Here is a 143,290-nt window from a genome sequence, read left to right on the forward strand (position 1 = left end):
CGGGGAGGAGAGGAGCCTTCCCATTGGTCGCGGGAGACGTCAGTCCGGTCCGGCCCCGCCCCCTCCCCGGGGGCGCGCGCTCGCCCTCCGCGCAGGCGCCCTCGCCGCCCGCTCCGGGAGGGGCGGGGCTGGGAGGGGAGGCGCCGCCGGGATTGGCGGAGGGATCGGGCCCCGCCCCCCGCCGGGCCGGAGCGGAGCCTTCCCATTGGCGGAGGCGGACGTCCGTCCGGCCCGGCCCCGCCCCGCCCCGCCCCGCCCCGCCCGGCCCCGCCCGGCGGGGACCAGAGGGAGCGGGAGGCGGCGGCGCCCGGACATCGCCGCCGGTCGCGGAGTCGCCGACACCTGTCGCGGGCGGAGGGAGCCCGGGAAGGAAAGGCCCGGTAAGGCTCCGCTCCTCCTCCTCCTCCTCCTCCTCGCCGCCGCAGCGGGCCGCGCTACAGCGCTGCCTGGGTGCCGAGCCCTGTGCCAAGCGCTGGGATGGACTGGAAGCGATGGGGTGGCACCACGGGGACCGCACGGTCTTCACCCCCATTTCCCAGATGCGCCGACTGAGGCCCAGGAAAGGGACGACTGGCTTTCCGTCCTCTTTACTGAGCGCTTCCTGGGTGTCGAGCACTGTGCCAAGCGCTGGGATGGATTGGAAGCGATGGGGTGGCACCACGGGGACCGCACGGTCTTCACCCCCATTTCCCAGATGCGCCGACTGAGGCCCAGGGAAGGGACGACTGGCTTTCCGTCCTCTTTATGGAGCGCTTCCTGGGTGCCGAGCCCTGTGCTAGGCGCTGGGATAGATTCAAAGAGATCAGGTGCCCCCCCCCCCGGGGGATCTCACAGTCTTCACCCCCATTTCCCAGATGCGCCGACTGAGGCCCAGTGCAGGGACGACTGGCTTTCCGTCCTATTTATGGAGCGCTGCCTGGGTGCCGAGCCCTGTGCTAGGCGCTGGGATAGATTCAAAGAGATCAGGTGCCCCCCCCCGGGGGATCTCACAGTCTTCAGCCCCATTTCCCAGATGAGCCGACTGAGGCCCAGGAAAGGGACGACTGGCTTTCCGTCCTCTTTATGGAGCGCTTCCTGGGTGCCGAGCGCTGTGCTAGGCGCTGGGATAGCTTCAAAGAGATCAGGTGCCCCCCCACCCCCCCGGGGGAATCTCACAATCTTCAGCCCCATTTCCCAGATGCGCCGACTGAGGCCCAGGGCAGGGACGACTGGCTTTCCGTCCTCTTTATGGAGCGCTTCCTGGGTGCCGAGCGCTGTGCTAGGCGCTGGGATAGATTCAAAGAGATCAGGTGCCCCCCCCACCCCCCCGGGGGATCTCACAGTCTTCACCCCCATTTCCCAGATGAGCCGACTGAGGCCCAGGAAAGGGACGACTGGCTTTCCGTCCTCTTTACTGAGCGCTTCCTGGGTGTCGAGCACTGTGCCAAGCGCTGGGATGGATTGGAAGCGATGGGGTGGCACCACGGGGATCTCACGGTCTTCACCCCCATTTCCCAGATGAGCCGACTGAGGCCCAGGGCAGGGACGACTGGCTTTCCGTCCTATTTATGGAGCGCTTCCTGGGTGTCGAGCACTGTGCCAAGCGCTGGGATGGACTGGAAGCGATGGGGTGGCACCACGGGGATCGCACGGTCTTCAGCCCCATTTCCCAGATGCGCCGACTGAGGCCCAGGAAAGGGACGACTGGCTTTCCGTCCTCTTTATGGAGCGCTTCCTGGGTGCCGAGCCCTGTGCTAGGCGTTGGGATAGATTCAAAGAGATCAGGTGCCCCCCCCCCCCGGGGGATCTCACAGTCTTCACCCCCATTTCCCAGATGAGCCGACTGAGGCCCAGGAAAGGGACGACTGGCTTTCCGTCCTCTTTATTGAGCGCTTCCTGGGTGCCGAGCCCTGTGCTAGGCGCTGGGATAGATTCAAAGAGATCAGGTGCCCCCCCCACCCCCCCGGGGGATCTCACAGTCTTCACCCCCATTTCCCAGATGAGCCGACTGAGGCCCAGTGCAGGGACGACTGGCTTTCCGTCCTCTTTATTGAGCGCTTCCTGGGTGCCGAGCGCTGTGCTAGGCGCTGGGATAGATTCAAAGAGATCAGGTGCCCCCCCCCACCCCCCCGGGGGATCTCACAGTCTTCAGCCCCATTTCCCAGATGCGCCGACCGAGGCCCAGGGCAGGGACGCCTGGCTTTCCGGTCCTATTTATTGAGCGCCTGCTCTGGGCAGAGCACGGGACTAAGGGCTTCTCGGGCTGCGCGGTTCGGCAACAGATGATGATGTGGGGATTTGCTAAGCGCTCACTGCGTGCGAAGCACTGCGTTAGATTCAAAGCGATCGGGTGCCCCCCACCCCCGTGGGGCTCACGGTCCTCACCCCCATTTTCCAGACGAGCTAACTGAGGCCCAGTGACGGGACCTCAGTCATTCCGTCGTATTTGTTGAGCGCTTACTCTGTACAGGGCGCGGGACTGAGGACTTGGAATGGACAGTTGGGCAATGGATAATAATCATGTTGGTATTTGTTAAGCGCTTCCTTTGTGCCGAGCACTGTTCGAAGCGCCGGGGGAGACACAGGGGAATCAGGTCGTCCCACGTGGGGCTCCCAGTCTTCATCCCCCTTTGACAGATGAGGGAACTGAGGCCCGGAGAAGTGAAGTGGCTCGCCCAAAGTCACACGGCTGACAGGTGGTGGAGTCGGCATTCGAACCCATGACCTCTGACTCCCAAGCCCGGGCTCGTTCCACTAAGCCTCGCTGTGCTTCTCTGCAGAGACGACCCCTGTCCAATAATGATCATACTAATCATGTTTGGTATTCGTGAAGCGCTTACTATGTGCGGAGCACTGTTCTAAGCGCCGGGGTAGACACAGGGGAATCAGGTCGTCCCACGTGGGGCTCCCAGTCTTCATCCCCATTTTCCAGCTGAGGGAACTGAGGCGCAGAGAAGTGAAGCGACTCGCCCACGGTCGCACAGCTGACAAGCGGCCGAGCCGCGATTCGAACCCATGACCTCTGACTCCAAAGCCCGGGCGCTTTCCACTGAGCCGCGCTGCTTCGGGGGAATCAGGTTGTCCCACGTGGGGCTCCCAGTCTTAATCCCCACTGTACAGATGAGGTCAGTGAGGCCCAGAGAAGTGAAGTGACTTGCCCACGGTCACACAGCCGACAGGCGGCGGAGGCGGGATTCGAACCCATGACCTCGGACCCCAAAGCCCGGGCTCCCTCCACCGAGCCGCGCTGCTTCTCTGCCTAAAGTCACACGGCTGACCAGAGGCTGGAGCCGGGATTAGAACCCAGGACCCCCGACTCACTCCCAAGCCCGGTCTCTTTCCGGTGAGCCACGCGCTCGGCGCAGTGTCCCGCACGCTGTAGGCGCTCAATAAATAGGACTGCATGGATCCTTGTTTTGCTTTGCTGTCTCCCCCGTTTAGACTGTGAGCCCGTTGTGGGGCAGGGGTTGTGTCCGTTAACGAATTCTGCACTCTAAGCGCTCACTGCGGTGCTCTGCACATAGTAAGCGCTCAATAAATAGGATTGAATGACTGAACCCCCATTTTACAGATGAGGGAACTGAGGGAAGTGAAGTGACTCGTCCAGGGTCACCCAGCAGACATTTTTGCGGAGTCGGGATCAGAACCCGTGACCCTCTGACTCCCAGGACCGGTGTCTGTCTACTGAGCCACGCCGCTAGTCCCGGGAGTCAGAAGGACCTGGGTTCTAATTCCCGCCTACGCCACCTGTCTGCTGTGTGACCTCGGGCAAGTCACTTCCCATCTCCGGGTCTCATCCGCAAAATAATAATAATAATCATAATAATAATGTTGGTATTTGCAAAGCGCTTACTACGTGCGGAGCACCGTTCTAAGCGCTGGGGGAGATCCAGGGTCATCAGGTCGTCCCACGTGGGGCTCACGGTTAATCCCCATTTGACAGATGAGGTCACGGAGGCCCAGAGAAGGGAAGTGACTTGCTCACGGTCACACGGCCGACGAGGGGCAGAGCCGGGATTCGAACCCACGACCTCCGACTCCCGAGCCCGGGCTCTTGCCACGGAGCCGCGCTGCAAAATGGGGATTAAGGGGGGGAGCCCCACGAGGGGCAGGGGCCGTGCCCAACCCCACCATCTTGTATCTCCCCCGGCGCTTAGAACAGTGCTCTGCGCATAGTAAGCGCTTCACAAATACCAACATCATCATTATTATTATTACCCCAGCGTTTGGAGCAGTGCCCGGCGCTTAGTAAGCGCTTAAAAAAAATACCATTCTCATTCCTGTTTTTATTATTGGATGCCGCTGTCCCGGGGAGCCGGGGGGCGGGGGGGCCGCAGCTTGCTCCCCTGTGGGCTCAGCGTCAACGTGCGAGTTGTCATTATCGTATTTATCAATACATTAGTATTCATGATAATTGCATCACAGTTACAATTGTAGAATCCATAATACAATTGTATCATATTACATAAAATTGTATTATATTAAATGTATAATACATATAAGGGCAGGGACTGTCTCTGTTGCCGACTTGTCCATTCCAAGCGCCTAGTACAGTGCTCTGCACATGGGAAGCGCTCAGTAAATACTATTGAATGAATATACTCGTATTATAGTATATGTAATGGTATTGTATTATATTACATGTATAATACATATAATTGCAGCATATTACATATAATGTATGTATTATATTACATATATAGCACATCGAATTGTATGTTTTATATTGCCTATATAATGCATACGATTGCCTGTATTATATTACATATCTAATGCATATAATCGGATTATATTACGTATAATCGGATTGTATTGTGTTACATATATAATGCATATAATCGGATCATATTATATATCATTCTACGTATTAGGTTCCATATATAATACATGGAATTGGATTATATCACGTATAATTGTATTAGATTTCATATATAACGCATAGGATTGGATTAGATCGCATATAACTGTAATGTATTAGATTCCATATATAATGCAGAGGATTGGATTCGATCACATATAATTGTATGTATAATGAAATGCATTATGTTCATTAACACATTATTATTCTTATATTTATTGACCGCCTACTGCGTGCAAAGCGCCGTCCTAAGCGCTTGGGAGAGCGCAATATGACATCAGACACATTCCCCGGGCACAGTTTCTTCTGGGAAGCCCCTCTCGGGCCCTCCCCGCTCCCAACCCTCTTGCCCAGTCGCCGTCGCGTGAGGGGCGGGCCACGAGCCCCCCCTCCCCCCCCCCCCCGAGTTGCGTCGAGGCGCACGCATCCTAGGCGCTCAGTAAGTACCGCGGGCCGCCGGACGGATTGAACCCGGTTCTGGGTTTCAGGAGCCGGCCTAGGGTGGATGAGAAGCGGCGTGGCTCGGTGGGAAGGACCCGGGCTCGGGGGTCCCGGGCTCGCGGGTCCGAATCCCCGGCTCCCCCTGTGTGACCTTGGACAAGTCACTTCCCTTCTCTGGGCCTCGGTGCCCTCATCTGTAAAAGGGGGATGAAGACTGCGAGCCTCCCGTGGGACGGGGCTCTGCACATAGGAAGCGCTTAACAGATACCAACGTTATTGTCATTGTTGTTGTTCATTTGACCTCTCTGCCTCCCTCCTCTCTCCCCACCCCAGCCCCTCCGTGTCTCTCGCCCAGGATGCCGGGCGACGGCAGACTCGGTCGCTCATTCCCAGGCCGGTTGTGTCGCCGGGAGGATTTCTCCTCCTCGAAGGCCACCTTCCTGCAGGGAAGCAGCGCGGCTCGGTGGAAAGAGCCCGGGCTTGGGAGTCAGAGGTCATGGGTTCGACTCCCGGCTCGGCCCCTTGTCAGCTGGGTGACCGCGGGCGAGTCGCTTCGCTTCTCTGGGCCTCAGTCCCCTCATCTGTCAAATGGGGATGAAGACTGTGAGCCTCCCGTGGGACCCCCCGATGACCCCGTATCTCCCCCAGCGCTTAGAACGGTGCTCTGCACGTAGCAGGCGCTTAACAAATCCGAATATGATTATTAAAAGTGCCTTTTTAAGTTTGGGTCTGGATAGGAAAGTGGATCAGTTAGGATAGTTCTCTTTCACCTGGATGGCAGCCACCGTTTTGGGTTGGCATCGGTTTTCCCGTGTCGCCCGTTGGTGTGCTCTTCCGTTTCCTTGATTTTTTTTCTTTTTTTCCTTTAAGGATGACTTTCGTTCTTGGCATAAAAGGAATTCGAACCGCTCTTCCCCTGGGGTCACACGAAGTCAACAGGTGTTGCGACAAAGCGGGGAACCAGAACTGAAATGCTTCCGTATTGGAGTCCTAGAGACACGTAGGGTGGTTTGAAAAGTTGGGGTTTAGACCTAGGGACCGTTTTCTCTTCTCTGCTACTAGATGGAAAGCTCCTCGAGGGCGGGGGTCGGGGGCTCTCTCAAGCACTTGATAATAATAATAACGATGGGATTTGTTAAGCTGTGTGACTATGGGCAAGTCACTTCACTTCTCTGGGCCTCGGTTCCCTCATCTGGAAAATGGGGATGAACTGGGAGCCTCACGTGGGACGACCCGATGAGCGCTCGGAACAGTGCTCTGCACATAGGCTCAGTGGAAAGAGCCCGGGCTCGGGAGTCAGAGGTCACGGGTTCGACTCCCGGCTCCGCCACTTGTCGGCTGGGTGACTCTGGGCGAGTCACTTCACTTCTCTGGGCCTCAGTGACCTCATCTGGAAAAGGGGGACGAAGACTGGGAGCCTCACGTGGGACAGCCTGATGACCCTGCGTCTCCCCCCAGCGCTTAGAACGGTGCTCTGCACATAGTAGGCGCTTGACAAATACCAATATTATTAGTAAGCGCTTCACAAATACCAACATTCTCATTAAGCGCTAACTCTGTGGCAGGCACTGTACTAAGCGCCGGGCTGACTGCAAGCAAATTGGGTTCGACACGGTCCCTGTCCCACAGAAGCCTCAGAGTCTTAATCCCCATTTTACAGATGAGGGAACTGAGGCCCAGAGAAGGCAAGTGACTGGCCCCAGGCCACAGAGCCGACAAGTGGCCGAGGCTGGATCTGGAAACAGCTACAGAAAGAATATTGGTATTTGCATTCTTTTCGTGTTCTGCTACTAGTTTTGAGCGGTGCTGCATTCTCCTTTTCATTCCCTCCTCTTAGGACTGTAAATACGAGGGTCGGAGGAAGGACCGAAATATAGCGTGGCTCAGTGGAAAGAGCCCCGGCTTTGGAGTCCGAGGTCATGGGTTCGAATCCCGGCTTGGCCACTCGTCATCTGTGTGGCTGTGGGCAAGTCACTTCACTTCTCTGTGCCTCAGTTCCCTCATCTGTAAAATGGGGATGAAGACCGTGAGCCCCACGTGGGACAACCTGATTCCCCTGCGTCCACCCCAGCGCTTAGAACGGTGCTCGGCACATAGTAAGCGCTTAACAAATACCACCGTTATCATCATTATTATTATTATTACTTAAAAAGGGTTTCCTGTGTGCCAGGCGCCGTACTAAGCTCCGGGGTAGACCCAAGACGATCAGGTTGGGGCTCACAGTCACGATCTCTTTTGAGGTTGCTCTCTTCCAAGATGATGATTGCTAGAAATCACTGAACGGTAGCGACTGTCGATTGTAGGCCCCGTTGTTGGGCCGGGATTCGTTCAAGAGCATTAATAGTATTTATTGAGCGCCTGCTATGGGCAGAGCACTGTGCTAAGCGCTTGGAATGGACAGATTGGTATCTGTTGCCGAATTGGCCGTTCCAAGCGCTCAGTACAGTGCTCTGCCCATAGTAAGCGCTCAATAAATACGATGGAATAAATACGAGCCCCCCCCTTCCCCCCAGCTCAGCCCCCTTTCCTTCTGCTCCTCCCCCTCTCCCTTCCCCTCCGCCCTGTGCTCAATTGTGTATATTTTTATTACCCTATTTATTTTGTCAATGAGCAGTACATCCCCCTGATTCTATTTATCGCGATTCAGTTGTCTTGTTTTTATCCGTCTGTCACCCCCGATTGGGCTGTGAGCCCGTCAGTGGGCGGGGACTGTCCCCATCGGTTGCCTTATTGTCCCTTCCAAACGCTTAGTACAGTGCCTGCGCATAGTAAGCGCTCAGTAAACAGTATGGAACGAATGGATGGATGGATGATTGTGTGCAGAGCCCAGCACTGCGTAATAATACTGTTGGTATTTGTTAAGCGCTTCCGAGGTGCAGGGCACTGTTCTAAGCGCCGGGGGGGGGATACGGGGTCCTCAGGTGTTGTCCCGCCTGAGGCTCACAGTTAATCCCCATTTTACAGAGGAGGTAAGCGAGGCAGGGAGAAGGTAAGTGACTTGCCCACAGTCACACAGCTGAGAAGTGGCCGGGGAGTGTAGTGAACGCTTTTTCAAATTCTCTCTCTCTCTCTCTCTCTCTCTCTGTCTCGCCTCCCTCCCAGATCTTTCCCCCCCAGAATGACTTTTGTCATGCTAAGTGTCCCCAGCCGGGCCCCCGGGTGACCCAGGGAGGCTCCGCGCTGGTTGAATGATCGCGGAGCAGCACATCAGCACCCTGCATTCCCCTCCTTTTCATTTTAGGTTTCAGTCCCGAGGGTTGGGTCGCCGACAGATTCTCTGCCCAATCTGGCAGCCTCTGCAGGGAGTGGCTGGATCTTTAGCACCGCGAGGAGCAGTGTGGCCTGATGGAAAGGTCAATGGCCTGGGAGGCGGGAGGAATGAATCCTAATCCTCTCTCGCCTGCCCTGTGACCTTGAACGCGTAATCCGACCTCTCTCTGCCTCTGTTTCCTCAAATGTAAAAGAGGGATTCAGGGCCTCCTGTCTGTCTGCTGTGTGATCTTGGACAGGTCACTTCACTGCGCTGTGCCTCAGTTCCCTCATCTGTAAAATGAGGAATGAGACTGTGAGCCCCATGCGGCGCATGGACTGCGTCCAACCTGATTCAGCGTGGCGCGGTGGAAAGAGCACGGGCTTGGGGGTCAGAGGTCATGAGTTCGAATCCCAGCTCTGCCCCTGGGCAGCCGTGTGACTGTGGGCAAGTCACTTCACTTCTCTGTGCCTCAGTGACCTCATCTGTAAAAATGGGGATGAAGACTGGGAGCCCCACGTGGGACAACCTGATCCCCCTGTGTCTACCCCCGCGCTTAGAACAGTGCTCTGCACATAGTAAGCGCTTAACAAATACCAACATCATTATTATTATTATTTCGTCTCTACCCCAGTGCTTAGTACAGTGCCTGGTACATAGTAAGCGCTCAACAACTACCATAAAAAAACAGAAGTGGAGGGTAGGAACTGCGTCTGACTTGTAACTCTCCCACTGCTTAGAACAGTGTTTGACATGTACTTCCCAAGCACTTAGTACAGTGCTCTGCACACAGTAAACGCTCAGTAAATACGATTGAATCAGTTCATTCATTCGATAGTGTTTATTGAGCGCTTACTGTGTGCAGAGCACTATACTAAGCGCTTGGAATGGACAGTTCGGCAACAGATAGAGACGGTCCCTGCCCTTTGACGGATTTACAGTCTAATCCGGGGAGACAGACAGACAAAAACAACAGCAATAAATAGAATCGAGGGGATGTACGTCTCATTAACAAAATAAATAGGGTAATAAAAATATATACAAATGAGCGGACCAGCACAGTGCTGAGGGGAGGGGGAGGAGCAGAGGGAAAGGGGGTTTAGCTGAGGGGAGGTGAAAGGGGGGGGGGCGCAGGGAGGCAGAGAATCAATGAATAGTAAGTGCGGAACAAATACCATAATAATGACAATAATGATGGTACTCCACCCTGACCTGATCCTGCTTCTCAGGACTCCAGGTTTTCTTCCTCATCTTGACCTGAGGCATTTTTAGTTTCCCAGGTGTTGACGATAGCTGGACTGGGTTCACTGTGTTGGGGCTAAAGTTGGGTTGAGGTGGATTTAGTCGAAGGACAGTCTGCTTCCCCTCTTCGCCTCCCCCTCGCCCCCCAAACCCACCCAATACAGACGCTCCCGCAACATGTCCAGCCTCCGTGGGGATAGTTCACATCATCTAGGACCAGGACCTTTTCTAATCAATATCTTTGGCCATTTCAGCTGGAACAATGAAAAGATCACTTTTAATCAATGGAATGTATGGGTAGGATGCCCTTGCCCCAAGTTTGAACTCGAGTCATTTGACTTTTAGTAAGACTGTCTTAACCAGGGACTAGGCTAGAGTTGATACAAAGAATTATGTAATGATAACTGTGGTATTTTTAAGTACTTTCTCTGGGTAGAGCACTGTGAGCAATCGAGCTTTCTCACAGGTGGATATGTCGTGGCCTAGCGGCAAGAGCCCGGGCTTGGGAGTCAGAGGACGTGAGTTCTAATCCCAGCTCCACCACTTGTCTGTTCTGTGACCTTGGCCAAGTGACTTCACTTCTCTGTGCCTCGGTTACCTCATCTGTAAAATGGGGGCTAAAAGCGTGAGCCCCATTTGGGACAGGGACTGTGTCCAAACCTTGTATCTACCCCAGCGCTTAGAAAGGTGCTCTATCCGCTAGGCCACACTGCTTCACTTCCTAATCATCCTCAGGCCTTTCTTAAAACCGTACTTGGTTCGGCATCTCCCGTAAACTGTTCATCCCCAGGGTGTTGTTTTAACTTTAATTCCCGGTTCTTAGTTTTGAAAACATTGAAGATGCTTTTCTCATACTGTAGAGTAAAACCTTCGATTCTGGCTCACCCACTTCTGAAGCCCAAACCCTCCAGAAGTTTTCCAGCTCATAATATTCTGAAAATAAAAAGTTATTTCTGCATCTCTCCCTTTTCACATGCAAACTTGTCTGTGTTTCCCCCGTCTTGCATACTAAAGCATCTCTTAGTTTGCTACGTACATCACCAACTATACCACATCTTCCTGCCTCCCGCTCCCATTTGACTTGTCGAGACTGTGAAATATTTCTTTCATCTCCTCTATCCTTTCAACTGGACCGGGCCCTGCTGCTGGTTTAAAGTTTCTCTCTGTAATTTCTTTTCGTTTCGTTCCAAATCAGTGCTCGAATATATCCTGTCCCACTTCTTGGTCTTTGGAGTGACTTCTGTGCCACTGCCATCAAAACTCCCCTCTCAGTTCACTTCTTCCTTTTTTGGCAAAGCAGAGTCTTCCCATCTTCCACCCAAGCGAGGGAGGTGACCTTTAAAACTTCACCCCCCACTCAGCTCTTCTGGCTGCCTTTCCTATTAAAATGCATGAAAACATGTGAAAACAAATCTGGATTACCATCCCCAAGTCCTCATGTTTCATGTCCAAATAAATCATCTCTCATTCTGGAGTACAGAAAGTCCTCAGTTTTAATAGTTTTCAAATTACCACAAGATGGAACTTAATGTTTTTAAATTTACCCCGTTTCAGCATTACAACACGTCGTTCTCAACTTTACCACACTAGCTCTGGGGACACCGCTGTGGCTATCCTATCATTTCCCCTGTGTCTACCCCAGCGCTTAGAACAGTGCTCTGCACATAGTAAGCGCTTAACAAGCACCGACATTATTACTCTTATTATTGAATCTCTCTGGATCAATATGAGTTCATTAATGTAGCTATATGACTTCTAGAATTGACTGAGAAAATAATTTCGGGGTAAAATCGGCTTAAAAAAAAAAATGGGAGCATCAGTCTTGGTTCAGGACCCACTTCCCTATTTAGAACACTGTTGGTTGGAGAAGATCAGTGGTGGTTATTTTAGTGGTGTTGATTAAGTGCTTTATGTTGGGCTAAATACAGTTCAATCAGAATCGTAACATACATTTCAACTTAAGATGCTATTTTCAGGAACCAGTATGTCCTAAGTGTGAGAATTGCCTCTATCCATCCCTTGTCCCTAAAGAGCATGAAAGAAGTTCATTAAAAAGCTGCTCTAAACCTGGATCAGGGCACCTGTAGTTCCACCAGTTTTCTTTCCCCTTGGGATTTGTAACTAGAATTTAATGTTGTTAGATGAGAGCGAGAGCGCTATTATAAAGGTCAACTGTGGTAATGGAAAAACACATGCAGTTCTGTAATGTGGGGTTGGTCCTTGCAAAACCCTGCTTTAAGGAAAAATTTTGCCCAAGTATTCATGTATGTTAATGCCAGATGCACAGTTTCTCCCAAGCCTGCAACGTGCTGTCTGGCAGAACTGAGCGTGCTGCATTTTTTGTTCTGGATACACAAGAAAGAGCAAAATCTGACAATAGGGTGGGCTAGCCCACTGCCTTCTCTTCTGAATTGCAGCTGAGACATTTTAAATCCTCTTCTGCACTGTGGTGTTAGCTTGAACCGTACTGCGTCATTATATGTACCCCGAGACCTGGGAAGCAACATGGCCTGGTAGAAAGAGCTTGGGTCTGGGAGTCAGAGGACACGAGTTCTAATGTGACTCTACCACTTGTCTGCTGCATGACCCTGGGCGAGTCATTTGATTTACGGGTGTTCTCCCTCTCAAACTGTGAGCCCCATTTGGGCCTGATTATCTTGTATCTATCCCAGGGCTAAGTGCTTAATAAATACTACTTATTATTATTATTACTGCCTGTAAGAGGAGTTGGGGATAAATACTGGTATTTAATAGTGTGTCATTTAATGCCCTTTTTCCTTAATGTTAAGCCTTATTAGGTCAAAGTTTATCACCAACACAACAACTCGACCTACATACTTTCTCCTCCACCTCTCTTTAAGATCTACTGCGTCGATTCCTTTCCTGGAGTAATGTCACAACAACCAGGAATGCTGTATTTCCTTTCCTTTGAGAGGAAGGTTGTACCAATTCACTAGAGAGCTTCATTGGTATTGGAGTAGATCCTCAAAAGTAATTCACAAATACTTACGTTTTGTGACAGAATATCAGAAAGACTAGCTTGGTTTGTTCCAAGTTTGAAATTCATGCGTTTTCTCAAATCTTTCTAAGAGGCTTTTTTTCCTGCTTGTGTACCCAGGCAACATGCTCTGTTCAACACAGAAAATACACCACAAAGGGAAAAACTGATGTATTATTTTCTTATGGTGACCAATGCCATAGATTTTGATTCTAGGGGAGGTTAGTGATTAATCGGTTTATATTATATCCAGCCCAGGGCTCGGCTCTTAGTAAGAACTGACAGAATTCCATAGTTATTATTAAGAGTTCCAGTTTGTTTTGCATTGACTGATGGCCGTTTTAACAAGTAAAACTACATTTCTTGAAAACATTGCATGACTTTTCAAATATGTGAATCGGGGTCAGCTTTACGGGTGAGGGACCCAAGTGTAGGGGATGCGTGCATGGGGAGCTCTGCCTCCTTGGGGGAGTGCAGAATCAGAAGGGCATGGGCTTGTTTGGACCATGGACAGGGGAGTTTGGGACTCCCGAGTGGCTTAGAGAGCAGAACTATGGCACTGGTATATATTCCTTCTCTTTAAATAGCTCTCAGACTGAACCCGGATATGATCCTGCCCAAAACCTCCACATTATCTGTAGAGAGCGTTCTGATGGAGCCAGGGAGCGGGATTGGGTGGGTGTGGGTGCGTGTGTGTGTGTATGAGTGATGGCTATGTGTATTTTTCAGGCTACAGGCTTCACGAGCCACAAATCTGTACCATCAGAAATTAATCTTGTTGTGACAACCAACCATTTTCTCATGTGATTGTGTAGATCAATATTTTGTGTGTGTGTGTATATAAATATACATGTATATTTACTCTAGCAAGGAAGTTGCTATGTAGTTGACAGACCTGGTTTTTAAGGAACACGTAAGACTCATGCCTTGATGGAGAGCGCAATTCTTTCTTTTTTTTTAATGGTATATAATTGCTTACTATGTGCCAGGTACTGTACTAAGCACCTGGGTAGGTACAAAATAATCAGATTGGACACAGTCCCTGTCCCATATGGGACGCACAATCTTAATCCCCATTTTATCAATGAGATAACTAAGGCCCAGAGAAATTAAGTGACTTGCCCAAGGTCACTCAGTAGACATGTGGCAGAGCTGGGATTAGAACCCAGGCCCTTCTGACGGCCCTATCCACTAGGCCACACTGCTTTTCAACTCTTTCTTCTGACATGGCATCGTTTCTTCTCCAGAGGAAGTTTTCTATCCAAAAACATATAGTAAAAACACACATTATGGAAGAACGGAAAAGCAGTGTGGCTCAGTGGAAAGAGCACGGGCTTGGGAGTCAGAGGTCGTGAGTTCTAATCCCCGCTCCGGCACTTGTCAGCTGTGTGACTTTGGGCGATTCACTTAACTTCTCTGTGCCTCAGTAACCTCATCTGTAAAATGGGGGTTAAGAATGTGAGCCCCATGTGGGACAACCTGATTACCTTGTATCTCCCCTAGCGCTTAGTACAGTGCTTGGCACATAGTAAGTACTCTAAGTGCTTAACAAATGCCATCATTATTATTATTATTATTATTAAAATGGAGTTTTTATCATTGATTAGTTTTGACATGCCAGATGAGACCCAAGAATCCAGAATATTAAGAGATTTAGAAACTATTTAAATTACTCAGATTGTATGTAAGCAAGTCAGTTTATATTTTAGCAACATAAATCTAGAATTAAACCTAAAGGCAAGCAGTGTGGCTTAGTGGAAAGAGCCAGGTCTTGGGAGTCAGAGTTCGTGGGTTGTAATCCCGGCTCCGCCACTTGTCAGCTGTGTGACTTTGGGCAAGCACTTAACTTCTGTGCCTCAGTTACTTCATCTGTAAAATGGGGATGAAGACTGTGAGCCCCACGTGGGACAACCTGATTACCTTGTATCTCCCCCAGAGTTTAGAACAGTGCTTGGCACATAGTTAGGGCTTAACAAATACCATTATTATTATTGTTATTATTATTCAGAGTACGTCCTGTCTGTACTGAGCCTGCAAGATCTGCCTGGACTAGCACAGTATCATGAACCAGTTAGGTTCATGTGAATTTAAGTAGTTCCCAGGCTTCAGCAGCTCCCCTCATCTTCATCCCCTCCCTCATCCCTCCCCCCCAACCCATCCCCTTTTTCAGGCATTTTAGGCTAGAGGGGCACAGCACAGCATTCAGTTTGGCATCACATCTGTGAACATTCCCCCCCATTGATGAGACTGGAATTCCCACTGTCCCCAGGAACAGGTGGCATTTTTTTTTTTTTATGGTATCTAAGCACTCAGCCAGACACAAAGTAGGCTTGGTGCAGACCGTGCTGGAGCACAGATTTCTGGTCCGGGTAGGGTTCTGAGCAGTTTGCTTTGAAGCTCCGCAGCTTGGTATTGCGATAATTACCCACTTACTGTGTGAGAGGAATAGGTCCGAAACCTGTCACCACTGATAAAGTTGTTCCCAAATTTGTTTGGCTTGCAACCGGCTATCCTGGACACTAAACAAACATTTAAACAAACACACAATGCCTTGAGTCATCATTTTTTAAAATGTGGCCTTATTTCTCAAGGAGCGCATTGGTAACTCCATTAAAATAACACGAGTCCAAAGAGGAGATCATTTGCCTACTTTCAGGGCTTATGGCCCCAAATTTCTTCACCTTATGAATACAACCAAATCCCCTCTTCTTCCTTCCCTAACTGCCACCTTCAACCACTCTTTTTCTCTCTGAGAATCCTTCTTCTACTCTCAAACATACCTACATCTCTCCGGCTCCCTCCTCCCATTCCTGTCTCTATACCTCAGTTTGGATATCGTAGCTTGACTGCTACACCTGCCTCCTTGCTGATCTCCCTGCCTTAAGTTTCTCCTCTCTCCAGTTCATACTTCATTCTGTACATGTCCCTCCACCCCTCAAAAGCCTCTGCATCAGGTAGAAATGCCTGGGCAGTTGGCTTTAAAGCACTCGACCAGCTCTCTCCCTCCGATTCATCCACTCTGTTTTTCCCACCCTACCCCAGCTCACACTCTTCACTCCTGTCAAGCTAATCTCCTCATGGTGCTTCATTGTTGGCTCTCTCCCCATCGACCTCTTGCTCCCATCCCCTTCACTGCCTGGAACTCCCTCCCCTTTCAAATTGCCAGGTCAGCACTTTCCCCGTCTCCATAGCCCTCCTGAAACCACATCTCTTCCAGGAGGCCTACCCCAATTCATTTCTTATCTCTGCAACTGCCATTTCAGCACTCTTGTGCCACCTAACTTCTCTTGTCCCTAATGACCTTGCCACAAACTTCGTTGATAAAATTGAAGCCATCGGGTGAGATCTCACTGAAACCTCCCCTGTTCCTCTCCAGCCCCCACTCGCTCATGCCCCGTCTTTGACTCTGTCTTTCCCAGCAGTGTCACAAGAGATTTCATGCCTCCTCTCAAATTCATCCACCTCCACTTATGCCTCTGACCCAACCCTTCTCACCTCATCAAAATAATTACTCCTTCCTTCTTCCCCTCCCTGACCGCCGTCTTTAACTTTTCACTCTCCAATTGCTTTTTCCCTATTGCTTTCAAACATGTAGCCCCTATTCTAAAAATAAAACAACCCCCAAAAAACCCTCCCTTGGCCTCGTGACTCCCTCCAGGTATCACCCCGTTTCCCTCTCACCATTCCTTCCTCTCCAAACTCTGAGTTAGTTGTGTACACTCATTGCCTCCATTTCCTTTCCAGCTTTCTCTTCGAACCCCTGCAGTCTGGCTTCCAGCCCTTCTATTCCACAGACATGGCCCTCTCTAAGGTCACCGGTGACTTCCTTCTTGCCAATCCAATGGCCTCTACTCCATCCTAATCCTCCTTGACCTCTCAGCTGCCAATGGCCCTGTGGACCACCTCCTTCTACTCGCAACATTATGTAACCTCGGCTTCACTGACACCGACCTCTCCTGGCACTCCTCTTTTTCTCTAACTGCTCCTTATCAGTTCTTTTACTCTCTCCTCCTCTGTTTTTCACTCTCTAATTCTGGGAGTAGCTCAAGGCTATGTTCTGGGTTCCCTTCTATTCTCCATTTATACCCATTCCCTTGGAAAACTCATCTGTTCCCACAGCTTCAACTGCCATCTCAAACGGGTGATTCCCAAACCCACCTCTCTCTTTCTCTGCAGACTCAAACAATAAATCAGTGGTATTTATTGAGTGCTTACAGTGTGCAGAGCACTCTAAGCACTTGGGAGAGTACAATACAACAGAGTTAGCAGGCATGTTCCCTGCCCACAGCAAACTCACCATCTAGAGAGGGAGACAGAGATTAATATAAATAAGACTCACATTTCCTCTTGCCTTTAAGTTTGTGTTCAAACTTAACATGGCCAAACCAGAACTCCTCATCTTCCCTCCCAAGCTCTGTCCTCCCCTAGACTTTAATAATAATAATTATGGTATTTGTTACGTGCCTACTTCGTGCCGAGCACTGTACTACGCGCTGGGGTGGATATAAGCAAACCGGGTGAGACACAGTCCCTGTCCCACGTGCGGCTCACAGTCTCGATTCCCATTTTTCAGATGAGGTAAGTGAGGCACAGGGAAGTGAAGTGACTTGCCTAAGGTTACACAGCAGATAAGTGGCAGAGACAGGATTAGAACCCGTGACCTTCTGATTCCCAGGCCCGTGCTCTATCCACTATTCCATACCGCTCTTCATCGTTGTAGACAACACTGCTTTCATTCTTGTCTCACAAGCCCGTAACCTTGGCATTATCCTTGCCTTATCTCTCAAACCATATATTAATGTTGGTATTTGTTAAGCGCTTACTATGTGCCGAGCACTGTTCTAAGCGCTGGGGTAGACATAAGGGAATCAGGTTGTCCCATGTGGGGCTCACAGTCTTTATCCCCATTTTACAGATGAGGGAACTGAGGCACAGAGAAGTTAAGTGACTTGCCCACAGTCACACAGCCGACAAGTGGCAGAGCTGGGATTCGAACTCATGAGCCCTGACTCCAAAGCCCGTGCTCTTTCCACTGAGCCACGCTGCTTCTCTAAGTGTCCGTGGTCCGTATATGTGGTCCGTCACCAAATTATATATATATATATATAATTATATAATGTATATATAATTATATATATGTGGTCCGTCACCAAATTCTTACATCTCTAGAATCCACCCCTTCAATTAATCATGTTGATTGAGCACTTACTGTATGCAGAGCACTGTACTAAGCGCTTGGGAACATACAGTATAATGGAATTGGTAGACATGTTCCCTGCCTACAGGGAGCTCACCATCTAGAGGGGGACGTAGACATTAATATAAATTAATTATTGGTGTGAATGCAAATGTTAGGGGTGCTGAGGGTGGTGTGAATATATATCTTTATACTCCACTATCACTTACCCTGTTGGTAATTTATTTTAATGTCCGTCTTCCCCTGTAACATCTAAGCTCCCTTTGGGCAGGGATCCCATCGATCAACGCTCTTTAACTGTACTTTCACAAGGGCTTAGTAAAGTATTCTGCACACTGTCATTATCACTGATTGACCTAAACACAAAATATTTACAATCTTCTGAAGCACTTATGTACATATCCCCTTTTCCATCTGCCTCTTATATGTAATATAGATCAGTTTGTCTCCCCCTAAATTTAAGGACCTTGAGAGCAGATATTTGTATCTACTGATTTTTCTTGTGTTCTCCCAAGCACCAAGTAAACTGCTCTGCACAGAGCTGTGGCCTACTGAAAAGAGCACAGGCCTGGGAGTTAGAGGACCTGGATTCTAATCCTGGCTGCACCACATGTTTGCTGTGTGACCTTGATCAAGTCACTTACTTCTCTGTACCTGTTACCTCATCTGTAAAATGGAGATTAATATTTTGAGCTCCACGTAGTACGTGGACGGTGTCCAACCTGATTAGCTTGTATCTACCCCAGTGCTTAGTTCATATCTCGCACAGAGTAAGCATTTAATCATTAGTACTTACTGAGCACTTAAAAAAACAGTATTTATAGACTCTGCATTCTTACCTCCAGTAGTCTTGTTAAACTGAAGGACAGTTCTACCATTAGTTTGAATTAAGAGTTTTATAGGACTGTGAAGTGCTTTATTCCTCTAAACTAGAAGCTTGTTTCTTCATATACATTCTAGAATTTGAGGATCCATTTAAAAGGGAAAAAAATTGCCAGAATTGTAGCTATGCTGAACCACTGTTTTGTACTTTCTCCCCTCCCCGACAAAATGTGTTCATTGATGTGTGGTGTAATAACTGACAATTTTGGTTTTTTGGAGTTTTAAAAACCTGGATCTTCTTAATGTTTCCAACTGGAACATAGATCATCTCCCCTAAAGCAGTTGTTACGATGTGTAGCTCTTTTGCTCATCCACTTATTTCTCCCTTTAACTTTCCTTCTCCCTTCCTTTCCCTTATCTTTCTGGCTCTCCTTCAACCTGCTAGTTAAGATGAGCAACGTCCTTGAAGTTGTGTTAATTTTTAAGCCATAATGGGAGTATAATAAGCACTTAATAAATACCGCAATAAAAGCATTATTATTACACACACAAAAATGGGTTTTGGATGGTTGAAACCGTGGTGCCTTACCTTCCGGGGCCAGGTTAAGGCCCGAACTAACTTGTCTGCAGCCCAAGACTCATTCTGTCCATCAACAAATGGTCTCAACAAATCCCCACCTGGTGCACCTTCCTCCCTTCCACTTTTTTTTTTGTACCTTTGCAGCTGCTGCTATCCCAGGCTTCAAATAGGGACCCCAGAACCAGGGAGGGAAGTGTGGGTGTTAGGTGCCAGTGTCGGGGCACATGAGTACTTGGAGGTCATTAATATTAAGTGCCGTCGAGTCGTTTCCGATTCATAGTGACTCCATGGATGTATTTTCTCCGGAACGTCCTGTCCTCTGCCGTAATCCGTTACTTTTCTAACGGTTCTTCCGTTATCGTTGTTAAGGTCTCTATCCGTCTAGCTGCCGGTTTGCTGCTTCCACGTTTTCCCCGGACTTTTCCTAGCATTAGTGTCTTCTCCAGAGAATTAGTCCTCCTGATGATGTGTCCAAAATATGCTAATCTAAATGGAGTCATTTGGCCTTCCAAAGACCACTTTGGTTGAATATGCTCCAAAATCCTTTTTGGTTTTGGAGGAATGAATTGTGATGTAAGGGAGTTTGCTACTTTAGGATTCATGGCCCTGTTACTACAGCTGGCCTAGTGTACCCTGCAGAGAATCAATCAATCAATCAGTCAATCAGGGATTGAGCACAGGGAACTTGGGATATTTCTCATTAACACATAACTCAGGTTGTTTTGCCCAGTAGCTCTGATGACTTCTTAGACGTTCAGAACTGTCCAGTGAAAAACAAAAAAACTTCAGGTAGCATCATCAATGACAGTTATTGAGTGCTTGTGTGCCGAGCATTGTACAAAGCACTGGGGAGAGTATACTACAACAGAGTTGGTAGACACGTTCCCTGCCCGCAATGAGTTTACAGACTAGAGGAGAGGACAGATATTAATATAAATAAATAATATATGATATATACTTTTGGACTGTGTGGTGCATGCATTTTCCTTTTAAAAATAAATTATTTGACAAGACAACTCATTTCCCAGAATCTGATTTTCTTCTTTACAAAAATATTGCAAATAAAGTATTTCAAACAGAGTCTTCTTGGAATTATAAAAGCATAAGTAAAAGTAGTTGGGTTTCTAAAGAGGGTACCTTGTGAATTAGATTCCGCAGGGTTTTTAATTATGCCGTGGAAGCGAACTGAAAAGAGAAAAGGACTGCGTAGTGTTGTATTTAAAGGGTTTTCGATATTTAAATATCGAAAAACTGTAATTGATGCAAGGATAATTGTGCTCGGAAAATGATTTATAGCAGAACTGTGCTGAGGCATTATAGTCTGTGACCCGGATTATTTCACCCCCTCATCTGCCCTGTGGCTCTTGTTTAGAATTTTTTTCCTTCAGGCTGATGGCAAGTTCAGTGAGCCAGGAAGATACCAGCATTTGAAACTACTAGTATTTTATAGTTAGAATCCAATCTTTACGCTTAGCGGATCCTAAAATACTCTTCGGTGAGTTTATATAACATAAGTGTTCATGTAGATTGAAGAAGACTCCTGCTAGGGAACTGTAGTTACCCACTAACCCTTACTGCCCTTGTGCTGGAAGTGAAACAAAAATAATAACAATAATACCAGTACTATCTGTTAAAGCATTTATTATGTGCCAAGCACTGTTCTAAGCATTGACATTAAATGCAAGCTATTCAGGTTTGACCCAGTCCCCGCCCTCCATGGGGATCCCAGTCTAAGTATATGGATTTGGAAGATGACTTGGTGGGGTTAGTTCTATTCATCAATCAAACCTTTTTCTTTTTTTTATGGTCTTTGTTATGTGCTTACTGTGTGCCAGGCGCTGTACTAAGCGCTGGTGTAGATACATGGTAATCAGGTTGGACACAGTCCATGTCCTCTTTGGGGCTCACATTTTTAATCGCCAGTTTGCAGATGAGGTAAAGGAGTGAGGAGACACGGTCCCTGCCTACAGTGAGCTTGCAGTCTAGAGAGGGAGTCAGACATTAATGTTAACGTTAATGTCGAGAAGCAGCGTGGCTTAGTGGAAAGAGCACGGGCTTGGGAGTCAGAGGACTTGGGTTCTAATCCCGGCTCCGCCACTTGTCTGCTCTGTGATCTCAGACAAATCACGTCACTTCTCTGGGCCTCAGTTACCTCATCTGTAAAATGGGGATTAAAGACTGTGAGCCCCACGTGGGACAACCTGATTACCTTGTATCTGCCCCAGCTCTTAGAACAGTGCTTGGCACCTAGTAAGCGCTTAGTGTGGAGCTTGCATTAGTTGTAAAATGTATTAGGTGCTTCTTAGCCACTGTGCTAAGAAAGAAAAAGTGGATCTAACGTATAGTCAGGTACCTGAGTCCTAAGCATGAGGAGTTAGTGGGGATTGGCAACAGACACCTAATGAAAGGCGAATAAAAACATTAAAGACAAAGACGATGACAGTTTTTCTGGTCCATGCGATGTTCTTTTTTTCTAGTTACTTCTGGTAGACTATTGCATAACACTTATCCACAGCCAACTAGTTTAGTGCAGAATTTTACAGTAGTAAATAATTGTAAATAATAATTGTAAATATTAAGTCGTAAATAATTTGTATTAGCTGATTATTAAACCGCTTTCTCTAAAAAGCTTCATAACTTAACATCTACATTTGACAGCCTACCTTCGGACAATGTTTTCATAATTGAAAGGTTTATTCAATAAAGATGTGTATTATTAATGAAGCCTAATGGCCCAGACCTGAAAAACAGATGTTTGTTGCATTAGAAAAATAATTCTTGCAGGCAGAATACTTTTCCAGTGATAGTTGGATTAACCTTTATTCTCATAAGGGGAAGGATGGGGCCCTGCACAAGTCTGAAAGCTGGGGCCTCGTCCAACCCAGTCTGCCTCAGTCACACAGTGCCTGAAAGCCTTGTGTGGGCTTGAGAAGGTCCTGTTCGGGCTCGGGAAAACCCTTGAATTGTGTAGTCCCTGAGCCCTTGGAGCCAGGTTGGGTCAGCCCGAAGCAAAACACCACCAGGAGTGGATCCAAATTTGAATGATTCTCCAGAAGTGAGATTATGGAGAGAGCAATTGGCCGTTTTGGTTTTTTTTTGTTATTGATGTTTTGGTTTTAAATGGTCTTTGTTAAGCTCTTACTTTGTGTCAGGCACTGTACTATTCATTCAATAGTATTTTTTGAGCCCTTACTATGTGCAGAGCACTGTACTAAGCGCTTGGAATGAACAAGTCGGCAACAGATAGAGACAGTCCCTGCCTGGGGAAGATACAGGCTTATCAGATTGGTCACTGTCCCTGTCCCACATGGGACTCACAGTAAAAGTTCCCATTAAAGAAGCAGCGTAGCTTTGTGGATAGAGCACAGACCTGGGAGTCAGAGAGACCTGGGTTCTAATTCTGGCTCTACCACGCATCTGCTGTGTGACCTTGGGCAAGTCTTTTTAACCTCTCTGGGCCTCAGCTACTTCATCCATAAAATAGGGAATAAGAGTGTGAGCCTCATGTGGGACAGGGACTGTGTCCAACCTGATTAACTCGTATCTACCCCAGCGCTTAGAACAGTGCTGGGTACATAGTGTGCGCTTATCAAGTACCATAATTATTGTTATGATGTAACTGAGATGCAGAGAAGTGACTCACCCATGGTCACATAGCAGCCAAGTGGCAGAACTGGGAGTAAAACCCAGCTCCTCTGACCCCCAGGCCCATACCCTTTCCACTAGGCCATGCTGCTTCCCAGTTCAAAAGTGACACCGCTAGTACAGGGCCAAACCAACCCTAGTGGGAGCCAATACTAGGGTAGGTTGGACATTGCGGTGCCCGACCCATGCAAGCCTCTGTTGGATCCAGCTTGGCTTTCTGGCTCTTGACTGTGCCTGGCCTTGGCAAGCACTGAATTATCCCCAAAGTGAAGCTGGGTCAGGAATCCGTCAGAAAATCCAGGCGGTAGTTGATATTTTTTAACATCTCTTCAAGGCGGAAGGAAGGAGGTATTCATATGGGTAGCTGCCATATAACTGATTAACAACTCAACTCTCCCCCTGTTGTAACTTCCCCAACCTAAAACACCAGACGTGGAAGGGGCTGCAGTGCCAAGGTGTCTTAAATCCTCCCAATCCCCACTGGCTTTGACTTGTCGTTGACTGACTAGAACTAGCCCTGCGGCCTCGCAGCTCATGGGTCAGACCTGGCTCAAGTTAGTGGTGGAAGCAGCATTTGAAAGATGCTGGACCTCCACTCTGTCCATCGCCACACTGTAACCAACACCACCGTCTTCTGTACCTTTCTCCCTGCCCTTCCTTAGTTTTGTCCAGTCCGTTCGGCCTGCTTGTCCTCTCACAGTCTATCCCAAATCAAAACCCTTCGATGGGGATACCAAACATTGGCGGTTCCAATCCTTCAAATATGCTCGTCTTTTCATTCTTTCCAGGTGATATCAAAAATGCTGTCCCGGTTAAGAGTAATTGCCACGCCTTGTTCTTTGGCACGTCGCAGATTACACACAAAGGAGAAAGGCAAGCCACTGATGTTGAATCCGAGAACAAACAAAGTGAGTAATTTTCCTATTATTCTACGCCTTATCTGATCCTGGTAATGATATTTCAGTTTCCTCATTTGGCGTTCATTTGCTGCTTTGGTGGAGTTTAGGACTTGAACTGTGTAATTTGGGACTTGAGAAATAACTGGGTTTTGAAGAGATTTAAATGATAGGGCCGTTGTAAAATGGCATTGCACGTTAAAATCGCATTCTACAGCTGTTTAACTGTAAGATGTAATCCTGCTTTAATTACATGGCCTATACCTATCAATCAAAATCAAGTAACTCTCCAGTTTAGATGTTTGGAAATAGAATATAAAGGCTTTCATTTTCAAAATTGATTCTTATTTTTGCTCAAGTCAGTAACAGAGCTAAATAGCATGGCTTATGAGAGTACTTGAAAAAAATTTGACCCAAGGTCTCTCGTCAAAGGGCCTTAAATTGGGGTTGATGGAAAAAATACATGATGTATTGCTTCTGTTATCAGCGGCTGGACCTCCCTCAATACACTTGCAGCCTATGAATTTGGATCCAGAGGAAATGAACACAGTATCCTTCTTAGTTTACTTATGTATCCAAAAATATCAATCAATCAGTGGTATTTATTGAGCCCTTACTACGTGCAGAGCATTGGTCTAAGTCCTTGGGAGTGTAAAATACAAGAGAATTAGCAGACATGTTGCCTTGCAAAGTTCCTCTGTCAAGACAGCCCCTTTGCTTTTTAGACAAGTAAAAAGTGTTTTCAGAATGAGTGATCTTATCCAAAAATTATTTCCAGGTCCCTCTGAATTTTCATTTTTGTACATTCTAAGGTTGAGCTGTAAAAAGGACAGTGGCAATTCATAATTCATATGAGCCAGACACAGTAAGTGCTCAATAAGTACGATTGAATGAATGAATGAGATGAAGCTCCCTTCTCTTTTTTCCCCCTCCTTTCGCCACTCCCAAATTGTGGTTTTTCTTCCTGAATTTTCTTCTCAATTAATCTCTTATTCTGTGCAGTTGCCAGCTGTTGGCATCTTCCCTCCTCACCTCATCTCAGATCCAGACTGAAGGAATGTTTAAGTTTTCTCATTAAGAAAGGTCAAATCAGAAAAATATTAAATATTGCATAACACAAGCAGTGATAATTTGGTGACAAAAATAGCATGCACATGAATCTTAAACAAAAAATTCCTGGAGATTTATAGAAATGACACAAGTGATACACACAAAGAGATGAGAGGAAAAGTGAATGGAAGGATTAACTATTTTCTATTCTGAAGCATTCAGTTTCAAGGAGTTCATTTGAGATCTTGGGCCATCTTAATTTTGGAGCAATACAATATAGTCACTAACTAAAAATTAATTTAAAAATTCACGCTGTTAGAATATCTGTTGTGTACACTTTAGGAAAAACTAAGTAATATACAGTAGTCAACTCAGTTTTTTGGTCTTATCATGGATAAATGAACTCAACAAATAATCTATAAATATCCTCTTCTTTCTCTTCTACCTCTCTGTCCTGCCAAAGATGCAGAGAGAACAATGTCAGGCAGAATTACAGGGTGAGGATAATCCACTCTCTGGATAGGAGTTTCTAATCCAGCTCTAACTTTAATAACCTTGTCAGTTCTGCCAAGTAATCACTAATAAAACGAGGGACCTCATAAAAAATAATACATTTTTAAATTATTTTCTAATGTTTAGCTTTCAACTGTTTGTAAAGGATTCAAACTCATGTGTGGCAAATGACAGTTGTATTGGAGGAAATCTCTTTGAATGCCCGAACTACGTGGTTACATAACTGTTTATTCCTCGTTATGAAAAGTAAACAGAGCAGCATAGCTTCTGTAGAGGTTGAAAAGTATGAATCCTGAATGTTTAATCTCTGCCACGAAGTAGGTTGAATATTCTTTTGTTTGTTCTGCAATTAGATTAATCATTTGGGGTATTTATTGCATGTTTAATGTGTGTGGAGCACTGTGCTAAGCAGTTGCAAGAGTACAGCATAACTGAGTTGGCAGATACTTTCCCAGTCCACCAAGAGTTTACAGTCTAGAGGAGGAGACAGTCCTGAAAATCCATGGAAGTACTGTGGGCTGAGGGTGGGGTGAATATCAAGTGCTTAATGGGCACAGACCCAAGTGGATAGGCGAGTATTATGGAGAGCACTGATCTTAGTACTTGAGAGAGTTCAACACATTGGAGTTGGTAAACATATTCTCTCCTCACGAGGATCATATCCCTTAATCCGGGATCTTAATCCAAGGATCTTAATCCAGAAGGGGAAACTGACATTCAAATAAATTACAGGAAGGGGAAATGGTGGAGTGTAAGAATATGTGCAAAAGTTCCATTGGGCTGAAGGTGGGGTGAATATCAAGTGCTCAAAGAACACAGATCCAAGAGCATAGGCAGTGCAGAAGGGAGAGGGAGCAGGGGAAATGAGGGTTTAGTTAGGAAAGGCTTCCTGGAGGCGTTAGGATTTAGCGCGGCTTAGTGGAAGGAGCCCGGGCTTGGGAGTCAGAGGGCGTGGGTTCTAATCCCGACTCCACCACTTGTCAGCTGTGTGACTCTGGGCCTGTCACTTCACTTCTCTGGGCCTCAGTTACCTCACCTGTAAAATGGGGATGAAGAATGTGAACCCCACGTGGAACAACCTGATGACCATGTATCTACACCAGCGCTTAGAACAGGGCTTGGCACATAGTAAGCGCTTAACAAATTCCGTCATTATTATTATTAATAAGGCTTGGAAGGTGGGGAGAGTGGTGGTCCCACATATGACAGGGGAGGGAGTTTCAGGCCAGAGGAAGGACTTGGGCAAGGTGGGATGGCAAGATAGATGAGGTCCAGGGATTGTGAGTAGGTTGGCATTAGAGAGCAAAGCATGCAGGAAATCAGTGAGCTAAATAGAGGGTGAGCTGATTGATTAAAGCCAATGGTCAAGTTGTATAAATGTCATCGCAGTCGATCTAGAAATGTTTAGTTGGTTCTCTCTTTCAAGTAGATCAGGTAAACATAATCATATCTGTTAAACTGATTTAACCCAGAACATTTAAAAAGTGACTTTTAAAATTTACTTTATAACTTGAGCAAGTCACTGATGATATTCGTGCCTGGGTTACCTTTTTCTTTAATGGCATTTGTTAAGCGCATACTATGTGCCAGGCACTGAACTAAGCACTGGGGTAGATACAAGATATAGGTTGGACAGTCCATGTGTCCCAAATGGGACTCGTAGTCTTAATTCCCATTTTACAAATGAGGTAACTGAAGCATAGAGAAGTGAAGTGATTTGCCCAAGGTCACACAGCAGACAAGTGGCAGAGCCGAGAGAAAAAACCCAGATCCTTCTGACTCCCAGGCCCGTCCTCTATCCATTGGGCCATGCTGCATCTCATCTCTAAATAAGCTTAGACGATGAGCCCTGTTCCATATGTGCATAGTATTGTATCCGATTGTCATGTATTTTCCAGCACTTAGTATGGTGCTCAGTATGTAACAGATGGCTAACAAATACTAATATTATTATTGTTATTGATCATTATTATTACCGTTATTGGGTATTTTGGGAGGGAAAGTTTTATACCCTCCATAATGCCAATAACTCATAAAAGCGTAGCTTTAAAATTATATAAAGAAATGGATCTGTCCATCAGAAAAGAACATCTTCCCCAAGATTGTGTGACTTCTTTGTAAATTATTTCTTAATTATCTAAATATGATCAGTCTGGTTTCTCTCACCAAAGTTCTATTTGAAAGCGTGTAGCCTTCATATATGCCAAGAAAGAAAGGTTGAGCACCCACTGTGTACTTGGCATTAGTTGGGGAATCATTCTTTTTCGCATTAGTTGGGGAATCATTCTTTTTCCCTGCCTTCTGGGAGGATGGGAGGGGAGTGAGACAGGAGAGGAAGAGGAAGAGTTATTAGGACAAAAGCCTGCTCCAACTTCCTTGTGTTCTCATTCCCAGTGGTCCCAGCTGTGGGGGATGGGTTGGAGTGGAATATTGCTCAATATTTTCCCTCTTTCTCTCTCCCCAACCCCGGTTCCCATTAATTGGTTAGGAAGCTGTGGTCTCAGACAGGTAAGCGGGGTGACAATTCAAGGTGGTTTTGGGAAAAACTAAATACAAAAAGACACAGGGAAAAGAAGGACCCACTACTGTCCAGAGTTAGGGAGCCAAGCCAGAGCAAAGCACCTCCTCCACCCAGATTCAGAAAAATATGGGAAAACTGACAGGGCCTTGCTGACCATTTTTACATCCATTTAGAGGTCTATGTGGCCCACAACATGACCTTGTCTTCAGTGGTGAGGTGTTCAAGGACAGTCTCTTCTAAGATTGTTTACAGTTAGTTTTACTAATGGTCAGGTTCAGCAACTATGTGTTATACCTATTCATTTTGCTTCAAAATTGTCATTTCATTTTAAAAGATACATGTTCTGCATCACTGTAGCACATTTTCTCTTCAGTTAAATGAATTTATAAGCTCCCAAAGAAATAATGGTTTAAGTAATAATTACATTCATTTAATATTTATCAGGGCTACTTCTTTTGCATCCTTTATTAATCAAAAGTACCATTACCCTGGCTGCTTCTTCCCCTTCTAACAACTATGATGAATTTAACACCATCCCTGAAGAACATATTGCTTTAAAAAGAAAAGAAAAAAGAAAATATTTATGAAATCCTTGTCAAGAAGGGAAGGGGAAGATCTAGAGAAGCAGCGTGGCTCAATGGAAAGAGCCCGGGCTTGGGAGTCAGAGGTCATGGGTTTGAATCCCGCTCTGCTTCTTGTCAGCTGTGTGACTGTGGGCAAGTCACTTCACTTCTCTGTGCCTCAGTTACCTCCTCTGGAAAATGGGGATTAACTGTGAGCCTCACTTGGGACAACCTCATTACCCTGTATCTACCCCAGCGCTCTGCACATAGTAAGCGCTTAACAATACCAGCATTATTATTATCTAGATGAAGAAACTGAAACCCCTATGGATGCCCCATGGTAAATTGACTCCTAAGAGCAGCTCTCCACAAAATATCATTCGTGGGCAGTGTTAGATCTTTCCAAGATAAGTATGAGTTAGAATGGCAAAAAGCCGTCCTCACTTAACCCCCTCTCTCATTTGTGTTTCCTTCCCCAGTTCTTTCAAGCTGAAGGATCTCAGAGGCCCCAGTCCAAATTCGTTTGCCTCACTGATTTGTCATGAATCCATCCTCACGCAGTTTGGTTGTCTTTCTATTGCTGACACAATTTCAGTGTTCCTTTTGCATTTGCCCTCCCCACCCAAATAAAATTAATTGAATTATAGGAACCAGAGTCACAGATGCCATTTATGGCTTTCACCAATGACTCATCTTGATTAAGGGTTTGGGGTTGTTTTTTTTTGCATTTGCCAAGGTGGGAATAATTTTTCTCCATTACATCATTCATGCTATTAAAATGAAAAATGAAAGCATTTGATGTTATTCCTAAAATGCTAATCAGCTTACTTAAATGGGACTTCAGAGGTTTAGATCTAATTTAAGAATAATAAGAATAATGATGATGATGGTATTTGTTAAGAGCTTACTATATGTCAAGCACTGTTCTAAGCACTGGGGTAGATACAAGCTAATGAGGTTGTCCTATGTGGGCTCGCCATTTTACAGAGGAGGTAACTGAGGCACTGAGAAGTTATGACTTGCCCAGAGTCACACAGCCGGTAAATGGCGGAGCCGGGAGTAGAACCCACAACTAATGACTCCCAAGCCAGTGCTTTTTCCACTAAGCCACGCTGTTTGTCAAGGAGCAGCTTGAGAATAACATTACAAGCACTGAAAAGGAGGCAATAAAGTACATGAGGGCTAAGAAGACAGGTGCATGACTATACCCTTGGGAGAGGGACTTAATCTTATATTTTTAGAAACTTAATCTCTACAACTTTTAGAGAATGAGACATGCCAGCTGATAATTGAGGCTAGTTCTTGTCTGGGAAAGGCCTTAGGTAAGAATGCTGTTATCAGCATCATGGGGGCCAGTGAAGACAATAAAGCTGGAAATTTAAGTAATTTAAAAAAATAAGGAAATCGAGGCTGGTGCTCTTAGTAGCATATGGTAAAACTTGAAGCAGTAATTTCTAATTTAACTGATATGCAGTAATTTCTAATTTTACTGATTTTTTGTTTCCGCTACATTCTCTTGCCCTTCTCTATCCTAAAAGTTACCGATTTGTACATTCCAAGCGCTTAGTACAGTGCTTTGCACATAGTACATGCTCAATAAATACTATTGAATGAATGAATGAATGAACAAGGTGTGAGTGGCCCCAGAAGGGAAAGAAGCAGCAAGAAAACTAGATATTCCACAAGCTCTTAATAGTTACTGAAGAAACAGGAATAGACTATATTTGTGAAATTTGCTTGTACATACAGATGATAAAATGTACAGTAGCTACTAATTATTCTTCCCTCCCTTTCCCCTTTTCACCAGGGAATGGCATTTACTTTACGAGAACGACAAATGCTTGGCCTTCAAGGACTCCTGCCTCCCAAGATAGAGACACAGGACATTCAAGCTTTACGATTCCACAGAAACTTGAAAAAAATGACTGACCCTTTGGAAAAGTAAGAGTTGATCAGAGGTTTGGTCTCTTTCTTGTTGTTTTTAATTGGAAATGTTACCACTCTATTATAGAATGATAAACTTTGGAATGGATTGTGAGGTCTGTGTATCTGCAATACGTTTGAAAGGTAACTCTACTTCAGTTGCGTATTCTGAAATACAGGAAACTGCAGATTAGAAAAGTCTGCAGCCTTTTGAAGAAATTACATTTGTATGCAAAACACTTTAGGAATCACAGATGGAGACTTTGTAGTTGCTGTTAGTACTATGCTCTGTTCTTCCATATAAGTTGACGTGGGGCCATTTGGAATGATAAATATAGGCAAATCATCACTGTATTCTCCTTTGTTCTACATAACTTCAGTTTCACGGTCCTCAAGTCATTAGAGATTCAAACTCGTAGGAAAATCTCATGTGGGTTTGTCTTCATTATTTAAGTTGAATGTCCCTTGCAGGCAAGGGATGTGTGGGTACCCCAGGCACCTGGGGTTCAGGGCTTGCCACCCCGAAAATAAATACAACTATGTGTTTATGATGATGATGATGAATTTGTAAGTGTACTTACATGGATTTCCATAGGAGAATATCTGAATATATTGGTGATTTCTTTGTGTTTTTGACCCTTACCCGTCAAGTGCCCTCATTTGGGTCTAAATCTGAATGCCTTTAAAATGGATAATGAACTTTATTTTTCTCACTCTAATAAAAATAATAAGCCTAATATATTTGTCTAAGATTACAATTACAGTAGGTAAAGACCAGATTAGTCTCATAAATAAAAATTAATAGTAATTTTAGATTGGATCACCTAACCAGAAAACAAAATAAATGCTCTCTGGTGGTCCAGATGACTCCATAAAATTTCTTGCATGTCTGAAGTTCTGCGATAGACCTCAAAAGAGGTGGGGAGACAGACATCAATACAAATAAATAAAATTATAGGTACATACATAAGTGCTGTGCGTCTGGGAGGGGGAAAGAGCAAAGCAAGCAAGTCAGGGTGATACAGAAGGGAGGAGTGGGAGACGAGGGAAATGGTGCCAACGTTTTAGGACAAAAAGTCAAAAGTGTAAATGTAAAGATAAAATATGTGAAGAAAAATATAAATAAAATATGTAAAGATAAGTATAAAATGAACTACGTATTTTTACTTACCCAGTTTTCTCTTTAAGTTTTGTCATTTTTCCATCTGCTCACTCTTCTCCACCTGTCATCATTTTCTCATGCTTGCAAAGAGCATACACTGGGCACAAATTGAAGTGTATTATTTGCATTGATCAGGTTTAATTACACATGCACGTCTATGTCACCTAACCATCAGTGGTGTTTATTAAATGCTAACTTTGCACCAAGCACTGTAGTAAACGCTAGGGAGAATAAATGCAACAGAATTAGCAGACACGTTCCCTGCCCCTAGTGAGCCTACAGTTAATAAGTTATTGTATCATTGACAAGTGTTTGAAGCAAACCCCTAATAACTCAACCCTGAAAATATTCCAACCCCTGAGGCTCTGTATGTACTCAGAAAAGGTCAAGGATTTGATAGTCCCTGATCCCCCTAGACTCTAAGGTCGTTATGGGCAGGGATCGTGTCTGTTGATTGTTGTACTCTCCCAAGGAATAAGTACAGTGCTCTGCACACATTAAGCGCTCAATGAAGACGATTGAATGAATCCGTTGGCACCGGTGCCCTAGCACTGCCCTGCCTTCCACCCCAAAATCTCAACACTGTATGTAAATGGTGAGCATGAAAACAGTTTCTGTTTTGAGTCAGAAAATTATCAGCCCTTCATCCTCTAAGTATGATTTCTTCTACGATAAACTCGTTTTGTTCTATGTGTGCTTTGCTTTTATTTCAGATACATCTATGTAATGGGAATCCAGGAAAGAAATGAGAAGTTATTTTACAGAATATTACAAGATGACATTGAAAGCTTAATGCCAATAGTATATACACCAACAGTAGGCCTTGCCTGTTCCCAATATGGACACATCTTTAGAAGACCAAGGTAAGTCTAGCTCATTGATTTTATTTTTGAGACTTCTTAATTAACAATCTATATAGCTCTTAATTGATTGTCATTGTAGTTCAGTCATTTTTTATGTCCCCTTTCTTCACTTAGAAATCTCCCTCTCATCTCATCTCCTTGTGCCCTACTTTCTACTTCAAAAGCTTACATTATGTAAAAATAATTGAAGATACAATTTAGGGAGAGATAATTATTATCATCTGTGTTTTCTAAAATTGTATAATTTCCTGTATGATGTCATCGGTTATGTAAAACCGCATTATCTCTGGTAATAAGATGAAACATAGGTAGAAGTATAGTCCATAGTGAAAACCCTATATATTTATATAAGTCATTGTTGTGATTGCTGATCATGTGATTATCTTTGGATGTAATTCATCTTGGAATTTTATATCCTGGTTATTCAGAGATGTCCCTTCTATTCTCTCTGAATTCAAAGAGTAGATACTCCACTCTTCATTTCAATTTTACTAACCAAGCTGGCCATGATCATCTTCTAGCCTATTCATTACCTTTCACTTCTCTATTTTTTTGAGCTCTCTCTTATGATGTAAAGAATAGTTTATATTTTTTGGTAGCCTCACATGCCACAAACGCTAATTTGCATTCCCCTGGACCTTGGCTTTTGCTTCCTCTTTGCCACTTCTCTTCCTCCAGCTGTCCCAGTGTGAGTATTTTGTATGCTCCACTGACACACATCCATCCCAAATCACCCCAAACTTCTGCCACATTCCAGCCTCTCTTTGCAGATTATGTGAAAAGCACAGTTTAGTGTTGGTCCAGACCTGTGTTTGTTTTTTTTTTAAACCTTTTTCTTCCCCTCCCCCTGGGTGCAAAGCAAAGTGCTATTCAGGGGAGTATATGGTCCCCGCTAAGTTGAGGCCTTCGTAGTGGAAGGGGGAACCGAGAACTAAAATAGCAGTGACAAGGACATTTCTCTCTCTCACACACACATACCCCAATTTGTAAATAAGAGAACCAATGGCTACTAAAAGCTAGTAAGCCTCATTAAATAAGCCCTTCATTTCTTTCCTTAAACCTGATACATTGTGAAATGTCACAGATGTTTGAAAAGAACTGGTTTACAGCTTTGATTATTTGGTCCAGTTGTGTGTCAGAGGAGAGGAGAGGAAGAATACACATTGAGAATTGATTAGGTTCTGATATTCATCAGCCCAACCCTGAACTAGTTGATTTTTCTCTAGGAACTTTTTTCCGAATATTACTAAGTCTGCTATGACTTTTTAGATAATTGGTATAGCATCTCTTTAGTATTGAGGAAGTGTTTTTCAGTTTATCCTATTTCTTCGACTTCTCAACTTCAAATACATTTCAAATCTCCATAAAGCCACAATGAAGCTTTCCCATATCAATCCTACTCAGTTAAAAAAAAAAATGTTTTTTTCGGGGGTAGAGGCGTGAGGGAGGGGTCATATCATTTTTGTCTGTTACAGATGAAACTTTTGAATTATTTTGCAATTCAGTTACAACATGAAGTAAAAATCTTTCTTCACAGGCTGCTTTGAGACTATTTCAATATACTGTGGTTTGGTTGGTCATTTGACTTCATTATAGAAATACTAGCGATATTAATATTTTAGCAACAAGAACAAAAACCTTCCATAACAAAGCAAATTTTCATTGTGAAGTGCAAACATTTTTTTGTTCTGTTACAGGGGATTATTTATTTCAATCTCTGACAGAGGTCATATTAGATCAATTGTGGAGAACTGGCCAGAAACTGATGTTAAGGTACTAAAAAGAACAACTATCCCTTTCAGAGTGTGTCTTTTAAGTTAATTTTTAAAATTCAAAAATACAATATCTAATCAATCACTGGTATTTATCGAGCACTTACTGTGTGTGAAGCACCGTACTAAGTGTGGGGAAAATACGATATAACATAGTAGGCATGATCTCTGTCCACAGGTTTACAGTCTACAGGGAGAGACACATTAAAATAGATTGTAGGGATAGGGGCAATAGAGTAATAGCGGAAGTAATAGAGTAGGATAACATGGATATTACACCATTTCTTCAGTCCTTACATACAATAATTCCTTTCACCTGAAGACCTCAATGTATCGTATAGGCAAGTGGAAAGCCTTTTTGTGTATTTTTCAGTTGAGATAACAATATTAGAGATTATCCAATTTGTGAAAAATTATTAGGGAAGCAGCAGCATTTAGTGGAAAAAGTATGGAACTAGGAGTTAGAAGACCTGGCTTGTGGTCCCAGTTCTGTTACTGGCCTAGTGAATGACCTTGGGCAAGTCACTTAACCTCTCTGGGCCTTAGTTTTCTCATCTGAAAAATGGGGATAAGACATTTTGAACCCTGTGTAGAATAGAGACTGCTCTCATAAACTTGTATCAACCCCAGGGCTCAACACATAGTTAATGCTTATCAAATGCCAAATTATTGTCTTTATCAATGATAAAATGGAATAATTGCAAATATTTTTTTTTTTTTACTTCCGTTGGCACGTCTGTGCTCCTCCCCACTTAGAGGCAGCATTTTGTAGTAGAAGTAGCACGGGAATGAAAGTCAGGAGGTCTGAGTTTCAGGCCTGATCCTACCATTAACCTGCTGGATGATTTGAGCAACTCAAATTCTTTGTACATGAGATTGTTCAGCTGAAGAGTAGGGATAATAATTGCCCCACCCTGTCACTTAGGAATGTAGTGAGGATCACTAAGAAAGCAGATGAGAGCATTTTAGAGAATAAAAAGCTACATAAATTCAAAGAATGCCAAGTACCAAAATGCAGGGAAGAGTATTAAAAATACCAAATTTTAAATTTGATTTTCATTCTTGCAGTTTTATCTAAGACTATTATCACCTTTCAAACTTCTTTAAAAGCATTAGATTTTGATAATTCTGTATTTTACCAAAGCATCATGAAACAACATATGTGTGTGTATGTGTGTGTATGTGTTTAGAAATGTATTAAGCACCCTAATGTGCCTGATTCTGAACTTTCATCCTTTACATGATAGTTGGCCTTTGCCTTGAAGGCCAACAGACAGAATCTGTCCGGAAAAAATTACTGAACCCGTCTTTCACCAAAACCCCCAGCCGATCATGGGTACCTACCTCCTCTACCCACTGTGAATGCCTAGTCAGAACTATCGTGCTATGGGACACATACCCACGGCCTGCTCCCCTGGTAGTACAGGCCTCATTTGGGACTCGGCTGGAACGGACTGAACCAGGTGGCCACAAGATTGCTTGGGCAACCCAGAAGGTCCCCTTGACTAGGAGCTAGTCTCTGGAGGACCTCTGGATCAAGAACAAACTCATTCATTCATTCAATAGTATTTATTGAGCACTTACTCTGTGCAGAGCACTGTACTAAGCGCTTGGAATGTACAATTCGGCAACAGATAGAGACCATCCCTTCCCAACAACAGGTTCACAGTCTAAACGGGGGACACAGCAGAGCAAAACAGAACAAAACAAAAACAAGACAACATCATCAAGATAAATAGAACCCAGGAGATGTACACCTTATTAGCAAAATAAATAGGGTAATAAATAATATATACAGATGAGCACAGTGCTGAGGAGAAGGGGGAAGAGCAGAGGGTGGGGGCAAGGGGAGCAGAGGGAAAAGGGGACTCAGTCTGGGAAGGCCTCCTGGAGGAGGTGAGCCCTCAGTAGGGATTAGAACCCATGACCTCTGCCTCCTAAGCCCTCTTCAGGAGGCTACCCATCAAAACAAGTCACGCAGCTTCACCTAAGGCCCCACCAAGATCCAAAAGATGTGGGCTGGAAGTTGGTGCCATGGAACATATGTTGGAGATGTATAATAAGCCAGTTGCTGGGGCTCCCAAAGGATCCTCGGCTGTTCTACAACTCCAGTGCTTCCTGTGGTTAGCACCCTAATGCTTGTAGATAATCCTTTAAAAATGCCTCCTCTGTGCCAAGCAATGAACTGAACAATGGAGTGAGTTCAACTGAAGCAAAAAATAAAACCACAGTCTGAGCTGACACCATGCTTTAGCGCAGGGCTCTGCACCTAGTGGGCATTGAATACATGCCATTATTGCTTCAATCTAATGGGAGAGATGGACCCACAATCATTTACAGTTAGAAGGAAAAAGATAATGGAAAACCAGAGAGGTGGAGAAGTAAGTGTTCAAATAGTAGAGCATATAGAATGACACGTCCTCAAGGGCTATGAGTGACTAAATGCGCAAGTCCCGAGGTGATAGGTGGGAGGATGTGGCCTGGGAAGAAGAAAAGAATCCGTGGAAAGCCTGGAGGAAGGAATGTCCAAAGGATTTTGAAAACGAGCAGAGCTGTGGTTTGGTGATCTAATTTTTTTCCCCCCCAATAAGTCATGTTTTGCCATATGTAACCTTTCAGGAGTCACGGTTTTACTCCTGGAAAATCTTTTTCTTTCACCCTTGCCAAATTTTTTGTAATTTTCTCATCCTTATTCTTTTGAACTTCTCGTTTTCCTTTATGGTGACCTAACAGTTTTATCTGAGTTCCTCATTCTTTATTCTCCCTTGTCCTTCTTTTGACCAGAGTCTTTGAGTGTAGAATTTCCTGCAGAAAGAACTTTGAATACCAGAATAAAGTTTTTTTAATCAGAGTAAGCAATTTTTATTTAGAGCATACTGAAAAGGAAACTCGTAAGGAGAAATTAAGGTTAGCACAGAAAAGACACGTTTGCTTTGCAGTTACTTTATTCTTTCATATTTTGAAAGTATTGAAACAAAGATAAAGTCTTTTACGGCGACAACTACCAGTGTGTTAAAAATGAATTTTACAAAAAAGGTCGATTTCTCATATCAGTGTTTGTTTTATCTTTTTGTTTTTGAGGCTGTTGTGGTTACTGATGGAGAGAGAATATTGGGTCTCGGAGATCTTGGTGTCTATGGAATGGCGATTCCTGTAGGAAAGCTTTGTCTTTATACGGCCTGTGCTGGTATTCGACCAGATAAATGCCTTCCTGTGTGTATTGACGTAGGAACTGACAATACAGTAAGTTTATGCTTCTGTTCTCACCGCACCCTCTACTTCCTTGTTAGTAAAATGATCTTTCATGGTGCTTTTAAAATATGAGTAAGAAAGGGGGAAGTATTTAACTGGGTGGGAAGATGCTATTTGTTTTTGAGAATAATGGAGTGTCAGGCAGGCCTAAGTTGACTCTAAAGCAGAGTATGCCTTTTTGTCCCTGAGTCACTGACCTAATTATAATTGCCTCAAATTCTCCAGGTTTATAAGCTACATCTGAATAGTTGTGCTGTGATTCGCCCTAATAGTCAAGAATCAGGAAATAAGACAACAGTTGAAATCTGTGCCAGATTTTTATTTTATGTGTCAGTCTGATGAGGCTTATTGGAATACTAAATAATGTAAATAAAATGTATTTAATTTTTTCTAGACACTCTTGAAAGACCCATTTTATATGGGTCTTTACCAAAAAAGAGATCGCTCACAGCGTTACGATGACCTGATTGATGAATTTATGGAAGCCATTACAGCCAGGTATTAGTTAAATTGTTTCAATATATATACAAAGACATGTTAAAAAGTACTCTTCAGTTCTGGGTGGATTTTTTTTGATCAAAAAAATTTCTATGTATCAGTCAGCCTATATATCTTGAATCTATTTCAGGCTTGGTAGTTGTGTTCCCTCACCCCACTCCCCACAGCACATATGTATATATCCTTATACTGGGCAGCCATCATGTCTACCAAATCGATTGTACTGGACTTTTCTAAGGGCTTAGTTCAGTGCTCTGCACATAGTAAGCATTCCGTAATTACCACTGATTGATCCCTCAAACCTCCATGTTATCAAAAATCTTGTTGGTTTCGGTAGAAAATAAGAGGTTTCATGGGAGGATGGCTCGGAAACACCTGAAATAGTACATCTCTTCAGTCTCACAGTGAAATTCAAAAGAGTTGTGGAAGATGAAAAAGCGTCATAAAGCTTGAACTATTGTACTTCTCATGTTTCTCTGATACTTACGTATCCTCTTTGCACTCTATAGAATCGGTTCCTAGGAAACCGTGAATTTTAAATACGTGCTACTGATTCTCTTTGAAATATTAATGAAGAGCTAATAATAAGCTTTCCACACGACCCTATCATCCACCAAACCAGCAGCCCTGCAGAGCCCCTTTTATATCATTATCCAGTTCACAGCTGGGATACAGTAACTGTTGCCCTGCAGAAATGATTGTATTTAAGCATTCTGAAGAGTAATGTCGTTCTTCACACTCACCAGAAAATTACACTGATAATTCAAATGGCAGAAATATTAGATATTAGGAAATTTAAGAAGTTTTACCACAATTTAGTTTTCAGTTCAAACTGAGTTTGAATAATACCAGTAGGTAGGAATATCAGCCTTCTATTGGGAAACTAAGCAGATTTCATGTCATAATTAATCATTCTCTGGTTAGTACATTTTGTCAGGATTCTGATTGAAAACCCTCTTCTATTACTAAGAAAGAATGGTAAGGAGTATTTTTTTTAAGCAGTTGAAACATCCATACATAAAGAGTGCCCTTTATTGTGCCCTTTATTGTGCTGTGGCTACCAGATTTGATTCCGTATAGAATCAAAATCTTTCTGAAGCCTTTCTTCAGTAAGAGTCACCTTCTCCTGATTTTCCACCGGCAGACTGTTCTGCCTGCCCTGTTTCCTCTCAACAAGCCACTGCTATTTTGAATCATTTGAGTTCTCTATATGACTTTAAGTTGTTAATGTGCCCTCCTGTAGAGTGGTTGCATTTCTAATTAACTGCAGCAACTGCTTGGGTGTCACGCCCTCATCCTTTCTTCTATCGAGTGCCATGTAGCAAAGCAGTTACATGTTAAGAACGGCATATAGGTGAAGTTGATGAAACTACTCAAGGCAGATCAGTAGTCTGTGAGAGGTATGAATCTCACAGATCACTCAAGTTCTCTAGACATTCAGTTTAAACTGAAGCTCGATGCCGTTTTGTGACCAGCCCGTCCTAGGGACATTCTATACTGATTCCATTTTCTATTTCTTGGTTTATTGAATGCATATTAGACTCAGTGTTCCCTGAATAACAGACTAGAGGGATTGCCTTCAGCTCTGTGTTACAGATGAAAAGCTGGCTACTAGTAGTAATATTGACTGCAGCGCGTTGTCCGTGACTCTTGGGAAAGTACAACAGAAGCAAAAGGTGCTTTCCATGCTCACAATCTAATGTGGGCAGTTTACTTGATGTGGCCTGGAGCAAAAGAGTGGTGTTTTTAGATCGATTGTTTCGACTGAACTCTTTGAAATGCTTCTTAATCATCAATGAGTCTTCTTGTTGGGGCCTTTGGCGTATTGTAATCAGCATATAGCCTTGTGGGGGTGCGGGTTGGGGCTAAGGTCCTAGTAGGAGCCTCTGTGAGCAGAAATCCATATTCATTCATTCACTGTCGTATTTATTGAGCGCTTACAGTTTGCAGAGCCCTGTACTGAGTGCTTGGGAGAGTACAGTGCAACAACAAGCAGATACATTCCCTGCCCACAGTGAGCTTACAGTCTAGAATTGGGGAGACAGACGTTGGTGTGCAGTCTGCCTTAATTTTTAATCGAGAACCTTAGCGAAGTATAGCCTTTTAGCTGTTCCATTGATTTAAGCCTGGTAGCATCACAGATAGTGACGGTCAGTTTCAGAATGGTATTGTTGCGCTGTTGGTTAGGGTCTACTTCCCTAGCCGATCAGTGGTATTTATTGAGCACTGCAGAGCACACAACTAGGCACTTGGGAGAGTACAAAACAACAGAGTCGGTAGTCATGTCTCCTACCCACAATGAGCTTACTACTCCATCATCATCAGTGGTTATTTGTTGAGCACTTACTGTGTGCAGTGCACTGTCCTAAGTACTTGGGAGAGTACAGTACAACCGAGTTGGCAGACACATTCCCTGCCTACAACAAGCTCATTCAAGTGTGCTAGTTGGGTAAAAAATAATTGCTAAAAATCTCATCATCATCATCATCAAACTGCTTCTCAAATGCTTTTTCTTCCTGTGTGGGTTATTCATTTTTGTGAAAATGACTAATAAGGTGAGATGTCAACAAATCCAAGGGCGGGCAATTATTTTTGGCAGCAGAAGAGGGAGGGAGGGAGAAAGAAAGGAAGGAAGGGAGGGAGGGAGGGAGCACATGAAGCCAATCTTCTCCAATTTAAGCTAGCCAAAGAACAAGCACCAATGATATGAGCAATGAGTAAATAATTGCTAAAAATCTCAGGTGAACTGCCATCCACAGACCCAAATTGGCCTCTCGTTGGGTTCCTAGTATAGTACCTTCTGGGTGAATGTCTCAGGGTTGATTTCACCGTGATGAATTCCCTGCAGTGGAATATACTCTCCTCAAGGCAGGGGCAGGGAGGGGGAAGCAGTACTCCATTGCCAAAGTAGAGGGCCATAGTGGCCATTTGATTAAATCCTCCAGCTTATCTGTGTCATCAGTGTCGCTGGGCTTAAAAACAGTATTGCATAAGTGAAACCCGCATTTGGAGAGGGGATGTTCACATGTATCTCCAGAGGGTAGGAAGAAGCATACTTTTGCTTGGAAAATTCACCAGGTTTGTCTCTGGGCTTGTAGCTTGAGTTGGAAGGGACTCCTAAATGACCGGAAACAAATTCTAATACCGGCTTCCTGGTCCTCTGTTCCAGCCTCTTAACACTAGCACAACTGAGTAGAATAGGTTGAACGAGCTTGGATGTATTACACAACACCATTTTACTTAGAAGCAGCGTGGCTCAGTGGAAAGAGCATTGGCTTTGGAGTCAGGGCTCACGAGTTCGAATCCCAGCTCTGCCACTTGTCGGCTGTGTGACTGTGGGCAAGTCACTTAACTTCTCGGTGCCTCAGTTCCCTCATCTGTAAAATGGGGATTAAGACTGTGAGCCCCAGGTGGGACAACCCGATTCCCCTATGTCTACCCCAGCGCTTAGAACAGTGCTCGGCACATAGTAAGCGCTTAACAAATACCAACATTATTATTATTATTATTCATTGATAATGAGGAAAGGGTCAGACAAAGCACCTTTAACGCTTTCTCAATTGACCATTCTATCTATCCTAAACTAGTCTGGGGGTTTTAGTGAACGTCCCAAGCGCTCAATAAAGAAATATGATTGAGTGAATTGAATCACTGAAAATTTTGCTTAGCAGCTGCCAGAAAACAAGTCTGTGGTACCTTTGACTTGCCTCATTGCTCATATCACTGGTGCTTGTTCTTTGGCCAGCTCAAATTGGAGAAGATTGGCTTCATGTGCTCCCTCCCTCCCTCCCTCCCTCCCTCCTTCCTTCCTTCCTTCCTTCCTTCCTTCCTTTCTTTCTCCCTCCCTCCCTCTCTCTCTCTTCTGCTGCCAAAAATAATTGCCCACCCCTGGACTTGCTGACATCTCACCTTATTAGTCATTTTCACAAAAATGAATAACCCACACAGGAAGAAAAGGCATTTGAGAAGCAGTTTGATGATGATGATGATGATGATACATCTTGGGGTCCTTTTAGCTCTTGATTTTAGGAGTTCATTCCACTGTTTGAAATTTTAAAGAAACAAAGATTCTTTGTTCTTTGTGCTCTAGTTTTGTATCTTGTTATTTGAGGAGAGTGCTCAAAGACTCTTGGCTTATGGAACTAAGCAATAAAGTAGGACATGAAAGGCCAGAAGAACGAGTCTACCACCTTTTTTGTATTGTACTCTGCCAAGTGCTAAGTACAGTGCTCTGCACACAGTAAATGCGTAATAAATGCCATTGATTGATTCTTTTTCTCCCTGTCGTATCAGGTGGCCTCTAAAGTTGCTTCATTTTTAAAATGAGAAGAGCTCATACCAGGCAATATCCCAGGCTAATCTGCTTAGTTGTTCCCCACACTGTTTTATAAATAGCTCTTCTTCATTCACTGTTATTGATACCGTTACCAAGGATAATACTTTGACGGGAACAAAATTTATCCAAGAAATGAAATGGACTCGTCTTTTCTTTCTCATTCCATTGTGTTGAAAATTTGGCAGTGTTTTCTTTTTCTTTTTTAAAATTAAATCCTAACTATATGAGTTTAAATAAAGACAATTTTCCCCCATATTTTGAAGGGTAAACACATTTAGGTAAGTGGCACAGTAGAGGGCAAAGTTGTCATAAATTAAAGTTTCTTAATGAATTGGGTTTATTTGTAACATTTTTGTCTCATGCAATCTCTGAACTGGACTTTCTGCCTTTCAAAACAGAGGGGAATCAAGTCTAGCACTTCTTATAAGTATTTTTAGAATTATGTATATCAGGATGACTATTTGAGTAATTAGTATTACTCCTAGTCTGTCTTTGTAAATTATTAGGTAATAATTAACTCCCTCTCTCTGTGTAAAATATTAGTATTACACCCAGTCTGTCTTTGTAAATTTTTAGGTAATAATTAATTCTCCCTCCCTACGTAAAATATTGCTATTGATTCTGTGGAAATAAGTTGTGTGTGTATATAACCAGTTCTTGGATAATAGCAATATTTAATGGTGGTCATTGTATTTAAAATCGTACTTTTGACTTTCTTTTAGATATGGCCAGAGCACACTCATTCAATTTGAAGACTTTGGAAACCACAATGCTTTTAGGTTCCTGAGAAAATATCGAGAAAAATATTGTACTTTCAATGATGATATTCAAGGTAAAAAAAATCACGTTGTTACTTTTTAAAACAAAACACTTGAAACCAAACAATTTTAAATGGGCTGTCTTTCATTTTAAGAAATGGATTCATTTTATGTTTAGGGACAGCCTCCGTGGCTCTATCTGGTCTCCTGGCAGCACAGAAAGTTATTGGCAAACCAATCTCAGAGCACAAAATTTTATTCCTTGGTGCAGGAGAGGTGAGTTGCTTTTGTTGTTTGTTTTTTTTTTATTTTGGTATTCATTAAGCACTTACTAGGTGCCAGGCATTGTACTAAGTGCTGGGGTAGACAGGCTAATCAGGTTGGACACAGTCCATGTCCCAAATGGGGCTCACGGTCTTAATCCCCATTTTGCAGATGAGGTAACGGAGGCACGGAGAACTTAAGTGGAGGAGCTGGGTTTAGAACCCAGGTCTTTGTGACTCCCAGCGCCTTGCTGTATCCACCAGACCATGCTGCTTCTCTTCAGTAGAATTTTGTATTGCAAAGTAGTAACCGTAGAATGGAATACTGAAATATAACTTTCACTGCCTGGAACATGGAAAGCATAAATAGTTCCATGCACGGGCAGAAGGAATGGATGAAAAGGAATAGCAACTAAAATCAATCAGTGGTGTTTATTATGCACTTACTGTGTGCAGAGCACTGTACTAAGTGCTTGAGAGAGCACAATACATCGAGTCAGTAGACACTTTCCCTGCCCACAACAAATGTAAAGATTTAAACCTCCAAGCCCATCATCCATGGCAAAACCCTGTATGAGGGTGGGGGGTTGAGGTTGGAAAGAACAAAGAGTAGCCTCTGCAGCTTAGGACCTTCAGCATTTGAAAAAATGAAACTCTTCGTCCAAAGATTGTAGAGTGATTTGGAGGTCTTCCCAATCATTTATCATTAAGGGGCTCAAAGGATCTCTCCTGGCTTGGGGCGGGGCGGGGGACGTGCGACAACATGCCCACGGCCCCCATCCATATTCACCTTGAGAAACTGGCATTCTGTGCAGACACAGGTAACACTCCTCTCTGCTAGCTCCTCAAATGGACAAAGACGCTGCCAGCTCTCCAGTGGTCGACAGAATTGCTGAAAGCAGATGGCTTTTGGCAACCCACAGATGGTGCTAGATGTCAAGTTTTATTCTGGGGCATAGGGCTTCTGTTGTAGCTTGCCCAGCACTAAGCTCTCCACTCATCTCATAAATGTGCACTCATTTGTCAGTTCATATTTTATGCATGCCTCAGATTTCCATCTTCTCCTTTTCCCACCTCCATCGTCTCTCCCTCGACTAGGGGAGAGGAGGATCAAATCGAGCGTGTTTAATGTAGCAGAGGTCTTGCTTGGCAACAATAAAGCAATTTCTTATAGAAGTGAAAGCCATCAAGATATTTATTCTAATTGAAAACTTTGTATTTTGTTGATCAGGCTGCCCTTGGAATTGCAAATCTGATCGTTATGGCCATGATGGAAAATGGTGTTCCAGCAGAAGAGGCACGCAAAAAAATCTGGATGTTTGATAAGTTTGGCTTATTGATTCAGGTAAGGTTTTATTCTCATTTTTGTAGAAGCAACTAAACATTGACTTTATAAGGCCATTTTGAACTTCATTTATTTTTAGTGTGCTACAATCCAATCTGCCAAGCATCTCTGCAAAATGAAAATTTAGTATCTAATGTAGTTCAAAGTTGGTCTCTCAGGGTCCATTTAATAGAGCAATGATTAGGAGTTCGACTGTTGGATTCTTTTCCAAGAATTCCATCATCGTCAGGTGAGGCATGTAAAGATGATAATAATGGCATTTATTAAGTAAGGACTATATGCCCAAACACTGAAGTCAGTATAAGGTCATAAGTTCAGACCTAACTGCTCCACACAGACTTCACAGAGAATGAGGAGACCCTAATACACCAAAGACGATAGAGCACTTCCCGTTGGATACTAGAGAGTTAATTGTTACAAATACTGTGAGAAAAATCTTACGATGGGTCATTTTTTAAATATGGCTTGCCTGTGAATATCACCCTTCCCCCCTCTAACTAGGCCCTTATCAAAACCTTCAGAGATGTTTTTTGTTTTAGCATAACTCTGTGACTTGTATTACAGTATTCACATGCAATCAAATAACCGTATTAGAATGTTTAGGAACATTCTGGGAACAGATATGACTGAATTTTAGAGGTAAAAGAGCCAGAAAATTTATTACTATCATCTTCTTGTCATTTCTCTCCTGGTCAAAACCATGTATTGAGCATCAGGTATTTATTTGCCACTCGATACTAAGCGCTTGGGAGATATACTGAAGCAGAAAACCTGACTTCCCCCACTCTCAAGGAGTTTACAGTCCAATGGGGGAAGGTCAGCAGCTGTAAACTAATCAATATACTCTTCTCGTCCTCCCCACTCTCATTCAGGCAAAGTGCCCAAAAGAGAAGTAAGACCAGGGAAAGAGCTCAGGAAAAGACAGTGACGAGGGTAGTAATAGAACATTGAGAACCATTGGAAACCTCTACTGGGCCACAATTTGGAGAACAGTATCCTAAGAGAGGAAACAAATATGCAGTTTTCCCAGCACCACTTCTACCTTTTTTTCTTCCCTTTTCAATTCAGTCAATCAGTTAATCAGTGGTATTTACTGAACACTTACTGGATGCGGGGCTTAAAAGCCACTGGTAAGAGGTTTCTGTTTTATGCAGAGATATACGGGCAACCATTGGAGGCTTGTAAGAAACGGGGAGACAGACTGAATTTTTTTTTTTAAATAACCTGGGAAGCAGAGTGAAATATGGCCTGGAGTGCAGGGATTGGAAACAAAGAGATCAGCAAGGAAATTGATGCAGTATTCGAGGTGAAATATATGATAGGTACTTGATAGATACAAGCAAATCAGGTTGGACACAGGCCCTGTGCCCCGTGGGGCTCAATCTCAATCCTCATTTTACAGATGAGGGAACTGAGGCCCAGAGAAGTGATGGGACTTGCCCCAGGTCACACAACAGACATTTTGCAGAGCCGGGATTGGAACTCATGACCTTTTGATTCCTAGGCCCGTGCTCTGTCCGCTACGGCATCCTGCTTCTCTGATGGGGTCTGAGGTGCAGGTGGTGGGGGGGCAGATTTAAGACGAGATGTCCTCTTGAGGTACTACTGGAAAAGATAAAAGAGTCAAAAAGGGGGCTTATGGAGGGTAGGACTGGAGAGGTTCAGGGAAGATTTTCGAGAGATCGCGCCTGATGGTTTCAAATTTGTCCGTTAAAATAAGTGATGAGGTCACTGGGGGAAGGGATGGGGAGGCAGAAACAGGGTTTAAGAAAGGAGTTAAGTCTGATACAACTGGCATGGACGGTGGGCATGAGAGTTGATAAAGGGTGGAGAAGTATTCTTGCTGGGTGGAGGAGAGGGCAGAGTTAAAGCAGGTGAGGATAAGCAGGGAATGTATACCAATTCTGTTGTATTTTTCCTTGCGCTTAATACAGTGCTCCACACACTCTAAGAGCTCAGTAAATACCATTTGATTGATTGGCAAATGCCTTTGATGGGGTATAAAGGGAAGGGGTGAAAGCAGTCAGGAGGTTCCAGCACTATTCCATCAAATGCGATAAACATGATTACAGAAATGGCATTTATAGGGGTAGAAAGAAAAGATCATCGAATTTTTCAGTCTCTTTGTAAATGGAAGCTGCTCCACCCAAGAGGTCATTTTGGTTGCCTTTGTCCTTTGTACCTTTTCCAGCTCGTACACCGTTCCTAAAATGCCTCAACCAGTCTGAAAACAGTATTCTAAGTGTGGAGATCCTAGGTTTGCAGCATGGCAAAATGATACTTGTTTCAGTACTTTTTCCAATGATAACGATCTTTAGGGGGGCTGTTTTTGTTTTTCATTTTTGTTTTTTTTATTATGTTATTTGTTGAGCACTTACTGTGTTTCAAACACTGTTCTAAATGCAAGTTAATTAGGTGGGACACAATCCCTGTCTGGCCTAGGGCTCACAGTTTAAGTAGGAGGATAAACAGGTTTTACTTCCCATTTTATAGTTGAGGAAACTGAGGCACAGAGAAGTTAAATGATTTTCCCAAGGTCACACAGCAAGCAGTTGGCCAAACTGGAATTAGAACCCAAGTCTTTTGACTCCCAGGCCCATGCTCTTTCCACTAGTCCACACTGCTTCTCACTTATGCACTTGGACCAGTGATTAAAGGAATAGTTAACCACGACTGCAAAGTCTTTCCCAAGTTGTGACTGGATCGCTCAGAGGCTTGCCATCATGAAATTGTGTTAGGATGATTTTTTTCTCTAAGAAAAGAAAAGTGCATCACTTTGCACTTGCTCAGATAGAACTTCACCTGCCATTTTTCTGCGTATTCACTTGGCTTTGACACTGTCTTTGAGGTTTGTCCTCATCAGTATGCTATTTCACCCCCACAGTATGATATTCATACTGTATGATATTCACCCCAACCTGGAAGAGCTCAGGTGTATTAGAGATTGTGCACTCCCACTTCCAGATCATTAATTAAAATGATATTTAAGGGGATCCTATACTCCATCAGGAAAAATGACACTTATTCCTAGCTCTTGTTTTCCACTTTTAGCCAGTTTTCCAAGATTGTTTCCTTTAATCCCATGATTGAGTTTTATACATAGTTTTACTTAGAGTTTCCAGCATTTGTCTCTTTATTGAGGGTATAGCAGAAAGGGACAAAGGGCACAGGAAAAGAAACAGACAGAGGAGACAGAGCATACAAAGGGTGTATCATAATGATGATTGTATCAAAATGCTTATTATGTGCCAAGCACTGTACTAAGCACTGGAATAGAGATGATAGGTTGGACACAGTCCCTGTCCCACAAGGGGCTCACAGTCTAATTGCGAGGGAGAGCTGGGGATCTGAGAAGAACAAAAGAAAGCAAATTTCAGTCAATATTTTATTTTGTGTGTTTTTTGTTTTTTTAAAAAAAGTAGAGTATATTCAATTCTGCCCTCCTTGTTTGGCCAAATCTTAATTAGGGAATTGTTCTCTGACGTGAGCCTATTTAAATATGGTGAGCCGTTTATATGCCCATGTACAAGGCATCAGAATGGATGAGTGCTACAGTACACAGCACTTCTTAACTAGAGTTTTGCAAAAATGCAAGCCTCTTCATGCTAGGAAAATTATGTGTTCGGGGAGAAGCTGAAGTTGATGCTCTAGTGATAATGGCTCTGCTAGACACAACACCTCTGTAATGAAGCACGCAGGTAGAGAAAAGTGAAAAAAGAACTAGTAAAGAACAAAACATAAAGTTCCACCTCCTCTCCCCAACCCTGCTGAGTTGACTGGTAGCTGAGTTTAGGGATATCTCTGCAAACTTCCAACTCATTCCACTCTACCTCCTCGTAGATAGTTCTGCTTAGTCAGGGAGTAGGAGGAAGAAAATAAGTGTGATGGATTGTCCTTCTGATTTTTGCCTTTTGTCAGAGATCCTCAGATTACTAACAAGCACTTCTCAAAGTTGCATTTTATTTTGAAATACAGGGGCGAAAAGATGGCATAGATGGTCATCAGGAAGCATTTGCGCACCAGGCACCAAACCAGGTTCCCAGTACTTTTGAGGATGCGGTGAATGTACTTAAGCCTTCAGCTATCATTGGTGAGTAGAGTTTCAGTTAAAACGTAACTGAGTACCGATCATGCTCTGCTGCCGTCACTGTGTAGGAATTTTTTTTTATGGTCTGTGCTAAGTGCTGGCTATGCCAGCCACTCTATTAAGCGCCAGGATAGATAGAAGCTAATCAGGTTGGACACAGTCTGTGTCCCACATGGGGCTCAAGCATCGTGGCTCAGTAAAAAGAGCCCGGGATTGGGAGTCAGAGGTCATAGATGCGAATCCCGGCTCTGCCACTTGTCAGCTGTGTGACTGTGGGCAAGTCACTTAACTTCTCTGTGCTTCAGTTACCTCATCTGTAAAATGAGGATTAAGACTGTGAGCCTCATGTGGGACAATCTGATTACCGTGTATCTACCCCAGCGCTTAGAACAGTGCTCTGCACATAGTAAGCGCTTAACAAATACCAACATTATTATTATTATTAATCTCCATTTTACGGATCAGGTAACTGAGGCCCAAGAAGTGAAGTGACTTACCCGAGGTCACGCAGCAGACAAGTGGCCAAGCCGGCTTTAGATCTCAGGACTTTCCGGCTCCCAAGCCAAGCTTTATCCACCAAACCCCATGATTCTTCTCAAAATGTTTTTTCAAAGCTTTCTGCAGGTTTGTTTACCCCATGACCCTTTGGCCATTACATCTCTAAATTTTCATTTCTAATCTGATTTCCCCTAAGACTCTGTGGAACCTTTCTTCTCTTTAAACTAGGACCCAAGCCCTCTTAACTATTAATTGTCCTCAAAGTTAACTGTGCTTTGGCCATTAACACCTCCTACCAATGTTGCCCTCACTGTGGAGCTTATATCCAACGACTGAATTCTTTCCCTATTTCAGTCTCTACCCTCTTTGATTCACAGAATTTCCTGTTAAACCTCTTGTTATTTCTTTCTTTTTCTCTGTGTGTGTGGTTTCTAGGTAGCTACACACTAACTAACCTTTGCTTGGCTCTTTGACTTCTCTTTGAATTCTTCCTCTCTGTCCCTGTCCATCCCTTTTCCACTCAGTTTTGGTTTGTACAACTGGACCTGCTTGTACCTTCGCTAGTCTTTTCTCAGGTGGACGATGAAAGTTATGAATTTAAATTGATTCTTCTCTTCCTGCCCCTCCCTTCCAGAATCGGGAACTTTTATTACCCTTTCTGCTTTCCTTTCAACTCAACATCTCCTCCCATTCTGCAAACCCACCTGTGGTTATTCATTTCCTACTACAGCAAGCCCTAACTCCTGACCTTAGCTTTGAGGCTACCCACCAAACTTGCCTTTTTGCATATCTGCTTTCTCTATTTACTACATCCTAATTCTTGTTCTGGGCTGCAGCTAAACTTGCTGTCCTTTTCTTTCCCACATTCCATCAATTTCCAAAAGCCATTCTCCTACATGGAACTTGCCTCCCATTCAGATCTGCCGGGTCGTAGCCTCAGAGCCCTCTTGAAAACCCACCTCCTCCAGGAAGGGTTCTTTGATTTAATTCTGGTTCTGCCACTTGTCTGCTGGGTGAGCTTGGGCAAGTCGCTTCACCTCTCTTTGCCCTAATTACAACATCTGGAAAATGGGGATTAAGATTGTGAGCCCCCTGTGAGAGACTGAGTCCAACCGGATTAGTTTGTATGTGCCCCAGCACTTAATACAGTGCCTGACAAGTAGTTAGCACTTAACAAATGCCATTAAACTAAAAAATCCTCACCTCTCCATTCATTCATTCCAATCATATTTACTGAGTGCTTATCATGTGCAACACACTCTACTAAGCACGTGGGAGAATACCCTATAACAATAAACAGACACATGATTTGTCAACACAACTGCCAGCCGTTGAATATATCTTTATAAAGTGGTAATAATAGTAAATATTAAACTGTCCCCCTTCCATTCTCCATCTACACCCACTCCCTTGAAGAACTCATTCGCTCCTTAGTTTCAACTACACCTCTGTGTGAATGATTCCCAAGTTTAGATTGTGAGCCCCCTGTGTCCAAATCTGATCATCTTGTATTTATCCCAGAGCTTGGCATATAGTAAGTGCTTGATGAATGCCGTTATTCCATTAATTGTTTTTTTTTTCTCATTGATGTACTCCTTTTTTCCATATCCTGCCTTTACCAGTTTCAGCTTTGTTCCCTCTCCTGCCCCCATTCTTTAGAAGTAATTTAATTCCTCGAGAACAGGGACAGTGTCTTTCACTTGTACTCTCCAAAGCACTTAGAACAGTGCTGTGTACAAAGAGCTAAGAAAACAGTATTGATGATGCCTCCGTTTTCGTCCTTTGCTGGTCTCCAGCTCCTTAATTATTCCCATCTCTGTACCCTTTTTCTTCTTGTCTCCCGTTCACAAGTGCTGGAGAAGCTCTCCGTTCGTTCCTCTCTTTTTCTCCTATTCCCTTAGGTGGAAGTCACCTTGGCTTCCTTCCTTGAGTCCTCACAATAAACACATTAGCTCCAGGTATTATTGTCCCTATTTTACAGTGGAAAAAAAAGACAGAGAGATTGAGTTTCCTCCCAAATGACTCGTTTACTCTGGGACTGAAAACCAAGTCTTCTGGATCTTAATCTTGGCCCCTATCTCCCGCATGCATTGCCTCCTTTTCTGTGGAAGATAAAGCATGAAAACAACAGGAAGCAATCTTTTTTTATATTAGAGTCAGATTCAGTTTCGCTTAAGAATTGCAGTTAGGTTATTCACACCTTCTACACAATAACGGTTTCTCTTCTGTTTTAAAATTGACACGATGGACAATATACTTAAAATAAACTCTCCTTTCTAACCAGCATTTTGGTTCTCTTTTTAATGTAACGCAGGAGTTGCCGGAGCTGGGCGACTTTTCACGCCGGATGTAATCAGAGCAATGGCTTCCATTAATGAACGGCCTGTAATATTTGCACTGAGTAATCCTACAGTAAAAGCTGAATGCACTGCTGAAGAGGCATATACACTTACCGAGGTAACGACGACGGATAAGGAGAGGATGTCTTGTGGGTTGTAAAGCATACAATTTCTGCGTGCCATTATGGCAAACCAAAAATGATCAGAAAAACTGGTATCATGAGGCACATGACTTTTAAAGCTTATTCTTAGAGTTATCTTCTTTTCAACCTAGAAGTCAGGCTGTTTGTAATCATTAGTGATCTATTTATTTATTTTAGAGTCATATACAAGTTTTAAAAGTTTATTTTTTTAACCTTTATTTTTAGAGGTGTTTCTACTCCAGAGAATAGGAAGTTTGTGAGGATTCCCGCATTGCTTTTGGCTCTTGCTTCCTACATTTGTAAAATGAGTAAAAGTTTACAACTTCCCCACCACATAGTGGTGTATGCTTTACAAATGTTCATCTTCCAATTTTAGATTTCTTTAGATTTTATATGCTGTATGAATTGATCTATACCAGGATGGTATATAAATGCAGATTGCTTCTCTTGACTGAGACTGGGTATAATAAAGTTGGTATTTGTTAAGCGCTTACTATGTGCGGAGCACCGTTTTAAGCGCTGGGGTAGACACAGGGGAATCAGGTTGTCCCACGTGGGGCTCACAGACTTCATCCCCATTTTACAGAGGAGGTAACTGAGCCCCAGTGAAGTGAAGCGACTTGCCCACAGTCACACAGCTGGCAAGTGGCAGATCCGGGATTTGAACTCATGACCTCTGACTCCAAAGCCCAGGCTCTTTCCACTGAGCCACGCTACTTTATTAAGCACTCGGGAGACATCAGTTGAATTAGTGGCTTCCCTCAAGGAGCAGTGCTGACAACCCAAAGGTAGACCAGAAATGGTGTCCCAGGAACTTCAGAGACCCACCCTGCCAACCCAGGATCCACTTCCCTTGGCCGTATTCCCTCCACGGCGGAGGAGAGGCACTGGGGGAAATGGAGTACCTCCTTAGAGCATTAAGGCATCATTTCCTATCTCTTTCCAAGTTGGTAGTGGCAGGCAGCACTCCAGAATAGCACCAGGGGATAAGCCACATATTGTCCAGGGTCTCTGCTATTACTTTGGTCACACACTGAGGCTAATCCATAGGGTAGAATGGTGGGGTGAGAAGGGAGTGAAGAAAACCCTGGATTCTCCAGAGTGCCCATGACCCTCTGCGTCAGAATTTAACTCAGAAGGGCTGTTGCAGGAGAACGAGGGACCCCGGAAGCCTCTCACTTTGGAAGGAAGGAAGGGTAGGTGGCATTATTTTACAGATGAGGAAACAAACATAGATAGCGACTTGCCCAAAGGACTCCAGTTAGTCAACACGTGCCAGGTGTTTCTAAGAATGCAGGAGTCGGTAAGCCAGTGTAGTCTGGGCCTGCTAAATTGCTGGTGGTCATCCAGGGCCCTCTGTTGCTTTGTGAGGAAAGTGTTTTATGGACCTTAATCCAAAGAAAGACTATAAAACCGACCCGTGGGGTAACACTAACGTCAGTGTTCCAGTGCTCACCCCATCAAGACAGATGGCGTCGGGCCGGACCATAATCTCCAGATGAAGGTGAAGGGAAATCTGTAAGCTCATCCTGACCTTAATAACTAAAGGGTAGGCTTGGACACTGCTATTTACAACCTCTTGGTTATTCGGGTATTAAGGAACCAGCATGGGGATTTATTCTCCTTTCTCCCTGGTCTAGCCTTCTTTATTTTTTTTTTTAACTTTTCTACCTTTGTTGCAAGAAAAGATAAAGGATGGTAAAACTTAAATAAGCCCAGTTTCCTTTTCGTTAACCACTCTGATGAAAGGTGTGTTAGAGGAAAGGGTCAAAACTGCATATGAAGTTTGAGAATTATGTGAGAATTGTATTTATTTATGCTCCTATTAGCACAGATAACTGAGAGCTGACTGAACTTTGGAAAACTACTGTAGAAAATTGTACTTTTAATTGTACTTGTGAACTGTACCTTCTTTGTTTGCAGTCTTGGGGGAGATTGAACCATCCAAGAAAGCCCTTAATATCACTTGGATTTCCTCCTAGGGGGAGAACTGGGGGTGGAAGAAGGCCATTCCTTTCCCCATCTACGAATGGCACTTTGTGCCCAGTAACTGTATCTTTAAGGGGTGAATTCAGTCTCTTTTAAATTCACCGTTTTATCCTGGGCTTTTTTGATCCAAAAGTGGGATGTGAAAAAATGTGAAGCATTTTGGATCAGGAAATCAATTGTCCCATTTGAAAGCTGTTATGCAAGTAAATCTGATTTTCTGTGAATTTTCCAGTTGTAATTTTTTTTCACAAATACTAATTTATATTAAGCTTTTTGGACAGAACTTAAAATATTTAAAATTCTTTGGACATCGATGCATTTTTGTGTCCAATTCACCTTGACATTCTGTTTCAAGTAATAGTGTCGGATGTCCCAATTTTTTTTTAACAGGGTCGCTGTTTGTTTGCCAGTGGCAGTCCATTTGGGCATGTGAAACTAAGTGATGGGCGGTCTTTTATTCCAGGCCAAGGAAACAATGCCTACATCTTCCCAGGTAAACTCTCGCATTGATATGTTTTATAGACTACAATTAGATGAATCCAGTAACTCGTTCACCAGTTAAAGAGAATCTTCCAAATTTTCAAAATGAAACTTTTGCACATATTCTCCCGGGAGATTATACAAATAGAAATCCCCACCCCGCCCACCCGATGTGTCGGTGGACAACAGAACTGTTCGTCGCTACCAAAGTTGCATTTTTTCCACTCCTAGGATTCCTGTGTTTAGACTTGCAGTACCTCAGGATTGATACCTATTGGAATTTCAAATGAGTTGGTGAATTTATGACTCTCAAGCCCTGCGATGGAAAAATTAGTTGCCCAATCATCCTGGCCAGGGTGATTGCAGGGACACTGAATGTCCATCATAGGGCACCATGCAGACAGCCGAGTGTGGGCTCTATTAGTAAAATTTCCCTTTGAAGGAGAAAAAGGCACACAGCCTGTTCTCCTCTATGTGTATTTCAGGCTGTGCCTGCTTCTATCCTTCCTAAAACCTGTCGTTTTTGATTAATCATCCTGATGAGTCCTGGACTCCCTCCTGACCCTTTCAGGAGGCCCAGGGGAGAAAAGAGTGCAAATGCCGAGTGGCCGTAGGCCCAGGGTGGGTAGTGGCCCATCTTCTTTTGGCATTAATAAATATATGCTGACTGACAAACTGCTTTCAGAACGATTCACAAGGTGGTGGCTAAGTAGAGGGCAATAAAGCAAGGGACTGCCCATGATGAAATATCATGCCATAGAAACAGATCTGTCAGGGCTGTGAAGTTAGCGGTCCCAGGAGCTTAGGGGGATCTGTTCTTTTCGTGGCAGTATTTAAGTGCTTGTTTTGTACCAGGCACTCTACTAAACGCTGGGTTGGACACAGTCCATGTTCCCTACGGGGCTCGCGCTTAATCCCCCTTTGACAGATGAAGTAACTGTGGCGCAGTGAAGTGACACCTGCCCAAAGTCATCCAGCAGAGAAGTGGCAGAGCAGGAATCAGAACCCAGGTCTTCTGATTCCTAGGCCTGTGTTTCTTTCCACGAGGCCATGCCGCTTCCCATAGTAAAAGGTCCCATTTGCTGTCCGTGCCTCCCAGATCTTCACAGATGAACCCCCTGTCATAATATTAGGTGCATTTCTAGAAGTACAATGAATATCACATGTGGTACCAAAACATTGCTAGGGAAACAGGGAATCTTCACCCGACAATATCAGCCTGTTTGGAAATAGGGTGCTTCGATGTCAGAAGAAACGGCGAGTACTTAGAGCTTTGAGTTTTTCTTAATGGGCCTTTTGCAAGAACATAACCCCAGCTTTCCAGGGCATGTTATAGGAGATCTGGCTCTACTCCAATTTCTGTCAATCAGTCGTTTTTTTTGAGTGCTTACCATGTGCAGAGCATTGTATTAAGTGCTAGGGATAGTACACTATAATGGTGTTGGAAGACATGTTCCTTGCTCACAACGATTCTGAGAATTGGGGCTTGGAGCATGCATATTGGGTGCCTGGGTCGTTTTTAGAACATGCACGTTCAAGAGTAGTCGAGTCTCCCATCAGGAAAAGTGGATGAGCCTGGATCCTGAAACTTCAGGACCAAGAACCTATGAGGAGGAATTGGTTTTAGTGCTAGTGACTAGCACCGCACCCCTCTCTCAGTCATGCCAGTCTTGTTTCCACTAAAGCACAAAGTTTTGGTGGGCAGAAGTGCAGCTTATCGTGAGGCGCCTTCGTCAGTGTTAGCAGAACTCGGTCTAGAACCCAGGCCCTCCGATTCCTAGACCGGTGATCTCTCCATTGGACCAACAGCAAGAATAGTACCAGGGACACCTGAAATTGTAAAGCCCCAACGCCACCTTTTCTTCACTCTATTGTTCTCACGCTGGGAAGAGAGAGGGTCACAGAGAGTATTTGGAATTTTGCAAGCCCAAAACTCATGAAGAATTTGTTCCACCGCTGCCCATTGCCTGCTGCCAATTTGATTTGCTTGTAAAAAACAAAACAAAGAAAAACCTGAAAGCATTTTTGAGGGCTCCCGTTTGTCATCCTCTGCCCCGGGAGTGTAGTTATAGTGGTAATAACATTTATTTATCGGATGTCTTCTGGGTGTAACACCCGGACTCAACACCTAAGGATGCAAAACCGGCAATGATACGTTCCCCACCTACAAGGAGCTTACACTCTAATGGAGAAGACAGACATAAAAATTAACCAACAAATTAATCAAATTAAATAATTGTGCAATTTAAGAAATGTATTTTAAGGATAGGTATGAATAAGTATGGGAATGCTGGAGATGTCGGATGGCTTTATGTGATTTAGAATATTTGGAATTAATTGTAGAAGGCGCGTTAAATGACTCTCAGTAGGGCTCTGATTATGGGAAGGGATATGGTCTGTTTTTGAGGGAGGCGGGATAGAGCCCTAGACTTAGAACAGAGAGCAAGGGGGTCAGAGGCAGGGAAGAGTGAAGTGCAGTTAGATTAAGTGGAGAGGAAAGAAGAGAGCAGATTGGAGAGTAGTAGGTAGAGAGAGCATATAAGTAAGTGGGGGAGAGTTGGTGGAGAATCTTGAAGTCAATTGAGAGGAGCATGCAAAAGGATAAAAGTCGTCTCTGTTAGAGCAAAATAAAGCTGTAATTATACTCCTTTCTTAGGTGTCGCTCTGGCTGTAATTCTCAGCGATGCTCGGCATATTAGTGACCATGTCTTTTTAGAAGCTGCAAAGGTAAAAGTTACTTTTTGGGGATTGTTCTTTGGTTTATAGAGGATAAAGCTGAAGATGAAATGAATCAGTTCTTTAAGTTAATAGAGGGAAATACTCTTGCAGAGCTAAAGAAAGCTACCTACCTATGTTTATTGCCTTTGTGACTGGCTCTCTAGATCTGCTTATTGAAAGAGTGTTTTCTTTTTACTTAATCTTGAAATTTTTCACAATAATCAATTCTCAAATTGGGAATACCTTACCCGTACACTCGTATTACCACAAATGGAATAATTTGTGGTGACATCAAAAACCAGATCATAATAATTATGGTATTTGCTAAGCACTTACTGTGTGACAGGCACTGTATTGAGCACTGGGGTGGATAGGAGGCAAGCGGTTTGGACACCGTCCCTGTCCCTCATCAGGCTCACAGTCTCGATCCCCATTTTACAAATGAGGTGACTGAGGCACAGAGAAGTGAAGTGACTTGCCCAGGGCCACAAAGCAGATAAGTGGCGGAGCCAGGATTAGAACCCATGACCTTCTGGCTCCCTGGCCCGAGCTTTATCCACTACACCATGTTGCTTCTCACTGCCGATTTGTTTTAAGCAACACACGCCCCTTCTTCACAACTTAGGGAGATTTACTGAGGGGGCACGTTCAATATATTAAATAACTTCTTTTGATGTAGTAGAAGTGCCAAGCTCCCAAGTGTCTTGTGCCAACTATATCTAAAATATAGACTCGGCTCCTCTTCAATTTGGTGTTCCATTTTCCTCTGTATTGTACGGACAAGGCAGGAGGAATGGACAAGATCTCATTTGGGTCCTTCCTTTAGAAGAAAACCTAAATTTGGTGGTGTTCTAAAATACATGCGTTTTTGTTTGTATATAGGCATTGACCGAGCAACTGACTGACCAGGAACTAGCCCAAGGAAGGCTTTACCCACCACTCTCCAATATTCAAGAAGTTTCCATTAACATTGCCATTAAAGTAAGTGGCCGTGTGGCTCTCCTCATGTCACGTATCGACTCTTCACCCCTTACTCCCCAGCTCGCCCTCTGTCTTCTTTCCAAACTCACCTCCTAACTGTTCCTCACTCTTCAATCGCAGGCCTCCAAACCCTCCCTCATGCTCTTCGCCCTGCCTAGAACTCACTTCTCCCTCCTCCCAAATCCTGTCAGACCCTAGCTTTCCCCATCTTCAAAACCCTCCTTTCCTCCAGGAAGCCTTTCCTGATTAAGTCCCAACATCCTAGTAGCAGCCACCCAAAACACTTACATATTTTTTACTACCAGCCCTTATATAAATATATAGATGCAATTTTCATTTCATCCTGACGCACAACTACCTGTTATACTTGTTTTCTTTTTTTTCAGTATTCATAAATACTTTTTTATGAGTCCTTCTCCTCCAACAGATTGCATGCTCCTTGGGGGCAGGAAATATATTCCCTACTTCTGTTGTACTCTCCCCAAGTGTGTGGTACAATTCTTTGGCCTCAGGTGTACAGTAAATACCATTGATTAATGTGATCTGCTCAAATATACATTTTTCTAGTACTATCTTGCCTCCTACCAAACGAGTCAATCAGTGACAGTTCCCAAAACCTAAAGTGAAATAGTAATTGTCAAGGAATTATATTCTCCCAAGCATTTAGTAGAGCGCTCTGCACTTAGTAAATAGCTCTGATCAATTGATAAGGTTAAATCAGTGTGATTTGATGTTATGTAGTGAGGGCCTACCCAGAGCTATAGTTTCTGTATACCTTCATGCCCTATGTTATCCTCAAAATTCAAAACTCCCTTGCTTTCATCTCATCCCATTTCTTCCCATAGACAAGATGGTCTCCCTGGACCTTTCTTAGGTTTCTCACTGTGAGAACGAACGGCCCCTCGACGGGGGCATTCCCAATAGTCACTTCACATCAGGAACTTTGTCATTTTAGTAGCCTCTTTGGAAAATTATGAGTCCTGCGGCTCCCTCACATCTCTCTCTCCAACTTTATTCTCTTCTGCTTCCCTCACTCCAAGTTCTCTTACCACAGGATTCTCCACAGGGAAATCCTTTTAGGTGCACACAGAACTGTGCCTGAATACACTGAGCTGGGCTTTTGGGGGGTCTCAGTAATCAGAGAAGCGAGAAGCCTAACTCTCTAATTCTATTGTCCCTCATCCCCACACATCTCTCACCGGTCAGCCGGGGAAAATTAAAGATGGAAAAAATTGAAGGGCAATATCCCAGCTGGTTAGTGAAAAATTATGAACTGATGTAAAAGAGAAGTATATCAAGTAGCATAGCCCCACATCGTAGTCATTAGCAAGAATTCCAATTTTTTTTTTAGGAGGGAAAACGTGACGTCCCTGCTTTTCTTACTGACTCAAGAATAAAGGCAATGTGTAAAAGTTATCTTTTATCTAATCCTGGGGTGTCTGAGAACTGACTCTGTGTTGTTTTTCCAAAGCATTTTCACAGTTAACTCATTCTGTCCTCACAACATCCCTGTGAGGTAGGAAAGACAGGAATGAACACCATTATATGCTTTGCCTTAGGTCACTCAGAAGGCCAGTGATAGACCTGAGACCAAGGCCCAGGTCCTCTGACTCCCAAGTCCATGCTTTTCCACTAAACCATACTCTGTTGTTTATGCCCCAAATTGTTCATTTCCTTAACTTACCTTGAGCTTTCGTTCTATTTGTATTTCATGTCTCAAACCGTTAGCAATTGTAATCTCTATAACGGTCTAATTTATCTTTCAGGTTATAGAATATCTGTATGCAGAAAAGATGGCATTCCGTCACCCAGAGCCAGTAGACAAGAACCAGTATGTCAGATCGCGAATTTGGCGCAGCGATTATGAGTCTTTCATGCCAGATGTTTATGAGTGGCCTGAAGCCGCAGCAAAGCCACCCAAATTTATCTGAGGGAAGCGCTTCAAGCCGATCACACTTCCAGAGCTGCAGGGAACCCCGTTTTCAGACCAAGCAGAGATGGCGTTGGACATTTGTAGCTTTTTCTGTACTTTTTATTTTATTTCACTTGGCATAACTTATTTTTCCCATAAATTTCCATAACTATATGGGGATGAAGGACACCGCGAGCACTTTGTCAATGTTAACAAAAATTTAAATGACCGTATTTTCATTTTCCCTGGGAACCCATACCACATCACAGATGTTTTAAAAAATATTGGAACATATTTTTCTGTGCTTGTTTTTTCTTTCCCTGCTGATTGCCAAAGTATTTGTTCTTCCCATTAGAAATAGTATACCCTTCAAAGTTATTAATAATTCACCCCTAAGAGTGTGAATGATAAATCCTCCACTGTGATTTGAAGGAGAGAATCCCACTAAGAAAGAGAGGCCAGTTTTAACTAATTTGTACGGGGAAAAACACTGGTATCCAAATTATCTTTTGTTCATCCATTTGTTCGCCTTGATAGTAGAATGTCTGAGTTTAGGCTGTTCTATAAAATGTGCAGAAGAATTTGCAAGCACTGTTTATTTTCTGAAATGTCATATCGTTGGGGGAAAATGGAAACCGGACTCACCTTTTTAGAAGAATAAGCAAAAACTCAGCTAATCTTTTGAATACTGCATAGCGTTGTAATGTGAGTTTGTTTTTTTCAGAATGATCTGAAATAACTTAAACTATGTAAAATTGTCCTGGCTCAAATATGCAGCAGAGAAATTATCTAACCTGAAAAATTACCTGAAGGAAATTGTGATTGTTTCTTTGGCTTTACTACATTTTCACTTTTTTTTTTACAATGTTGTAATGCGTAAGGGTGCAAGTAAATTAGACCTTTATTCATTCACTTCTTGCCTTTTCTCCCCTATTTTTCTGGGTTTTTTTGGTGAGCTGCATGTATTAGAAGTGATTTGTGACCTTTGGAAGCTTAATTTGTCAACTATAAAATCATCTAAAAACGCTACGTAGAGGACTTTGTTTACCCAGTTCTCAGTTGATTCCCCAGTTTCTCTTCAGTCTGAAGAATTAGCTTTATCAAAACACTTCCTAATAAATTTTGTAAAATATTACAACTGGACATTTTTTCTAATTGAAGATTGAAGGTTTTTTCCCCCATTGTTAGACTTTATCCCCGAAAAGATTTAGAAAAGGTATTTTACAAAGATGTGGTGTTGTGTATTCGGTTTGAGTATGAAAGCTATAAAGTGACTAATTTTAGTGAATGACCCCATAGTCCTCTTTGAATAAAACAGTAATTTTTTCATTTCCTTGCATATGAAAATATGGATTTCTAGCCATATAAAATATATAAAAAAATAAGGATTGGGAGAGAAAACTTCAGTGGAGTACATTTCGAGTCTAATGTTAAATAATCGACGATTAAAATATGTCTCATAGGGTTTAGAAAATGAAAGAGGGAAACCGGCTTTTATTTAAGCAGAGGTCTCCATGACCCAAAAATAGTGCTACTGAATCCCAAAAACCCACTCTAAGAAGTAGGCAGTACAACGCATGCTCTTTTGGGAACTAGCATCAGCATTAGAGAAGGAGAAGATGACAACTTGAACTGAAAAATATCAAACTTTGGCCCTTTTTAAAGAAAATTGTTCAGATGGGAAGTCATTCATTTGCCAATGACCAGGTTCACCCTTAAGGAAACTCTGTTTGGCAAATATTTGTCATTACTCCAAGAGTTTGTTTAAGATCAGCTCCCCCATCTTCTCCAGAAGAACCCTAGGGTAACCACGGGCAGAGGGACAAGACTCAAGTGGATACAAGAGAAAGAGCACCGTCATCGGTATCCTTCCCCAAGTGAGGGGATAGTTGACTTAAAGTGTAGTGGGAAAAGTCTATAAACCTGGAAATTTGGTTTAATTTTTTTTAAGGATGGAGTGTAATGTGAGCTTTAAATCCTGGGCTAGGAATCCTTTTGTGCAGTCTCTAGAAGAAAAGGTCAACACGAATGACGTTTTTACACCGCATGCCTTTTCATCTAGTCTTGCTAAGTTTTGTTTTTACAATATTTTTAAACTAACTTAAAAGAGGTCTGATTCTGAGAACAAATTAAATTCAGTAAAGGATCACTGAATCAGGTTTTCTGAAAATACATCTGACTCCAAGCAATTTGTTATGCATCTCACAATAATTTGAAAGAAAACTATCTTAATAAATCAGGTGGCAACCATTATTTTTCCCTTGAAAAGGGGATTAATTAATTTTAAAGTTAATCCCTCGTTGTATTGTGATTGGTTGCCTAATGACACGGTTTGCACTATCTTGTGGCCCCTCTGACCATACTGTAGGAAGAGAGTATTTCTCTTTTGAAATAAGAGAGGGATTTGTGTTTCAGAGGTAATTTGTTTCAGGGGTAATGTTTTTTAGATGTTTAGGGAGTTTTGTCTTGTCCTCAGCTCTAAAGTAGAAGCTGCAATTCTGAGCCGAAAGCAGAGAACAGTTATCACAGAGCTTTGATGGGTGCGGCGAGGGTGTGGAGAAATTATTTTCTGAAGAATCACTCCATCAAGCTCCAGCCCTAGCCCCTTGCTGTTTAAACTTGATTTTCAGCTATAAACTTTTAGTACAGTGCTGGTTAACAACCCCCAGATTCTTTTCATTTTATTCCCCCCCCCAAAAAAAAAGAAATAGATTGGGGGTAAGTAGGAGCAAGAAAATTAGAATTCGATGATATTTATGAAAGACCTCAGGACTCCATATTCTAAATATTCACTTGAAAAGGAGGGTGGGCAGAATGGAAAAGTTAATGTCTCCCACATACAGTATTTGCATCGAAGATTACCTGTGTTCACAGGCTACCGTGTTGTAATTTTCAGGTCGTCAGACTGCCACAAGAACAGCTCCTCTCTGGTCATGAAACGATACTTTACATCAATTCTTGCCCTTGATGATCTTTTTAAATGCATCCAAGTGGTGCACGAAATTTCTTCTTCGATATAATCCCATCATTCCAACTACTGAAAAATCCCAAACCCCCAGCCTATTTGTGGAGGGGGAAGTTTTGCCACTTTCGCCGATAAAGGAAAGAAACAACTCAGCCTTACATACAATCACTCCTATTTATTGGGCACTTTATTGTGTGCAAAGCACTGTTCTAAGCACTTGGGAGAGTACAGTATAGTAGAGTTGATAGCCACGATCCCTGCCCACAGCGAGCTTAGAGTCTGGAGACGAAGTTCAGGTCTACGGTCTCCAGTAGCACAAGAGATTCATCTTGCTTTTTCGCTGCTGCATTGATCTGTACACACAAATCCCCTAGGATCTTCAGTGAGAACTCCACTATAGAGTGATAGCAGTATTTAAAAATGATAAATCTCTTACTTCTGCTGATCCGAAAGTGGCACCTGTATAGTAAAAGGGAAAACATGTCTGGGAGTGGAATGGAAAGGTGTTCACAGTTTGCAGAAAGTGTACATGTCGAATAAAATGTTTTAAAAGCTTTGTATATTTCTGTAACAGCTTTTTGCCTACAAACTGGGTGTTTTTTATATGTCTGTTTAATCTCCTTTACTCCATGTAAAAAAGTGATTTTGCCACTTAAGCAGCTTTGGGAGTTCTCCATTCTGTGGAGTTCTCCATACTTTGTTAAGCTCTATGACGAGGGGAAAAGTGTTGCTGGCAATATTCCCTAGTTTTCAGTATTTAATTTGTATGTTCTAGGTAAATGATTTTTCTCTGTGCCTTTGCCATTTAAAAAATACCTCTTTGCCTATCACCTATTTCTACTTTCCCGAGAACAATACGAATCAATTAAATCTTTTGATGCGAAGGATTGTTGGGGAGGAGCCAACTATTTAAACCAGTACAGAAAAACCCAAATGCAGAACAAAAGATTACTTTATCTTACAGAACTGATGAAGCACACTTTTCTATCACTCCAATATCAACGTTTCAGTTCTATATGTGCATTTTTACGTTGGGAACGTGAAAATATTCAATAGCTTCAACTCTGATATTGGAAGTCTATCATGTCTTGATGCTTTTGATTTGGTAATTGTCATGGCAGTTGTGATTTCTATACTCATTCTGAATAAATAGAACTTTCTTTTTCCAAGCATCAGTTTCTGCATTGCTTGTATATGCCGTAATGTCAATAAGCATTTATTGTTATCAAAGGATAATTTAAGTGCTGGGAGTATTTACTGCATATATACAGTAGATACAGATTTACATTATGAAAGAGGAAGAGAACAATTGCAAAATAGAATACAAAGCGTACAGTATTTGAATAGAAAACTCTTTCTGTGGGCAACGTTTTTTACCTTTCTCCTCAAAATCCCCCAAATAGTAACTGAAGTGACGTGTTCATTTTTTTTTTCCAGAATGAATTTTATGTCCCTAATTTGATCATCACACACAGGAGGTGTGTTGACTCTTAGGAAATCACACCTTGCAAAAATCATTATCTAGTGCTTTCTCACTCCTACCCTCCCTATGTTTTGAGGCAAGAAAGCTCAAAAATCAACTTCTATGGAATGTCTGTAGGGGTAGAACTAATTTTAATAAAGAGGAATCCTTTGTATGCAAAATGTCATACAGGATTTATTACAGGCAGGCCCGGTAATTACGAGAAATTTATGTTAAATTGTGAATCTTGTTTTCCTCCTTTAGAGCTTGTGAACTGTATTGAGATCTGAGTTTGAGTCTGATATTTTCTTAGTAAAAATTTCCTATATATACATTGTGCTTCTGTATTTGTTCTTAGTATACCCAGTATTTTTAAACAGCCTAATTTGAGGTTTTTTTAAATGAACTTTAAAATATTTAAACTGCTAAAAATAATATTATAGAGGCAGATTATATAACCCTCTTTGTTCTCCTCTTCCGTCCCCTATTATTTAAGTACTTGTAGTTTGCTTCGGTCCAACTTTGCATTTCTTCAAGTTAGGTCCTCATATTTTAATATCTCTGAAATAAATGCAGAGGCTTTACCAAAATAATATTAATGAAATGGAGATGGCTGGAGTTAAAACTCCCATAACTGACCAGGCTTTTCACATGCCAGTTCTTCCCGTTTCTCATGACGGTGAGGTTTCTGGGGTGATGGCACTTATTCTCTGCCTGTAGCCACCTCAAGTTATCCAAGTCTAGTAAGGGAATAATGATAATTTTGGTTTTTGTGAAGTGCTTACTATGTGCCAGGTACTGTAGTAAGAGCTGGGGTAGATGATAGAAGCGAATCAGGTTGGACACAGTCCCTATCCCACACGGGGCTCACAGTCTTAACATGAGAAGCAGCGTGGCTCAGTGGAAAGAGCCCGGGCTTGGGAGTCAGAGGTCATGGGTTCGAATCCCGGCTCTGCCCCTTGTCAGCTGTGTGACTGCGGGCAAGTCGCTTCACTTCTCTGGGCCTCAGTGACCTCATCTGTAAAATGGGGATTAACTGTGAGCCTCACGTGGGACGACCTGATGACCCTGCATCTCCCCCAGCGCTTAGAACAGTGCTCTGCACAGAGTAAGCGCTTAACAAACACCAACATTATTATTAATCCCCATTTTACAGATGAGGTCCGGAGAAGTGAAGTGACTTGCCCAAGGTCACACAGCAGACAAATGAAGCGATGGAATCGGGATTAGAACCCAGGTCCTTCTGACTAGCAGGCCCATGCTCTATCCCCTAGTCCACGCTGAAGCACTACTTTGCCCTTGGAAAAAGAAATATAAATATTTCTCTACCAGTGAGATGCTGCAAGGCCACCTCCGGCAATCAATCACTGGTATTCACCAGCCAATCATCTTTATTGAGCACTTACTGTGCAGAGCACTGGGCTAAGCGCTTGGGAGAGCACAGTACAGCTGAGATGGTACACACATTGCCCACAGTGAGCTTAACTCAAAAAAGAAAATTCACTTGGCTGGATTTTCTCCATCAACTTTAGGCCTCAGTCTAATTTGGCTGTGGCCAGCGCTTGGGAAGGTCAGAGTCGGGCTGTGATTGCCCCCGGTGCTCTGCACATAGTAAGCGCTCAACAAATACGCATTCATTTATAAATAAATAAATAAACTAAATAAATAAATAAATGTATTTGTAAATAAATAAATAACAAGTGTTTTAGGGGCTCTGCACGCAGTGCAGAAAAATTGGCTAAAGCAGGACCCAATCAACCCCAATTCAACCAATTTCAGCAGATAATTCATAAACTCAGTCCTGGAGAAGTGGTTTAAGACGTGGGACTCCTGCACTAGAAGGTAAGTTTGGTTCCTTAAAGTCTCCTGTGTCTCCCAATCCCTGACACTGATTCACTTATCCCAAACCCTGCACCTCCTCCTTCTCTTCCCCTACACTCTCACCTCACAACGCCAAAAGCTGGGAAAGAAATCAGCGTGGCGTAGTGGAAGGAGCCGGGATCGTGGGTTCTAATCCTGGCACCGCCACTGGTCAGCTGGGTGACTTGGGGCAAGTCACTTCACTTCTCTGGGCCTCAGTGACCTCATCTGGAAAATGGGGATTAACTGTGAGCCTCACGTGGGACGACCTGATGACCTTATATCTCCCCCAGCGCTTAAAACAGTGCTCTGCACAGAGTAAGCGCTTAACAAATACCAACATTATTATTCCAGTGTTTTTCTCACGTGCACACATACACACACACTGCCTCAATAAATACCATTCAAATGTATTTATTGAGCGCTGCCTATGTGCAGAGCACTGTACTATGCACTTGATGTGATAATTATTTTACCAAGTCCCACAGCGTCAGGAGGTGGCAACCACTGAAGCTTGAAAACAGTAATAATGATATTTAAGTGCTTACTATGTAATAATGATAATGTTGGGATTTGTTAAACGCTTACTATGTGCAGGGCACTGTTCTAAGCGCTGGGGGAGATACAGGGGAATGAGGTTGTCCCACGTGAGGCTCACAGTCTTCATCCCCATTTTACAGATGAGGTAACTGAGGCCCAGAGAAGTGAAGTGACTTGTCCACAATCACACAGCTGACAAGTGGCAGAGCTGGGAGTCGAACCCATGACCTCTGACGCCAAAGCCCGGGCTCTTTCCACGGAGCCAAGCTATGCGGCAGGCACTGTACTAAACGCTGGAGTGGATCCAAGCAAAACGGGTTGGACACAGCCCCTGTCCCTCGTGGGGCTCCCAGTCTCAATCCCCATTTTACAAATGAGGTAACTGAGGCCCAGAGAGATGAAGTGATTTGTCCAAAGTCACACAGCAGACAAGTGGCAGAGCGGGACTAGAACCCGTGACCCTCTGACTCCCAAGTCCGTGCTCTATCCATAAAGGCCTCGCTGCTTCTCTACGTAGATAATACATAAAAACCTAAATAAACACATAAACCGACTGAAAAGGCAACAAGTCTTCACCCCGCACGGAGTAAAGCATTAGGAGATTTACCAGAGGAAATTACGGTGGCAGAAAATACCAGAAAGCTCAATTAACAGGACAGAGATCCCATTTTTTCTTTTTGGCAGGAGAAACAGTAATGTAAGAAAATTCAGAACCAATTTATGGTAGATCGGTGACAGTTTACCATGAAGAAAAAAGTAACAGTAATAACACCTGTCTTTATGGTGCTTTATTACCAAAGCTCCTTACACTGTGATGTAAGTAAAGTTCAGAATGAGTTTATGGTGTGGATTTATTTGAAGAAAAAAGTAACCGTCATAATACCTGCCTTGTGGTGCTTTTATTACCCAAGCCCCTAACATTACTTAGTTATTTACTCCTCGCAACACCCCGGTGGGGTAGGGTTTAGCTATTATCACCCCCAACTTCCGGATGGGGAAACTGAGGTACGGAGAAGCAGCGTGACTCAGTGGAAAGAGCCCGGGCTTGGGAGTCAGAGGTCGTGGGTTCTAATCCCCGCTCCCCTACTTGTCAGCTGTGTGACTTAGGGCCAGTCACTTCACTTCTCTGGGCCTCAGTTCCCTCATCTGGAAAATGTACGGCTATTGTTTTAACGAGATGTCCATCCCCTTGATTCTATTTATTGCCATTGTTCTTGTCTGCCCGTCTCCCCCCGATTAGACCGTAAGCCCGTCAAAGGGCAGGGACTGTCTCTATCTGCTACCTATTTGTCCATTCCAAGCGCTCAGTACAGTGCTCTGCACATAGTAAGCGCTCAATAAATACTATTGAATGAATAATTGAATGAAAATGGGGGATTGAAGACTGTGACCCCACGTGGGACAGCCTGATGACCTTGTATCTGCCCCCAGCGCTTAGAACAGTGCTTGGCATATAGTAAGCGCTTAACAAGTACCATCATTACGGGAAGCAGCGTGGCTCAGTGGAAAGAGCCCGGGCTTGGGAGTCAGAGGTCATGAGTTCGAATCCCAGCTCTGCCACTTGTCAGCTGTGTCACTGGGGGCAAGTCACTTCACTTCTCTGTGCCTCAGTGACCTCATCTGTAAAATGGGGATTAACTGTGAACCTCACGTGGGACAACCCGATTACTCTGTCTCTCCCCCAGCGCTTAGAACAGTGCTCGGCACAGAGTAAGCGCTTAACAAATACCAACATTATTATTATTACTATTATTATTAAGTGCCTGTTGTTGGGTAGGGATCGTCTGTGCGGCCCAACTGTATTTTCCAAGCGCTTAGTACAGCGTTCAGCACACAGTAAGCGATCAGTAAGTACAATTGAATGAAAGTGACTTGCAGAAGCAGCTTGGCTTAGCGGAAAGAGCCCGGGCTTGAGAGCCAGAGGTCGTGGGTTCTAATCCCGGCTTCCCTACTTGTCCGTTGTGTGACTTTGGGCAAGTCACTTCACTTCTCTGGGCCTCAGTTGCCTTATCTGGAAAATGGGGATGAAGACAGTGAGCCCCACGTGAGAAAACCTAATCACCTGGTATCCTCCCCAGTGCTTAGAACAGTGCTTGGCACATAGTAAGCGCTTAACAAGTACCATCCTTCTTATTATTATTAAGTGCCCATTGCTGGGTAAGGATTGTCTCTGCTGCCGAATTGTATTTTTCAAGCGCTTAGTACAGCGTTCAGCACACAAGAAGCGATCAATAAGTAAGATTGAATGAAAGTGACTTGCAGAAGCAGCGTGGTTCAATGGAAAGAGCCCGGGCTTGGGAGTCAGAGGTCGTGGGTTCTAATCCCGGCTCCCCTACTTAGCTGTGTGGGCAAGCCACTTCACTTCTCCGGGCCTCAGTTTCCTCGTGTGGAAAATGGGGATGAAGACTGTGAGCCCTACATGGGACAACCTGATCACCTTGTATCTTCCCCAGCGCTTAGAACAGTTCTTGGCACATAGTAAGGGCTTAACAAGTACCATTATTATTATTATCATTATTAAATGCCCGTTGTTGGGTAGGGATCGTCTGTGCTGCCCAACTGTACTGTCCAAGCGCTTGGTACAGCGTTCTGCGCCGAGTGAGCGCTCAATAAGTACAACTGAATGAAAGTGTCGTGCAGAAGCAGCGTGGCTCACTGGAAAGAGGCCGGGCTTGGGAGTCAGAGGTGGTGGGTTCGAATCTTATGTCCACCGCTTGTCAGCTGACTGTGGGTAAGTCACTTCACTTCTCTGGGCCTCAGTGACCTCATCTGGAAAATGGGGATGAAGACTGGGAGCCCCATGTGGGACAACCTGATGATCTTGTATCTCCCCCAGCGTTTAGAACAGTGCTTGGCACATAGTAAGGACTTAACAAGTACCATTATTATTATTTCTATTATTAAGTGCCCGTTGTTAGGTAGGGATCGTCTGTGCCGCCCAACTGTACTTTCCAAGCGCTTAGTACAGCGTTCTGCACCGAGTAAGCGCTCAATAAGTACAACTGAATGAAAGTGACTTGCAGAAGCAGCGTGGCTCAGCGGAAAGAGCCCGGGCTTGGGAGTCAGGGGTCGTGGGTTCGAATCCTGCCTCCCCTACTTCGATGGGTGACTGTGGGCAAGTCACTGCACTTCTCTGGGCCTCAGTGCCCTCATCTGGAAAATGGGGATGAAGACTATGAGCCTCACGTAGGACCCCCTGTTGACCTTGTATCTCCCCCAGCGCTTAGAACAGTGCTCGGCACAGAGTGAGGACTTACAAGTACCATTATTATTATTATTATTATTATTATTAAATGCCTGTTGTTGGGGAGGGATCGTCTGTGCTGCTGAACTGTACTTTCCAAGCGCTTAGTACAGCCTTCTGCACCGAGTGAGCGCTCAATAAGTACGGTGGACAGTGACTGGCTCAAGGCCACCGAAGGGATTCGAACCCAGGACCTCCTCGCTCAAGGGCCTCGTTAAAACGGTCAGTAAAACCTCAACCTGTGGGGGTCCAAGTTTTTTGTTTTGGGGGATTTGGGTTTTTGGGGGGTTTTTTTTTTGTTTTTTTTTTTAATGTTTTCCTCAGTGATGAATTGATCTAGCGTGGGCCTGGGCACGGGTTATGTTGTTCAGGGAAAAGGCAGGCGGGAGGGCGAGGAAAAGCGATGAAAAGAAAGGAAGATGGGGGTCGGAGGGAGGGAGGGAGGGAGGGAGGAGGAGCCGCGGGGAAACTGAGGCCCAGAGGCCCCGGGCTCCGTTTCCCTGGAAACGACGCCCCAACGGCCACGGGGACTGAGCATGCGCAGAACCGGCCGCGCCCCTTTCCCGCGCGCCGCCGAACGTCCACGCGGGGCCGGGCATGCGCAGTCCGGCCGCGTCTGGGGCCACGCCCCCTTTCCCGCGCGCCGCCGATCGGCCACGCGGGAGCCCAGCCCGCGCTTGGGTTGAGCATGCGCAGTCCGGCCGCGTCCGGGGCCGCGCCCCCTTTCCCGCGCGCCGCCGAACGCCCACACGGGGCCGGGCATGCGCAGTCCGGCCGCGTCTGGGGCCACGCCCCCTTTCCCGCGCGCCGCCGATCGGCCACGCGGGAGCCCAGCCCGCGCTTGGGTTGAGCATGCGCAGTCCGGCCGCGTCCGGGGCCGCGCCCCCTTCCCCGCGCACCGCCCAACGGCCACGCAGGGGGCGAGCCCGCGCTTGGGCTGAGCATGCGCAGTCCGGCCGCGTCCGGGGCCACGCCCCCTTTCCCGCGCGCCGCCCAACGGCCAGGCGGGACTGAGGCATTCATTTATTCATTCAGTGGTATTTATTGAGCGCTTATTATGTGCAGAGCACTGTACTAAGCGCTTGGAATGTACAATTCGGCAACAGATAGAGACAGTCCCCGCCCAATGACGGGCTCACAGTCTAATCGGGGGAGACAGACGGCAGAGCGAAACAGAACGAAACAACAGGACAACACTGAGGCATGCGCAGTCCGGCCACGTCCGGGGCCACGCCCCATTTCCCGCGCGCCGCCGAAAGGCCACGAGGTGCCGGGCATGCGCAATCCGGCCGCGTCCGAGGCCTCGCCCCCTTTCCCGCGCGCCGCCGAAAAGCCACGAGGTGCCGGGCATGCGCAATCCGGCCGCGTCCGAAGCCACGCCCCCCTTACCGCGCGCCTCCGAACAGCCACGCGGGGCCGGGCATGCGCTATCAGGCCGCGTCGGAGGCCACGCCCCCCCGTTCCGCGCGCCTCCGAACGGCCCCGCGGAGCCGGGCATGCGCAATCCGGCCGCGTCCGAGGCCACGCCCCCCCGTCCCGTGCGCCTCCGCACGGCCGCCAGGGGCCGGGCAGGCGCAGTCCGACCTAGTCCGGGGTCACGCCCCCCTTTCCCGCGCGCCGCCGAGCGTCCACGCGGAAGGCGAGCCCGCGCTGGGGCTGAGCATGCGCAGTCCGGCCCCCGCTGCCCCCTGCCCGGCCGAGCGCCTTGCAGGCGGTGCTGCACAGCGTGTGCGTGAGTGTGTCTGTTCTCGGCGCCGGGGCTGCCCCTCTGCGACCTTCTCCGGCCCCCGCAGCGCTCAGACCGGTGTCTGGCCCCCCAGAAAGCGCAGACACTTACCTAAGCGCTGGGGGAGCTGCGAGGTCATAATGTGGGTATGGGTTAAGCGCTTACCATGGGCCGAGCGCTGTGCTAAGCGCTGGGGGAGCTGCAAGAGAATAAGAACAATGTGGGTCTTAAGCGCTTACTATGGGCCAAGCGCTGGGCAGCTGCAAGATCATAATGTGGGTATTGGTTAAGCGCTTACCATGGGCCAAGCACTGTGCTAAGCGCTGGGGGAGCTGCAAGAGAAGAATAATGTGGGTCTTAAGCGCTTACTATGGGCTAAGCGCTGGGCAGCTGCAAGATCATAATGTGGGTATTGGTTAAGCGCTTGCTATGGGCCAAGCACTGTGCTAAGCGCTGGGCGAGCTGCAAGATAATAAGAATAATGTGGGTCTTAAGCGCTTACTATGGGCCAAGCGCTGTGCTAAGCGCTGGGCAGCTGCAAGATCATAATGTGGGTATTGGTTAAGCGCTTACCATGGGCCAAGCACTGTGCTAAGCGCTGGGGGAGATGCAAGATAATAAGAATAATGTGGGTCTTAAGCGCTTACTATGGGCCAAGCACTGTGCTAAGCGCTGGAGGAGATGCAAGATCATGTGGGTATTGGTTAAGCGCTTACTATGGGCCAAGCACTGTGCTAAGCGCTGGGCGAGCTGCAAGATCATGTGGGTATTGGTTAAGCGCTTACCATGGGCCAAGCACTGTGCTAAGCACTGGGCGAGCTGCAAGATAATAATGTGCGTCTTAAGCGCTTACTATGGGCCAAGCGCTGTGCTAAGCGCTGGGGGAGATGCAAGATAATAATGTGCGTCTTAAGCGCTTACTATGGGCCAAGCACTGTGCTAAGCGCTGGGGGAGATGCAAGATAATAATAATGTGGGTATTTAAGCGCTTACTATGGGCCAAGCGCTGTGCTAAGCGCTGGGCGAGCTGCAAGATAATAATGTGCGTCTTAAGCGCTTACTATGGGCCAAGCACTGTGCTAAGCGCTGGGGGAGATGCAAGATAATAATAATGTGGGTATTTAAGCGCTTACTACGGGCCAAGCGCTGTGCTAAGCGCTGGGGGAGATACAAGATAATAATACGCCTGGGGAGGTACAGGGTAATAATAATAACTATAATGTGGGTATTTGTTAAACCCTCACTATGTGCCAAGCACTGTGCTAAGCGCTGGGGGAGATACAAAATAACTGTAGTGCGGGTATTTGATAAGCGCCTACCATGTGCCGAGCACTGTTCTAAGCGCTGGGGGAGATACAAGGTAATAATAATAGCGAGAATGTGGGTATTTGTTAAGCGCCTACTATGTGCCAAGCACCATTCTAAGCGCTGGGGGAGATACAAGGTAAAAATAATAACGATAATGTGGGTATTCGCTTAAGCGCTTACCTTGTGCCAAGCACCGTTCTAAGCGCTGGGGGAGATACAAGGGAATAATAATAACCACGATGTTGATATTTGTTAAGCGCTGATATTTGTTAGAGAAGCAGCGTGGCTCAGTGGAAAGAGCAGAGGCTTGGGAGTCAGAGGTCGTGGATTCTAATCCTGCCCCCGCCACTTGTCTGCCGCGTGACCTTGGGCAAGTGACTTCATTTCCTCTTTGCCTCAGTTCCCTCATCTGTAAAAATAGGGATTTAAAAACGTGAGCCCCATGTGGGGCAATCTGATGACCCTGTATCTACCCCAGCGCTTAGATTAGTGCTTGGCACATAGTGAGCGCTTAACAAGTACCGTCATTATTATTATTAAGCGCTCACTATGTGCCAAGCACTGTTCTAAGCGCTGGGGGGGATATCAGGTCATCAGGTTGTCCCACATGGGGCTCCCAGTCTTCATCCCCATTTTCCAGATGAGGGACCTGAGGCCCGGAGAAGGGAAGTGACTTGCCCACAGTCACACAGCTGACAAGCGGCCGAGCCGGGATTAGAACCCACGACCTCTGACTCCCAGACCCGGGCTCTTCCCACTAAGCCACGCTGCTTCTCTACGGGAAGCACTCGGTAAATGCGATTGAATGAATAATAATGATATTTGTTAAGCGCTTACTAATAATAATGACATTTGTTAAACGCTTACTATGTGCCAAGCACTGGTCTAAGCGCCGGGGAAGATACAAGGTCATCAAGTTGTCCCACCTGGGGCTCACGGTCTTAGTCCCCATTTTACAGATGAGGCAACTGAGGCACCGAGGCGTTAAGTGACCGAAATGAGCTCCCGAATGCACGGGCGAGGGATTGGGATGCGGATTGTGTACGCGGGGCAACTTCCCCCCGAGCAGTTTGGGAATCAAATTTAATAGTGTTACATTTCCGGGTGGTCTTACCTGCTGCTTTTCCTTTTTTAAAAAAAAATTTTCCCATTTTTCAAACATTCCTCTAATGGACCCTTTCGGGAGAATTTAGCAGGAAGATGGGGGGGGCTAATGGAAGGGGGATAAATAGCCCCGGCTACCAGAATTTTTTTTTTAAAAAAAAGCTCTTGTCTGCGTTTTTCTGTTCCAGAACCTTATGCCTGGCCAAGCTGAATCCTGGAATATTCTCTCCTCCGGATTATGCTTGCAGTAGAGTTGGGACATTCGTGATCTAAATCCGGTGTGTTGTGCGTAGCCAGCGGTAAGTGTTTTGTTATAAAATGTTCTTTACAAAGTGCCCAGAAAGAAGTAATAATGTTGGCGGACTTATGTGCATCCCCACAGCACTTATGTACCTAATCTTTATATTATTATTAATAATAATAATCATCGTTGGGGTATCTGGTAAGCACTTAGTGTGTGCCAAGCACTGAACTAAGTGCCGGGTAGATACAGGCTAATCGGGTCGAACACGGTCCCCGTCCCTCACAGAGCTCCCAGTCTTAATCCCCATTTTGCAGGTGAGGGAACTGAGGCACGGAGAAGTTGAGTGACTTGGCCAAGGTCACACAGCAGACAAGTTGGGGAGGCAGGATCAGAACCCAGGTCCTTCTCACTCCCAGACCCGGGCTCTATCCACTAGGCCACGCTCGCTGTGGGCCGGGAATGTGCCTGGCAGCCCTGGTATATTTTAATCTAAGTGCTGAGCCCGTAGCGAACACTCAATAGATACGACCGATCGTTTGCTCGAGCAGCACGATCTTGAACGTTTGATCCTCCCTCCGAGGAGCTCTTTGAGCGGCTGACTGCCAAGGGGGCCCGTATGGGACAGAGACCTGAGTGCGACCTGATTATCTTGTATCTGCAGCGCTTAGTACGGCGTTGGGCACGTAGTAAGCGCTTAACGCGTACCCTGCAAAAGACGCTTACTTTAAAAGACACGTAGGGACGTGTCCTGACCGTGAATGTCGGTGAGATGAGAAGGCCAAGTGTTTCGAGCCTCGTTGGGACGTTTGCCTGATCCCTTGATAGTCACCCCACCCGGGACCCATCGGTACAAACTGGGGCCGAGGTGGGAGCCGCACGCGGGACGGGGACTGCGTCCAACTTGGTCTGCTCGTATCCACCCCGGTGCTTAGTCCGGTGCCTGGCACACAGTAAGGGCTTAAAAAACGCCACCGTCATTCTAACGCACCCATCCTTATACTCCGCCATTTCCCCTCTCCGTAACTTACTTTAATGTCCGTCACCCGTTGTAGGCCGTGAGCTCCTGGCGGGCGGGGAACGAATACGCCGACTCTCCTGCGCTTTCCCGAATCCTTAGTACGATGTTCAATAGTATTTATTTATTGCGCGCTTACTGCGTGCGGAGCACTGTACTGAGCGCTTGGAATGAACAAGTCGGCAACAGATAGAGACGGTCCCGGCCGTTTGACGGGCTTACGGTCTCATGTTCTAAGTAGTGAGCGCCTGACCGACCCGACCCTCCCTTCTACTGTTTCAGGAGGAAGATGTCCATGGAAATAACGTTCCTGGGGACGGGCTCAGCCTACCCCTCGCCCACCCGGGGAGCCTCCGCCGTGGCCTTCCGTTACGAAGGAGAGTGTTGGTTATTCGACTGCGGGGAGGGAACCCAGACCCAGTTTATGAAAAGCCATCTCAAAGCAGGTCAGTACCACCGGGAATTCATTCGTGCACCGAACACATCGTACGTCGATGTTCCACGCCCCCCCCCCCGCCCAAGCTCAAGCTGCTTAATTTAATTTTTAATTTATTCCCGGCTCCCGCGACGTTGTGCCCGTGTCCTTAATGTCCAGGAAAAATGCGGGCAGTCACAGCCCGGCCCAGTAAAACCGGCAGCGTGTCGGGCTGTTCTTCCAAGAAATTCACATTGCTGTGCGGTTTCCTGGTGCGACCCCCCCCCCCCCGTTTTACAGGCGGTCGGATATTAGTCTTCGTTAAACCTTCCCCCGTCTGCAGTAGAGCTCCCAACCCAATGCCGTGCTCTCCGGCGAAACCGGGACACCCAAACGGATCATTTATTTGCCCAAGATCAGAAGAAACTGGGACTAGAACCCAGCCGCCCCAAATATCAGCCCTCTGCTCCTTCTAGGAGGAGTTACCTCTTATTCATGATATTGGGAGGAACGGATTCTTTGCTCCGGTACATCTGAATGGAATATTTTTGCTCCTTCCAATGGAAAAAAGCAGCGTGGCTCGATGGAAGAGCCCGGGCTTGGGAGTCAAGAGGTCATGGGTTCTAATCCCGACTCCGCCACCGGTCAGCTGGGTGACTCTGGGCAAGTCACTTAACTTCTCTGGGCCTCAGTTACCTCGTCTGGAAGATGGGGATTGAGGCTGTGAGCCCCACGTGGGACAGGGACTGTGTCCAACCCGATCTGCTCGTATCCACCCCGGCGCTTAGTACAGTGCCCGGCACGTAGTTAAGCTCCCTAGTTAAGTTTAGAGAAGCAGCGTGGCTCAGTGGAAAGAGCCCGGGCTTGGGAGTCAGAGGTCATGAGTTCGAATCCCGGCTCCGCCACTTGTCAGCTGTGTGACCGTGGGCAAGTCACTTCACTTCTCTGGGCCTCACTTACCTCATCTGTAAAATGCGGATTAACTGTGAGCCTCACGTGGGACAACCTGATTCCCCTGTATCTCCCCCAGCGCTTAGAACAGTGCTCGGCACATAGTAAGCGCTTAACAAATACCAGCATCATTATTAAGCGCTTAACCGATGCCATAATTATTATTATTATAAAAAAATGAAGCCCCCTTACCGAGTCGAGCCCAGCTTTGTGGCGGCCGAGTGGGAACTTCTCAGAGGGTAAGACAGTGGCTCTTTCCAGTTTCTGGAATCCACAGTCAGAGGCTCGGGGGCCATGGGGTCTAAGCCCATCTCATTACTATCTCCCGACGGGGGACCAGAGAGGCAAAAACTGATTTGGAGGATGACTTTAAGCACAGCGGGTGGAGGTAAGGAAAAGGAAAAGCGTTTGTTTCCAGTTGTTTGGGCTGCAGTGAAAAGGCCAGGATAATCAAGCCACTTCTTTCCAGTGGGCTGGAGTGCAACCGAGATTGTAATATCAGGGTGACACGTCGCCACAGGCCAGCCCACATAGCTCAAGGCCTAAACAGAGATAATAATAATAATAATAATGTTGGTATTTGTTAAGCGCTTACTATGTGCCGAGCACTGTTCTGAGCGCTGGGGTAGACACAGGGGAATCCTTGGCTCAATCATCTGAAGCCAAAGTCTCTATCGACTGCATTTCGGGGCGATCTCCCCGAGGAAGCGGAAGGCCAACGGCCCCATTTCTCTTCCTTGAAGTCGTTTGCCTTTACCCTTCGCGTCGCTCTTTGCTCCTCATTTCCGACCGGTGCGACTCTGCCCTCTCTGTCTCGATGTGTAAAAGGGAGAGTTTCCAAGATCTTCGTCACTCATCTTCACGGGGACCATGTGTTTGGCCTACCCGGGCTCCTCTGCACCATCAGTTTACAGAGCAGCCCCACGGTCAGCAGACAGCCCGTCGAAATCTACGGGCCGGAAGGGCTCCGGGACTTCGTGTGGCGAGCCTTGGCGCTCTCTCGCTCGGAGCTCGTCTTCCCCTACGTCGTGCACGAGCTGGTGCCCACGGCAGATCAGTGCCCCGAGGGGGAGTTGAAAGAGCCGTCCTACCTGAACCCCTCGAATGACAACCCCTCTAAAGAAGCGCAAGGGAGGACTATCCGCCTGGACCCCGAGGAAGGCTCTTACCTCTTGGTGGAAAACGAACACTTCGTGGTAAAAGCGTTTCGTCTCTTTCACCGTATACCGTCCTTCGGCTTTTCCCTGGAGGAGAAGGAGCGTCCCGGAAGACTCAATGCTCAGAAATTAAAAGACCTCGGTAAGCGATCCCGTTCGCCGCCCTCCCCCGATGACGGAGTGGGCGAGACGAGGTTGCCGGGAGATCGTTTCATCTTTTACGGGCACTTGTCCGACCGGGTGGCGGGGAGGTTTAATGTTTAAATAAGGGAACGCGCTGGGTCGAGAGCTCAGGCTCTTGTCCAGAGCCATAAGGTGGTGACCAGAGCGAGAACCGTGTGCATTTTTCAAATTTCCCGCCTCCGGGCTGACCGTCCCACGGAAATTGATTAGCGACAGTAGTTTAAAAAAAATCCTATAAAACTGGCCTCGGTGAGCGTTGGGGAGAGGCTTGTTGGGAGAAGAGGGGTGTGGAGAAAACTTCAGGCATTATGAAGGCTGTACTTTACAACCAGAGTTAGGGATTGGCCAATCACTGGTATGTATTGAGCACTCACTGGGTGCAGAGCACTCTGCTACAATGCAACGGAGTCGATAGACGTGTTCCCTGCCCACGGCGAGCTTACGATCTAGAGAGGCGTGATTGATTAGAGGGGGAGACAGGAATTACAGGAAATAATGGATATAGACCCAAAGGGGAGCAACATGGTCTAGTGGAAAGAGCGGGTGTCTGGGAGTCAGAGGTCCTAGGTTCTAGTCCCGGCTCCGTTACTTGTCTGCAGTATGACCTTGGACAAGTCTCTGAACTTCTCTGCCTCAGTTGCCTCCTCTGTAAAATGGAGATTGACTGTGGGACATAGACGGTGTCCATCCTGATTATCTTTTATCTACCCCGGTGCTTAGTACGGGCCTTGGCCCATGGTTAAAGCGCGTAACAAATACCACCAAAAGAAACGCTGGGTGGCTGAGGTTGGGGTAAAGACGAAGTAGTTAAAGGGCACAGATCCAAATGCAAAGGTGATGCAGGAAGGAGGGGAGATTAGGGCCCAGCTGGGGAGGGCCTCTTAGAAGAGAGGTGACTTCGAAGGTGAGGAGAGTGGTGGTCTGCCAGATCTGATGAAGGAGGGGGTTCCATGCCCAAGGGGTTGGTGATGAGATGGCTGAGATCCAGGTACCCTGAATAGGTTGGAATTAGGGGAGCGACGCGAGTGTCCTTGGTTGTACTAGGAAATCAGCGAGGTAAGATTGGAAGGGGCGAGATGATTGCTTTAAAGCCAGTGTTTGCTTGTTTGCGATGTTTGCTCCTAAAACTAAGGCGATTTAGTTTGATGTGGAAATGGATGGGCAAACACGGGAGATCCTTGAGTGAGGAGACACGGACAGAACTTAGAAAACTGCTCCGTGCGCAGCAGAGTGAGGTAGGTACTGGAGTAGGGGGAGACAGGGAGGTCAGCGAGGAGGCTAATGCAGTAGTCAAGGTGGGAAATAATGAGTTCTGGGACCAACTCGGTGGCCGTTTGGATGGAGAAGAAAGGGCAGACTTTGAGGTCGTCGTGAAGGCAGAAGTGAATAGGTGGGTCGAATGACAGAGGGGTCAAGGATAATGACACGATTACGGGTTTGTGGACAAGGTTACGGACAAGGGAGGAGGGTGGCGCTGTCTACAGTGATGGGAAAGACAGGGAGAGGACGGGGCTCGGGTGGGAAGATGAGGCGTTCTGTTTTGGACAGGTTAAGTTTGAGGTGTCGGCTGGACGGCCAAGTAGAGATGCCCCGAAGGCAAGAGTAGTTGAGAGGCCGCAGAGGAGGAGAGGGATCAGGGCCGGAGATGTAGATTTAGGAATCATTCCCGAAGAGGTGGTAGTTAAAGCAAGGGGAGTGAATGAGTTCTCCGAGGGAGTGGGTGTAAGTGGAGAATGGAAAGGGAGCCAGAACTGAGCCTTGAGGCACCCCCGACAGAGGAGGGAGGCAGACCTCACTCAGAAGGAGCAGGAGAGGACAGTGTCAGTGAAGCCCCGGTTAGATAATTGTTTCAAGGAGAACGGTCTGGAGTGGCAAAGGCAGCTCAGGGCTCGAGGAGGAGGAGGATGGAGTAGAGGACAGTGAATTTAGCAAGAAGGAGGTCTCTGGTGACCTTAAAGAGGGCAGTCTCTGTAGAGCAAGGGGGCAGAAGCCAGGTTGAAGGGGGTTCATTTAAGGAGTGGGATCACCAGTTGGTGAACATTGCGCCTTAGGGCAGTTTCCGTGGAGGGGAAGGGAGAGAGATTGGAGGGGGTCAGAGTCCAGGACCAACGAGAATGACCCAATATCGTTCCGTGGTTTGGATTTGACTTAAATGGGCTTTCATCTTTGTGGCCGGGACAAGCCTTTTCCTATCCTTATCATTGCCTTCATTCATTCATTCATTCATTCAATAGTATTTATTGAGCGCTTACTATGTGTAGAGCACTGTACTAAGCGCTTGGAAGGTACAAATCGGTGTCCCCTCCTGAGCCCCCGGCCCATGTACCCCTCAGACATTTGGTTTCTCCTAGAGATTCATCTGCAAGAAAAAGTCGGTCTGTAAGCAGATCCGTGTGTCTAATCGGGGTGGGAAATTAGGCTGTCGTTAACGTGCCTCTAACGAGAATGGGATGAAAATATAAAATACGTTTGAATTCTGCGTGAGGCACAGCGTAGCAGCGATACTGCTAGTCTGGGCGGTCAAAGTTAAGCTTGGCAGAGAGGCAGCACGGCCAAGTGGATAGATCCCGGACCTGGGCATCAGAGGATCTGGGTTCTAATCCCGGCTCCGCCGTTTGCCTGCGGTGTGTCCCCGAGCAAGCCACTTAGTTTCTCTGGGCCTCAGTTGCCTTATCTGAAAAATGGGGATTAAGACTGCCACGTGGGACAGGGACTGTGTCCAGTGTGATTAGCTTGTATCTTCCCCGGTGCTCAGTACAGTGTGTGGCACATAGTAAGCACTCAGCGAATGCCATTAAAAAAAAAGTTGGAGATGATTCTAGCCTTCCTGCTGCAGCTGAAAAACAGCGCAGATACCTGAGAAGAATAGAATCTTTTTCTCCTTATCCGTCTTTTATTGATTAATATTAATGTCTATCTCCCGCTCTAGACCGTAAGCTTGTCGTGGGCAGGGAGTGTGTCGGTTACGTTGTACTGTGTGTTCTGCGCACAGCAGGAGCTCCATAAATAAGATCGATTGATATTTGTGACGCACGTAAAACAGAGGTTTTGTGACCGTGATCCGATCTCCACTGTGTTTGCGATTAGGTGTCCAGCCGGGCCCTGCGTATGGAAAACTAAAAAATGGAACTGCCATCGTTCTGGAAAACGGACTTACGGTCTCCCCTCGGGACGTCATGGAAGAGCCCGTCCCCGGCAGAAAGATTTGCATCCTGGGGGATTGCTCCGGGCCCGTGGGAGACGGAGGGGTGAAACTGTGCCGGGAAGCCGACCTGTTGGTTCACGAAGCTACCTTGGATGATAGCCAGATGGCCAAAGCTAGAGAGCACGGCCATAGCACCCCCCTCGTGGCCGCAGAGTTTGCAAAGCTTTGCGGAGCGAAGAAGCTGGTCCTAACTCACTTCAGTCAGCGGTATAAACCGACGGCCCTGGCTGGAGAAGGAGAAACGGATGATGTTCAAGAACTAAAAAGGCAAGCGGAATCGGTGTTGGATTTCCAAGAAGTTACACTAGCGGAGGATTTTATGGTGATTGACATTCCAGTGAAAAAAACGAAACCAGGCTTACCTGAACGCACAGTGACGTGCGGTTGTGTAACCGAGCCTGCCCTGGGGGATTTCTAGTCAAAATTATTTGGGGGCCCAGGAATCCCAGCAAGGGTGGGGCCGCATTAGTGAAGCGGCCTACATGGCCTCGGTGGAATCGGACAGAGCGTCTCCTTTAGAACGGGCACCTTTCTTCAAGACCCAGATCAACTAAGCGATGGCTTGGATCGGCGTATACCAGCCGCTGACTTGGGCTTGACCCCCTGGCCACCCTTGGCTCCGAGCTCAGATCCTTGCAGAACTTCACTGCTGGAACCACCGGGCCACATATATTTTTTAAAATATTTACATTTAAACACTTTAAATATGAAAATTTTTCACACACACACACACACACTTCAGCTAAAGGAGATCTAGACTTAGTCATTCATCTGCCCTGAGGTTGGTCAACCTAATGACAGACTAAGCCGATCCAGGGCGGTGGGAAAAGAGGGGAGAAAAGTATTCTTTGCATAGGCCTGGGGGGGGACTATACAACGTACGAACTCTTAAAATGTAGTACGAGTTTGAGCCAGATGTCTCAGTCTGCAGAGTGTTCAACTGGCCTTTCCATTTAGTTCCAAAGTTCAGTAGCACGCGAAAGCTACCGAAAGATATAAAAACCTTTGAAATCCCACCGCTGAATCCGCGTAGTGCCCGTCTCTGGAATAGGCGTTTTTCAGGTGCGAAACTGCGGCACCAGAAGAAGTGTAACGCCTAATGGTTTTAAAGGTCCTGCGTCTGTCTGAAGTGCCCGTTTACCTGTTTTCTGTTTTTAGCAAACATCCAGTATTGTTTGCGGCATTTATTGACTGAGGATCAAGCGGTGTTCAAACTCGACCCAGGTATTCTGTTGCCATATCCTGGCAGACAACCAAAAATGCCAGGTTAGTGTGGGAAGCTCTAGCCGACTGTTGGTAAGACCCCAGGGAACCCGGGTGGGTTAACCCATCACAGGGACACGTGGGCCAACCTGGAATGGGAATAGCTCCAGAGTTGGCTGCGTTTCCGGGGACGGAGATCGGCCTGATCCGTAGCCTGAGCTGCAAGTGGTATTTCGGCACCTGGACTTTTTCATTCCGGCATTTTTGCACCTGAAAACGAATTCTTGACCGAGGACCGGAGGGGAAGAGAAAGACGTAAGAACGCTCACATGTGGTGCCCATTGACTGCGGTGACAGAAATCCCATTCTAGATGGAGTTCTCTTTAAGAGCTTCCGGAAGAAATAAAATTGTTTTTAATTGCCCTTTATTACCGTTATTAGTAAGAGCATTATTTTGCGTTGTAATTGCTTTAACCCGGAAGGATACTAACTAAAGAAGATTCATTCATTCACTCAGTGGTATCTATTGAGTGCTTTATTACTGTTATTAATGATAGCATTTTTTTGTGTTGTAATTGCTAACCAGGAAAGATACGGTAACTGAAGAAGATTCATTCATTCATTCACTCGGTGGTATTTATTGAGTATTCATTTATTTATTAAGCACTTGGGAACACACATTTTCCATGTTACCTGCTGCCGGCCTCAATTCACTACTAATCAGAAACTATCGAAGCATTTCTGCGTAGGGTACGAATTGTTCTCTTGCGGTGGGATGACGGTGCTTTTTAGGGAAACACTCCATTTCAGTAGAGAGGGACGTGCTCGGACGTGTCCGTCCTAAAGGCTGCCCGCTAGCCCAGGTTGGTTCGGAGGCATTCCCCTTATTTCAAGAACTTGGACATGTGGAATCACAAACCGAAAAGGAAGTCAGGGGTCTCAGATGTGTCTCCAACTTGATCCAAAGTTAAAAATACTTCTCCCTGAAAAAATCTGGCTGAGAAACACTACCGCTCGGATGTCAGCGTGCTAATTATAAACTCGGTCGACATGGCAGGTACAAAGATTGAATTCGCCCACGTAGAAGTAAAAGGGGAAAGGCAGGGGATTAAGTTTCCCAGCTGCATAAATCCTCCCTCCTCCTCCTCCCCTTCTTCTTCTTCCTCCTCCTCCTCCTCCCTTCCCGGGCATACCGGGACCGGCCCAAGCGGCTCAGGTAGAGAATGCCCCTTTTGTAGGGGTTTTGAGCTAATCGGAGATACGTGTGCCGTCGGTGTGGCCCTCTCCGGAGCGGTCCTGAGGTTTGCAGGCCTGACCTGCGTAATTTAGGCCTGTTATCCTCGGTGGGGTGGGGGGAGCAGAACAGACCCAGCCTACAGACTTGGAGGAAATTTTGGATTCCCATTGACCCGGTGTGGCCCGATTAACAGTCTGCCACCTACCTGCTGTTTGACCTGGGGCGATTCACTTAACTTCTCCGTACCTCAGTTACCTCATCTGCAAAATGGGGATTGAGACTGTGAGCCCTGTGAGGGACAGGGACTGCGTCCCCCTCGGCTAAACCCCCTTTCCCTCTGCTCCTCCCCCTTCCCCTCCTCTCAGCATTGTGCTCATTTGTGTATATTTTTTATTACCCTGTGTATTCTGTTAATGAGGTGTACATCCCCTCGATTCTATTTGTCGTGATAATGTTGTCTTGTTTTTGTTTCGTTCTGTTTTGCTCTGCCGTCCGTCTCCCCCGATTAGACTGTGAGCCCGTCGTTGGGCAGGGATTGACTCTATCCGTTGCCGAATTGTACATTCCAAGCGCTTATTACAGTGCTCTGCACATCGTGGGCGCTCAGTAAATACTACTGAATGAATGAATTAGCTTGTATCTAATAATGATAATTATGGTGTTTGTTAAGCACTTACTATGTGCAGGGCACTGTACTGAGCGCTGGGCTGGATACAAGCCAGTTGGGTTGGACATAGTCCCCTGTCCCACATGGGGCTCACAGTCTTAATCCCCATTTTACAGATGAGGTAACTGAGGCACAGAGAAATGAAGTGACTTGTCCCAGAGCAGACAAGTGGTGGAGCTGGGATCAGAACCCGTGACCTTCCGACTCCCAGGCCCATGCCGTATCCACTCCGCCATGCTGCTTCTCTTCCCCAGCACTTAGTAAAGTGCCCGGCACTTAGCGTGTATCCTTTAAAAAAACAAAAAATAAATGAACTCCAGGCCATTATCTTTCCCCCATTACCCTTCTGTCCCTCCCTGGCTGAGGATTATTCTAGCCCTGGGGGTTTTCCCTTCCCACCCCACCCCTGAGACTTGGGGTTTAGAGAAGCAGCGTGGCCTAATGGATAGAAGCCGCTTCTCCCGGGCCCGGGGAGTCAGAGGACCTGGGTTCTAATGTCGGCTCCACCACTTACCTGCTGTGTGACCTTGGGCAAGTCACTTAACTTCTCGATAACTCCGTGCTCTAATCTGCAGAATGGGGGTTCAATAGCTCTTCTCCCTCCTGTAAGCCGCATGTGGGACCTGATGATCTTGTATCTACCCTAGCTCTTAGTAGAGTGCTTGGCACATAGTAAGCGCTTAACAAACACCACAGTTATCATTATTACGTCCCACCCGCCCTGGGAAGATTCCAGTTTCTCCTGGATCCAGCCCCTGCAATACTCAACGAAGAGGGAGCGGCAGGGATCGTTCCGCAGTGCCAGCCCAGGACTCCGACTCTATTCCACAGCGTGGGGTCGAGGGCGGAGGGGGCAGAGCCATCTGGTGCCCCGAGCTTCCTATGGGCTCTAATAATAATGTTGGTATTTGTTAAGCACTTAATAATAATAATAATAATAATGTTGGTATTTGTTAAGCGCTTACTGTGTGCAGAGCACTGTTCTAAGCGCTGGGGGAGATGCAGGGTAATCAGGTGGTCGCACATGAGGCTCACAGGTTAATCCCGATTTTACAGATGAGGTAACTGAGGCACAGAGAAGTGAAGTGACTTGCCCACAGCCAACTGACAAGTGGCAGAGCCGGGCTTCGAACCCATGACCTCTGACTCCCAAGCCCAAGCTCTTTCCACTGAGCCACGCTGCTTCTCTAGTCGAGTAGCCACTACCGTGTCTTGGTGGGTTCTGATCTGTCTGCTCTGCCACTCGCCTGCTATGTGATCGGGGACAAGTCACTTGAAGCAGCGGGGTGTGGATGGAGCGCGGGCCTGAGAGTCAGAAGGTCATGGGTTCTAATCCCGGCACCGCCACCTGTCTGCTGTGTGACCTTGGGTGAGTCACATCACTTCTCTGTGGCTCAGTTACCTCATCTGTAAAATGGGGATTGAGACTGGGACCCCCCCATGTGGGACAGGGACTGGGGGGGTCCAGTCCGATTTGCGTGTATCCACCCCAGCGCTTAGTACAGTGCCTGGCTCGTAGTAAGCTCTTATCATACTTGCCATAATTATTATTATTTGAGTGCTTACTGGGAAAGACTAATACAGTAGAGTTAATAGACCTGATCCCTGCCCACAAGGAGGATACATCAGTTTCCTCATCTGTAAAATGGGGATAAAATACACGTCCTCCCTCCTACTTAGACTGTCCCTATGTGGGACAAAGACCGCGTCTGATCTGATTATCTCGAATGTGCTCCAGAGCTTAGTACGGTGCTTGGCACAAAGTGACTTTATCAAGTACCGTGATTTTTTTTATTATTATTGGCCAAGGGCCCCCCGCAAGTCATTGCTTAGAGACTGTGAGCTCGTTGTGGGCAGGGAATGTGTCTGTTGTTGTACTGTCCTCTCCCAAGCGCTTAGTATAGTGTTTTGCACACAGTAAGCACTCAATCCGATTGAACGAATGAACGAGTGGACATTAGTTCTGTCTCAGAATGACCCCTCTCCTTTCAGCTGGGCCCAGCCCCATGCTGCTTTCCATTCTTTTCCAGACAGGCCATTACAGTTGAGTTCTTACTGGCAGTTTAGTGTCTAAAGCCCAGAAAGTCATTTTATCGTTTTTGTTCTTCCCTTTTCCACATACGTCTTCGGGTTTCACGTAGATTACTAGCTCCTGGAAGGTAATAGTAAAGCTGTCCTTTGGGTCCAAGGTGACAGGGCTGACGGTGAGACTACCTTCATGAGTTTGGAGTGCCCCTGAGAGAAAATCTCTTGTGCACTTAGATTCTGAGCCCATGGAAATAGTCAGGCACCGTTTCTGGCACCTTGGCATTCAAAGGGAACACCTCTCAGACAACATAATTTTGCCGTCGGTCAAGTACTCACTACGTGTCAAGCAGGGTTCTAAGCGTAGAGGGAGATACGAGGTAATCGGGTCGGATAAAATCCCCGACCCACCCGGGGCTCCCGGTCTAAGTAGGAGGGAGAAGAGGTAGTTCATCCCCACTTTTACAGTTGAGGAAACCGAGGCACAGAGAAGTTAAATGACTTTAGTGGTTAAGAAGGGAAAGGTGTGTTCTACCGCTGGCTGATTTACACTTGAGTTGTTTCTGCAGGAGTGGTGTTGGTTTGCAGTTTGCAACCACCCTATTTTCTTTCTTCTACTACTTGGTAATAGTTCTTTAAGCATCCGCGGTGGGCAAAGCTGGGAAAAAATACCCGGGTGAGAATTAGACAAGGCTCCAGGAGCTAGGGGCTCACCATCTCCGAATAAGGAGCTGAGGGAGGAGACAAGTTGGTAACAGCTGCGATAAGGGGAGATGAAACGTAAAAAGACCAAAAAAACACCATAGAGGACCAGGACAATGATAAATACCATAATAATAATAATAATGTTGGTATTTGTTAAGCGCTTACTACATGCCGAGCACTGTTCTAAGCGCTGGGGGAGATACAGGGTCATCAAGTTGTCTCACGTGAGCCTCGCAGTTAATCCCCATTTTACAGATGAGGTAACTGAGGCCCAGAGAAGTGAAGTGACTCGCCCACAGTCACACAGCTGACAAGTGGCAGAGCCGGGAGTCGAACCCATGACCTCTTGACTCCGAAGCCCAGGCTCTTTCCACTGAGCCACGCTGCTTCCCCCAGTATACTGGGGTATGGTGACTAGAGAGGCAGAGTGTCAGGTTTTCCTGCTGGATTGTAAGCTCCTCGAGCGCAGGGATCGTCTGTACTTTATTTTACTCCTTAGCGCTTAGTACAGTGCCTTGCACACAATAAGCACTTAATAAATACCACTGATGGATGTATCCAACATTTAAAACAGTCCCGTGGCGCAGTGGAAAGAGCACGGGCTTTGGAGTCAGGGCTCATGAGTTCGAATCCCAGCTCTGCCACTTGTCAGCTGTGTGACTGTGGGCAAGTCACTTCACTTCTCTGTGCCTCAGTTCCCTCATCTGTAAAATGGGGATTAAGACTGTGAGCCCCACGTGGGACAACCTGATTCCCCTGTGTCTACCCCAGCGCTTAGAACAGTGCTCTGCACATAGTAAGCGCTTAACAAATACCAACTATCTGAGACTTTGACAGCGGCAGATGACCACCGGTCCTCACCCCTTGCGTAAACTAGCTCTCCGGAGGATATTCAGGGTGGCTCAGTAAGCGTCGGGGGAGTCTCTCCCACTTCCACGCAAAATCCGGGGAGCAGGTTCCAGTACAGGCTCGATATTCCTCTGTGGACCGTTGCGGACGCTCCGGAAAGGTCAAGCAGTAATGATTTCCGCTCTCTCGCATCTACTGTATTAGCTCATAATTAGAGAGCATGGTCCCGCTCTCTTAATTTCTCCATCTGCTCCAAATTTAGTGCTAAACAACAGCCGGTTACGGAGGCGGGTGAGGTATTGGAGATCTCCGACGAGTTCTGATCTAGCTCTTTTGAAAACTGTAATCTGCAGGAAAGGTGGCATCTGCAGGAGACCATTTTCAAGAAAAACCAGGCACAGCCACACAGTCCTTGGGTTTGAACCAAGGAGTATTTAAAGGCTGGAAATACTCAACGGCGTCCCCCTCCCCCTCCGCATGGTAATCCATCCAGCCCTCTTGCTTTGGCCCAGCTGCTCGTCTTTTCGCACCGGGGCTTTCAAGGGTGGCACTGAATCGCTGTGGTTGAGTTCCGAGTCGCTCAGACCGTCCTCTTCCTACAATCGGCGGAGCCCCGCAAATAGCTGATGACCCTAGGTAGGTAAAAAATGTTGCGATATTCAGTTTTTGTCACCCTATCCTAGGAGATTGAGGGAAGGAGAGGAGAAATGAAAGATAAACTGTAAAAAAAAAAAAAATGCTACGGGCCGGTTAGTTATTTGCGAGGCCGAATGGGTAAATAAGAGAAGCAGCGTGGCTACCTGGTGACCCTGTATCTACCCCAGCGCTTAGAACAGTGCTCTGCACATAGTAAGCGCTTAAATATTATTATTAGAGAAGCAGCGCGGCTCAATGGAAAGAGCCCAGGCTTGGGAGTCAGAGGTCATGGGTTCTAATCCCGGCTCTGCCACTTGTCAGCTGTGTGACTCTGGGCAAGTCACTTCACTTCGCTCTGCTTCAGTTCCCTCATCTGTAAAATGGGGATTAACTGTGAGCCTCACGTGGGACAACCTGATCACCTCGTATCCCCCCAGCGCTTAGAACAGTGCTTTGCACATAGTAAGCCCTTAACAAATCCCATTATTATTATTATTAAATAAGCATTCTTTGCCCCTCCTATCACTAATGGTGTTTTACAACTTCTTAGGGAACAAGAAGAAAGGAAAGAACACCATAATAAAAACAATGCCTTGTGCTTGCACTGAGAGACATCCGCACCCTATTTACATCTTAAACTTGGTGCAGAAAGTGCCTTTGAAAGTGCATTCTCAATACGCAGTCAACTCCGTCACCCATTCCAGAGGGTCTCAGTAGGTGCTGCGCCTCAAATCAACTGAATTTATGAAGCATCTAAAGGCACCTTGGGAACAGTGTTTGCCATTAAGCTGATCAATTCCGAGTTGGCAATTCCTTTTGGCCAACTGGGATGCCTTGTAAAATGGGTACTTCCGTCGCTGTCATTTAGGATATTGATGTGAAATTTACTTCCATAGATTTTGGCGTTCAACCGGGTTTAAAACTGGCATTGACTGGCGGAAAATGATTTTTTGTTTGTGCAAAAATACAAATTAAATATGCTCGGCTCGTGGGAGGAATGGATTTGGACTTTGTATAGAGGAGAGTTCAGATGTTGCAGTGGGAGGGTCGGGAGTCTCAGGCCAGGGGCCTGACTTGGCATTCGGCCCCGTGCAGGTAAGCAACCTTTCAGGTAACTCGTATTGAACGGAAGATTAAACATTCAATGAGTTGATTTTTTAAAAACCCTCTGCCCTGTGGTATCTGGCCAAAGCAGGACAGCCTTAGCACTCCCAAACCTACCGTTTTGGGGGTATTTAGCGCCTTTCTTCAGCATGCCGAATTCACATCTATGACCTCATTTTATCCTCCTGCCATCCCTGTGAAATGGGTATAAGGAGATATTATCCCTTTGTACAGACGAGGACACTGACTCGAGGTGGTGAAGCGACCGGACCACGGTTTCACCTTATCGGTAGCAGAACTGGGGAGTAGATGCTTAGGTGTCCTGACTCCTGATTCGGGCCTCTGTTCCCTAGACCACCTGGTCTCACCGTCCACTGAGGCAGCGTGGCGTAGCGGACAGGGCACGGGCCTGGGAGTCAGAAGGTCACGGCTTCTAATCCTGGCTCTGCCACTTGTCTGCTGTGTGACCTTGGGCAAGTCACTTCACTCCTCCTCGCCTCACTCACCCCCTCTGTAAAATGGAGATCGAGGCCGTGAGCCCCACGTGGGACAGGGGACTGTGTCCAACCTGATTAGCTTGTATCTACCTCACCGCTTAGTACGTTCGTTCATTCAATAGTATTTATTGAGCACTTCCTAGGTGCAGAGCACTGTACTAAGCGCTTGGAGTTCGGCAACAGAGACGATCCCCGCCCAGTAACGGACTCACAGTCCGAACGCTGCCAGGCACACAGTAAGTGCTTAAATACAAGTGCCGAGCCCAGGATTGGGAGTCGGATTCTGACTTCTAACCCCAAGGGCGTCCTCGAGCCGCTTCTGGTCACCCCGATCATCGGCAAGTCCACGCAACTACGTAGACCCTTCGTGTGGCAGACCCTTCAGCTCTGACATCGAAGATCACTTGGGCTAAAAGGGAGCGGAGGTGGTTTTCCAGCAAGGATATTTCCTTTAACTGGGTCAGTATTACTTTTAGGTAGCATCCTGCTTGGCATGACAACCAGGAGCCCTCTGAGGGACGGAGGCGAGAGAGATTTTGGCAACGAGTATGCCGAGGGGCTGCAGCATGGTGAGTGGTTATGTGGCATTCATTTTCTTCGTGTTTGAAAAGGCAGGCTCTTGGGTGCCAAGTTAACAGAGGAGGAGGAAGAGGTTTTACTTTGTCAAAGAGATGGGGGGGGGGGGGGGTAAATAGGTGGAACGTGTGTGCATCTCTTCTGCTGGCAGTTCCACCAGTTATCCGCAGGGATGAAGTGCTGGAGTCAGGCTGTTTTGGGAAAGTCAGAGGGATTTAACAGGGAGCTGGGAATCAGAGAAAAGAACAAGTGAAGGAAGCACAGTGACAGCAGAGCGTCCCTGGAGAGTTAAAAGGCAGCAGCCGGGTAAAGCTTGTCAGAAGTGTTGAGGAAGTGAAAGTGAACTGAGGGAAGGAAAAGGGAAGAGGCGAAATCAGAAAACATAGAAACGGGAAAAGGAGCGAGCGGCAAAGTGGGAAGTCTGAGAGGTAAGCACGTCTTGTAATCTCTATGTTGCTCCGAGTGGGGAGAAGCAGATTTGATTGTCTTGGGTATACTGTGGCTATAATTAGATTTTTGTACTATGTTAAAAGTAGATAAAATCTTTCGGAGAGGAATTAAAGCATTGCGTATTTATGGAATAATGAGGTTCTTCATTAGGAATGGGAAATCTGCTGTCACAGACTTTCTACTTGAATGAAAGATTCTCTGTGATCATCATTTGAAAACTCACACTTCTCTCCCAGCTTTTTAAAAATATTGGCAATGATGGTTGGTTTAACGTGGGTTTTTTTTCCCCCAGAAAAGAGCTATAAAATAACACAACATTTCTTTCTGAATTTGCTGTGCTTGTCATCCTAGAAACTCAAAGTTAAAAAGCCTCAATCACAGATATGCATCATATTTTTATCAGTGGAGTGATGCAACAGAACAAGTGCCAGTCCTGGTTTTTTAAAATAACCAATCATCTTTGGCACGCTCTGCCTGCTATGTTCTTTTAGGTATCTATGGCACTGTGTGAGATTGATGCTGTTTTTTTTATGAAGTACACTTGGGCTAGTCTAAACAGCCCTGTGGGGGTTGGAAAGAAGAGAGGTGATTAAATTAATATGAACTAGCTCTCATTTGGGCAAGCTCTAAAGTAAGGAGAATCTAAATAATTAAAAAGTTGTTTTTTTCAATCAAGATCCCAATTCGATTACTACGGCTTAGTTGAAGATTTTATTACGTATCTTCTCCTTCCCCAAATTCACAATTTACGTGAAATAGAGTGGCTGGCTAATTTCCCCGCAAATCTCCTTCTATCAGACGTTCCAAGTGATTTGCCTAAAGAAACGCAGTGAACCAGGAGGAGAGGAGAGATTAGAATTCATGTCCTGCAGGTCTGTTGACTGAAGCTATCCATCCACCCCAGGGCTTAATACAGTGCCTGCACAGAGTAAGCGCTTAACAAATACCATAATAATGATAATTATTATTATTATTAGCTGTCCATCCCGGGAATAGTTATCCCTTCTTTCTGCGGGTATCTCACCATTCATCCTCCACCCTCCACAAGTGAATTAAAGGTCTGACTGCCACTCAACTGGCTTGTACTCTCTAAATTTCAAAAGACTGTAACTAGAGCAGGCCTTTTTGAACTGTGGGTCCTGCGGGGAGAGAGTGCCCTTGCGGGCCTGGATTTATGCAAGTTCAGAGAGGGGCATGAGGAGTGTTAGAACAAGTATAAGGGAGAAACCTGCCTCTATTGCATCTTCACTTGACTAGACACCTAGTCAAATGTTGCCGAATCGTACATTCTAAGCGCGTCGTACAGTGCTCTGCACCTAGTAAGCGCTCAGTAAATACTATTGAATGAACATCTTCGAGACTGTCAAAATTTATATGGGGCCCGTCCAACTTCTCCCCCCTCCTCAATACCTTTCTTTGCTGTCAATATTACTAGCCGAGAACACAGACGTGACGTGCCAACAAAGACAGAAAACCCCAACAAAAGAGTATTAGGAAGGCAACAACAGGTAATATAGATTTGAGCTTATGGACAGGATGACCCCCAGTCCGGCACTTTGCCGGATAAGGTTTGATGTGAGTCTTAGATGTCATTTCCTGGAGTGTAAAACATTCGACACCGGGTTGGTTCTCGGCAAGTATCAAATACCGACGTTGGGCAGCGTGGCCTAGTGGATAGAGCGCGGACCTGGGAGTCAGGAGAACCAATCCCGGCTCCACTACTTGTCTGCTGTGTGAACTTGGGCAAGTCTGTGGCTCAGTGGAAAGGGGCCTGGGCTTCGGAGTCAGAGGTCATGAGTTTGACTCCCGGCTCTGCCACTGTGTGACTGTGGGCAAGTCACTTAACTTCTCTGTGCCTCAGTTCCCTCATCTGTAAAATGGGGATTAACTGTGAGCCTCACGTGGGACAACCTGATTACCCTGTATCTCTCCCAGCGCTTAGAACAGTGCTCTGCACATAGTAAGCGCTTAACAAATACCAACATTATTACTTATCTTCTCTGTGCCTCAGTTCCCTCACCTGTAAAATGGGGATTAGGATTGTGAGCCCGATGTCGGACGGGGACTGTGTCCAACCCCATTACCTTGTATCTACCCCTGCGCTTACAACGGTGCCTGGCACATAGTAAGCACTTAACAAATACTATAGTAAGCGCTTAACGAATACCACTAAAAAAAAAAGCGGGTCCGTTTCCACAACAAGGCAGCTATCACATCTAAGGGAGGAAAAGGGGTGGTGGTAAATTGGGAAATCAGGGGCACGTATTGAGCACTTACTCTGCGCAGATCCCTGTATGAAGCACTTGGGAAAGTACAATACAACAGTGAGGAGACACGTTTCCAACCTCCAACAAGCATCAAGTCCAGAGGCATAAGAATGCCTTCCTATCATCAATCGATCAGTCGTTTAGACTGTGAGCCCCGTGAGGGAAAGGGAGCGTGGCCAACTTAATTGACTTGTGTCTATCACGTCGCTCAGAACCGTATTAGACACGTAGTGAGTGCTCACCAAACACAATAAACAGGATCAATCGCGTTTATTGAGCGCTTACTGTGGCAGAGCACTTACACTGCTTGGTTTTTGCCCTGTTTCGGGGATTCCATCACCCAAACTGGAAACACACCTTACCCGGTGTGAGGCCATGGGTGGGTGGGGGCAGAATTTCCCAGGAAATCCCAGGAACGTGAAAGAGTTAAGGACCCCAAATATATGGGATTAAGTGTACTCGTTGACTGACTCAGTTTCCAAGTTAACTATTTATCGGTGTTCCCAAACGCAAAAGGGAAGGGCCGCTGTACCCCTGTGTGGGGATACAAGTGCTGATGCGGAGGATGCGAGGTGGCGGTGTGGGGAAGAAGGGAAGGGGGTAAATCCCACGACCCACCCACCCCCCGACTCCGTGCCCCCATCAATAGACTCGTGGCAGATTTCAATCACTCGGGGGTATTTATTGAGTGGTTACTGTGCGCAGAGCACTGCACTTAGCACTTGGGAGAGCACACCAGAGAAGCAGCATCGTGTAGTGGATAAAGCCCAGGGCCTGGGGGTCGGTAGGTCATGGGTTCTATCCCCGGCTCCGCCAGTTGTCTGTTGCGTGACCTTGGACAAGTCACTTCCCTTCTCTGGGCCTCAGTTCCCTCATCCGTAAAACGGGGATTGAGACTGGGAGGCGGCAGGGATCGGGTCCAACCCGATTTGCTGGGATCCACCCCAGCGCTCAGTAGAGTGCCCGCCACGTAGTAAGTGCTTAATAATGACAAAGATAGTATTTGCTAAGTGCTCACTATGTGCCAAGCACTGATTTAAGCACTGGGGTAGATACAAGGTACTCAGGTTGTCCCACGTGGGGCTCACAATCTGTAACCGAGGAACAGAGACGCTAAGTTATGAGTTATGGGAAGCGGCGTGGCTCAGTGGAAAGAGCACGGGCTCCGGAGTCAGAGGTCATGGGTTCTAATCCCGGCTCTGCCACTTGTCAGCTGTGTGACCTTGGGCAAGTCACTTCACTTCTCTGGGCTTCAGTTCCTTCATCTGTCAAATGGGGATGAAGACTGTGAGCCCCACGGGGGACAACCTGATCACCTTGTATTCCCCCCCCCCCCCCCAGCGCTTAGAACAGTGCTTGGCACATAGTAAGTGCTTAACAAATGCCATTCTTTTTTTATATATTTTAAGTGTCTGGCCCCAGGTCACACAGCAGACAAGTGGCGGAGGTGGGATGAGAAGCAGCGTGGCTCGGTGGAAAGAGCCCGGGCTCGGGAGTCAGAGGTCATGGGTTCGAGTGCCCGCTCGGCCGCTTGCCAGCTGTGTGACCGTGGGCAAGTCACTTCACTTCTCTGGGCCTCAGTTCCCTCATCTGTAAAATGGGGATGAAGACTGTGAGCCCCATGCAGGACCACCTGATCACCTTGTATCCCCCCAGCCCTTAGAACAGTGCTCTGCACCTAGTAAGCGCTCAACAAATACCGACATTATTATTAGAACCCACGTCTTCCGACTCCCGAGTCCTTGCTCTTTCCACTGAGCCATGCTGCTTAGCAGATATTATTTATTGCTGTGTTTTATAAATGATGGGTAGATATCTATGATTTTATTTATCTATTTTGATGGCAGTGATGCCTGTCCATTTGTTTTCTGGCCTGTCTCCCCCCTTCTAGACTGTGAGCCCGTCCTTGGGCAGGGATGGTGCGTCTCTGTTGCCTAATTGTACTTCCCCAGCGCTCGGTCCGTTCGTATTTATTGAGCGCTTACTATGTGCAGAGCACTGTAGCCGGCCCTTGGAACGGACAGTTCATCAACAAGTAATAATAATAGTAATAATGTTGGTATTTGTTAAGCGCTTACTATATGCAGAGCTCTGTACTCAGCCCTTGGAATGGACAGTTCAGCAACAAGTAATAATAATAATGTTGGTATTTGTTAAGCGCTTACTATGTGCAAAGCACCGTTCTGAGCGCCGGGAGAGATGCAGGGTAATTAGGTAGCCCCACGTGAGGCTCACAGTCTTCATCCCCATTTTCCAGATGAGGTAACTGAGGCCCAGAGAAGTGCAGTGACTTGCCCACAGTCACCCAGCTGATAAGTGGCAGAGCAGGGATTTTGTGGCCTGTCTCCCCCTTCTAGACTGTGAGCCCGCCGTTGGGCAGGGATGGTGTGTGTCTGTTGCCGAATTGTATTTCCCCAGCGCTCGGGCCGTTCCTTCAATCGTATTTACTGAGCGCGTACTATGTGCAGAGCACTGTACCCAGCCCTTGGAATGGACAATTCGGACCATCCCTGCCCAGTGACGGGCCGGCGGTCTAATCGGACTGTAGGAGAAGCAGCGTGGCTCAGTGGAAAGAGCCCGGGCTTGGGAGTCAGAGGTCACGGGTTCGAATTCCGGCTCTGCCCCTTGTCAACTGGGTGACTGTGGGCGAGTCACTTCATTTAGAGAAGCAGCATGGCTCAGTGGAAAGAGCCTGGGCTTGGGAGTCGTAGCTCATGGGTTCGAATCCCGGCTCCAACGCTTGTCAGCTGTGTGACCTTGGGCAAGTCACTTAACTTCTCTGTGCCTCAGTTACCTCATCCGTGAAATGGGGATTAAGATTGCGAGCCTCACGTGGGACGACCTGATGAACCCCGTATCTCCCCCAGCGCTTAGAAGAGTGCTCTGCACATAGTAAGCGCTTAACCAATAGCAACATTATTCATTTCTCTGGGCCTCAGTGACCTCGTCTGTCCAATGGGGATGAAGACTGGGGGCCTCACGTGGGACGACCTGATGACCCTGTGTCTATCCCAGCGCTTAGAACAGTGCTCTGCACATAGTAAGCGCTTAACAAATAGCAACATTATTATTATGGTGTTTATTATTATGTTTATGGTGGTATTTATTATATGGTGGTGGGGTTAGGGTGAGGGCCCGTCCTCTTCTGCGCCTGCGCCTCGGCCGAGGGGAGGGGCGAGGCGTGACGTCACGGGGGGCCGTTCCCCCCTCTCGCGCCCCCTCCCCTCGCGGCCGGCGGGCCCTTCTTCTGCGCCTGCGCCTGCGCCCCGGCCGGCCGTCTCTCTCTCTCTCTCTCTCTCTCTCCCCCCCCCCCTCCCTCCCCCTCCCGCGTCCGGCGGGCTCCACCTCTTCTGCGCCTGCGCGCCGGCCGCGGGGGAGGGAAGGCGGGGGGGGAGGGAGGCCCTCGAGGTACCCGGATGTGGTCGGCGCTCGTGCGCATGCCCAGGGCCCGCCGACAAGTTGGCAGCGGCGAGGAGACGGCCGCCGCCGCCGCCGCCGAGGCCGAGGCCGGTCCCGGTCCCGGTCCCGGTCCCTCGGCGCCCCGTCCCCGCCTCAGCCCCGCCGGGCCGCGGCCGGACCCCCGGGACCGCCGCCCGGCGCCACGCCCCGCCCCGCCCCGCCCCGCCCCGCCCGTCGGCACCGGGGCCCGCAGAGAGGGGACGAAGGACAGGCCGATGGGCCGGCGGGACGACCCGCCCCCCCCCGCCGCCGCCGCCGCCGCCGCCGCTCAGGTAACAACGCCATGTGGGGTACACACACACACACACACACACACACATATACACACACGGTCTCCCCCCCCCTCAGCCCGCAGAGCGGGGCGGCCCGGGGTCACGTGGCCAACACCGCCCACCCACAGGTGGCCTCCAAGCAACCCGACCCGACCGCCACAACGCGCGCACACCCCCCCGCACCGCCCCCACTCCCCCCAGCACGCACACCCCCACACACCGTCCCCCCAACATATACACGCACACCCTCCCCCAAACGTACACACACATCCTCTCTCCCCAACATAGACACACACCCCCCCTCCTCCCAACACACACCCCCTCTCCTCAACCTACACACACACACACCGTCCCCCCAGCACACACACACCGTCCCCCCAACACACACCCCCTCTCCACAACATACATACGCACACACCATCCCCCCAACACCCCCCCCAACATATACACGCACACCCTCCCCCAAACGTACACACACACACACATCCTCTCTCCCCAACATACACACACCCCCCCCCAACATACACATACCCCCCCTCCTCCCAACCCCCCCCCCCCCAACATACACCCTCCCCCCAACATACACACACACCCCTCCCCCCAACACATACACGCACACCCTCCCCCAAACGCACACACAGACACCCCCCTCCCCCCAACATATACACACACCCCCTCCCCCAAACGCACACATACAGCCCCTCCCCCCAACATATACACACACACCCTCCCCCCAACGTACACACACACCCCCTCCCCCCAACACACACCCTCTCCCCAACATACACACCCCCCTCCCCTCAATATACACACCCACACCCCCTCCCCCCAACACACACACAGTCCTCCCCCCAACACACACCGCCTCCCCCCAACATATACACACACCCTCCCCCCAACATACACAGACAGAATCCCTCCCCCCAACATACACACACCCACCCCCTCCCCCCAACACACCATGGCCCCGTGGCAAGAGCCCGGGCTGGGGAGTCCGGCATCCTGGGTTCGAATCCCGGCTCCGCCCCTTGTCAGCAGTGTGACTTTGGGCGAGTCACTTCACTCCTCGGGGCCTCAGTGGTGCTCCCCGAATACGATCGGGGGGAAAAAAAAAGGAGCAACAAAGAACAGGGAAGGAAGGGAGCGGGAGGGGAAAGAGACTCCGTTTGTGGATTTCTAACGGGGACGAATTTGGAAGGAGCTGACGAGGGGTTGGGCCGCTCGGGGCTTCCCTTGACAGGGAGGGGATGTGTGTTCAATAGTATTTATTGAGCGCTTACTCTGTGCAGAGCACCGTACTGAGCGCTTGAAATAATGGTATTTGCTAAGCGCTTGCTATGCGCCAAGCCCTGTTCTAAGCGCTGGGGCGGGGGGGATACAAGGTGATCGGGTGGTCCCACGCGGGGCTCCCAGTCTTCATCCCCATTTGACAGATGGGGTAACTGAGGCCCGGTGAAGTGACTTGCCCAAAGTCACACGGCTGACGAGCGGCTGAGCCGGGATTTGAACCCATGACCTCTGGCTCCCAAGCCCGGGCTCTGGCGTTTAGGATCCCCCCCCACCCCTGGGGGGGAGAAGAGCTGATACTATTGAGCGAAGGGTATGAGTGGCAAAGAAACAGTTGCCCCCGAAAAGGTAGCCTTTAGGGTTTGTTTTTAAATCGGGTCCAATTAGGAGCCCAAGGAATGTGATGACTTGCGGCGGACTGGAGTTTTGGGATGAGCTTGTCCACTAAATGTTGTTTATAATAATAATAATAATGTTGGTATTTGTTAAGCACTTACTATGTGCAGAGCACTGTTCTAAGCACTGGGGTAGATACAGGGTCATCAGGTTGTCCCACGTGAGGCTCACAATCTTCATCCCCATTTTACAGATGAGGTCACTGAGGCCCAGAGAAGTTAAGTGACTTCCTCAGGGTCACACAGTAATGATAATGATGGCATCTGTTAAGCCCTTACTGTGTGCAAAGCACTGCTCTAAGCCCTGGGGGGGGGGGGAGGGGAATACAAGGTGATCAGGTTGCCCCCCGTGGGGCTCACAGTCTTCATCCCCATTTGACAGATGAGGGAACTGAGGCCCAGAGAAGTGAAGTGACTTGCCCAAGGTCACACGGCTGACAAGTGGCGGAGGCGGGATTAGAACCCACGACTTCTCACTCCCAAGCCCCGGCTCTCTCCCCTGAGCCACGCCGCTTCTGCCCTTCACCAAACGGGACACCCTCCTTATTGCGGGGACTAAGGTTGAGGTCTTCGGTAACAGATGCATTTTAAAGGGTGACCCAAGGGGAGAGGGATATTTTCGAAAAGAGGCAGCGTGGCCCGGTGGAAAGAGCCCGGGCTTGGGAGTCAGAGGTGGTGGGTTCTAATCCAGACGCCGCCGCTTGTCAGCCGTGTGACTTGGGGCAAGTCACTTCTCTGGGCCTCAGGTCCCTCATCTGTAAAGTGGGGATAAAGACTGTGAGCCCCAAGTGGGACAACCTGATCACCTTGGATCCTCCCCAGCGCTTAGAACAGTGCATCGCCCATAGCAAGCGCTTAACAGATGCCATCGTTATTATGATGAAGAAATGTCTACTTCGGCCCCGAGGCATCAATAGCCACTCGGAAGTTTTAATCAGAAGATGAAAGTGGCGCAAACATAGCAGCCAATTTTAAATTGCATATGAAAGACTAGTTTTTTTTTTTAAAAAAAAAGGTTTTTAGTCGTAAGCCACTTAAAACTTGATATCAAGGTGTCTGGGTAATTTTCAGTGGACTAAAATTACTTTCAAAAGGCATGTGAACTTGAGGCAGATTTAGCTTAACAAGCTCTGACTTGTGCCAGAGTTGCCCCGTCCTAGCAGAGTTTGAATTCTTTAGTAGTCGGATAATTCACTACAAAAAGAGGACTTCTGACTAGCAGGACGGGAAATATTATGAAGTCTCAACAAAAATCTTAAAAATATTTAGACGACTCTAAGAGATGCAAATGCAGTGGGGCGAGTTTATTGCAAATTCCGTATAAACATCTGCCAGGCCGATACACAAGTAGAATTCAGTGTATTCTTGCCTGAAAAGGAAAGCTATCTGGACTCTGATTCGGTTTAGAACTATTTTTTGGAAAGGTTGGATCCTTGGATCTCAATGATCTTCAGGGTGACATTTGGATCGGCGAGATCTGATCTGTTTTATAAGGCAAAACATTGGAAGATGCCAGAACAGGATTATTTTTCATAGAAGTCTAACTGCCCGTTCAAATAGTGAAACTTCACTATAAGGTTTATTTGCTGGAACTCAACATCCAAACAAGTAGAAGTGTTTTTCTTTAAATTAGTTTGCTCTACCATGCGTGGGAGGAGGAGGAGGAACATCTGTAGAATAGGGCAATTTCGGATCTTCAAGTGGCGATGAAGCCCATTAAAAAATCTATTTCTGCATTGAGGTTTACTGTGCTCAGTGAGGAGAACGTTCGTTCTAGGACTACACGGGCTGCACCGTTGCAGTGTAAACACTCTTTTTAAGCCTATGCTTTGAAAAGTGTTTTCAACTTAGGTGCTTGTGCTTTAGTAGTCACGCTTCTCCCTTTTGAAGAAATTCAACCTCCTCGTAGAAGTTTCCTCATTTAAAGTTTCTCAGTTGCTTGAGCTGCGTAACCGTGTTTAGTGACTTTTTTGAAATTCAAATCCTGCCAGGTCACAAAAAAGTGCTGTAGACTTATTTCGGCCATTGATCGTTGTAGGAGAATTTGTTTTAAAAGATGGTGCTGATTTTTCTTTTCCCCCCAAGAATAAGCACATCGGTTTACACTGGCCATCGACCCCTGGTGAGGGAGAAGTCTGTGGCAGACCTTTCGGGATGGCTCTGCAGTTTACGGTCGTTTTGTTTGAAACTTAATTGGAAATAAACTTGTTTTCAAAAGTAAGAGCGATGTTCCACCCGTTAAGCAGCAACGAAGTGGCAGTTATTTCCGTGTTCACCTCCCGCTACGACGTTGCGGTGGCTGTATTTTGCGCGCCCGAATCGCCGAATTTGAGGGGGTTTTGTTTTTTAAAGGTGAAGTACAATAAAATCGTTGAAGTATAAAGCTGTGCTGCTTCATTCTCACTCCAGCTTTCCCGCTTGGAGGCTTCTCTTTCTGATTGAGCCAGTGTTATGGTGATGTCATTAAAAACCGTTCTAATTGGGCAGCCAGTTGCTGGGGCTGCCTTTACCCAGGCAGTTAACCCTGCAGAGTCTGCCCCGTTTCTACAATAAAAATCCTAGTGTTCAAGCTCATTTATTAACAGCTTTGCTTCATTCTTGAGTGAACACAAATAGCCAAGTCTCTTCAGTATTCTTGGGTGATTTCAGTGCCCCGTTTCTGCCTGTTGGTTCCTCCTCCCTTATTCTAGCGCGCTGCTCTCACTCTGTACCTAGGGCTCTTTGTCTCAGTAACTTTATATTTCTCCCTGTGGATTTCTTAGGACCGAGACATTGCTACTTTCAACGTGCTGGGTTAGGCCCGTTTGCTGCATCTCAGAATTTTAAGAGTAAAAGCGTGGAACTCGTAGCCGTTTGAATTGTTTTGAAATCTTCAGTGGAGTGCTTAGGTCGTTGCACATTCGGCAGGAATGTTGGCTACTTCCGTCCGATTTATATGTCACCGCGAAGCGTCGGATGAATTATCGCTGTGAACGGAAACCGATCGATCCATCTGTGGTGTCTGTGGAGTCCTTTCTGTGTGCGGAACACTGAACCGAGTACTTGGGAGGACACAGTGCCACAGAGTTGGTAGACACGATCCGTGCCCTCAAGCGGCTTACAAGTTCGTGGACAAGCACGGTATTCTTTTGGTGCCCAGTCACGGAATTCTTTGTTAGAAGACATTAAAAAGTTGATAGGAATGTTTATGCAGATATCATATATACATATATCCATGCGTTTTGTATATGAAAACATAATATAGAATCATCCAACAAAGTTACTTTTATGCTGGAGATGCTTATAGCCAGACTTTCCTGTTAATCTGTCTAGTAGACTCTTTCGGGTTACATCAACTGGACATAATATTTGGTAGAATTTAAATTGTAGTGTCTGTGACTGAAGGGTGATTTTTTTTTTTCCGTTCAAACAAGGGAGCGTGTAAAAGTCAGTCGTATTCATTGAACACTTACTCTGCACTCTACCAAGTGCTTGGGAGAGTGCAGTTTAACAATATTACACACCAATCGCCTGCCCGCCACGAGCATACAGTCTAGACATGAATATAACTTAATAAATTACAGATAGACAGAAAACAGTGTGGGGGCCGAAATATATGTATGTATAGAATTTATCGGATACTAAAATGACTCGGAGTCTTGAGTCCATTATATATACTTCAGCATATAGCCATATAGCCTTTTATATAGTACAAATACTTTTGAATATGCAGTTGTGCTAAAAAGACTCAAGACATCAAAGTTGTAAAGGGCATATGGTGTAAGAATAGTCTGCCTTTTGAATCTGTTGTCAGCTGTGAACTCTGTGACTTTTAGTCCATCTTTTCATAAGATCAGTGTTGTTTCAGTAAATCTGGATTTTTAGTTCGAATAGCTCAAGTTCAGTTCAGAATCACCAGTCTGTAAGGGCTCTGAATTCTGAAGGCTAGGAATTGATGGGCTTCCCTTTTTCCATTTCTTTCCCCCCTCATTGAAGCTGGGGAAAGGTAGAAGCCCCAAACTTGTGGCCCGGAGCTCCCCAATACTGGGGTTTGGGAGTTTATAAGACACCTCTCTCCCCTTTACTTCCTTCTCCCTCCTCCTTCCTTTCATCTCAAATATGTTTCTTTTGACTGATTCTGTATATTTAGGTATATGGCATACTCTAAATTTGTGGGATCTTTTATCCTTTTTTTTCACCATTTTTATTTGTGGGGGTTTGCTTTTCAGTTCTTTTCCTTAGTGTAAACCTATCCTGCTCATACTTTTTATTTCAGTAGTATCAAGTGTTAAGCTTATCTTGCCATCGCAGAGGAAGGTCAAATCAGTACATTTTGAAGCAAAGGACATAAACTACCAGTTGTAGGGATTCGTAGAGACAAGTATCTAAGAGCTGTCCCTACTTTAGATAAACGACTTTATCGTTCAGACTCCCATACTGTTAGAGCCCCAATTAGCTGAATCTTGGTCTACCAGTTGAGGTGAACTGTACCCCCACTGGGAAATAGGCATTCTTCCACTTAGCTTGTTGGGTGGGACTTGAGGTGATTTCCTACTACAACCCAGCCTGCGCTAATGTTCCTCTAATGCCCACCTACTCCTGGACCTTGATCTTGTCCCTCTCACCTTCAACACCTTGCGTACATCCTCCTTCAGGTCTGGAACTCCCTCCCCCTCGTATCTGACAGACCACCACTCTCCCCACTTTCACAGCCATCCTAAAATCACACCTTGTCCAAAAGCCCTCCCCTAGTAAGCCCTCAATTTCCCCTACTTGCCCCCCCTCCTGTATCACCTATGCACTTGGTTGGGTTCCCTTTAGGAATTTGATATCCACGCCACCCCCAACCCCACAGCACTTACATACATATCTCAGTACCCTATTTCCCCTCTCTGTGATGTATTTTACTGTCCGCCTCCCCCACAAGGCTGTAAACTCCATGAGGGCAGAGATTGTGTCTTCCAGTTCTATCGTACCCCCTCAAGGGCTTAATACAGTACTCAGCACAGAGTAAATGCCCAATAAATCCTATTTATTGATTGATTTTTCGGTGGCGAGCTCGCGTATTGTTCTTGGCCAGAACAGTTAGAGGGTGGGAGTGAGCTGTTAGGGCCAGGGACTGCCCGCTGTGTTTTTGAACAGGTATCTGCTGACCGAGCAGGAGCAACTTCCTTCTTCTGGCAGAGAAGAGCCCCACGTGTGCAAGCTGAGTGGTTGGGGGAAAGACCTCAGACGCCCCTGCCCACTTGGCTGACCAAAGCGCCATCATCTAAAGCTTACCTCATAGGAAAGTGTTCATCCCAATTAAATTTCTCCTACAGTTGGTACAGTATGGCTTCGGTCGATTGCCAGTTATATGTATGTAAACTAATGATTCTTAGCATTGATGCGTTTACCGTGTGCCGCCCACTGTTAAGCATGGGGTAGATACAACATAATCAGATCAGACACCGTACACGCTCCACGTGGGGCTCAAAGTCTAAAGTGGAGCAAGAGCTGGGATTTAATACCCACTTTGCAGATGAGGAGCTTGAGGCACAGAAGAAGTTAGGGGAGTTTGGCCGATCGCACGACGGACAAGTGGCAGAGCTGGAATTGGAACCCGGGTCTCCCGACGTCCCCGTCCCCTGCTCTTTCCACTAGGCCATGCTGCTTCTCGTGACTATGGAAAGATTTTGAAAGTTGTATTAACCTTATCAGATTATAAGGATACCTCATAGTAAATGACAAGAAAACTGCATTATTATTTTGCTGACTTTTTACTCCCGTGCAATGGGTTTGGCCAGAAAGAGTTTCCAGAATATTTATTGTATTTAATGCTCACGCTATGTGTCGAGCACTGTGCTGAGTGGTGAGAGAGTGTGTGTTATCTGTTAGACTGTGAATTCCTTGAAGGCACGGTCCTTGCCTTCTGACTCTGTTTTACTCCCCCAAGTGCTTGGACAGAGTGCTCTGCCCACACTTGGTAATCAGAAATTACTGATTGGGCAGATAAAGTTAAACAGCCCATATTGCCCCTTTCCTGGGGGGTCACAACTCAAGGGGTGGTAAATTGACACACAGAACAATCAGAATGAATTATGAACAACAGCGATGCATTACAAATTGTGGACTGTTGAATGATGATAAAATAAGTGATAAAAACAGTACTTGGAGAGGGCAGTCCTCAGGCCCCTCACCACTCCAGGGAACAGTATTTGGTTACAAATTGCCTTCCCAGCCTTTCTAAAGTTTGGAGAGGTAGCCTTCTGTCCCATAATGGCTGGGGAAGGGAGGGGTTAGGTGGCCCCATGAACTCCAGAGTTCTCAGCTTCGTAGAGACTCTGGATCACGAGGGCCTCCATTTATTCCCACCTACTCTACTCTGGCAAAGGATGAGGCCTGTCTTCTTGGGAGTGAACTGTCCGTTGGGTACAGAAACTCCTTAGCGTCGGCTTTAAAGCCCAGTCAGCCTGCCTCCTCCTACTTTATCGCCCTGATTTCCTACTTCAGCTCAGCCTGCACACTTAGCTCCTCTGATGCCCAGCCTACTCACCCTACCTTGATCTCATCTACCACACCTCTGATGCCTTGTTCAAGACCTCCTTCTGGCCTGGTACTCCCGTCCTCTTTCTATCCGACAGACAATCACTCTCCCCACCTTTAAAAGATTATTAAAAGCACATCTCTTCTGTGAGGCCTTCCGTGACTAAACCCTCATTACCCCTGCGCCCTCTCCCGTCTGTGTTGCCTGTGCACTTAGATCTGTGCTCTTTAAGCATTTGATATGCACCCCACCATCAGCCCTACAGAACTTATTTTCATATCCGTAATTTATTTTAATGTCTGTCTCCCCCTCTAGACTGTAAACACCTTGTGGGCAGGGAAGACGTCTGCCAACTCTGTCGTATTGTACTCTCCCAAGGACCTGTTACAGCGTTCTGCCCACAGTAAGCGCTCAATCCTGTTGATGGATTGAAAACATGCTCAGTGTATTTAGCAACCAGGAAATAAGCCATCTCAAATGAATGCAGTGATTTGCTGGAGATAATAATCTAAGTGGGAAGTGTGTTGCTTCTCATTTTGAAGATTATATACTTTCCTGGAGACTCCACCCATTTTTGCTGAAGTAGCACTCTTGTCAAGCTGCACAGATATTAGCGATCGAGCCGATCGGAGGAGCACAAGACTGAAAATGAGGTCATGTCCAACCCCCCGCACCTGGCCATTTTCCCCTGAAATGACCCAGAAAGAGCTTCACCGCTGACTTTGGTTTAGTGGTTCCACTATTTCTGGTTCAGGGCATTTCTACTTGAAGATTGCAGATAATGTTTGCCTTTGGTCGGTCTTGGATGGGTATTTAGGGTGAGCGGGCACACTCCCATACACAGGCCCGCTCTCATCCCCGCCTGCCAGTGCGGAAGTAGAAAATACATAAGCTCTGACCATACTAAAGTATTGCTTTGAAATAAAGCAATGTATTCAACAGAGGGGTGCTATTTGAACTGGTATAATTCACACTTTTATATTGAACACTTAGAGACCGGGCAGTAGTCATGCAAAAAGTGGGACTTTCAGAATTCCTTTATGTGGCATTAAAATGTTGGTAATTAAATTTTAGATTTGGACAGTAAGAAGATTAAGGTCCTATACACTCCGTTCTATCCTAAAGAATAGACATATTTGGGGTTGTTCATTTAGAAGGACATTTCCTAAAGGAGGGAGAATTGAGAAGCAGCGTGGCTTAAATGGAAAGAGCACGGGTTTGGGAGTCAGAGGTCATGGGTTCTAATCCCGGATCCACCACTTGTCAGCTCTGTGACATTGGGCAAGTCACTTCACTCCTCTGTGCCTGTTATCTCATCTGTAAAATGGGGATTAAGACTGTGAGCCCCACGTGGGACAACCTGATAACCTTGTATCTGCCCCAGCGCTTAGAACGGCGCTTGGCCCATAGTAAGCACTTAACAAATACTGTTGTTATTACTATTATTATTAATTGTATTGGACTAGACCCTTAATGATGGAAGTAATTATTATCGTAGGTATTTAGTTATTATTTAAAGTATTTAGCTAATATAATTTTAAAGATAGATTGAGTGGGAGTAGTACTGAAGGCTCACATTGGAAAATGACAGAAATCACATCTTGAAAATGCAAATTAATTTCCGTTTTACTAAAATGGTTTTCAAGCTTCCTCAGCAATTAGCTCTCCAGCTTTATAGTTATTGGAGTATCTGATTCCATTACTTAGAAAACTTTTTTTAAAAAAAATCCCTAGCCCTTCCAGATAGGTGAAGAGATTGCCTCTATGTTGAACTGTTGTCATCTGCCAGTCCTCACTCCGTTTCCAACCTCATCACCCTATAAGCAATTTTGAATGCAGAAGCAGAAACAGCTTCTGGTATTGCTCCATCATTCCAGGACTCGAACCATTACAGCGTGAAGCCAAACTCATGATTTTGCACTTCAGGGCAGGTGAACCCGGCCCCCCGACCCCCTCCCCCGACCCCCCACCTTACTTCAGTCACCTTCACCTCCTCCTGCTTCAACGAGAGGCAAGTCACTTCCCTAACGTCTTTCTTTCTCCCTTTCCCTCTTGAGCTTCTGCTTTGCTTGTTGAACCTGTTCCTGCTCCTTGAAGCCCAGCTTACATTTCTCTTTTCACTGTGAACCCTTTCCAAACTGAGCGGAGGAGGAACCTGTCTACCAACTCTGTTGTATTATACTCTCCCTAGTTCTTAGTACAAGTGCTCTGCATACAGTGAGCGCTCATTAAACTTCATTGATTGTTTTACCCCATAGTTACTGTTGATTCATTAAAAAAAGCATTTTGCATGTATGTAAGCGTGTATTCTGAATTTGGGCCCTTTTAATATAAGTTCATATGACAGGGAATATAGCTTCATAAAATGCATCCTGGCTTGCTTAAGGAATTGGCAGTTATTTTTATTGACAATATTTCTGAAAATTTATGCAGGCTGAGAGAAGTTTGTGAAAAATGGGAGGACAACACATTTTACTCATCTTTATAGAGGGTGCGCCTGGTTATGGACTAGTGATTTTATATCAATTCTAAAACAAACAATGTTTCCAGCCCCACTGGCAGTGTAAGGTAATCAGCCTGGCTCTGTGAAGAGCAGATCATGCCAAACGCATTTAATTTCCTTCTAGGAAAGTGATGTGCCTTGCAAATAAGAGGAAATCTATCTAGCCTTCATTAAGACTTTGGGCTCCGTCTTTATGACATTTCGATTCCCTCAAACCAAGAAAGTATGATTTTTGATCATATTTAACGGGTGCATAAGGAAAGGAGCTGTGTTCAGCATTCTGAAAGAAAAATTTAAGTGGTCTTTTGTTTAAATATTGTTGCCTTTATAGGTATGAATACACTCTGGATAAAACCCTTGTTAATCATGAATTATAGACATTCTTAAATAGGTTTAAGGTTGTTGCGATTAGCATCTTTTAAGGTAATTAGGAGGGTTAAAACTAGATTATTGGTTATGATGACTCCTAAAACTCTTGTTTTGCAGATGAAGGCACACCACTTGATAATTTGATTCCAAGTCCATAAGTCTCCCGAGGATTTTTGTCTCCAGTTTATATTTTACCTTTTTAAAATTATAAAAAAAAAACTTGGGTTTTTTTTTTAGCAATGCAGATTATATTATAAAAATGTTTCTAATTTCTTTTCTGTTTTTTTCTAGGTTGTTCATGACAGCACATGTCTGGTGAAGTTATTTTGACTGTGGACATTTCTAGCAGTTGCTCCTCAATTTCTGAAAACTCTCAAAATTACTCAGATATTGGGCACATCTGGCTTTTTAAAAAGTGACAAATGGACAATATGTCTATTACTAACACACCAACAAGTAATGATGCCTGTCTGAGCATTGTTCATAGTTTGATGTGCCATAGACAAGGTGGAGAGAGTGAAACGTTTGCCAAGAGAGCGATTGAAAGCTTGGTAAAGAAGCTGAAGGAGAAGAAAGATGAATTGGATTCTTTAATAACAGCTATAACTACAAATGGAGCCCATCCTAGCAAGTGTGTTACTATTCAGAGAACACTGGATGGAAGGCTTCAGGTTAGTACAGAACCAGTTACTACCTCTTTCAGAAGTATTTGTTACCTAGATTTAGTCCTACTCTTGCTTCTCTTCCGATACCTTGTGCCTGTCCCAGTAAATCCAAACACTGTCAAAGCAAAGTTTGCCTCTTGTCTATTTTCAGCACATTTAAAAGGTCATAAAAATTTGACTTGTTCTCAGAACTGGTTGCTTTCCTTTTCAAAGTGATTTAGAATCAGAACAGCATTTTAATGTCAAAGAGAAGATGGGAGCCGTATAATAATAACGATGATTATTATGGTATTTGTGAAGCGCATGCACTGTGCTAAGCACTGTTCTAAGCACTGGAGCAGATAGAGGGTAATCAGGTCGTCCTAGGTGGGGCTCACAGTCTTAATCCCCATTTTACAGATGAGGTAACTGAGGGGCAGAGAAGTTAGGTGACTTGCCCAAGGTCACACAGCAGACAAGTGGCAGGACGGGCATTAGAACCCACCTCCTCTGACTCCCAAGCCCGGGCCCTTGCCACTAGGCCATGCTGCTCCCATCGTATTTTCATACAAGCTTGAAAAGCTCCTTTAGGGTGCTTACTCCTTCCTTGGGGGAAAAATTGAAACAGGAAGTTTTCTCGCTTGTATTCTCAAAGTAACTCTTGGGGTAAAGTATATTTGTTATAGTGGCCATTGATGCCATGGAAACTAATGGGCTCAAAGATTACCCCCCTGTGACAAGTGTCTTTCTGTTCAACATCTTGGTGTTGACCACCAGCAGAATGCTTTACACCCGTGCCACTCACTGTTAAACACTGTATTAAACACTGTGAAGTTACAGAAACACAAGTTCTGTACAGTAAAGCTCAGGCACCATCACACTTTGACAGGCATCACAAATGCACAGAACCATTTCTTCCTACACCGAATCTTGAGACAACTTGGTGAAAACATTTTTTGGCAGCAAGATTGGGTGTGCTAACTTTATCATATGCTCTTGCCACTGCTAAATTTTGGTGTTTGCCATTTCCTTCCAGTTTTTCATGTGAACTAACCCCAAAATTTGGTTTAGCTCATTTTTCTTTGGAATAAATCTAAGCGTAGATCTTGTCTTATGGGCAGCTTTATATTGTTTCAGGTTTTTGTGTCTTACAAAGTTTTTATTTTTCTGATTGAGGTTTTTTTTTTTCCCTAAGCAAATCTATTTTTAACTTTCTAGGTGGCTGGACGTAAGGGCTTTCCTCATGTGATTTATGCTCGTCTTTGGCGGTGGCCTGATCTTCACAAAAATGAACTTAAGCATGTTAAATATTGTCAGTATGCTTTTGACCTAAAATGTGATAGTGTTTGCGTGAATCCATATCACTATGAACGTGTTGTATCACCTGGCATTGGTAAGTTTAAAAAAAAAAAAAATCACCCCAAAATATAAATTCAGAATGCCCTGATACGATTGATTCCTGGAAACTGGGTCTTAAAATATTGTACTTTGGAACCATTTTCCCATAGGAATAATGTTATAAATGGGAGATCGGTTCCTGTGTCGAGCTCAGCTGTACCCTGTTTTTACTCAGATTACCCAGAATTGTGCACTCAATTATAAATGAGTAGTGTGGCTACATTAATATATTTATGTTGTGAGTAGCCATCATGTGACATAAAAAATACAGTGGTATACGATGTCCATCACCCTGTCCTTCAAATAATTTAAAAGGCATAGGTACATTTTAACCCCCTCTGTAAATACAAAAAATCAGGCCCCCCGGGTGGCTTTGAAGTAGGTGAGCTGCTCGGGTTTGTCTAGCCCTACAGAGCAAACAGACTACCAGGCAGGTTAAAGGTTGAACCGTCAGCTGAACGATGTCGAGGGTTTTCTCTTTGAGGAAGCAGGAAGAGAAAGTGAGGGAAAGGCCAGAAGAGTGGTGAACCAGAGGTAGAATAGTATAAAGAGAAAGGAACGCCAGCCGTAAGGCACCACTACCAGCATTTCCAGTTTGGATCTTGGGTTTCTGCTGGCTGGACCGGAACAGTCTGCAGGGCTGCCCGTGGGCTGGAGATACTGGCCCCAAGACATGGTTGCTCCTGAGCACTTATCACTCGCCTCCCCGGGCCTGAGAACTTCCTCCTTGGGCCGGATCTGTCACCACCTCGGGTTAATGTTTCAACCTCGGAAGGGGACTCCCAAGGCGGTGACTGGTGGGGCCGATGTCAGCTCTGCTTTCCACCTCCGACCTCCCCTTCTGTACCGTCTGAGCTGTGTCAGTAGAGTCACACTGGGGTTGAATGAGGAGGGAGCCCCGTGGCGGCCTCCACGGCGGCTGCTACAGCTGCTTTAACCTCGAGCAGCTGCGGAGAGGAGCATCACTGCCTCTTGCCACTGACCCTCTCCACAAAACTGTACGGGCCCCACCTGCCCCAGCCATCGGTCAGTCAGTCGACTGAACTTACCGAGTGTAGAGCACTGTATTAAGTGCTCGGACCATCCCGGTTCTGTGGTCCCAGGTGGCGCGGGTGGTGAGCCACGGGCCGTGCACCGTGTAGAGAGCCGCCGGTGGCAGCGGGAGTGAGACATTGAGCTGGGGAGTGGGGGCGAGGAGGAACAGGAAGACCACTGGAAAATGAGAGGTGGATTTATATATTGCCTTTATGGCCTTAGCATAGGTGAAGTCAGGGCCAGTGTCGTAAACCTAAAGCAGAGTGTAAATTGAGACCTCATTTGCTGTAACTTTGGAAGGTAGTAATAATGTTGGTATTTATTAAGCGCTTACTATGTGCAGAGCACTGTTCTAAGCGCTGGGGTAGATACAGGGTCATCAGGTAGTCCCACGTGAGGCTCACGGTTAATCCCCATTTTACAGATGAGGTGACTGAGGCACAGAGAAGTGAAGTGACTTGCCCACAGTCACACAGCTGACAAGTGGCAGAGCTGGGAGTCGAACCCATGACCTCTGGCTCCGAAGCCCAGGCTCTTTCCACTGAGCCACACTGCCTCAGTAGTAGTGGTCTACTTCTTGAGCTTCAGAATAGGATTGGTAGTGACTTAAAACTTGTGATACTTATGAGGACACACAAGATTTTCATCTTTTTAAACCCCATAACTAACTGGTTCATTTTGCCACAGTCCCAAGCACAGGAGGTTGCTTTTTCACCCTTTCAGAACGGAATACCCTGTCAGCTGAGGTAATGCCCAAGGCAAAATATCTGTATATAAATTATGACCGATTTGAGTTTCAGTAGAGGTGGAAGAAATATGTTTAAATCTAAATGTAATTTTTCTGTTGGTTTGAAAACTATATTCTGTATTTCAAAGGAGAAATATTTATAGTAACCTCTCTCTCTCTTTTCCCCTTTGAAAATAAAGATCTCTCAGGATTAACACTGCAGAGTTCAGGTGGGTTATTGTTTGCTCATTATTTATCTGTGTTTTCCTCTGGTTCATCTAATACTACTTTCGTACTAGTTTGGCTGTGGGTGTTGTTAGAACAGTACCCCCTCTGTCTATTGGCGTCATCGATAATAAATTTATTTTTAAGCTAAATGCTTTGCTTAATTAAAAACTAGAGAGCTCAGTGAAATGAAGGGGTTTGTGTCTCTTCTAGAATGTCGTCTTTTATTTTTTAAATGGTATTTGTCAAGCACTTACTACATGCCAGGCACTGTTCTAAGCACTGGGGTAGATATAAGGTAATAAGGTCCCCGTCTCCCATGGATCTCACTGTCTTCATCCCCATTTTACAGATGAGGTAACTAAGGCACAGAGAAGTTAAGTGACTTGCCCGAGGTCATACAGACAAGTGGTGGATGACAGGCATCTCGATGATACTATTCCTGGGGAGGGAATTTAAGAACTCTGGAGGCAGTTGTTATGGGCCAACTGACTGGAGAGTAATCTGTATGAGCTACCAGTTATTTCAGCGTATTTCTTGGTGAATCGGCAGGTGTAAATTGCCATTTCAGATGAGGCGTTGCTTTTCCAATGTGTCAACTACTGAATGGTGGATTTTTCTTAATTGTAATCTAAAGCATTTTTTCCATAATGAAAAAATATTTACGTAAACTGTAAAACTTCAAAAATCATTGCTCGTCAAAGCAACAAAAGAACACCTGCTTTTAATATTCATGTGACTATGGTATGAATAATGTGGAAACGCTTTGGAAAAATGAATAGAAGTACAAATTCAAGGTGTTATGATTAGCATGCCTCCCCTTAGCTTTTTTGAGCAGAGAGTGTAGCTGGCCCACCCCACCCTGCCCCATGGATTCTGAATGGACCCTGAAGAGGATCCAAAAGGTCAGCTCCGCTTTTCCTCTGATGGCAAACCTTGCCTGACTCCCTGGCCCTGCATCTGCAGGTTTCACGTTACCCTTTCCAAGCTCTGAGGTTGGTGGTTCTTCTCATCCCCAGCCCCGAAGCCCAGTGGGAGTGAGCTGTATCCCCACCTCAACCTGGGTCCATCCGGGCAGCCTAAGCGTTGCCCTTGGGCAGGGTGAGTATTGGGGCTCTAGAATTGCTGTGGCAGGTGGTTGAGACCAGTTGACCCAGCTACCCTCCTGAAACCAAGCTTGGAATTGCCAGCTTAGTTGGTCCAGCTACAAACACAGCAGCGGAGGCTTTTCCCCTTCTCAGTCAGTCAATCAATCATCAGTGGTGTTTGCTGAGCACTTACTGTGTGCAGAGCACTGTGTTAAGTGCTTAGGAGAGTACAACGTAACACAGTCGATAGACACTTCTCCCACTTCCTCTTTTCCTCCCTCACCCCTCACCCTGCCCTAATTCTCTTTTCTGCCTGCCCAAGTTCAACCCCATGCCCAGAAAGCCCTCTAAAAAGTGCTACACATTTTTCCGAAATAAAGCAGTCCCAATAATAACCTTTTGGAAAAGCTGGAGGCCAACACTACGGGGAAAACAACATCTTCTTTTGAATTTCATCTGGTGGTTTCATCTGGTCCAATTCTTTCAATGAAAGTTCCTTTTTTTTTTTTAAGCTGATGAAATAGCCTGGGAAAGTAATTAGGGGCAAATAGTGTTTATTTCACAGATGGGGAAGCTGAGACACAGACAAGTTCTAACTCTCACAGTGACTCACTGTCATCCGAGAATAAGAATTCCTAAAAGGCCAGGAGCCCTACTGTAGGTCACCCGAATCCGTTAGGTGAAGAGGTTCAGTACCTCCTAGAAACTGGCGTCGCTTTGTATTTCCTGGATTCTGTAAAGTGTTGTGTCTCTGCTCTTGTTCCCACCACTCTCCCAGTTTCCTCCTGGTTCGGGGACGGAGAAGGTGATGACCGGAACCGTAGAGGTTTCCATGGTGGCATGGGCGGGATGACTCTTAGTGGTGACTGGTAGTAATTGTGAGTAACTTCATTTAGCCTTTACTATGTGCGAAGCACTGAGTAGTAAGCACTGGGAAAGAAATCCGTAGATGAGCTACAGACCCTTCCAGGGGCTCACAGTCTCAGGAGCGAGAGCACACTTTTGGCCACAGAATTAATAGAGACGGTGTTGGCTCTCCTCCATCTTTCTAGGTGCTTACAAGTTGTCTGTTTGTAATGCTAATTAACTGTTGTGCCTGCCCCTCTAAAATTGCATGTTCGTCCTTGATAAAGTTTATTGAACTTTTAATACAGCTCCATCAAGCATGTTGGTGAAGGATGAATATGTTCATGACTTTGAGGGACAGCCGTCATTATCTACTGAAGGACATTCAATTCAGACCATCCAGCATCCACCAAGTAATCGCGCATCTTCAGAGACATACAGCACCCCAGCCATGTTAGCTCCGTCCGAGTCTAACGCTACCAGCACCACTAACTTTCCCAACATTCCTGTGGCTTCCACAAGTGAGTGATGCAAGTAACGCGAAGTGAAATGTGGATAGGAGCAGTGGAAGGATTTAACGGTTGTATGGAACCAACTGTCCCAGCTGGAGTCCAAGAAAATAGACGGCACCTTTCCCTATCACTGGAAAAAGTTTAATATGAAATTCACTCGGGTGTTCTCATAAATGCTGTATGTTCTTTGGAACTTAAGTAGCGAGGTACTCCGTATCGAATGAATTGCTTTTGTGGCTTCTATGCTATAGAAGGATTGATTTAAATAAGAATAAGCTTGTTAAAGACCTATTCAACACCCTTAAGCCTGTATTTCTTTTAAAGGTGGTGGGAACAAAGATTCTCTCTCATTTTTCTTGTCCTTTTTCAGATCATTAAATATTTTCTAGCTGAAATTTTTATTGAAAAAGACCAAATTATTATTTGGGGTGTTGAAAGCGAGTAGCCTTTACTCTTAAGCTTCTGACTTAGTTTTGAATTAGGGAAAGTATGATTTGGGGTACGGCGTATGTCCTTTTTCTATGTGGATTGTGTTTTCACAAGAGCCTTTTATTCTCCGTCTTCATCTGGATTACATTCTCAGAAGAAAATGGTAAAACTGAGGGTGTTGACTCAAAAGAAATCAGCAATTGCAGAATGTCTCCATCTCATATTCCCAAATACTTGAAAATATAGTTTCTATAACGGCCGTTTTTGCTTCTTCCCTCTCTCCCCCAGCTTCCAAGGTGGAGAGTCAATTTTTAACTAAAAACTACCTGAGATTGATTTTGATAAACAAAGGCTATAAAGTTCTATAGAAGACCAGGAAAAAGTTTGTGTTAAGAGGTGGGGATTTCTCTCCCTGGTGCTGTTAAAGGCGCTTCTTAGCCCACCCTGGGATCTGTCTGTTGTTTTAGTGGCGGAGAAAGGGAAGTTCCCTTGAAGGTCCCAGTGTTTGTCACCTGAGTTTTCGGTGTTCAGAGACTTGGGGTAATAATAATTTAAACGCTTACTATTTGCCAAGCATTCTAGTAAATGCTGTGGTCGATACAAAATAAACGGGTCCCACATGAGACTCAAAGTCCAAGTAGGAGGGAGAACGGGTATCGAATCCCCATTTTGAAGGTGAGGGAACTGAGGTACCGAGAAGTTAAGTAACTTGCCCAGGGTCACCCGTCAGGTACATGGCGAAGCTGGGATTAAAAACCAGCTCAATCAATCAGTCGTATTTATTGATCGTTTACTGTGTGCGGGGAGAGTACCACAGAATAGTGACACATTCCCTGCCTGCAACAAGCCTAATGTCTAGAGGGAGCTTATAGTCTGGTGGGAGCATATGACAGAACAATATGACGGACACATTCCCAGCCTACAGAGAACATAACGGCTGAAGGGTGCTTACAGTCTAGAGGGAATGTACCGCACAGCAATATGCCAGCCACATTCCCCGACCACAACGAGCTTGCAGTCTAGAGGGAGTTTACACTCTGGAGGTCCTCTGACTCCCAGGCCCGTGCTCTTTCCAGTAGGTATTGCTGCTTCTCCAGAGAGGCTACAGTTATTCTGAACAGTTACGTGAAAATGGAAGCCAACGTACAGGGCCCTGAGGCTGGCGAACGAGAGAGCTCTGGCATGTTAACACATCAGAGCTGTGCGCGGATTAGGCCTGGCCAGTGGATCCTTCCCTTGGAGCTAGGTCTGCTGGAACAGAACTGAACTCCACTGGGTTCCAAAGCTGCTGTGGTGCACCTAACAGCTCCCCCGTTTTGGAGCAAGGGTGGGTACGGGCTTAGGAGCAAGGAGCATTGCCACCAGACTAGGAGAAAGGCCAACTTAAACATGGTTCTGTCCGTCTTCTCTTTCACTCCTTTTCCTTCCCCTCCACTTTTCCCGTGCTTCCCAGGCCACGAGCGAACAGTCTCTCCAACATTTTTTTCATATAAAAGTGTCATTCGCTTTGCTCTTTACTTTTCTATTTGCAGTGCCTGGCACTGTTTTCAATTCTGCCTCTCGCTAACATAATCTTCCTGCAAGCCTCTGTTCCGAGTGAGCCACCCTGTTCCCGATTGCTGCATGCCAGGTTGATCTGTCAGCCTCTGTTGTGTCTCAGCACTCTTCAACTGCGTCGCGTCATTTGAGATTTAGGCTTTTTTGTTGAGGAAAAAGGTGAAGAAATGAGTCAGTGTAAGTTTCCCCGACTGTCAGAGAGACTTTGTTCTTTCCTCTCTCAGATTAAAGGAACAACTTGAATAGGATCGGGGTTGTTTCTTTTGTTTTGGACATACTCATTCGTTCACCCAGTCTTATTTATTGAGCACGTACTGTGTGCGAAGCACTGTACCAAGCTCTTAGGAGAGTGTACAATACAATAGTAAACAGACGCATTCTATTTCACAGCTAAATCCGTTAGCGGGGGCCTAATCTTTCTGGTGGTTACTACAATAACTTCTTGAACGTGAAAGATGATAGGACTTCTATTATTTTTGCTCAACCATGTTGTTATTTCCTTTCTCCAGGTCAGCCTCCCAGTATATTAACAGGGAGCCATAGTGATGGACTCTTACAGATAGCTTCAGGACCCCAGCCAGGACAGCAACAGAACGGATTTGCCGCTCAGCCAGCTACTTATCACCACAGTACGTGCCGGTTTCTTACAGCTCTTTAAAATGTGCGACTAAAGATATAAATTTCCAGCCATTGCTAGGATTTTTGAAAGTAAGTTATCCATGTGGTTCTCAATTTTGTAGACAGTACTACCACCTGGACTGGAAGCAGAACAACAGCATATCCCCCTAATATACCTCACCATCAAAATGGTCATCTTCAACATCATCCGCCTATGCCACCCCATCCTGGACATTACTGTAAGTTTTTTGGGGTTTTTTGTTTTGGTTTTGTTTTGTTTTTTCGTTTTTTAATCATGAGGTTTTTTTTTTTTTAAACCTACTTTTACTTCATGATTGTTGCACACTTGGGACCAAAAAAAAAATTCCCTGAAATTTTCCATGTAATTATGATTCACTCAGTGATAAATACCCCATTGCATTTCTTTTCAGGAAACCATTATACACAAACATTACCATACCTTTTCTTTTGTAATGGTGAATTAATTTCTTGCATGTCCTGTTTCTCAAAATGGGGTTCATAGACCTTATTTTATTTTATTTTGTTTTTTACAAAAAGACAGTCATCGATGAAGTAATTGACTTAAGTGCAGGTGTTAAATTGCCTTGTTAGACTGTACAGATTGAAAAAAAATGCTGAGGAATCATTGTAAGATGTATGGCTGTATAGGGAAATACTTATTTAGAATATGAAATCTTTTTTTTTTTTTTTTGGTATTTAACTGCTTACTATACGTCAAACAACTTTCTATGCGCTAGGATAGGTACAGGTTAATTAGGTCAGTCACAGTCCCTGTGCTGCATTGGGGCTCACAGTCTAAGCTTTTAGAACTCATATAAAGAAAGCCCAACATACAATGCACTGAACAGTTCCTTAGGGATATAAGAGTTAAAACTTCTCCCAAAGTGCCTAACTTACTCCCTCTGGTCATTGACGACAACACCCCGTCTCCCCTATATTTCGGACCCTTGAGTCCTCTCTCTTTCAAGCCTCATATTCAGCCAGTCACCAGGTCCTGTCAGTTCTCTCTTCGAATCGCCTCCAGAATCTGTCCCCTCTTCTCCGTCCAAACCTTCAGCCTGCTGCTTCCAAGCACTTGCTATCTACCAAGTCTACTATAGCATCAGCTTTCTCGCGGACTTCATTGCCTCCAGTCTCTCCTCTCTCATCCATTCTTCACTGTGCTGCCCGGGCTTTTTTTTAAAACATCATTTTGCACGCTGCTTCCCACTCCTCGAAAACCTCCAGTGGTTGCCCGTGCCCTCTTTGTCAACCAGAAACTCCCGACCATTGGCTTTAAGGCACTCTGTCCTCTTCTCTCCCGTATCGTTGCCACCCCACTGCTACCCAGCTCACACTTTTGCTCTTTTCAAGCCAGCCTGTTCATCGTACCTCGTTCTCATTTCCCTCACTGCCCTCCCTTCTGCCCGGAACACCTTCCCCTTCACATCCAACAGGCCGCCGTTCTCTGCATCTTCAAGACCTTTTTGAAATCACATCTCCTCCGGCAGGCCTGTCACGATTAAGTATTTCTGTGTCACTTTAAAGCTCTGGGGTACTCATCCTCCCACTCTTGTAGCACTTAGGAACATATCTTTAAACTGTGTTGTTTCCCTCTACTGGCAATATATTTCTGTGTTTGTCTCCCCCTTCTCCAACTCCTTGAGGGGAAGGGTCAAGTCTGTTGAACTTACTGTGCTCTCCCAACTTCCTTGTACGGTGATCTGCACTTGGAAAACTTAGAAACCGTTTTTCAGGTTCCAGATTGCTTCATAAGCTTTGTTAATGATTAAGGTGTTCTGTGGTTTCTTACGGTTTTCCATAGTATGTGAGCAATTTGGGATAAATTATTGGATTCTGTCTTTCTCCTTAGGGCCAGTTCACAATGAGCTTGCATTCCAGCCTCCCATTTCCAACCATCCTGGTAAGTCTCTAAGATGTTTTCAAATACCTTTTGTGCATTCTTATGTCTGCCCTTAAATATGGCATACAGAGTTAGTAAAGTAACCTTGTTGTGCCAGTGCGAGCTTAATGGTGTAGTAGGAACATCTGTGTTCTGAGCTTGGTCTGATGTGACCCTGAACAAGTCACTTGACTGTTTTTGTACCTCAATTGTCCTCTTCTACTGGCATTATTGTGGGGATACAATAAATAAGATCTTTGTGGTTTGGGACACAAAATAAGGGGACTACAAAATTTACCCGTCCACCTTTCTCTTTTATCTATTTGTTTATTATTGACTGACCATAAGTTGTTACTGGCTCTAAACAAGAGACAGTGACTGACAACCTGTTTCATTTCTCAAAAAAATCCAAAAGAATAAGATGAAGTTTTCCGATGATATCTGAGATAAGATTGGGTGTATTTCAAGCTTCCTGTAGGCAGAGAATGTTTTTTCGCATCTGTTGTACTCTCCCATGAACTTACAACAGTGCCCTGCTCCATAAATAATTGGAAAGTGGCAAAAAGGTAGGACAGTGAAGTCAGGATCAGGGAAAGCATTTTTCAGAGCATGGACTGTTTAAAAACAGATTTTTGAAGTGAAAGTTGATATGAGTGGGAATTGGGCCTTAGCGAGTATTAAGCAAATGGAAACCCAGCAGTTTGTGTCTACCTACTGTACTCTACTCTCCCAAGAACTTAGGTCAGTGTTCTGAACACACAGTAAGCACTACAATATCACTAGGTTGATTTAGAAGAGTAGGTATGGATATGCATTTTAGAAATGGCTCTCTAACTGATGTAAACAGATTAAGATAAAGAACATTTAAAGATTGATGAAGAGAAATAGCGACTGGGTAATAATAATAATGATAGTATTTAAGTACTTGCTGTGTGTCAATTACTGGTCTAAGTACTGGGCTAGATATAAGTTAATCAGGTAGGACATAGTTCCTGTCCCACATGGGGCTCACAGTCTTAATCCCCCTTTTACAGATGAGGTAACTGAGGCACAGAAAAGTTGTGGCTTGCCGAAGATCACACAGCAGATAAGTGGTGGGGAGCCAGGATTAGAACCCAGGTCCGTCTGACTCCCAGACCCGTGTTCTATCCACTAGGCCACGATGTTTCTCTGATTTTTATTACCATCCTCAGTCTGTAAAAAGTTAGCCAAACTACTCTTGGTTTACATCAAACAGGTGACCTCAGGTAACAAAGTTGATTTCAGGGTTTATCTCTTTGGGACTGGGTCAGAAAATTATGATAGTTCCTCAAGTCGCCTTAATTAAAAACTTTCAAGCTTCTTAAAGTGTTAAGAAATGTAACTCCTGTGAAATCTGGCTTAGGTATATTTGGAGAAGAGTAATTTTTTTTTGTCTCTTGAACTTCCTTGATATGTCAGCTGCTAGTTGATTTGGCCTCTCAAGGAAAGATCATTGTGCCTGATAAGATAGGAAAAGATTGGTTGACGTAGCATCTGCTGTCTTAGCACAAATCTCATTTTTAAGTTCTGGGATGGAAACTGGGCAAGAGAGGGCCTCAATACATTTTCCTTCTCCCACTTGAGCTTTCTAGTTGGTTTCAGAGTAGCACCTCTGCTATGAGGAGGATTCTGTTTGCGATTAGTGAGTGTGAAGGCTCCCCTTTCAGTGGCTTTGTCTTTACACAAGGAGTGAGACAGGGGTTCTGTTTTTCATGTGTTTTTTCCTTCAACAGCTCCTGAATATTGGTGTTCAATTGCTTACTTTGAAATGGATGTGCAAGTAGGAGAGACATTTAAAGTTCCTTCCAGCTGCCCAATTGTTACTGTTGATGGATATGTGGACCCTTCTGGAGGAGACCGCTTTTGCCTGGGGCAGCTCTCTAATGTTCACCGAACAGAAGCTATTGAGAGAGCAAGGTATTTTTCTGTATAAATCCTATATGAATCTTTTGAAGCTTACACCTTTCTTCTTGCCTAGAACCCCCTCTCCTTTCACATCGAGGCCTAGTGGGTAGAGCTTCGGCCTGGGAGTTAGAAGAACCTGGATTCTAATCTCGACTCTGCCACTTGTCTGTCATGTGACCTTGGTCCAGTCACTTCACTTCTCTGTGACTCAGTTCCCTCATCTGAAAAATGGGGATTAAGACCTATGAGCCTCATGTGGGACAGGGACTGTGTCCAACCTGATTTGCTTGTATCCACCCCAGTGCTGAGTGCAGTGCCTGGCACGTAGAGCTTAACAAATGCCCAGTTATTGTTATTACCTGGAAGACCACTCCCCATCATTCAAACCCTTCTGACATCCAATCTCTTCCAGGAGGCCTTCCCTGATTAGTTTTTATTCTCCCTAGGTCACATCCCCCAAGCTATCACCTTTTTATTTCTTTTTCTCCCATTCTATCGGTAACTTACTTTATGCCGGTCTCCCCCACTAGACTCTTAAATTCCTTGAGTGCAGGGATTATCTGCTAACTCTCTTGAACTCTTGTCTTCTAACTTTACTGAACTCTCCTCCAGTGCTTACTACAATGTTGGCACAATCGAGATTCAATGATAATCTTGGTTGACTGAATACATGTAAAATGGACTGGATAGATCACAGTTGAGGGAGTCCCAGAGGGATGGTGTTTCTAAACTCGGAGCATTCTTGAAATTATTCATTCTCACCTATTGGTTCTACGATAGGTACTCATTATGGTAAAAATGATGTTTTAGAGCACCGTGAAATATTTTATAGTAAATTCTTTTTCTTTTTCTTAAAGGTTGCACATAGGGAAAGGGGTGCAGTTGGAATGTAAAGGAGAAGGAGATGTTTGGGTCCGATGCCTCAGTGACCATGCAGTCTTTGTCCAAAGCTACTACCTAGACAGAGAAGCAGGGCGGGCACCAGGAGATGCCGTTCACAAAATTTACCCAAGTGCATATATAAAGGTGAGTTTTTCCTCTTATTTGGGTTTTGCTTGGCTTTATCAAATAATTTATTAATTAATGTGTTGCGTGGATATAAAGGGAAAATGTCGACAGTACAAATGAGAGTGCAAGTGCTGTGGAAACTCATCTCCAGCCCTGCTTTCTCTTGCCCCAACCCTAAATTGGGCTGTGGCATCCTCAAGAATGTAAGGACACTGTGGGAAGGAAGTGTGCCTACCAACTCTGTTATAGTATACTCTCCCAAGAGCTTAGGACAGTGCTCTGCACACAGTAATCACTCAACAAATTCGATTGATGGCCAGGGTTCCCACCAGTCAGCTGATTGGTAGGGCTGGAACCACGTGGTCCTAAAGTATTCAGAGCTCTGCAACAAATTTTTTTTTAATGGTATTTGTCAGGTGTTTACTATGTTCCAGGCACTGGGGTAGATACAAGGTAATGGGACTCACAGTCTTAACCCCCATTTTTATAGATGATGTAACAGGCACCGAGGAGTGACTTGCCCAAGGTCTTATAGCGGACAAGTGGCAGAGGCAGGAATAGAATCCAGGTCCTTCCGACTCCCAGACCCATGCTCTATCCAGTATGTCACAGTGCTTCTCTTCATTAATAATTGCTGTGTGCTAGTTGGGTGTTATGCATCTCTGATCAGATTTTCCCATTGAGGTTCCATCAAAACATTGCCATTGGACAGCTGATAGACTGCACAAAGGCTCAAGTGATCAGAACCCCTTGGTAATAATAATAATAATAATGATGAAGATGGTACTTGTTATGTCCCAAGCACTGTTCTAAACGCCGGGGTAGATACGAGTTAATCAGGCCGGACGCAGTCCCTGCCCCACATAGGGCTCACTCACTTATCCCCTTTTTACAGATGAGGGAACTGAAGCCCACAGAAGTGAAGTGACTTGTCCAAGGTCACACAGCAGACAAGTGGCAGAGCTGGGATTAGAACCCAGGTCCTTCTGACTCCTAGGCCCATGCCCTAACAACTCGGCCACGCTGCTTCTCCCGCAGTGTAATCGCAGCAGGTCCCATTTTGCAGCATCTGCTGTCGTAGAAGTATTTCCACTGCTCACTGGGGAGGTTTGGCCCTTCCACGTTGAATGAGGCCTCCTTTCCTGCGCCAATCAGAATAGGCAGTCACCTGCCTGGATGCCACCTCCCAGTCTGTCAAGATCAAGGGACCCACCCAAACAGCGAGATCTGCTCTTTTTTATATGTTAAAAAGAGGATATTAGATGTAGGAGGTGGGTTCCAAATGTGATTTTTAAGGCCAAAAAAAATCAGAACAAAGCCTTTTTTGAATTCCATTGAATTACCAGGATATTTAGTGTGCCGTTCCAAGTAATTTGAACTGGTCGCCTAAACTTTTGTGAAAATAGTCAACAGCTAATGAGTGTTTAAGCTACTTCCTTTAACGGTTGCAAAGTTGATACTTTATAATAGCATTCATCAGCTGCAAGAATTTCTTTGGTTGTTTTTTTTTATCAAAGAATCTAGAATCTGGATTTCTTTTGTTTACCAACAAAACACTAAAGTCCCTTAGGCTGTATTAGCAGAAACGTTTTGGCCCATCTCATGGTCCTGACCGTCTCTGAAGTAACCAATCTAAACAACGTTGGGCAAACTAAAATAGTTTTTTTCCCCATTTGGCATAGTTAATCTGTAAACATGGAGATCTAGCTAAAGACGAGTAATCAACAGGTAATTATTAATAATGGTACTTAAATGCTCACTATGTGCCAAGCACAGTAATAAGTGCTGGAGTAGATGCAAGAAAATCAGGTCAGACACAGACCCTGTTTCACATGGGGCTCACAGTCCGAGAAGGAGGGAGATCAGATATTTAATCCCCATTTTACAGAAGAGGAAAGTGAGACAAAGGAAGTGATTTGCTGAAGGTCACAGGGCAGGCAGGTAGAGCAGGGATTAGAACCCAGGTTCCTTGACTCCCAGGCCCATCCTCTTTCCACTAGGCCACAGAGCTGCTAGGTTACCTCTCTTCCCCATCATTATCACTGTAGCTGATAGTGAAAAGGCTTTTGCAGTGACCTTGAGAGTTTCATGTTAGCAACAGATAAGAGAAGTTGTTGTGGGGAATTCCAGTGCCAGAGTAAGGAGGAGGATCACGTGCTTTACTTATTATCAGATACCTCGGGACTGAAAAACTTAACTTTTGTCAGTCAGCGAGTGTGCACCCTGACTGATCAATAAGAAAATACCTTGGACCATCCCAAACTCATTCATTGTGGGTTCACCCATTATTCACTCTACAAGTTTTTGACAGCAGAACCTAAGGAATACAGATCATTGACCAGTTTGCTTGTCCGAGACAAACATTTGATTCATCCCAACGTACCTCTAATAATACAGCCTGTACACTGTGACTCAGCACCCGGGCTAGATGATTTTACAAGTGCTTGCATATAGCATCCTTACGTAAGTGCCTCTGCAGCAGCACTGCCTGGATGTGGGACTTCATGGATAGTTCCTGTTATTGTCAGTTTTGATGACAGAACATTAGCCAAGAGGATTGTTAAGATCCAGCCACCATTCAGGTGTCATTAACTAAGATTTGTCGAGAACCCAGATATATGGTATTGTGCTGGGTACTCCTGTCAGTTCACAGACTGAGCCCCCTTCCTTCAAAGCTGATTGTCTAAATGATTTCTGTGACTAGATGGGTGAATATTGATTCAATGCAGCATGATGCTGTCTAAACTCAAATGCCCTGTTCCAAAATAACTTTTGGATGGGAGGACCAAGCATACCTACTCCAAGAATTCCTGTGAAAAATGCAGCCTGTTCTAAAACGATCACTCTTACATACATAGAAAATTCTTTCTCAAGGACAGTTTCTGCAGTGGTGAATCCCCTGATTCATTATGGCAGATAGGTTCTCTCAGTCAGTGTTCAGTTAAAATAAGGCAACTTGGAAACAAACTTTTCCCAGTGTAGCTGTAAACAATTTTAAGAATCCTGTATTTGGTAGATTAACCTCACACATCTTGCAGAGAGGAAGGAAAGATCCGGGCAGTTGCGCACTGCCTCGTCAGCTGTCCCTGTGATACACTTTCCCCCTCTTTCGCTATCCTTGACCGTCATTTGGGTGCAACTGCTGTCACTGGTGTTTCATAAACAGAGTTTGAGTCTGCAATACCTGAAGCTTATCAGAAATGTAATGAACTTCATGGGATTTTTGCTACCCCTGCTGGATTTGAACTCAAGGATCTCCTAGTAAGTTTGGCTACCTCTCCATTAGCCCTGTTCATTATCATTCATGATTTACAACATTATCTATTGGGTTCTGTGCTGGGTGCTGTAGGGGGCTGTGATACACCCCGTAGTTCTCTGCCCTCAAGTTTAGAGTCCATAGGACCGATGAACATAGAGTTACAGATATACTAGCAAATGTAATAAATACCTGTTGTTGGGAAATAGGCTAGGTGGGGCTGAGATTTGGGAGTAATCAGTTTCTGGTTAATTGGGGAAGGCTTCCTGTAGAGTCTAGGTTCTGATCGCTAGGTAATGTGGGATTACTTTAGCGGAGAGCTAAAAGATGGTACCGATAGCTTGTCCAGTTCAATTAATCTGAGTCATGGTTCCAGTTTTAAATAGTCGATTTTATTTGCCCCTTTGGTCCTGCAGCCAGTGTCACGGATGTTCACGGTAGAATACCTTTCTAATCTAACCAGAAGCTTTTCCACCCCGGGGATTGAGTGTTACAGAATCATCAGTGTCATCATCAATAAATCCGCAAAGCACTACAGAAGCTTGGAAGACCTGTCTTATAAAGTGCATGGCCTCTGCCTTCAAGGCACTTAGGCCCTGGGAGAAAGTCACTAAGCTGGCGTATTCTGGTTTGTATGCGTTCTAGAAGCGCACACTGGAACGTATGCTGCTTTCGTTATGCAGAACAGTAGAGAAGAGAAGGTATTGAAAAATCGTAACTCAGTTGACAAAGCTTGTCCGCTCCCTGGATACATGTGAAGCGTACTGATTTTATTCCCCTTAAATCTTAAGCTCTCGGAGGTCTGGGTCATAGTGCTCTGAATACAGAAGGTGCTCAATTAATAGCTATCTTGCCTATTCAGTTGAAGTTTTAGATCTTGCATCTGGGGGAAAGATGGTCCAAGAAAGAAATACCCAAGCAGAAGAAATTCCACAGTCAACTTTCATTGTCCCACTTGGTTTTTAGTATAGGTAAAAGGGGGGGATAAGTGAGGTCTTGCTGCAGAATAATTAGACTGATGTGATCACGTAACACTGCTTCCTTCTAGGCAAGGTGGTGCCTACATTCGAGGAAAAAATCCTCTCTCTCTAACCTGACTTTGGGCCGCTTTTAAAGTCCCTGTGCCAGGCCTTTTCTGATGGTCGGTTGCAACAAATAATTGCCTCCCAGCCATATGAGGGTATTTAGACTGCTAGCTCCTTGTGGACAAGGGACTTGTCTCCCGGTGTTGTTATATTATACTCTCCTAAGCATTTAGTACCCGCTGTGCACAGAGTAAACCGTTCAATAAACATGCTTGATATATAACATTTTGAGAAGAAATCACTGCTGTACTGCAAGCCATCTCTTTGGGAGTCACTTTACAATCCCTTTACTGATGAAAAGGACAATTCTAGCATTCATTCAATCATATTTATTGAGCGCTTACTGTGTGCAGAGCACTGTACTGAGTGCTTAGCAGCATCTCAGACAATGTATTAAAAATCTGAAAGTGTACAATTAAATTTTGGGTAGTAATGTATTTGAGGTTAAAAAAAATTGTCTTACCAGCTTAACTCTAGGGAAAAAATCCTCTCATAATACATATGTCCAACATTTGGGACTCTGAATTTAGGGTGTTAGCTGAATTATCTAAGTATTGACCAGTTTTTACCTGTTGCTGTTCTTGTTCTTTCCCTTTATTTTTCATCCTGTGATTTTTCCTCTCCCTCTTTGGCTTGTCTTTCTCTTCCTCTTGCCCTCTGGATGGTCATCTTCTTTCAGCTAGTTTCTTGAGATCCCTCTCCTCTTCTCACTCTGCCCACCCTTGGCCACTTAGTCTCTGTTGTTTTTATCCTCTGTCTTCTTTCTCCTCTTCATTGTCCATCTTCTCTCCCTTAGGTTTATTTTCTAAATCTTTATCCCAATATCCATTTGTTCACTCCGTTCATTTTGTTCTACATCTCCACCTCCCTCCCCCGAAATCCTCCCTTCGCCCCATTCTTCCCTTTTCTTTCCCTTTCTGGAAGTTTCAGCTCTCTCTTCCCAATCCCAGACCCTTGACCCTCTTCAGTCCCCTTCATCTTAGTCTCTCAGCTCACTCAGCCCAGCTTCACTTCTTCCTCTCTCCGGGGAGCCTAGCAGCCACTTCTGGGACAGTCACCTTGGCAAAGGCCAGACGGCAGAGATGCCAGCCCCCAGCCTCCTTCTCTTCTCTCAGCCCACAGGGCTTCCTGTCCCTCTCCTCCTGGGTAAAGAGCCCGGGGACTGGAGCAGTGGCTCCTCTGAAATGCCCTTGTAGGGTTAGAGATTTTGGTGTCAGCTGTTTCAGGCTCTGGGTCATATAGGGAAGAGTGAGGTCACTTCCCATGGACAGGCCTCAGTATAAAAAAAAAAAAGACCAGGGGGACTAGAGAGGCCCACAGGTGACTCTCCCCATCCATCTCCCTACAGAGGTGGGCTGAGAACAAGAGAGAAGGCCCCTTGGCTCCTGAGGCTGGAGCATGCTGCGCTTGCGCCGTCATAGGCTGCCATCAGCGGTTGTTCTTCCTCTGGTTGAGCACCTTCGGTGAAGCTTGGGGCATGTTTGGGCCAGGGCAGCCAAACAACTCCCTGGGTAGTGAGGAGCCCGCCTGACAGCCACCTCAAGCTTAGATAGAGAGGAAGCCAATGTGCAAGGCCCTGACTGTGATTTTCTAAGACTTCCTTTTTATTTTGGGCAGCGTGCCTAAAAAATTCCATTAACTCAGAATTTGTATCTTTTTTTTTTTTTAAGGTATTCGACTTGCGCCAGTGTCATCGTCAAATGCAGCAGCAGGCCGCCACCGCCCAAGCCGCAGCAGCGGCGCAAGCGGCAGCGGTAGCCGGAAACATCCCCGGACCGGGCTCAGTAGGTGGAATAGCTCCTGCCATCAGTAAGTGTACTTTTGCCTTGCTTTTACGATTTTCGAAAAGCCAGATGAGCTGTATTCTGTCTCTGCTTCACTCAGGCGATTGCATTCGTCGGTAGTATCTGAAAGAATCGTTTCTGTGTCGATCAGTGGTATTTACGGAGTGCTTACTATGTGCAGAGCAGTCTGCTGAGCCCTTGGGAGAGTCCAGTGCAGCAGAATTAGCAGACGTGTTCCCTACCCTTAACAAGCTTGCAGTCTAGAGGGGGATTTGAACTGCTTATTCAGGAAATGAGCTTTTTGACTCTCCGAATGGACTCTAGCTCTCCCTTCCTGTAATAAGCCATTCCATATTTTAAATACTCTGTCTTTAACTGTTGCAAAGGCTGCCTCTTTTCATTAATATCAGGAAGGGCTAGAAGAGAAGTTGGGGTTGATGCACTCATTAGAAAATGTCACAGTAGATTGCAGTTGCTACTAGCCTTTGGGCTTTATAGGGGTAGAGATCCGATCCAGATCTAAGAATCGTGCATCTGTCTCAGTTCTTCTAAAAGTTAGACTGTTTGTGTGAAGAAAAAACTTGTAGCGGGGTGGTATTTGATAATATTTTAGAACATTTTATGTATTTAAGGGTAAAATTGAACTGTGCCAGGTTTCACACTGATGGGGAATTTTTTACTGCAGAGTTAAACTCCTGAATATAGACTTTTATGATGGAAACTGGTGGCACCCATCTTGCACCTCAGAAGGCATAACTAGTGATTCAGTCAACCCCTGTTGTTAACCTCTTCAGTGTGGTAAGCAAATCACACTGGCTAAGAAAACTGCAGTGGCCCTGCAGGTTTCTCAACAGTATGCAAATCCTTCCCATTAGCTTCCTTGTTTTCCTGATGGGTTTAGATTTTCCGAAAATTGCAGACCTCTCCCTCCTCCCCTTTACTGATTGGTTAAGAACTTTAAAATATAGGTGGGGCAGCAATGTTTTAAAAGGATAAAAACTTGGCTTTTTGGTGCCCCAGGGACTCTTGGGGAGACAAAAACAAATTAGTGGTAAATGTAGGCTGTCACCTCCAAGGAACGATGAGTTGTTGGTTAAAATACTTCTTTCTTACACAAATGTCTGTGAAGTATTAGTAACAGATATTACTACCTCCAGTGTACACACGGGGAAACCGGAGCAGAGAGGTTCATTTAGGATACAGATCCTCTTACCAAGAAAAAGACCAATTTCCACAGTCAGTTTTGTCATCTAGCCAGTGCGTGTCATAGACATTAAAGTTCCTGTAATCTGTCTGTGAGCAGATACTCTAGTTTAGGCCTGAGTCCCTCCTCATGCCCTCATGTCCAAGGGGAATGGCTCGAGGTGGTTCTTTCCATCTCTTGAATTAGAAGAAAGTGGAGAAAACCTCCAGCCACATTGGCCCCAGGCAGCATGTCTCCATTTATTTCTTAGCAGTTTAGCCAGGAGGTAGGATCCTGAGAAGACATTTAAGAAAAATTGGTTACTTTACTCAGCCCAGAAAGCCAGGAGGATGGGGCAGCCTCAGCCAGTCTTTTGAACATGTTCCAAAAAAATCTCTCTTCCTCAGGCCTGTCCGCCGCTGCCGGGATTGGGGTGGATGATCTTCGTCGCTTGTGCATTCTCAGGATGAGCTTTGTGAAGGGCTGGGGACCCGATTACCCGAGACAGAGCATCAAAGAGACACCTTGCTGGATCGAAATTCACTTACACCGGGCCCTCCAGCTTCTAGATGAAGTACTTCATACCATGCCTATTGCTGACCCTCAGCCTTTAGACTGAACTCTCACTGCTGTGGCCATTATATTGTCAGGACAGTGGACTGTAAAATGCAATCCTGTTTATAACCTGAAAATATATTTCACTTTTGTTCTGCTTAATCTTTTCACAAAAGGTTTAAAATTGTGTTTGCTGCCTTGCTCCTAGCAGACAGAAACTGGATTTTTTCTTTTAGAACTTTCCAGTCATAATACGTGGCTCAGAGCTTGAAGTAGGAAAAAAATCATAGACCGATTAGAAACCTCACCGGTTGTATATGAAGGAATCATTCCGATGCTGGAAAATTTAATCCCTGGCAGATTAGAGCCTTTTATGTGCAGAATATATATATAAATTATATATATGATATACTACATATGAAATTTTAAATTGCTAATGTTGAAATGCGAGTAAGATTCTCCCAAGTTAATTCACCTATATCATTCTGTATATTAATAGTTATTGTTAAGCAGATATTTTAATCAGAAATGTTGTGCCATGTGGGTGAATTAATATTACTAAGAGTAACTTTACTCTGCATTTTAGGAAGTTGGGTAATGAAAGCGTAACAATATAATCTATATCCTAAACAGTTTTCAGAAAGTTAAACGAGCAAAGACAGATTTTAATTTTAATTCAAGTTGCCTTGCAACTTCGGTTACACATTTGCTAAGGCAAACACTAATGTGTATATATTTGAAAATTCCTTCTAATAGCCATAGATACACAAAACTACAAAATATTTTAAAATTAAGTTTTGTTCCATTTTTGCTAACTAGGATTAGCCGGAGGCATTTCTCTGCCCTGTTTGAAAAAATAGTACATGTTTTCTTTCTAGATTTCTGGGCATTAAGTCCGGCAACTTAGAAGTCTGGACAGGAATTCAGTGATACATATAGAGAAGTTTTTGTATTTTTAAAACACTAAGAGTTGAATGTCACTCTACTTAAGTATCCCACGTTCTGCAAAGCTGATAAAGCTTAATCGAAATAATAACATTTGGGAACTGGTAAGTTCCATGTTAAACTGCAGAATAAAGGAATTGTTGCAATTGTTCATAATGGGTGGTTTGGATATTTTTGTACTTCATTTGACATGTGATTTTTCGTACACAGTTTAAATCATGTATGTTATGACATTGTTTAAAATTCAGTTTTTGTATCTTGGGGCAAGTCTGCAAACTTGTTTTTATACCTTTTGGTTATTCTATGCCCTAGGCCATCAATGACCATATCAATTGGCAATGACTTTGTATAGAGAATTTAAAAAAATAGAAAAATTTGCAAATGTATTGACTGTACAACAGACACAATATGTATGCTTTTTATCTAGCTAATACTATAAATAAAACTCTGGAAATCCCAATCTACCGAACTGCATTCTAGTTGTGCTTTTTTCTTAAAAAAAGGACTAATTTCTACACCTCGATATCACCGTCTTGAAGGGAAGTCGTTTTTCTCCCAAATGTCCGGCGGCACCAGTAGCAATGGGTGAGTGTTTATCTGTTTATCTTGCGTGTCCTCCGTCCCCCCGTCCCCCTGCACCAGTTTGGCTTCAGCACACTTTATGCAGTAACCTTTTAGTTCTTTTTTGAATCCATTTTTTTCACAGCGTAAAATGGACCCAGTTGTTTTCAATTAAATAATATGAAATAAATTATAATCTCCAGGTTTTTTTTGACAAGAGCTAAAAAGGCACAGAGAATATAAGGAAAACAAAGTACTTAGTTGGCTAAAGTTAGTCATTTTTAAAGAAAAATTATACATATGCACATTGGTGAAATCCTTATAACTTATTGTAATAACTCTTAATTGTCCAGTCTGATCTTTGCTAGGCTTTACTCCACGTCTCTTAGGATCTAATTCACTAACTTGAGTTGTACTGTAAGGTATAGTTTAAGCATAGATTTGGCTCTAGATAGGATTTTTACCTGAATCAGCTGCTTTTTTCTGCTTTCAAGACTAATTTGAGAGGGTTTTTTTTAAAGTGGGATAGCTTTCAGGAAAAACTAAATTTGGTTCATCTTTTTCTCCTAAGATTTCTTTCCATTCTTCAGAGAGATTGTCTAATGTGCTGTGGTGCTGCTAAACATAGGAAGAGGAGAACAGCAAAGTTATTTATGAAAAACTGTAGAAAGAGCCCTGAGTTTTTCAGAGGATAGGCTCTTATTACTAAATACCGTATCTTAATTCCTCTGAATGCAATTCTCAGTACCAACTACCTACCTACCTACCAAGAAGCAGAGTGGCCCATCTGCTAGAGCACGGCCCTGGGTGTCCAAAGGACCTGGGTTCTAATTCTGGCTCTGCCACCTGTCTGCTGAGTGACCTTGGGTAAGTCATTTAACTTCGGTGCCTCAGTTACCTCATTTGGAAAATGGGTATTCAGACTGAAGTCCATGTGGGACGTGGACTGTGTCCAACCTGATTATCTCGTATCTACCTCAGTGCTTAGTACAGTACATGGCACCTGGTAAGTACCTAACAAATGCCTTATAAAACAAAATGGAACTGATGGACATTGGTGGCTAATTAACAGTTGCTGTAGGGCTGGTGACTGGTGATTTCACTGAGAGAACTGTGAAGCCCCTTTGCCACTGGTAATAGATACTGTTATATTTCCCGCCCCCTTTGTGGTCAGGAGCCTTTTGGATAATGACCAGGTAAAGCTAGAAGTGATCCATTCTCCCACTGTACTTTAGACATCTTAATGATCAAACTTTGCCTTTGCTTCCTCCACAAAGCCCAAGGTAATTTCTGCCGATATCCTAAAACTAGACAATCCTTCTAAATTGTTAGAAGTGGGTGGTGTGTGAAGCTTAGAGATTCTCTGAATAAGGTCTTTTCTCTTTACACTTAAATAGCTTCCCCTAAATAGTTCTCAGCTCAGTCTAACGAGGGGCAGGTTTCAGAATAAAAATGGGATGTGGAAAAATCATTATTTGCTGTGAACAGTACTGATCCAGATATGGCTCATTTATAATCTGGTGCCTTTCAGGCAAAAAAACACAATGTGATTGTGGCTTCATTGCCGCTCTGAATTTTTTCTTGGATTTGTGTTACTTAAAAATTTAAGTATTTTAAAATTTTAAAATTTAAGGGCTTCATCTCGTAATGTCCGAGGAGATAAATCAATGGAAAGACTCTGAGGTAGGTTTTGGGTGGGGGATGAGTCTTATCCAGACACTGTAGCTGTGTCTTTCTGTAAACCAAATTCACGCTTAGACATTGTATGTCCCCCAAAAGTCTGTAACCCTTAACTACTTGGATTTTCACCCCATCTCCCGACCACATTTTCATACATATCCAGTCTGTAATTCAGCTTCTTGTGGACCAGGAGTGTGTCTACCTACTTTGTTTTACTGCACTCTTCCAAGTGCTTAGTCCAGTGCTCTGCACCCAATCAGCAATCTATAAATACCATCGAGTGACTGCCCAGAGAGTGGCCAAAATCCAACTTTTTGCTAGGTCAGCTTGTTTAGAAGCCAAATTGATACAATTATCACTTCAAATCAAAATTATAAATCATGTATCAGAAGCAGATCTTTTAAGGGAGAGTTGAATACTATTGACAGCATATCTGGTGGTTAGTTTTTTTTATTTTGGCCCTTGGCCAAAATGGAGCCACTAATATTCTAAGCCAATGGAAGTCATTCAGGACTGATGCTCCCTTAGGGCAATCTATACATCATGGACCCAATGACCAATTCCACCACCTTGCTATGGAAATTTATAAAAATCACCTGCCCTTCAACTCTAGTGCTCAGAAAAACCCTTGTAATGGTATAACCCTGCCCTCCTTTGACAGTTCAGTATTCCTTTTAGCTCAATTTCTCTGCTTCAAACAGTCTTACCTGGACAGTGATTAACTTCTAAAGTGCTCTGCCCCACTTGTGGATGAGCCTGAAAGGTGGCTGGTCCATTTTAGGATTGGAGCCCCTTGAAAAGACTGATGACATCATAGTCATCAAGAAGCATTCACCGAGGGTGCCCAGTGGGCACAAGATGCTAGAAGTTGAGCTGTTGGCACCCAGAGATACCATTTTTCAGAGAAGTTGAAATGCTTTCCATGCATCTGATGTATTTAAGGAACTTACTTCAGACGTTGATCCAGCTTATTGCTCCCCTGTGCAGCTTGAATCTGCAAAAGATGCCACCTCCCTTTTAGCACCCTCTGCTATAAACTGATTTTTCTCACTTCCTCTGGCATTGGAAGTGTTTCAGACAGCAATTTACGTGTTCCTATGCTACTCACGGTACTGATCTCCTTATGGGCAAGAACTTTTTTTCCCTTTATACCATCACAGTGACCAAGTTTCAACCATTTTGGAGAGGTGCTCAATAAATAGGAACAGCCAAGATAAAGCCTCCACCGACTTTAGAGATTTCTGGAATATAAGTGCTCTGGAAGCCAAAAGTTCTGAACTTCCTCCGGATCTTTTTTTAAATTGAATTTTAAATCATATCTAGGTTTCAGAGTGTCGATTGGATATTTTCTATAGGAGAGAAGGTGCCAGAGCGGATTGTAGTTAGTTCCGCAGTAGCAGTGTTTTTTGCTGTGATGTTTTACTCCGTCTAGAGTCCATTTCTTTTCGCTGGAGATTCTTGTTGAAGTATGGTGAGTTTTGCGACTTTGACGGTTGACCATGTCAGGCTGGAGAAGAATCCTAAGTAGGATGGTTGCTTGTCATTCATTAGCCACATAGTCTACTGAGGTTGGCACTTCAGTGAAAAAAAATTGCAGGCAAACTTCTTTAAATTGGGTATTTCCCTACCTGCTTCTGTGCCTTCTGGGGAGAAGGGTTTGGAGCCCTCAAGGAAGAAGGTGTGATAGGTGTTCTGAGGGGAAGAGCTGTGGAAGAAGGAAAGGCTAAAAACCAGGCTTGAGACGTTGCCTTTTGTAAGAACTGGTCAGCTCAATTCCCAGTAGTTTCTCTGTATATATATGTTGGTATTTGTTAAGCGCTTACTATGTGCAGACCATTGTTCTAAGTGCTGGGGGAGATACAGGGTCATCAGGTTGTCCCACATGAGGCTCACAGTCTTCATCCCCATTTTACAGATGAGGTAACGGAGGCCCAGAGAAGTGAAGTGACTTTTCCACAGTCCCACAGCTGACAAGCGGCGGAGCTGGGATTCGAACCCATGACCTCTGACTCCCAAGCCCGGGCTCTTGCCACTGAGCCACGCTGCTTCTCTGTAGCTTTCCGAATCTTTCTAGTTGTAGTTTGGGCATAATATTCAGCATCTTCCTTTCCTGAGAAATGTCATTTTAAAAGGCAACATCAAAACATTTGAGCTCTGGCCATTAGCTTCTGTTGTCAAAGAAGTGTTCTGACTGAAAGTGCCAACCTTGATTTGTTTGTGGAGAATAGGCATGGATTTTACAAGGAGGTGGTTAGTGGAAGAGGAAAGGCTGCAGAGAGTTGACAGGCCTGAAGGTCACCATTTGGGGGCTTTTAATCCACCCAGATACTCTTGGGTCTTGGGATATCAGAGTCTCAGGATGAGGGAGGTTGGGAGTTCATTTCCCAGAGCTCCCATGGTAGTATTTTCTATGGTCTGGTTGACTAAGAAATGAGTGATGATAGGAAATTCATCTGTGTGTCCATCCTTGGACTCCTCAGTGTTCCTCTAGTGGGGAGGAAGACTCGGAACTGAAGCTAATAGTGTATTAATTGTACTTACTGAGCACTTAACTGCGTGCAGAGCACTGTACGAAGCCCTTGGGAGAGTACAGTGTAACAGAGTTGGTAGGCACGCTCCTTGTCCATATGGAGCTTACAGTCTAGAGGGGAAGACAGACAATATAAATAAATTATGGATATGTACATAAGTGCTGAGGGGGAATAAAGGGTAGAAATCCAAGTGCAAAGGAAATGCAGAAGGAAGTGAGAAGAATTGAGGGCTTAGCAGGGAAGGCCTCTTGGAGGAGATGTGCTTTTAGTAGGATTTGGAAGGTGGGGAGAGTCATCATCTGACAGATGTGCAGCGGAAGGGAGTTCCAGGCCAGAGGCAAGATGTGGGCAAGAAGTCAGCGGAGAGATAGATGAGATGTGTACAGTGACTAGGTTGGCATTTAGAGGAGCAAAGTAAAGGTGTCTGGCCAATACAAGGAGAAAAATGACTCGCTGATCGTGTGTCACTGGCATTCATGCCTCAGGTGGGACTTCTTATAAAACTGCTGATAGTTTTGACCTCCAAGATCTTTTTCTGCTGGAAAATACCTACCCAAACGTTATTGCCAGTCTGGGGTCTCCGGTGAGTAAAGGCAACTCCAATCTCATCACAGATCAGGAGGGAAGTCTAAAAAATGGAGAAAATTGTTCAAAATCCTCCTCAACATGCCCTCTACTACTAAAGACGAAGCTCTGGGTAGCAGGCGAAACCTTCCAACATGTGAAGATGTGGCACTTGTACCAACTATTTATCATATTTGTTTGGGGAAGCAGCATGGCATGGGGGCTAGAGCAGGGGCCTGGCAGTCAGAAGGTCATGGATTCTAATCCTGGTTCTTCCATTTATCTGCTGTGTGGCCTTGGGCAGGTCATTTCACTTCTGAGCCTGCTACCTCATCTGTAAAATGGGGATTAAGACTAACGAGCCCCATGTGGGGCAGGGACTGTGTCCAACCTGCTTTGCTTGTACCCACACCAGCATTTAGTACATTGTCTGGCACATAGTAAAAGTGTAACAAAATTATGGTACTTGTTGAGTGCTTATTGTGCAAAGCACTGTACAAAATGCTTGGAAGAGTACAATATAGTAATATAATAGACACATTCCCTGTCCAAAACAAGCTTATAGTCTAGAGGGGGAGCTGGACGTTAATATAAATAAATTACAAATATGTACATAAGTGCTGTAAGGAACTCACGGCAACAGTTAGAGCCAAAAAGAAAAAATGGAAAAGCACTTGGATCCAATGGCAGACCCGCTGAGATCTATAGACATAGAGGGACATACCCTGTTTAGTCAATCACTGGTATTTACTGAGCGCTTACAGTGTTCTGAGCATTATACTAAGCACCTAGGAGAATACAATACAACAAAACTGGTAGACACATTTCCTGCCCACAACGAGCTCTTTCTCAACAGATCTCAGCACTATCCACCATCATCGATATCAACAAGCGTAAAGGCCAAAGATCAGACTTCTACTGGAAAATTCCTCTTTAAAAAAGACAAAACAAAATTCCATTCATCCCTGAACAGACCCTGCAATGGCATGGGACAAAATGAACATCAATCATACAAGAGCTATTTTTCCATTGACTTGAATGAAATATGCACAGTAGTCCCATAAGAATAGGGGAATTTGCTTCTATAATTAACTTTGTCTTAATTCAGTGAGGAGAATCTAAAAACATTTAAGTGATGGGCACCAGGGAGCATTTTACCATGTAAGATTGTGAACTTGTGCAAAATTTTTGTCAGCAAATAGTCTCCGTGACTGACAGCTGATGGCCAGGCTTGCTGGCCGTACTTCATTTCTTGCCTTGTTCTCTCTCACCTTTTTAGAAAGGACAAGTTACAATTCTCTGTTCAAAATTTAACTAGAATTCTGTAGAATATTAGAGTTAAAGCTAGGAAATTAAGTTTTAGTTGAACAGTCCTGGTGGAATCTTCTTGAGAAAGCAGTGTTGGCAGGTATTTGGATTTTTTTATTCCTATAATAATTGATAAGAATTTGTAATTTTGAGAACTTCCCCTATTCGTAAAGTAGCTGGAGCTCATGTGGCATCAGAAGTCCCAGGGGCTTAAGGGAGGGAAAGCGTGCATTTCTTTCATTGCCCTCATCTAGGGATTTTCTCTGTCACCCTGTGACACAATTCACCTCTTACAGGTTTAGTCTACAATAGGTAGAAACTCTTTACAGAAGGGTTTTAAATAAAACAGTTCTTGTGGGAAAACCTGAAATACAGTTTGTCAGTAAGACACTAAGTAGTTTAAGGATTTTTTTTGTTTGTTCTTTAGGGTATTTGTTAAGCTTATTATGTGCCAGGCACTGCGCTAAGCACTGGGGGAGATAAGTTAATGAGGCTGGACACAGTCCATAGCCCACATGGGGTTCACAGTCTTAATCCCCATTTTACAGATGAGGTAGCTGACGCACAGATAAATTAAGTGACTGGTCCATGTTCATAAAAGGTCGTCGGCACAACCACCATCTTTCCCAACTCACAAGCTCTCAATCTGGGCATCATGCTTGACTCTTCTTTCTACTTCACATTGTCCATCACCAAATCCTGTCAATTCTTTCTTCACAACAGTGGCAGTCACCCATCTGTCTCCATCCAAACTGCTGCCACACTGGTCCAAGCCCCTGTCATATCTGGACTCAACAATTCTGTTACCGATTTGTACATTCCAAGCGCTTAGTACAGTGCTCTGCACATAGTAAGCGCTCAATAAATACTATTGAATGAATGAACAGTTGCATTAGCCTCCTGTCTGACTTCCCTGTCTCCAGCCTCTCCTCTCTCCAGTTCATTCTTCACTCTGTTGCCTGGGTCATTTTGCTAAAACATCATTTCGTGGTCATCTTCCCACTCCAGAGATTCCAGTGGTTGCCTACCCAACGCCATATCAAACAGTAACTCCTGACCTTTAAAGCAATCCATCAGCCCTCTCCCCTCCACTTATCCATGCTCCTCTCCCGCTACAATCCAATTTGCACGCTTTACTCTTCAAGGTAACTTACTCCCGGCACCTCATTCCCGTTATCCTGCGCCAACCTCTTGCTCACATTCTCATTTCTGCCTGAAATTCCCTCCCGCTTCAGCTCTGGCAGGCTACTGCTCTCTCTCTCCAAAGCCCTTCTGAAATGATATGTGTTCCAGGAGGTCTTCCCTGAGTCAAGTCTTAACTTCCTGTGTTACTTTTCTCCCCTACTGCATCACTTACGTTTGCCCTTGAGTCCTAGACTCCTAAGCAATTAGGTAATTCACCTCACCCTCTCCCCCCCAATAGCATTTATGTACATGTCTTTAAATTGTTGCTTTTGTCTAATAATAGGGTATTAAGTGATTACTGTGTGCCAAGCACTGGGGTAGATAATCAGGCTGGATATGCGGCTCACAGTGCAAATAAGAGGGAGAACAGGTATTGAATTCCCATTTTACAGATGAAGAAACTGAGGGACAGAGAGGTTAAATGATTGGCCCATGGTCCCATAGCATGCTCTTGAGGAGTAGCATGGCTAGTGGAAAGAGCACAGGCCTGGTAGTCCGAAGACCTGGGTTCTAATCCCAGGTCTACTTGTTGCCTTCTGTGAGCCCCATGTGGGACAGAGACTGTGTCAATCGGAATAACCTGTCTAATCAGTACTTAGAACGGTGCTTGACACATAGTAAGGGTTTAACAAATACCATAATGATTTTTAAAAAGTAGCATAGCTGGGATTAGAGTGCATGTCCTCTAACTCTCAGGCCTGAACTTTTGAGCTGCTTTAGTGTCCACCTCAACCGCTTGATTTCAAAAATTCCTTGAGGGCAGGGATTATGTCTATTAACTTCCCGGTGCTCTTTCCAAAGGGCTTGGTACAGTGCTCTACACATAGTAAGTACTCATTACTTGTATATATTTATATTTGTCAAATTCTATTGACAAATTGGTTTCTCTGGGCATGTTTGGAGGTAAGTCTAGTCAAGGTGGTTATTAAAATGTTAGTCCCAAATGCTTGGGAAAGAGGGGGAATAATCCCTGTGGTGGTTATGTTGCAATTCTCTTCAGCTTCAGATCAAAAGAAGCTGGGTTGGTTTTCAAACTAACTTAGGGCTAGTTCTAGACCCCAGTTTGTTTCAGAAGCCCTTTGGGGGCCCAAGCTCAGTCTGAATGCAACCACCACCAATATCCTTGGGCTGACAAATTTAACTCTGATCCAGTGAAGCTGTCTACAGAGAAATCTCTACAGAAAAAAACTAACTTTTTAAAAGAGTGAAAGGTTTCTCTTTAATGGTATTTGATAAGCACTTACTATGTGTCAAACACTGTACAGAGCACTGGGGTCGATACAAGCTTATCAGGTTGGACACAGTCAATGTCCCACTTGGGGCTCAGTCTTAATTTTATAGATGAGGTAACTGAGGCCCAGAAAAGTTAAGTGACTTGCTCAAAGTCACACAGCAGACAAGTGGCAGAGCCAGGTTTAGAACCCAGGTCCTTCTGACTCCTGGGTCTGTGTCCTATCCACTAGGCTTTGCTGCTTCTCCAAATGGCAAAAGCCTTGCAACTCTGTCCAGGGACCCACTAGCCCCACTCTGAAGAACCCTCATCTTTCCCTTTCAAAGATTTTCTTATTGCCTCTTGACAAACTCTTGTACTGCTGCCTGTGAGATGCTGTAAGCTGTGACTCTTACTCTGCCAAGCATAGGAGGAAGTTAAAAAGAGGAAGAAGGTTGAGAAGGAGTGAGCTCTCAAGGTCTCTGGGTTGGGTTGTTTACGGGGTGTTTCCCCAGGCTCTAAATAGATAAACTAGAGAAACTCAATTTCTATTCCTTTTCTCTTTCAGGAATACAAATGTGTATTCAGCAGAGACCATTCCATTTTCAGTCAATCGGTGGTATTATTAAGCACTTTCTGTGTGCAAAGCCCTGCACTTTAAGGAGTACAATACAGTCGAGTGGGTAAATATCCCTGACCATAAGGATCTTTTGGAAATTAAAATATATTATAGATAGGGGAAATGCCAGACTATTAGGGAATGTCCATAAGTGCTGTTGGGCTGAGGGTGGGGTATCAAAGTGCTTGAGAGGTACACAGCCAAGAGCACAGGAGACACAGGGTTGGGTGAATGGGGTGAGGGAAGGAGAGGTTAGTGAGGGAAGACCTCTTGGAGGTGATGATTTTTCTGGAGTTTGAAGATGGGGAGAGTGGTAACTCGTCAGATATCACTGGGGAGGGAGTTCTAGGTCAGGACTGGTGGTGAAGCAGATGAGATCGAGGGACTGGAGCTGAAAGCTTTTTCAGAAAAATGATCTGGGCAGCAGAGTTAAGTGTGAACTAGAGAGGGGAGAGACAGGAGGCTGGGAGCTCAGTGAGGAGGGTGATGCAGTAGTCAAGGTGGGGTAGAGCAGCTTGGAATAGCGTGATAGCCGTGGATTCTAGACACGTGCAGGTAGAACCAACAGCATTTGGAACCAACAGCATTTGGTGACAGACTGAACATGCGAATCGAAGGGGAGAAACGAATCGAGGATGATGCCAAAGTTATAGGCTTGTGAGACAAGGAGAGTGGTGGTGTCTACCCTAATGGAAAAGTCTACGGGAGGACAGATTTTGAGAGGGAAGATGAGGAGTTCTATTTTGGACATGTTAAGTTTGAGGTGGTGGTGGTACATCCAAGTCGAAGATGTCCTGCAGGCAGGAGGAAATGAGAGACCGCAGAGATGGAGAGAGAGATTTGGGAATCATTCACGTAGGGGTGGTGGTAGAAACCTAGAAGTGAATGAGTTCTCCAAGGGAGTGGGTGTAGGTAGATGCAAAATAGGAGGAGACCCAGAACTGAGCCTTAAGGGGCTCCCAAAATTATGAGGAGGGAGACAGAGGAAGAGCCCATGAAAGAGTCTGAGAAGGAGCGGCCAGAGAGATGAGAGAAGTACCTATTTCACTGTTCTCCCTCCTAATCGACTGTGAGCCCCTTGTGGGACAGGGACTGTGTCCAACCTGATAAACTTGTACCTACCCCTGTGCTTAGTACAGTGCTTGACACATACTAAGTGCTTAACAAATGCCCAAAACACAAAACCTCACACAAAACCAAACCAGAAGAGGACACTGTCAGTGAAGCCAAAGTTATACAGTGTTTCTAGAAAGGAACGATCTACAGTGTTGAAAGAAGCCGAGACGTCAAGAATGGTAAGGATGGAGTGGTGGATATTGGTGACCTTAGGGCGGTTCCTGCGGATTGGAGGGCACTGGAGCTAGATTGCAGGGGGTCAAGGGAGAAGCAGCATGGCCTAATGAATACAACATGGGCCTGGGAGTCAAAAGGACCTGCGTTCTAATCTTACTTCCACCACCTGACAGCTCTGGGCACGTCACTTCACTGTGCCTCAACTACCTCATCTGTAAAATGGGGATTAAGATTGTGAGCCCCATGTGGTAAATGGACTGTGTCCAACCTATCTTGTACCTAGCCCAGTGCTTAGTAGAGAGCCTGGCACATAGTAAGGGCTTAACAAATATTATTATAAAAAAAAAAGAGACAAACATTTTACTAAAATGAGAAGGGATAGGATCAGAGGCACAGAAGGAAGGGGTAGATTTTAAGAGGAGGTGGGAGATCTTGAGATGGTGCTAGAAAAACAGCATCTCTTTTATGAGTCCACTGGTTCTCGTGTTCACTATAATGACCAGGTTTACTTTAGGTTTAGGGGCCTTTTTTAAGCGTTGAGTAAAAAAAAGAAAATTAACTTGGAACATAAAAAGCATCTACTCCCCCAGCCGAAAGCAAGCAATGTTTTCAGGTGTCAAGAGGCGTCTAGCTGACCTTGTGTTCGTCTGTTGATGGCTTTCAAAAGGCAAGTCTAGCAGGACAGGAGCAGCTAATAATAAAAATAATAATAATGTTGGTATTTGTTAAGCGCTTACTATGTTTAGTGGAAAAAGCCTGGGAGTCAGAAGGACCTGGATTCTTATCGCCGCTCAGCCACTTGTCTGCTGTGTGACCTTGGGCAAATCACCTTACTCCTCTGAGCCTCAGGTACCTCAGCTGTAAAATGGGGATTAAGACTGAGTCCCATGTGAGACATGGACTGTGTTCAACCTGATTATCTTCTACCTACCCCAATGCTTAATTCCGTTCAGGGCCTGGCTCACAGTAAACAAGCGGAAGTTGGGACTGAAGAGGTGCAGGGGAGATTTTAGGGGGGGATCAGAGTTGCCTAAAATCAGTTTCTACTTGTCTATCATTTACTATTCTATTAATTGTGCCATACATCAGTGGCTGCAACAGAACAGCGTGACTCAGTGGAAAGAGCCCGGGTTTAGGAGGCAGAGGTCATGGGTTCTAATCCCTGCTCTGCCACTTGTCCGCTGTGTGACTTTGGGCAAGTCACTTGACTTCTCTGTTACCTCCTGTAAAATGGGGGTTAAGACTGTGAGCCCCATGTGGGACAATCTGATCACCTCGTATCCCCCCCAGCACTTAGAACAGTGCTTTGCACATAGTAAACACTTAACAAATACCAACATTATTATTATTAGCTGC

The 143,290-nt window shown here is 45.3% G+C and overlaps 3 protein-coding genes across 11 annotated transcripts; all 3 read left to right on the forward strand.

Moving 5' to 3' along the window:
• Positions 1–290: 290 nt before the first annotated feature.
• On the forward strand, positions 291–64,009 carry ME2 (malic enzyme 2). 5 transcript variants are annotated; one of them, XM_029060173.2, is made up of 16 exons: positions 291–380; positions 23,801–23,920; positions 30,363–30,496; positions 32,354–32,503; positions 34,201–34,276; positions 37,357–37,518; positions 37,922–38,025; positions 43,084–43,193; positions 43,298–43,395; positions 44,614–44,727; positions 48,703–48,817; positions 51,627–51,769; positions 54,174–54,276; positions 56,920–56,990; positions 57,864–57,962; positions 59,729–64,009. In XM_029060173.2, the coding sequence occupies exons 2-16, from the start codon at positions 23,813–23,815 to the stop codon at positions 59,891–59,893; spliced, it is 1,752 nt and encodes a 583-aa protein (XP_028916006.1). In that variant the 5' UTR covers positions 291–380; positions 23,801–23,812; the 3' UTR covers positions 59,894–64,009. The 5 variants fall into 5 exon arrangements, with proteins under 5 accessions (XP_028916006.1, XP_039767427.1, XP_028916007.1 ...); XM_039911493.1 differs by lacking the exon at positions 291–380 and adding an exon at positions 6,171–6,217; XM_029060174.2 differs by lacking the exon at positions 291–380 and adding an exon at positions 6,256–6,278.
• A 7,543-nt stretch (positions 64,010–71,552) lies between these two features.
• On the forward strand, positions 71,553–83,082 carry ELAC1 (elaC ribonuclease Z 1). Of its 5 annotated transcripts, XM_029061299.2 has the most exons (6): positions 71,553–71,673; positions 74,272–74,382; positions 75,625–75,788; positions 77,537–78,007; positions 81,136–81,520; positions 82,412–83,082. In XM_029061299.2, the coding sequence occupies exons 3-6, from the start codon at positions 75,632–75,634 to the stop codon at positions 82,446–82,448; spliced, it is 1,050 nt and encodes a 349-aa protein (XP_028917132.1). In that variant the 5' UTR covers positions 71,553–71,673; positions 74,272–74,382; positions 75,625–75,631; the 3' UTR covers positions 82,449–83,082. The 5 variants fall into 5 exon arrangements, with proteins under 5 accessions (XP_028917132.1, XP_007657720.1, XP_007657712.1 ...); XM_007659530.4 differs by having other exon boundaries at positions 71,556–71,677; positions 81,136–83,082; XM_007659522.4 differs by having other exon boundaries at positions 71,556–71,673; positions 81,136–83,082.
• A 25,468-nt stretch (positions 83,083–108,550) lies between these two features.
• Positions 108,551–131,452, forward strand: SMAD4 (SMAD family member 4). The gene is made up of 11 exons (XM_001509436.4): positions 108,551–108,930; positions 110,122–110,296; positions 112,264–112,293; positions 114,531–114,743; positions 117,230–117,349; positions 117,461–117,577; positions 119,212–119,262; positions 120,996–121,179; positions 122,025–122,193; positions 128,187–128,325; positions 129,891–131,452. The coding sequence occupies exons 1-11, from the start codon at positions 108,682–108,684 to the stop codon at positions 130,100–130,102; spliced, it is 1,659 nt and encodes a 552-aa protein (XP_001509486.1). The 5' UTR covers positions 108,551–108,681; the 3' UTR covers positions 130,103–131,452.
• The last annotated feature ends 11,838 nt before the right edge of the window (positions 131,453–143,290 follow it).

The sequence above is a fragment of the Ornithorhynchus anatinus genome, chromosome 3, assembly GCF_004115215.2.
Source record: "Ornithorhynchus anatinus isolate Pmale09 chromosome 3, mOrnAna1.pri.v4, whole genome shotgun sequence".
NCBI classification, from domain to species: domain Eukaryota; kingdom Metazoa; phylum Chordata; class Mammalia; order Monotremata; family Ornithorhynchidae; genus Ornithorhynchus; species Ornithorhynchus anatinus.

Bases quoted from the DNA above. Each gene is read 5' to 3' on its own strand.
- SMAD4 (XM_001509436.4), top strand. From the start codon at position 108,682: ATGGACAATATGTCTATTACTAACACACCAACAAGTAATGATGCCTGT. The intron at 121,180-122,024 runs GTATTTTTCTGT...TTTTTCTTAAAG, and splicing joins GAAGCTATTGAGAGAGCAAG to GTTGCACATAGGGAAAGGGG. The intron at 122,194-128,186 runs GTGAGTTTTTCC...TTTTTTTTTAAG, and splicing joins ACCCAAGTGCATATATAAAG to GTATTCGACTTGCGCCAGTG.
- ME2 (XM_029060173.2), top strand. From the start codon at position 23,813: ATGCTGTCCCGGTTAAGAGTAATTGCCACGCCTTGTTCTTTGGCACGT. The intron at 43,194-43,297 runs GTAAAAAAAATC...TTTTATGTTTAG, and splicing joins TTTCAATGATGATATTCAAG to GGACAGCCTCCGTGGCTCTA. The intron at 44,728-48,702 runs GTAAGGTTTTAT...TTTGAAATACAG, and splicing joins AGTTTGGCTTATTGATTCAG to GGGCGAAAAGATGGCATAGA.
- ELAC1 (XM_007659530.4), top strand. From the start codon at position 75,632: ATGTCCATGGAAATAACGTTCCTGGGGACGGGCTCAGCCTACCCCTCG. The intron at 75,789-77,536 runs GTCAGTACCACC...GATGTGTAAAAG, and splicing joins GAAAAGCCATCTCAAAGCAG to GGAGAGTTTCCAAGATCTTC. The intron at 78,008-81,135 runs GTAAGCGATCCC...GTTTGCGATTAG, and splicing joins TCAGAAATTAAAAGACCTCG to GTGTCCAGCCGGGCCCTGCG.